We start from the raw sequence: 136,297 nt of genomic DNA, 5'->3' as shown, positions 1-136,297 counted from the left end.
CAAGGTGCTAAAATTGGCACGGCACATCATCAGCTTTTTTGACAATTGACAAGGCACACCACTTGGCTAACAGAGGGCTCACATCTGCCAATGGCCCTATTAATAAATGCCCCTCCCCCCCAAATCCTACAGCACACCTGCTTAACATTTGTGGCTCACCTGTGTGCTGTGGCACAGTGGTTGAAAATCGATGCGCCTGGGCCTTGGCTACTACCATATTACGAAAACTTTGCATTGTTCATCGGTTCAGCATTTTATTTAGTTGCGCCTCGTATTACATAACTTCTAATTGTTAATTTTCCAAGGCTTAATGTGCAGCTGAGTGATCTGCCGGAATTATGCATCCACTTTCGTAAGAATAGATCCTGGAAAGGAACTGCTTGTTTTATGTTCTTAAAAATGTATGCAAATAGCTTTCCAGAAACACAGCCATCACCATCTACATTAAAAGCAATTTGCTTTCTTCCCTGCAACATGCCTCTGCAATGATTAATAGGCACTATGATGCCAAAGCCCAAGAGTGGCCAAATCAATCATTAGCAGCAGCAGCTCTGCTCTGAACTGTTGCTATCCAGATGAAGTATAAATTGCTGGCAATGGAAGCTACAGGAGCAGCAGCTATTTTCAGACAAGTGCAAAGACTTACCTAGCTAGATGGGTAGCTTTGGCCCTGCACTTGAATAAAGCTTTGAAAGCCTTATAGCCATGAAAGGAGGAGAAGGCACAGTTCCTTGGGAAGAAACTTTGTTGGACAAAATGGAACTGAGCCACCACCTTATGCACACATGCCCTGCAGTTAATGACACTGGTGTCAACCAAAGTTACTTCTTACTAAACATGCCAAAGATCAGGCTTCATGAGTCAGTCACGATGCTCAGTGAAATAGAATTCCTTCCAGGCTGTATTACTATGGACTGTGGGGGGGGGGATCATATTTACAACAACAACAACAACAACAACAACAACAACAATAATAATAATAATAATATGCCTTGCAATATTGTATATGCAATACAGCCTCAGTTTGGCTGTACTTGTCGTAAGAGGCGACTGAACAGCCACCGGGTAGATGGGACTCGTCAGCCTGGGAAGGCAGCTCATCTGAGAGAAGGAAAACTCTGATCCCAAACCTCCACTGCCTTGTAGCTACATCCAGTTATGGAAGAGGCATCAGGAGTCAACCTCCAGGCAAAATCTGGAGCCGGAGTCCCTGAGGCAGTTCATGGCTGAACACAGTCATGTTCTGGCAACTCCTGCGACGCCGCTGGAACCAACTGTATTGGCCTCTGCCTTTCCATTGGACCATTTCAGCGATGTGGAGAGGGGGAATTTGCTGCATGGGTAACAGCCTATCCTCCATATCTACCTTACCCAGGCTTCGCGCACTGGAGAGGACACTCTGTTCCAGAACACTATTCAAATAATAATAATGATGATGATGATGATGATGATGATGATGATGATAATAATAATACAGGTATTTCTATACCGCCTTTCCTGGTCCTCAGATTTCTCCTTAGACTTTATTCAAGGCGGCTTACATAGGCAGGCAAATTAAATCCCCGTAGGGATTTTTACAATTTGAAAGAAGGTTTCTATATTTCAAGAAACCACAACATTCAGATTTTTCTTTCTTGATCTGGTTGCACATTCTCCCATGCTCAGAGCAGACCCTTGCAGGCTCTTACAACCTTTACAAGGCTTTTACAGGCCCTTACAACCCTTGCAGGCTCAACCCACTGGAGCAGGTCCACATCATATGGGTTGGAATGCCACATTCTGGTGCAAAGAGAGGTTGCTTAGAGCCATGAAACACAACAGCAGAGAACTAAGTTAATGCTGCTGCAGTTGGTTTATTGGAGGTTGTACCACCCTGTGACACATTCTGGGGCCCCTGAATGGCTGGACCTGGCTGGCAGGGTTGCTTTGTTGGCCCCTTTCAGATCCTTAGAGCTTGCCTGCTCCTCCCCACAAAATGGGCCTGGATCCACCAGGACATTGCTTGCTAGAGGGCATGAGACAGTTGCTGGCAGCATCTATTTGCTGCTCCAAAGTTTACAGACTGATTTAGGAATAATAGAATAATGCAAACATTTTAAGATCTCTAGAACACGATTGGGAATTATAAAGAAATAGATAGAAAATTTTAAAAAGGCTAAGACTTACTGCCCAATCCAATGCAGCCATGTTGATGGATCATGCACTACATCCAATAGTGGGTGGGTGGGTGGGAGGAGGAAAAAGAACCTGAAAGCCAACAGGAGGTAACAAAAATATTTTTAACTTAACCTCCCATGCCTGTGGGATTCTTCAGACCTCTGCCGGTCATTTTTCTAGCATGTGCCCAAGAAAAGAAAAGGGGTGGGGACACTTGAGAAAGAGGGGCTAAGAACTGGTTCATACTGGTGCTGCCTAGATCTATCCCTTGCCCTTCTCCAGTCTTCCCTTGTTGGGTGTATTCAGAGCTGATCTACATTTTCACTCTGTGGATTGGATTCCTTCAGCTTGTAAAATTCCCAGGTAGTTATAGTTTTTCTCCTTATCTTTCCATCTTCGAGTTAAATTCCTTCAGTGTCAGCAATTTTTCCTCTTTTTATCAACAGTGTTGCATATTAATTCCAAAGTCCACTGCTATGTCTCAGCTGAATATTCAGACTATATGTAGTAGTGATTCTGTTTTTGCTTCTCTTTTCCATATAATTTCAAACTATCCGTATACAGTAAGTGCAATATTCTTCCAACTCCTTTTGATACAGGTGTGCATGTACGGGTGTGATACAGGATAAATGAATCCATGGATACGGAGGCCCCCTCTGTATTTTGTAGCCACAGTTGGTTTCATTTAATATTGCTATATCACAGGAACTATGGACAGGAGAGGGGAAAGTGAGTCTCCCTGAAATATTCCATGCCTGACGTTTACAGAGCTAAATTCCACTCCATTCACTGTCAGTGTTGTCTTTCATTTTTCCATTGCCACTAATAATAATTTTCTGATATTGCTACTGTTTTTGAATATTTCCAATGTTTTGTTTTTTTAAAACCATGTGTGTGGCAAGGAGTCAAAGGGCTTCTTATCCAAGCTCTGGTGCTGGGCCCACATTCTGCCACCAGTTGGTCGCCCACCTGGTGTGTTCCAGGGGGGAGGAGAGGTGGGGGAAGCAGGTGGAGGGTGGGGAGGAGGTGTGGTGGTGGGGAAACGGGGCAGGAGGAGAGCAGGACCACTGGAACTCTGCTCCACCAAATCCAAAGCTGCTGTAGAATCGTGTAGTCCCATTGCAGGGATACTTCCCTTACCCAGGGGAAGGGGATGAAAGTCCATGGGCTCCCTGGTTGCGTGCAGGATACAGCGGCAGTCATTTTTGGTGCCACGGCAATCCCATGCATCGGGCAGCTCAGGATTGGGCTGTTATACGGGAATATGTCCTAGCCTCCATTTTTCAGATGAAAACACGTGCACTTATGAGACTGATTAATCCATGATATCTGCTGGAGAAAGGTTGAAGTTCCATTGTAGCAATAATGCTCCCATGCAGAAACTCATGAGAGTACAGCCCACCATGCAGCTATATGCGTGGACAAGAAAAATGGCTGCATGCAGAAGAAAGACTGAAAACCACAATAGGAAGCTCATTGGGGTAGTGGCATCAGGCTGCCAACACTACCAACATTTGCTGCTAGCAACATGTACATATTGCCCTATGGCCATTTACGAACCGCTGTTCTACCGCCATAGCTGCTAGTTAGGATTGGACTGTGAATTTTTCAAGTGTATATTTATTCCAAACACCATCTTGGCTTTCAGGTCCGTGGCAGACAGGCTACAGCAGAGTTAATAAATTCAGTATAGTGGACCCCACTTTACAATGGCTTCCCTTTACAATTGAATCATGCTACAATGGAATCTCCATAGTAAAACAAGATTCATTATACAATAAGTTATTCACTTCATAATGCAATCCCTGCATGAGGGATAAGCCAATTAGTGATGCGAATGCAAACATTTGGTAGCATCTCAGCCAACAGCAGTGTTTTTAACATTATGGTTGTGTGTCTGGAGGGAAGGATATTGCCAATGGAAACACAAACCTTCTAGGTAACATCTCAGCTGGTAGAAGCATTTTTAGTATCATGGCTGTATGTACTGAGGGAAAGATACAGCCTTGTAATTTGTGCTTTAAAATTACAACATTGTGTAAACTAATAACCAGGGTCCCTAAAGAGCACAATTGCCACCTTTTAGAATAACCTTTTACAGAGTGAAATTGCTTGAGCAGAAACTTCAATTGCCGAAGTCTTGGAATAAACGACCAAAATATATTGGGTTCACATTACAATATTTTCAAAATACAATTGTGCCTCCAGACCGTATTACCATCATAAAGGGGGGGAGGGTCCACTGAATGCAGCATGGCAAGTAGAGAATAGTCCACCACCCCATGGTGCGTTGGGGGCTGGGGTAGAGGTTCTTGGTGCAAGAATTGATTGTTTCAAACATGCCTTTATTTTCACCTGAGAAATGTTGGAGAGGCTGTGTGATTATTGCGTAAGGAAAAAAAAAACCAACTTGACAAAAGCATGAATTTTATTCAATAACTTATTGGTTTTTTTAATGGATTGTACTACTTTTTGAACACATACCAATTGACCTGAAAATAAAAGAATACTAAAATTTTAAAGAGAGAATAAATGTTGATCCAAAACTTGAAAATTCACTGAAGTGGTACAGGCTCTCTAAAAATAGAGACGTTAAAAACTTTATTACAGTATGTTGCATCAAATAGCAGTGAGGATATTGTAGAAACTGCCTTCATCCTTCAAAGTTATGAGGGTAGAACAATTAAAAAAAGAGTAGGAAGAGAAACTACTAGTATGACTTAACTGGAAAGTCAAATGTTATTTCAACTATGTGCATGATTATTTTTGGCTTTAAAAACTCTTGATTTTACACCGGTTTCATGACCTGAAGGCACAGGGTTGATAAGAATTTACTTTGCATTTTCTGACAGCCACAAACATAGAAAAGAGAGATCTTGGGGTGCTGGTGGACAGCTCGATGACAGTGTCGACCCATTGTGCAGCAGCGATGAAGAGGGCTAATTCCATACTTGGGATTATTAGAAAAGGAATTGAGAATAAGACAGCTAATATTACGATGCTGTTGTACAAAGCAATAGTAAGGCCACATCTGGAGTATTGCATCCAGTTCTGGTTGCCATATCTCAAAAAGGATATAGTGAAAATGGAAAAGGTATAGAAGAGAGCAACCAAAATGATTACTGGGCTGGGTTACCTCCCTTATGAGGAAAGGCTACAGCGTTTGGGGCTCTTCAGTGTAGAGTGGGGACATGAGTGGGGACCGGAGTGGGGACATGATTGAGACACAAAATTGTGCAAGGGGTGGATAGAGAGAGATGCTTGTCTCCCTCTCACATAACACCAGACAGCCACTAAAACTGAGTGTTGGGAGTGTTTCAGACAGACAAAAGAAAATATTTCTTTACTCAGAATGTAATTAGTCTGTGGAACTCCTTGCCACCGGAAGTGGTGATGGCATCTTGCCTAGAAGCCTTTAAGAGGGGATTGGACAAATTTCTTGAGGAAAAGTCCATCATGGGTTACAACACAGGTCATGTTCTTATGAAAAGAGAAGCCTTAAATTAAAATACTTTTCAAGAGATTATTTTTTCCCTACTGAGAAGTAGCTTGGGACAGAAAGGTAAATTAAATGAGGAGTTGCTATTGGGTTTTTCCTTCCAAGCCTGAGGTCATCTCTGTATGTGATGGAGTCGCCTCTTTCAGTCCTGTTCACCTCCCTGATCATAGAGAGAATAGCTCTGGGATTCATTCAACAAATGCCTCCAAGGAGGAACAAATTCTCATTGCTGCAGAAGGCACCAGATGGCAGGTGCTTTCTTCAGATTTCCCTGGGGAAGAAGCCTCTGGAAACTCCTAAATTGGTTACCAAAAGGAACTAGCAGATACACTGACTGAGTATTTCTCAAAGGCTTTTAACAAAGGCTTCCTCTTTCTATACTTTTTTTTCTTTCTTTCATTTCCTTTTTTTTTGTTACCTTTTGACAAAGTCCCTTTAAAAGGCAATTAACAGAGATAAGGGTGCAATCCTGAGGCGCCCTTGGGATGGTGCATATCCCTTGCGCTAGCCCAGGAGGGTTGCAAGTGTGCTGTAAAGCACATCTGCATGTCCTCGTGAGTCGTCTGGCCGGCGCAGGGTCACGCGCCAGTCCGCGGAGGCTGAATCCAGCCTCTGTGCCGACTGCTGGGGAGCCTTGTGTCGGCTGAACTCGGCCAACGCAAGGCTCTGGGGTGGGTGGGAAGGAGGTGGGAAGGAGGCGTTCTGGGGTGTGGGAGGATGACCATAGGGCAGTCCCAGCGTGGGGGGGAGGCAGGGAGTGAGAGGCAGGCCTGGGACCCGTCTCTTATGCTGAATCCCATCCCCCGTTCCTGAGCAGTGCGGAGTGGCTTCAAGCCGCTCCGCTTTCCTCAAACTTATGCCACCTCAGGAGGTGGCGGACGTCTGAGGAGACCATTGGGGCTGCAGTGGCTTACTCAGGGGTAAGGGGAAGAGTTTCCCCTTACCTCTGGCTAAGCCACTTTGGGGCCCTATCTTGTGCAGGATACAGCGCAGGCCTCCTGGCATGCCTGTTCCAGCGTATGATAGGATTGTGCTGCACATAGGTAAATGGTCATAGAGTGGTTACTGATTAAGGTAAGACCCTGAAAACAAGCATCTTGAACAGAAACATAAAACCAATGAAATAAGAGACAGAAGGGCTGTGCATGCATTCCAACATAGAGGACATCTCCAGCATAGATGTCCATCTTCTCTACCAGGTTTGACCCAACCAACTGCTAACACCGCAGCAACCAAAGAAGGACAAGCCAAAGGGCTTTGTCAAATCTAGATGGAAGGGACAGCAAAGAAAGGAAGAGCCCTTGCTGATCACTCTGTGGACATTTATTAACTAAGAAGATGGATGCAACTTGAAAGATCTTGATGGCATTTAGGTGGAGGAGGACATAATTCTATGCCTGATAAGTCTGAGTTGCCACTATCATTGTAGTGCATCAACCTCCATTTGACTAGTCTCTCTGGGCTGAAACACAAGGATGGTGAAGCCAGTGGAGTGAGGAGGTGGCTCATGATTGGACCTTCTCAGGTTGTGCCTACATCTGTAAACTCCCCAGGGAGGCTCACCTGGAACTGCCTTTCACATATTTCCAGTGTTCGATCTGCTCTTGGACAGAACATAACACAAAAGCAACATGCCATGATAAGACTGGTATCATGTAGGAACAAGAGGTAGTGAAGAACAAAAGGATTGTCCACATCCAAACACATTGTTTTTCAAAGCTGTATTGATTTTCAAAACCCAATAGCAATGTCAACTATACATTGCACATATTTGTCCATCGATGCATGATTCCTGATTGTGAATTTCAGCCTGACCAACCAGGCCTCCTGGGAAACGGAGTTTGCCAGCTGTAATTATGAAATACAGGGAGAAAAAGCTGCTTTCTCAAAGCAGGCAAATCCTAAAGCAAGCTTAACCATATTCTAAGGCAGGGGTCTCCAAACCCCGGCCCAGGGGCCAGATGCGGCCCATGGTGAGCCTCTATCCAGCCTGCGGCAAGCCTCTAATCTCCTGAGAGCCTCTGGCCCAGTTGACCAAACACAACCAGAGTTGTGCTTGTGGGATGGGGGTAGTGGTCCATTTAAGTGTGTGCTTTATCTCTTAGGCTGTGTTGGTGCTTGGAGAAATCCTGGACATTTGAGCCCATTCATTTATTCACTCATCTAAATTCCATCTCTAATGTATTTATTTAAATTTTATATTTAACTTCTTTTCTGGCCCTCGACACTGTGCCAGATATTTGATCATCAGCCGAAAAGTTTAGAGACCCCTGCTCTAAGGAATTGTCTTGAGACAGGGCAACTCCTCAGGCAAATGATACAACCTGGCTCATAAAAAACAACTCGTCAGAGGTTTCCCTCAGCAAGGCGACCTTAGTGCTACCTCTTCCCTCTGAAAAAAGGAAGGTATGCAGTTTCCTTCATGCTGCTCTTCACCTTCCTCTTGTGTGATCTGTGCAAAGTGATCAGGAAATGGGCACCTTTGCCATTCTCTGAAGCCATTCTTTGTGCCATTCTCTGAAGCTAGCCCTGCAAAAACACTACAAACAAGTTCAGACATAACCTAACCTACAGGTCAGTGCCAACCCGCGAGCCATCAGCTACTGGATGCCTCCTGGCAATTTCTTCTTCAGGCTTCTCAGAGTCTCCCAAGGCTTATGTGTGTGTGTATTTATTTATTTGCTGGTCTGCAATAGCACGCCCTTTGAGTGGCACTGGTTTAGATTATTGTAAATGAGGTGTGAAGAGCCTCAGGCTTGTACTTTTTCTTCTACTACCTCCTCCTTTTTTTTTTGCACATTTTGCAACATACCACAGTTTCCTCTTATACCCACACTTGAAAAACAGTCTTTATTCTGAACATATAAGGGCGCAATCCTAGGTCACCCTTGGGCCAGCTCAAGTCCCTTGCACCAGCCCAGGAGGGTCACAAATCCTGATGTAAAGCATGTTTGCGCCTCTTCGCCAACTCTGACAGGGAGCTTTGCGTTGGCTGAGCTTGGCCGACGCAAGGCTCTGGGGTGGGCAGGGAGAAGGTGGGAGGGTGGGGAAGGCAGGGGAGGGCGATCCCAGGGGCAAGCAGGTGGGCAGGGAGCAGGAGGCTGGGACCCAGCAGATATGCTGGATCCTGGCACCCATTCCCGAGCAGTGCTGAGTGGCTAAAAGCTACTCCACTCTCCTCAAACTTATGCAACCTCCAGAGGTGGCGCAAGTTCAAGAAGACCCATTGGGGCTATAGTGGCTTACCTGGGGGTAAGAGGAAGAGTTTCCCTTTACCTCTAACTGAGCCACTTTGAGCCCCAATCTTGCATTGGATACAGTGCAGGCCTCCTGACCTGCCTGTTCCAGAGCAAGATGGAATTGCGCTGTAAGTCAGACAGTTGATCCATTGAGGCCAGAATCTCTACTGAGTGACAGACAGATTTCAGGCAAGTATCTTTCCAGCTCTACCTAGAGATGCCAGGGACTGTTTGCATGCAAAGCATGTGCTCTACCACTGAGCTATGGCCGTCCTTGAAAGGGGACAATCCTGCATGTAGTTAATTAGCAAACTAATATCTAAAACCTCTAGTTTGCTCTTGTTAAGCTTACCAGTTAGAAGAAACTACAGTTACCAGATGCAGAGGTAATGAGAAACTGTGGCTTATTCAAAACAGAGAGTGGAATCTTTTAATGTCTTCCCCTTACACACTAAGAAAAGACAACAATCTAAGATGATTTAGAATAGATTATTGTCTGAATGGGACTTATGCTTATGGTAATCTTGAGACCCACTATATAATTCAGGATCAGAATTAAGACAGAGGTGCAGCCTTATGTCCAAAACTTAGATTCAAGGAAGATCAAGTGACACAGCCAAGTGTAAGAACCCAATAACAGACTGGAGCAAGTTCCTCAGAAGATTTAATTCCACCTACCACTTTCAAGCAGTTTAGGAATTTGATATAGAACATATTAAAGAGAGACTCATTAGTGCATTATGAAGAGCAATCTATGCTTATTGATTCCCAAGCAAATACCACAATGCTACCAATCACAATTAACATTGGAGCAAAACTGCAATCAAGTGAGCTTGCAAAAAAGAGAAAGATAAAATGAGTCAATTTGCATGTATATATACTGACATTAATGAGCACAGTAGTTTAGAAAGTACAATAGGACAGGGCCCTGCCCCAAGGTGCTTACAAACTATAATTCAACAAAGGGGAGACACTAGAGGAAGGGGAAGGAAGTGGAAGCAGGAGAAATAAGTGAGTCTTGACTCATCCTTTGCAGGTAAACCCAACAAAAAAAGAAATAAGAGGTTTCATGGAAGTGTGGACTCTGCCATAAATTATTTTATTTTTTCCCCCCAAGTCCTTTTCTCCTTGTGCATTTTCTGAATCCATTACCATTCACCTCCAAAGGTATTGTGCTTCTTCAGGCGATTCCATCCTTTCCCCCTTACAGCCTTTGTGCCAGGAACCCCCTAGAGAACATATTTGTGATGCCCCTCTTTCTTTCTCTAAACCCCATCTTCTGCATAAAGCCTTTGTCACACACCCCTGCTGTCCAGGCCAGACTCTAAGACAGTGGTTTTCAACTGCTTGCCATGACACACTGGTGTGCTGCAAGGCAGCCTCAGGTATGCCGTCCACATGTGCATGGGGGGAGAAGCTGCTGATTTGACCCTCATGCTGCAGCTGTCGAAAAAGGAGCAGCCACGGCTGCTTTGCATCTCCTGCTGCTGAGAGAAAGGTTGTAAATGAGAGGATCCTCATTTACCTGGGAGTAAGCCCCATTGACTATTATGGGGCTTACTTCTGAGTAGACACACCTAGGATTGGGTATCAAGTCCAGGCAGAGAGGTCCCGAGTGAGAACGAGGGAGGCAGGAGCAGGCAAGCAGGAAACAAGTGAATGAGTCTGCTGAGGCCACCAGCCCAAAAACTGATGGGCTAAAAGGGTCCTGGTACCACAGTTTGCCTGCAGCTCCTCAAAGCAAACCTCCCTGCCTTTTCTTTTGCCTTTTAGGGGAAGAGCATTGGGCCACAATCCTATCCACACTTACCTGGGAGTAAGCCCCATTGACTATAGTGGGGCTTACTTCTGAGTAGACATATTGCCTAGGATTGAGCTTTTGGTTGCAGTCTTTTTCTTAACTACAGGAGCAGGCAATTTGCACTTCTCCCCACCCCACTCCCTCCCACAGGCACATCCCCTCCCAAATCTCATAATCGCAGTTAGCACCTCTCTTACTGTACCTCCCTTCACTCCTCTGCACCTTTCAAAGGTTCACAATCATTTTCCTCACATTCTCCCCCCCACTCCAGCTGAATCCTGCACTTCTTTCAATCATGTGTCTTCATTGCCCCTCACCCCACTATGTGCTCAGTCTGACCTCTCTTTGCCAGCACTTTCTGGCATTACACTTTAACAACCACATTTTTCCTCCTTTGCAGAATCACATATACTCCAAACTTCATACTCTCCAAACTTCTTGTGAGTCTTTGGCTGCAATCCTAACCACACTTTCCTGAGAGTAAGCCCCATTGAACAAAATAGGACTTACTTCTGAGGTTAGGATTGTGCCCTTTGTCATGTAATGATTTAATTGTATTAATTACATTAATTAAAAATTAATTGTAATGTACCGCAGACACCCGCCCATAAGTTGACCCCACAGATAAGTCGAGGGCAGGTTTTGAGCCAACAATCATGGCATTTTCTATGACCCTCGGATAAGTCAGGGGTTAAACTTAAAGGGGTGTCTGACTATAGTTTTGTCTGATTTTACCCCAGGCCAGATCCTGAAAAATAACCTACCACTAATTTTTACCTAAGAACTGTAGTCTCTAATTTATTAAAAACATAGTAAAAGATCATAAGATACATTTTTATTCTTTTTTAAATTCTGGTCTTCACCACCTTTTTGTAAACACTATCAGAGTAAGTGCACTGTAAAACTACATACCAGTAAAACAGTGGTTCCCAACCTGGTATTCTTGTACTCCCAGGGACACTCAACAGGACCTTTAGGGGTACTTGATAAAGAATGGCAGAAAAAGGCAGGCTGTGCTCCAGAATGCCTTGCAAGGCAGGAATGAAAGGCCTTGAAAGCCCCACCAATAGCTAGTTTTTGGTCATCAATTCATCTATGAACCAGTGATTGAAAACCAGCACAGTAAAAAAGCTGAAACATAATATGGAAAGTGATCAATCACCAAGAATTTCACAGCACACTTCTGGTGCAAAACAGTGCAAAGGCAGAGTCTTCTGTTCCTCAAACAGATAAAAAGAGAAAACACTGTGATGAATACATGAAGTCTGGGCTTTCATAGAAAGGAGATGAGGGCTTGTATTATTACAAACATTTCGCTAATATGAAGGGTACAATTTATGGAAATGGGCTGCCAAGGGATATGCAAGAGAAAAAGGTTGGGAACCACTGCAGGAGAACCATGAATCAAATCTACCTTTAAGGTGTCTGGTGTGTTAAGCCAGAAGCTCAACATACAACCCATAATACATAACTGAGAGTGTGCAATTCACAACAGAGAGATGGGATATTTGCAACCCTTTTTACTCAGAAGTAGACCCACTGCTTTCCATGGGTGTTATTCTTAAGTAATGGTGCACTGAATTGTAGCCTGGGAAGGAGGGTCCCATCCTGGTGTTTCAAGAAAGACCTGCTTTGCAAGCATTTGCCCAGCAGAACCAAAACCAGGCTGCAGCAGAATAAAAGGTTAACTTTGGCTGGAATGTCCCTGGAAAGTAACTATAGCAACTAAGGAGGTGCCTGTCTTAGCTGAGCTGTTCCAAACTGTTCAGAGTGGAAAGGTTCTGCCCTCTGATTGACCTGGAGATAAGGCAAAGGGATAATTGGAACTTGATTACTTGGCAAAAATTTCACATACTATATGTGAGCATCTATGTAGTAATTTAATGTAAGTAAAAAACTGGTAGTGTGCCTTGACAATTTTAGTGCCTTGTCAGTGTGCAGTGAGCTGAAAAAGGTTGAAAATGGCTGCTCTAAGGGCATAACTAAAACCAATGCAAATGCTTCCCCTCTTTACCCCATCTTCTGTTGCTTCCCTTGTAGTGAATTTTAGACTGAAAGCTTCCTCAGGAGGGACCTGCTCTCTTGTACAAGTGTTGTACTGTACACACGGATGGTATTAGATAAAGAAACTCTCTGATGTATTTATTTATGAGATCCAGTTTTACCTACATTTATCTACAGTATCGGGAATGTCTGTTACTGTGATTAGCTGGGAAAACGTAAAGACACTCATAATTGGCATTTAGCATACAGCTTTGTTGGAAATATACTTTTATTATTTGTGTGAAATGTAACATATGAGGGGTGTTGCCTGTGGCTAATGCATTTTAGGATGCACTCCTAACCCCATATGTCAGGTCTGTATTGGTCTGACTTCATATCTTATTTACAAAATCAGTTATATTAATGGATGTGCATTGGGTGAATAATAATAATTGACAAAGGAGGAGTCATTCCTTTTTCTGTGTCATTTCTCCCTCCCTTTTCTAATACTCATGAGAACACTTATGTCCACAATCCTGTCGTTTCAGTTGAGTTTACTCTTTGCTTACAGTGGTACTTCGGCATTGCTGGGTTATGTCAAACAGTTTTGGACTTGTGCGTCTGCTTGATTAATACTTATCATTAAAGCTGTCTATTTAACAAGGCAATAGAATGCATTAATTATTTGTTCAGGGCCATTAGTACCAAGCCAGTGCTAACTCCACTCCACTCCACATGGTAAGGAGCACACAATAAAACAGGGCTATTAAAAAGGGATGCTGTTGAATCTGATAAGGGATGGCATACCTGTTTTTTGTTTTGTCTTGTTTACAGCCAGAATCCTGTAAAGGAAGGAAGATGGCAAAGCTCTCCAGGCTTAGATCAGGCACCTCTTTTACACAGCACATATAATGCAATGGAATGCACCTATTCGAAGAGCTACATTCCTTTCTTCCTTCTTGCTTACTTTTGTGAATCATACCCTTAGCCTTGTTGCAAGATTTCCTGCAGATATTTGGGAGCTGATTGGGGATAGTGGCATGGGACAGGCACTTCACAGAAGTTTTATGTTGACATTGAGTCCCCTGAAATGTAGGAGAAAGGCGGTATAAAAATCCTATGAATGAATGAAATTTCACATATTTCAGAAGATCATTACCAGGCTTGTGGTTATAAAGAAAGGGAAAACATTATTGAAGGAACTACATAATTGGATGGAGGGGGAGGGGCCTGTCAGCATAGGGGGGAGGAAGTCAGCTTGATAATATCAATCTGTATATTAAAGGACACTTTTGGAAAAAGAAAAAAAAAACTAGATTGCCCCCCCCTTAGGTGCAGGATTGTTGCACCTTTATCCCCTTCCAAAATGTTTTACTTAGAAAGGTAATGAGCGAAACAGCCCTGGGGGTGAAAAAGATGAGCAAAGGCCTCCCAAACTTTGCATCCTAAAATCTCAACCTCTGCTGTTCCCTGCAGCATTCATTGGCCTTTCCAATATATCAGTGAAGACTAGCAGGTGAGTCTCTACTTCATAACAGGAGGTGAAATTCCTATACAAAGAGAATGTCACAGAGTGCAGGACAATAGAATCACAGCGCAGGAGAAATTAAATGAGGGCAGCAGCATGTAGAATGAGAAGGAGCAAGGCTAGCAGAAAAAGGCCATGGCTATATTAATGGATATATTATATTCTCCCCCACTTGGCTCATCTCTGTAAAAAACCACACTTTATTCTCTCTTTCTGATTCTCCATCTCTCTTTACTCTTTGTTTTCCTGCTGCTTTCTGCCTTCCCACTTCTATTCAACTAGCTTTTATGTGAAAAAGAGCATTTTGCACTTAATAATAAACTTTCTTTAATCCACTCCTGTCCCCTGGGGGCTGGGGATAAGAATAGGCCCTCAGTTTGGCTGTACTTGTACTAAGAGGCGACTAAACAGCCACCTGGTAGATGGGACTCGTCAGCCTGGGAAGGCAGCTCATCTGAGAGAAGGAAAACTCTGATTCCAAACCTCCACTGCCTTGTGGCTGCATCCAGTTATGGAAAAGGCTTCAGGAGTCAACCTCGAGGCAAAATCTGGAGCCGGAGTCCCTGAGGCAGTTCATGGCTGAACACAGTCACGTTCTGGCAACTCCTGCGACACCGCTGGAACCAACTGTATTTGCCTTTCCATTGGACCATTTCAGCGTGTGGAGAGGGGGGATTTGCTGCATGGGTAACAGCCTATCCTCCATACCTACTTTACCCAGGCTTCGCGCACTGGAGGGGACACTCTGTTCCAGAACCACCATTCAGAGCGTGACACCATAGTCTTCCGAGACTGAAGGATGCCAACAAGAATCCACTCTGCATATAGCACTGCCCACCAGCATCCACCATCTCCTCTGAAAATATATTTTCTGTGTTGCTGCAGAAATCTAAGGCTGCAGCCCTATGCACACTTTTTCTAGATGTAAGCCCCACTGAATACAGTAGAGTGGAACTTACTTCCCAGTAATCGTGCATAGAAGGGTGCACAATAGTGCATGGCACAAGTGCTTTGTGGACTGTTGTAATGAACATAGGAACTCAAAAGGAACAGAAACAAATCAGTACAATGTTGGTTTGTATCAAAAATGGCATCACAGAGGTTTGGCACTGATATCTACATACCATTGGCAGTAAGCTATCCCTTATGAAGGCAGATAGACTTTCCGAATGCTTAAAGACCACTTAAAATTATTTTTTAAATAAAATGATTTCCCCTAAACGGGATGTGCAGCCCACATTTAAGCATATTTATTTGTAAGAAAGTCTCACAAAGTACCTTGGAATTTTCTCTCAAATATGTGTATAGGATTGTAGCTTGCAGTCTGGGAAAGTGATATATTCCCCAAACAGAAACTGCTTCTTGAGAGAAAATACCTGGATTCTATAGGCATGCATATAGGGATCATGTTCCCATTCTGTACCAAAGATTACCTCCAAAGGAAAAATCTTTTTCCATGAACGTGAACGTAGCTAAGAATTTATTGTCATCCTCCTAATACAGTTCCTCACATTATTCTTTCATCCATTATTCTCCTTTCATACGCTATTTGGAGCAATCTACGACTTTGGTTGAACAAGGTCACAGTGAACTCAGTACCAGAGCAATGTTCTGGAAATTTGCAATTTTGACATTCAGGTCAAAACAGAGGGCTCAGATTGTACTGAAAGGAGCTATGAAATATCTGCCTGAAATTAATATAACTGTGATACGAATACAGGTGCAGCCTATTTATCCACAGATTTTTTATCTGTGGATTTGTCTCAACGCAAATGGGGTGGGGGAACCAAAAGTCAGACACACCATTGCCCTACACTGGTGTCTTGATCCATTTGCAGCCCAAAACACTGCAAAAAGGCTCTACATCGCCCAGCCAGGGAAATAGCCCTGGAGCCCTGGAAGAGGTTTCCCTTGCGAGGGAACAGTAACAGTTCTGGAGCCCCTGAGCCTGCTAATCAAAAAAGACAAAGAGGCAATGGCTTGTTAAAGTTGCAGAAAGAAGTTATTTACTTACAGTTCCATTGAGTGTATATTTACAGTATCGGATTAGAATGAGAGGTTCAGCTAACACTTAGATAACAAGACCCTAGAGCTGCTTTGCCCTGCATGCCATGTGCTCAAGATGGAGTGGGCATCAGAGCCCTGCTATATGCCATCTTAACAGGTCAGTAGTCAGAGGACAAGAGAGGAAGTGCTCAGAGGAGAAGGGAAGGATAAAAGGTTAGGGCCACATCCCCACAAAGATCACAGAGAGAACAGGTAAAGAAGAGTTGAGTCACTGGGCCATAGCTTGACCCCCTCTGGACAGCAGATGGAGTTGCACCAACTCCAACAACACACACAGGGGCAGGTGTGGTAGCAACACAGGGGATTGCTTTAAAAAACCCAGGGAGTGTTTGATGAATCCCCCCCCCCCATGGTACAGGCTATCACTGACACAAGCAAGCCTTCCCACCAAGCAAAGCATGAGATTTAGCCTACAATCCTCTCCACACTTTCCTGGGAGTAAGCCCCATTGACTGGAATGGGGCTTACTTCAGAGGTAGAAACGCATAGGGCTGGACTCTTAAAAGATCAGCATCCCAACTGTGAAAGAAGCTGGGCAGCTGGCAACCGGAGGGCTGAGTACGGTGGGGAGGGGAATGATAACAGCTGCCTTAGTTTCCTTCCATCCAGAAGTGTCAGGCTGCAGCGTACTTGCGTAACTCTATGGAATTTAGCACAACGTGTTTTTGTTAATCGTGCTGAGTAACGGAATAGAACTAATGTGGATAAATAGGCTCCACCTGTATATCTAATTCTAGAAATAGCACTGTCCCACCATCAGCCACGCTGTGATGCTAAACAAGTGGCACTCTGTCAAGTTTGGCAGCAGTGCATTCAAACCACATCCTAATACCAAGGCTCAGTGGGCAGACATCAATCCATCAACCAAACACCGTGAAAGAGACATGTTTTGAGCCCTTGCTAGCAAGCCATGAAGGAGGAGGTAGTCGATTCCCCCATAAGGGGATTCCATAGTTGTGCAGTCACTACAGAGAAGGCTTGCCCCCCCATGCCTCCATTCCTCTAACTTGGAACAGATGTGGCACTTGGAAGGGAGCCTCCTCAAATGATCTAGGCGGGCAGGCTGGAATGTATGGGAGATGGCAGCCCCTGGATAACCTGAACCCAAACCATGAAAGGCTTTTAAAATTGATACAAACAAAATTGATACAATTGATAAAATTGATACAATCCCTTAAATTGGGACCAGAAACGAATAAGCAGCCTGTGCAGTTGCAGAAACAGCAGTCCAATAGAGTCAAACCACCTGGCTCCAGTAACCACCTGGTGGTGGCATTCTGCACTAATTTTAGCTTCCCAATTGTTTGCTTGTAGAGGATTGGGCTTCTTGGTTGCAGTCCTATCTATCTACAAGTACCTGGGACTAAATCCCATTAACTATAATGGTATTTACTTCTGAGTAGACATGCCAAGTCTTGGGCTCTTATGAACCTTTGTGCTTCTCTTTCATTCTTTGTGTGCAGCATAATTACTGCTACCAATGTGTATTCTAGCCAATTAAAATAACACAGTCTTTCATGTGGTACCTTGAAGACTAACAGGTTTATTAAGGCAAATGCTTTTATTGACTAGAGCCAACTTCATCATGCACATGACACATTCCCAGCAATAACAAGTGAAGCAACGTTGTTGCAAAAAAAAAAAAAGTATACCACAATAAACAAGTTATGCCTTAAAGGGGGCTACAAGGTTGTTTTTTGTTTGAAATAAACTAAAATACTACAAAGATAATAAGTATAAGGAAAATACATCCAAGAGACACTTCTCAGTCAACATACTAAAGCTGCAATCCTGTGCACACTTACCTGAAAGTAAACCCCACTGAACACAGTGAAACTGACTTTTGCACTGCATTGCTCTGGATAGGATACTACAGCAGTATTTCTCAACATTTGTCCTTCACAGGTCCCATGGTCCACCTATTCAAAGTATCACCAGAAGTAACTGACGATGACATTGTTTCCAGTTACTTCTGAGTTAGGAGGCCAGGTGTGACCAGTGGACCTGGAGAGCAGGTGGGGGGGCAAAAGCACTGGGCGCCAAGCTGATAGGCCTTGCAGGGGCAGCTGCCTCTGCCCACTGTGCCATCTCTGTCTGCCTTCCAGAGCCTTTCCAGGGCAGGTGAAGCCTGTGCAGCATTCAGGACCTCTCAGAAAGCCTGTTTAAGAGCACATCAGAAGGCTTTCTGAGTGATCCTGAACACTGTGTGAGGCTCCATTGTGCTGGGTAGGTATCTGGGGGGGCAGTGTAATGTGGGGGGAGCAGTATCATGGACCTGCACACCAGGGCACAACAGGAAGGAAGGTCCGTAACTGGATGTGACACAACAAACACCAGTAAGAAGCTCATGGTAGATGGAGGGCTATTTGAAGAATGGAAAAGCATGCTTTGGAGCTCTGCCCATCGAGCCCCCAAGTCTCAACACTGTTTGTTGTGTCAAGTTCCTTGGTCTTGCTGCTGAGTGACAGGTGTCCAGGGATTCAGCAACTACCACCAGACACCACTTCCAAGTACCACTGGTACTGTACTTCCCAGGGAAGTGTTAAGAAACTTACTGTAGTATAGGATAGGACTCTTGCATAGGAAAGGCCCATGTTTCATAGATTTCCAGTAGTGCCCCCCTCCAAATAAAACCAGAAGACCAGATTTCCCTAAATCCACAGAGACCCCAGACCGCACAATTTCATGCTTGCAACTGACTTCCTACCATAGTTTTATACCACAGGAAGTCTGATTTCTTATTTTGAAACTTTAACTTTTCATTTCCATTTTTCTTCTTCGCTTCTACCACTGTTATCACCATTGACCAGAGAGCAGAGTCAAGACTAACAACCAGAGGTGTAGCTAGAGGGGAGGGTGCAAAACACTAAGTTTTGCAGGGAGCATGCAAGTGGGGCCTCACCTCCTCAGAGCCATTGGTGGGGTGGAGCCTGGAATGGCTCTGAGGGGGAGGGGCAGGACTGTATTATTCACAAGGTTGACTGGGCTGAAGTCTAGCCCCCCTCCAGGGACTAGGAGCCCTTTTTTTTTTGCTGAGGCACTGTTATCTGTGCCCTAAGGCTCCAGTGGTTAAAGACACTTTGCACTTGCACTGTAACAATATGTGCATATATGTGGCATAATTATCCATATGTATCATATATTCTTACTTTATATATATATGTATGTATATGAAAGCCTAGGAGCCCTGCCTTGGGTTAATACAGCTCTGGGGAGGGGCTGCTTGTTGTATGCTGCAGTAAGGGATGAGGCTCCCTGCAAAACGTAGTGCTTTGCACTGCCCCCCAGCCACACCATTGCAAACAGCACAATCCTATGTATGTCTGCTGAGAAGTTCCATTGGGAGCCCAATCCTATGCATGTATACTCAGAAATCAGTTCCACTGTAGTCAATGGGGCTGCTCCCAGATAGGTGTGGAATGCACCTCACCCCCAGGCAAGTGTGCCTAGGGTTGCAGTCATGGAGGGCGGGGCAGTCAGTGCTGCTTTGTTGTGGAGTGCTGTACTCCCCCACCTGGAATGACTCCACAGGGGTGGAGCAGCTTGATCATGGCAATAACAGCAAAAACAGGTGCTTTGCACCCCCTCTAGCTGTGCCACTGCTAACAGCACATCTAGTCAGAAATAAGTTCCAGTGAGTTCAACTGGACTTGCAGCCCAATCCTATGCATGTCTACTCAGAAGTAACTCCTATTGTGTTTCAATGAGATTTTCTCCCAGGGAACTGTGCATGGAGTTGTAGCCTTAGAGCCCATCCTATTCATGTCTACTCAGAAGTAAGTCCCATTGTAATCAATGAGGCTTACTCTCAGGAAAGTGTGGACAGGATTGCAGCCTTATTCCCAGGAATGCATGCATGGGGCTGCAGCCATAGAACCCAATACTATGCACGTTCTACTCAGAAGTAAATCTCATTATACTCAATGGGGCTTACTCCCAGGGAATTGCAGCCTTACCTTACTCCCAGGAAAGTGCGAGTGGGGTGCAGCCTTGGGCTTGCAGTCCTAACCTCACTTTCCTGGGAGTAAGTCCCATTGAACACAGCAGGGCTTCCTTCTGAGTAGACCTGCTTAGGAGCGTGCCCTTAGAGTCCAACCCTATGCACGTCTACTCAAAAGCAGGTCCCACTGCAATCAACGTAGCTTGCTTCTAGGAAAGTGGGGACAGGGGCGCAGCCTTATACCCGGAGAGGCGTGCGTGGGGCTGCCGCCCAAGGATGGTGGTGATAAATCGCCAGGACCGCTGCGCTGCTTGCAAAAGCACCTTCCCCGCCGCACAAGCGCCGCAGACGCCCCTCGCGCCACACTTCCCACGTGACCCCGGCAGTGGGGGGGGGGCCAAGTGACTGGGCAGCCCGCACGGCCGAGGGGCGGGGCGGGGCAGGGTTTGGCTTGCGGGGCGGCCGTGGCCCCGCCTCCTCGCCTCCGCTTTGCCGGCTAGCCTCAGGCCGGGCAATCCTCACTGAGGGGCCTCGGGGCGGGGCCAGCGGCGCTCCTCATTCATGCCGCGGCGAGGCGGCTGCGGCGCTTAAGCAGGGAGGTGGTGCTGAGGAGGGAGGGAGCGGACGGGAGGACGGGGAGGAGGAGCTGCTGCTCCCAGGTCAGTCAGCGGCGGCGGCACCGCCACCAGCAGCTCCGCCGCCCACTCTCTCCACAGCCGGATCGGCCCGCGGACGCGAGGAGGAGGCGCGGACCATGCGGTGGCCCCGGAGCCCCCGGAGGCCCTGGCGGCTCCCGCGGCGCTCGCTGCTGGCCGCGCTCTTCCTCTTCTCGCTGTCCTCCTCCTTCCTCTACTTCGTCTATGTGGCGCCCGGCATCGGTGAGGCGGGAAGGAACGCGGGTGGGGGAGGCATCCTGAGGCGAGCGGGCGCGCGCGGGAGGCTCAGGGAGAGAGCGCGCTCGCGGGCGGGGGGCTGCGGGAGCGCGCTTCCGATCTTTTCCCCCTTCCCCTGAGGGAGGGGGCGCTGGGGGCGCGTGCCGGGCTCCCCCCCTCCCCCCAGCCTAACGGTCGGGCGCTGAGGCGAGGGGTGGTGGGGCGGTCGGGCCCTCTGGTCGCTGAGCGGCGTGGTCCTGACTCTCGCGCCAGCCCTGCTTGCCGCAGCCGGGGGAGGTGGGAGGGGGCAGCCTCGAAGCCGTCTCCCCCCCACCCCGAGCCCCTCGTGCCTCTCCCCTACCGCCTCACTCCCTGTCAGCGTCGAAACTTCCAGAGAGCCGCCTGGGCAGCGCCCCCTCCCCCACCATTCCTCCTGAGGGCCACCCTCACGGCATCGTTCTGAGGCTGCCCCCTTCACTGCGCTGGGGCATGCTTCTGAGTAGACACCCGGAGGGGTGGGCTCTGAGGCTGCAAGCCTGTCCTCGCTTACCTGAGAGTAAGCCTCCCTGAATGTAATAGGAGTTACTTCTGAGTAGAGAGGCATAAATTCAGCTCTGATGCTGCGATCCTTATTTATCTGGGAGTAAGCCCCGTTGGATATAATGGGGCTTAATTCTGAGAAGAGAGGCGTAGCCATGCTTGCCTGGGAGTAAATCTCATTGGATATAATGGGGCTTCGGTCTTTGTAGAGAGGCATAGGGTTGAGGCTGCATTTCTATCCTCACTTACCTGGGAGTAAGCCCCATTGAATATAATGGGGTTTACTTCAGAGTAGACAGGCATAGGATTGGGTTTTAAGGCTGCAATCCTATCCACACTGATTTGGGACTGTGGCCCATTGACTATAATGGCACATACTTCTGTGTAGATCTGCATAGGCTTGGGCTTTAAACCTCTCATGTGCTTGCAGGGCTCTGTAGGAACGTGTTCAGACTGTGTGCGAGGTGAATGGTGCCCCCCCCCCCACATCCACCATGGTGCATTGTAAGGAGTGGGGGTTCTCTCTTTTTGGGGCACTTTTTCAAGTGGGTGCTCCTCTTTTATTTAGCAGAAGGAGAGTAACTGGCCCTCCTCGCCCCAGCAGTTTCCTTTTCTAGTGGCTGTCTTCTGGTTCTGCATCTTTGTAGATTGTGAGCCCTTTTGGAACAGGGAGCCATTAGTTGTTTGATTTTTCTCTGTAAACCACTTTGTGAACATTTTGTTGAAAAGCAGTATATAAATAATGTTAATAATAATAATAATTTTTCTGCCTGTTTCATGTCCAATCCTATGCATGTCTACTTGGAAGTAAGCCCCATGATAGTCGGACTTACTCCTAGGTAAATGGTTAGGATTGGGTTGTTTGGGGCTGCAATCCTATGCACACTTACCTGGGAGTAAGCATCATTGACTCTAACAGGATTTACTTCTGAGTAGTCATGTGTAGGATTGGTTTATAACACGTTAAAGTGGCCCCCCTGTCCCCCTGCACCAGCAAGGCCAGATCTTTCAAAGGTGTGATGTCTTTCTTCACTGTCCTCCATCTTTTGCTCTCCTTTCCCTTCCTCCCAGCTCCATGACCTTGACTAATTTACCATTTCTCTCTCTCTGGTTATAGGCCCTAAATAGAGGGATTAGGTTTTATACATGTGGGGCAGTGAAAGGCACCTGTGAAGAGTATCAATTTCTCTGCCAGTTCTGATGCATGGATTTTTTGCAATACAACTTGATGGAATGGGGAGTTCTGCTTGGGCTGTTCTTCTGGCTGGGGTTGGTTGGTGGGAGAACATCACACCTGCTGTTCGGATGTAAAGAGGACAGTATTAATTTTCCTGCCACTTTCAGTGCATGTGCTCCCCTTTCCAATAAGGCTTTCTGGAATGAGAGTTCTGCTTGGGCAATTCTTCTAGCTGTGGTTGGTTGGTAGAACACCACACCTGCTGTTCAGTAGTTCTTGATAGGGTGTTTAAAAAACAGGTGTGGGAAAATGTGTAGGTTAGACTGTTTGACAGTAGGACTCAGATACTTGTGATAGTTAAAGGCAATGATTATAACTACCTATTAATAAAAACACTCAAAAATCCAACTATAGAATACTAGTATCTGATTTTTTTAGTTTGGAGTAGAAGGTGGGATATAAATTGCTGAAATAACTGGAATATCCTTCTGCCTTCTTTTGCAAGGCAGATATTTCTAGCCACAAATCAAGAATGTGTCATAAGAATACTTACCTTGTGGATGTCTTTGATGGATTTCACTTTTTGTACTTTATATTTTCATATGTGAAATCTCTGATGGATTTCATTTTCTGTACTTTATATTTTCATACATGAAAGTGCAACAATATTTTTTACAAGCTTCCTCTCTTTCACTTGCTGCTGCTAACAGTTTCATGTGTTCTAGGACTTCATCATTCTGGGTGACAAGAACTTTATGTATCTAAGAATTATGAAGTTTGAATAATGCTTTGTGTTATCCTAGCATGGTTTTGAACTCTGAATGTTTTTGTTGGTGGCACAGCTGATTAAGTGCTAATAGCTATTTAATTCCAAAAGTCAGTAATGGATATGACTGAGTGTAAATATTCCTGTGTAATTCTAGAATAAAAATTGGTTTTATTTCTGCTAGATACCAAATAGTGCAATTCATTTACTCAGGAGTAAATCCTAATGTGTTAAAATTACTTACTCTCATGAAAGCACGTATAGGATTGTAGCTAAATTATTTAGGTAGCTGTTCTAAGACAGTAACAAAGTCCTCACGCTGCTTTGTTCATTTGCTGTTCAGATTGTATAAAGTTCATCTCAATGACTAGCACAGAATTACTGCTCCCAAATATCAAATACCAAATGCTTATTTTAGTACTTTTTCCATAGAAAGAAATTTGTTTGGAACGTGCAATATTTATTTGGCTTAGCTTTGTTGGTGCATTTTTTGACTAATACTAATAAGGTGGCAGATAAAATTATTAATTCTAACCACTTACAGTGGTGCCTCGCATAACGAAATTAATTTGTTCCGCGAGTCCTTTTGTTATGCGAGTTTTTCGTTTTGCGAAGCGCGTTTTCCCATAGGAATGCATTGAAATTTAATTAATGTGTTCCTATGGGCAAGAAAGTCAGAACAAAGTCAAATTTGGTTTACAAAGTGTTTATTAAGTGCTCTTTAAAGGCATACATACTGTACTGAGGATTTCAAAAACAGGGGGGATGCTGAGTGGGGAGCTTGAAGGCTGTAATCCTGTGCACACTTTCCTGGGAGCAAGCACAATGGGACTTACTTACGTAAACTGACATGAAGATCCTCCCCTTACTAGGGTGGACGGGATCATAAACTGACATGAAGATGCTCCCCTTACTAGGGTGGACGGGATCATAAACTGACATGAGGATCCTCCCCTTAAAACAAACCAAACCAAAACAAAATTCGTCTTGCGAAGCACGGGTCATAAAAATTCGTTGTGCGAGTTACCAAACTTCGCAAAACGCTTTCGTTCTGCGAGTTTTTCGGTGCGAGAGGCATTCGTTATGCGAGGTACCACTGTATACCTAAATCATCTGTTACTATGGACTTCTGTACCACAAGAATAACATGGATATCAGTTAATGGCTAATTTAGTCGTTCATTACATTTGGTAAATGTGTAGCATTACATCAACAGTACAACCATAAAAATGAATTTATAGCTTATAAGGAGATAGAGTAGCTAGAGGTCAATAGGAACCTATCTACTTTGCACTTTGCAACATGCTATGTCCAGTGAAACTTTGTGGCAGGTAGTGCTATTTTGCTAGGCTGAGTTTTTCTTTCATTATTTATCAAGTTTTCATTGGTTACATAGCAAATATATGAAACAAGGTATCAGTTTGCTGTATCTGTTGCAGCTTTCAACAGGTTTGTCTTGGATCTAGGAGCAAAGCCCAAAAATTAGGAGCCAGATAAATTTTTCAAGCAAGGAGAGGCTTGTCTTTCTATCAGACTGTATTTCCTTCCGTCAGTGCCCATTCCACACAAACCTTGCCCTTAACATAATTCCAGGGAAAGGCATGCACAAAAAATGTCTAAGGCCCCTTACCACTTGATGTGCTGCCAGCACCTGACTGACTCTGCCTCTGTGCTGCAGCCCGTGGAAAGCTGTGCCCTGCTCTGCCATCTTTCATCCCTGCACCCCATCATTGTCAGGGTTAGCAAGCACTATTGTTGGTCAACATCAGCAAATCCCAGACCAATGTGGTAAGGTGTGTGGGGAATGGAACACCATTTTCCAGGTGATGAGTGAGTTGTATTTTCTCAGCCAGACAACCAGCTGCATTGTCTCCTGGAGCAGCAAAACTGAGGAGGAAAAAACTGTGAAAAGGCTGGACAGAGAAGGTTAGGTGGCACCCTGGGTGGGAATCACTTATCAGCAAGAATACTAATTCATATCAATTCTTAATGCACAGAACTATATAGAAGCTAAAAATGTAGCTTAAAACAATTTGTCGTTATTGTGTGCACAATCAAAAATTCCTATTAGTCCACAGAGAAAATCAGCCAGTCAGTGCAATACCAGCTACAACCTAGTATAATCATAAACTGCACACCTGTCTTAACACTACACCCTGGAATGGCTGTGATGTGGTGGCATTCCAAAATTTCAAGGCCATTGGCTTAGAGAAGAGTGGCAGATCTTACCAGTATTCTACCTTTCCTCAGCCTTTCTTGAACAGTGAGACATTTGACCTTTCAAGGCTCAATTATGATAACAGGTGGGAATTTTTTCTTCTCTTACCTGGGGATTAGAAGTTCTGACAACTAAAGTCTCCATTCTCTCCTTTGAGGAATAATCTGGATGAGTGGCTAGCACTATAGTTGACTATCAAAGCCAGCCGAAAGTATTTGGGCCCGCAGTTAGTTCTTAATCACATTTAATACCACCCTTCCCCCAGGGAGCTCAAGGTGTTGTACATGGCTTGTGGTGTTCCTTTTGTTCTCGAAGCAGTTCTGTCATGTAGGTTAGGCAGAGATAATACTTGGCTCAAAGTAATCCAGTAAGCTTCATAACGAGATGATTCTTTAGGAGGTCTTGTGCATTGTATGCATTGATATATTCCTGAATTTTGTTTGCGAAATTTTCATTGGTTTCTGTGTTAAATACTTCAGTATTGGCCTCAACACTTATCATGGCTCTACAGTACTGGTTTCTTTTTTAGGCTTTAGTGTTGCTGTGACACACCCCCTTATTGCATAAATGGGAGTACAGAGGACATGGTGATAAGAATGCTGTACCCAGCAATGTCATAGGCATGTATGTTCCATTTTGTAACCTTCGCTATGCTTTTATCTGTTGAAAAATACCTTCACTGTCAGCTTTTAAAAATCTTGTGATAATAGCAAGCTCTTTGCATCTTTGAGTGAAGATGTGGGACATCAAAACTAATTATGCTTTGGATAGCTTTTTAGGATACTTAGGCTTCAATCCTATCCATATTTACCTAAGGGCAAGCCTTATTGACTATAATGGGACAGCTTGTATAATCATCTAGCCTAGAGCTGGCAAGGTTACCTTGATCAAAGACAAATTTGTGAAGATGTTGACTTTGCTGAATGTGAGTGTACTTATTAGTGTTTCTATAATAAAGTAAACTCCTGCTAATTTGGGTAAGAGGCACTTTTTCAAGTGGGTGCTTCTTTTTTTAGCTGGGGGAGAGTAACTGGCCCACCTCACCCCAGCAGTGTCTGTTCTAGTGGCTGTCTGCTGGTATTCATTTGCATCTTTTCAGATTGCTAGCCCTTTTGGGGCAGGGAGCCATTTAGTTATTTGATTTTTCTCTGTAAACCGCTTTGTGAACTTTTAGTTGAAAAGCGGTATATAAATACTGTTAATAATAATAATAATAATAATAATAATAATAATAATAATAATACTTATTGTTATTATTGTTGTTGTTGTTGTTATGATGATGATGATAATGTCCCCCTTTAGCAAAGAGGAGTTCATATATTTGTGCTGATTCTTGGCTTCTATTTTTATTGAAATTTCAATGAGCCTTCTCTCTACTTCCTGTTATATCAAATTTAGGAAGATGTTGCATGCAGACTATGGCTCAGGTTAGGCCCAGTGACTGTTTCTGTGCTCCATTCAACTTTGGAACATGTACGTGTATAAAGCATGCCAATTCTTCAGCAGTAACTCATTGTAGCAGTGATTTTCAAGATTTTTATCTCTCAGCACACTGAGAAAGTGTTAAAATAGGCAAGGCACATCACCAGTTTTTTGGCAATTGACAAAGCACACAATGCTTATGGTAAACAGCTTGCATTCCCACTGGCTGTACTAATAAATGACCCTCCCCGAAACTCCTGCAGAACACTTGCAGACTATTCATTGCACACCAGTGTGCCAGAGCACACTGGTTGAAAATCACTGCATTATAGCCTAATAACACCTGGGCTAGATTCAAGGGTTTTCTGAATGTAGAGCACATCTAACTGCCCCAGCTTCTCTGCTTGCAGTTGTTTAGCACACATGTATAGAAATTAGAAACAATCTGAGCTAAACCTGAGATTCTAATATTTGGTTATCAAATTGGCAAGACTAATTTAGGGAACAGTTGGTAGACTGCAGTTTTCCCCCAGTGTCCTAGATCATTTGGTTTTTCTGTGTCAGTCTCTTCCTAGGTATATTGCTTTTGGAACCCTTTCTGCTTGCTCAACTAGCTTTTCTTGTAAAGTCTGACCATTCCAAGCTACAAGCCACATTGATGATGCTGTAGAGAGCAAATGTTTTGAAACTGACTTTCTTGGGCAACGCTTACAGGCGCAGTCAGTTCTAGCAGGAGGAGTGACTTTTCTGGGCTCAAACAAAATGGAAAGTGTGGTGCATGGAGTCTTCACCTTGATCTTTTCCCTAATAAAAAATTAGGGCCCATCCTATCCAACTTTCCAGTACTGGTGCAGCCATTCCAACAGGGTGTGTGCTGCATCCTGGCCATGGGGGGGAGCAGTCACAGAGGCCTCTTCAGGTAAGGGAATGTTTGTTTCCTTACCGTAGGGATGTATTGTGGCTGCATTGGCACTGGAAAGTTGGATAAGATTGGGCCCTCAGAGCTGCTGTTATGGAGGGAGAACTAAAGAGCCTTGATGCTAGATCAGCTTTGTGTTCCAAAATATGTTTTTTCTAGCTAATGGAATGTGATGCAGCTTCTTGTAGCTATGATAGAAATTGAGTATGGGACAAATGCGGAAGCGATACCATAGCATTTTCTGTGATCTGTCTAGAGTTGTACTTAAAGAAAATGTGAGTACTATGAAAATGATTGTATAGAATGATTGATTGTACTGTTGAAAGTACAGGTTGAGACTAATTATTCGCTGGGTTCTGATCCAAGCACTCATGTGGATTAAAAAAACTGTACTACAGCAAATCAGTTTAAAAAACAAAGTTTCTTTGCTCCAGTGATTGAAAAACAGCCTTGCTGACCTTTTGACTCTTAAGATAAGTCATTAAGAAGACAATCCATCAGCACTTCGCCCAGCCCCTCCCTTCACCAAAGCAAAATGATCACCAGGTGCTGGGGGAAGGGAGGGGTGAGAAGGATTGATGGATTGTTAACCTGCTGCCCCCCCTCTCATTAAGGAGGCTGTTGTTAAAGGACTGTTCAGTTTTTAAAACTGATTTTAAAGGGATGCATTTTTCCCCTTCTCCGGGGATCAGCACGTTCTTTCTCATTTGCATGGGCCATTCTTGTTGAGCCAAATCTGTGTATAAAAAATCCATGTATAAATAGGCTGGACCTGTATTTCAGAATCCTGAACTGGATAGACAAAGGAATACAATAAAATAACTGTACATCTAGTGGACTTAGAAGCTTGTATTGCATGAATTTTCAAAAGACACAGTCTACATCTAGAATCATAATTTGAAATTAGCATCTAATTCAGTCCTTACTATTACATCAGTATGTGCAGGCCTGCTTCAAGCATAACTGAAACCACCAAGCCCAGTTTAACCCAGCACTCACATATTGTGCCTTCCTGAGTGTACATATTTTGCTGTCCCAGGCAAAGTAGGAAATGTATAGGTTTTTTAGTGAACTGTTGTTGGGTTATGGGTTACAGGTAGTTCAGTCTGACTTTCAAGCTGCCTGAAAGATGCACAGAAAAAAGGAATCTGGAGTGTGTATGCTATGTGCTTCTGGCACATTTAGTTATGGATCACTTAGCTTCATTTTGTTGGGGTAGTTGCTTAACTTTTATAACTGGGGATTGGCCTAGATTGCTCTCTGATTTTTTTTTTTGGCTGTATCTTCATATATTGCTTGTAACCAGTATTGTCTCTAAGTTGTTTGGCTTTGCAGCTGGAATTTGAGCCTCACACAGCTTCCTTACTAGTGTGCTGGAGCTTAATGATGGTGATGTCATTGCCGAGTGCTCTGGAATTGCCCTTAAGCAACCAGCATACAACTCCACACTCTTGCTTCAGAGATTAGAAGGAATATACCTTGAAACCTATGGTATTTCTCCTTGAGGTGTGGAAACTTGAGGCACAAACATGAGCTATATATATGCAGTTGCTGAATCGAAATGCAGTATGTATTTGGGTAAGGAGTATTTCCTGGTTTGATACTTAAATTTCAGAAAGGAAGGTCTTTAGTTCTTCTAGTTAGTTTCATTTCTCAAAGTTAAGCCAAAGGCTTGCTGAGTCATAGCCTTAAACTGCAGTCCTGTGCATGCCTGGGGATAAGTCCAGGGCTTACCTCTCAGTAGAGAGGTAACCGTTAGTGCTGTTTGTAGCTGCACTGTTAAGGCTGTCTGTGACTCACTATGAACTTCTGTTCTCTGTCATTTATTTCTTAGGGTCTCACCTAGGTAATCAATTCTCAATTGTGTATGCTAACAATAGCAGTGTTTGTACTAGTTCACACTTCTGTTAACAGAACAAATTCATTCTGGTTGCTGTCTCACTGTGTAAGCTAAAACAATGTGGCCAACTTAGGAGAGCAGTTATTTCTTCTTAGTTTTTGCTGTATTCTTCTAGTTGACTACTGGGGTTTTAATTTATTTTCATCTATATCCCTGTGCGTGGATATAAAAACCGACTTACTGAAGATTTTACTTTATGCATCTAATAAAGTGGAATGGAGCCCACAGAAGTTTGTGTTGCAATAAATATTAACCTTTCAGGTCCATAAGACTTCATTTTTGCTTCTGTACAGTAACATAGCTATGCCTCTAGAAGTTCTTCAAGATTGAGATGATACTGGCAATATTTAAAGCAGAACTGGCAAATTTGCTTTTGATCTAGAAATCAGCCCCAAGATTTAGGAGCTGAATGAATTGTCCAGCTTGCAGGGTTTTGTGCTTTAATGCTGGCATAAAATTCTTGAATACCCTCAATGAATGGTATAGATCAGATTATACATATAAACAAGCATAGAGAAAAGCTCCATTTGTATTTGTTATATAAAATAACATTCTGATGTAAAATGACAAATGTGCTATATACTTAAACTATTGCATTGTATTGCTTTTTACTTCCTAGCTGTTGCTGCATGTTTTTTTTACTGTATTCACTGGTAAAAATTAATACTGCAATAAGACTAACATACTTATGAGACTATAAAACGTTGTTTGTTGCATTTGTACCATCTATGTGGGTTTTAAGATTAGTACAGAGGCAAGTTCTTTTATTACTTACTTTGCACCATTTGCAAACAAAATGACCACCAACAATACAGTGTGATGCAAAGATTGTGAATGTTGCTAAACAAAGAATTCATACTCTGATTCAGTGCTAAGATGAGCAGTTGAGTAACACAATAGCTGTTGTTCACTTTTTATTATCATGGTAGGTTGAAAAGTGAATAATTCTTGCCAAACACTAGCAATAAGAAATTTCTAGCTGCCATGGCAAACTGGCACCTCAGATTTATTAAGGCCTGACTTAAAGGTCACATCTATTTTTCATATTGTAGTTTTATGGATGCTGAGGATGTCAGACTGCAAATTGTGTACATGTTGGCACTCAAAATAATTGTCAAAAAATTTTTGGGGGGGGGGTTAAGCATTTTAATTTTGGATCACATCTTTGTTTGCTTATTTCTGCATATTTAGTGTATTTTCACATTACACTTCCAAACTACTTCTAGCAATTATGACATCTACCAATACATATTTCTATTTTTTTAAAAACCAGAGCAGATATTTACAGGTTTCTACCATGATCCAGGAGACAATACATTGAGAACTTCCTTCATCCCATAGAAAGTATGTTTTCCATCCCTGAATCAGAATGTGAAGGACATTGGCTAAGCAGTGTGTATATAGTTTAGTTTACAGGGACGTGGGAGATGCCAGACAGAGGGTTTACACATTTCTCTTTTGTGAGAAAGTCCAGCTGTATTTTCTCCATTTAAGTCACATAATGTTGATGCTAACCTCTTTTCCTAGCATGCAGGGAAATGCAAACATTCCCTTTTAATCAGCTGTCTGTCTTGCCTGATTTCAGCATGCCTGTAGGGTCCAATCCCAAGCATGTATAAGCCAGATCTTTAAAAAAATGGGCTGTTCTTTGCTATGAGATGAAAGTTGGGTATTTTTTAATTCTAACCATAAAGACTAATGAACTTTTAAAACTGAAATTAGAGATGTGCACAGCTGTAGAATGCATAAAAATGCAGCTGCTAGTTGTGACTTGATGTCTAGTTCATGCAAATTTTATGTGTTTGTATGTATGTTGTAATGTACTTGTGGTTGCAAGCTCTTGTATACATTTCTGTAATGGTTGATGAGTGTTGATCAGACTTATAAATGTAATTACTACAGTAGCTTTGCTACTTTCAATCCCACCCCACCAAGTATGTCCTCCTGACAGTTTCTGGTCAAGAAATACAACTAGTCAGGACTTGTTTATATTAATGAAGAGAAATTTAATACATGAAAGTCAACTTAGCAATAATCGCTCTTGCCTAGTGATGGGGTCAGGACAGGATGAGACTAAAGTGAATGAAGGAAATGGTTGGTGTGTAGTTTGCTTTGTTTGGGTAAAAGATTTATAAAGTCCAAAGTAGTATATGTGTAACATAATAAAACAAAGTGAAAATGTATAAAAATGATACAAGGAGCATTTGAAAGTCTAAAGTAGGATATAAACATGCTAATAATAATCCTCTTTGATACAGAAGAAATAATCTGACAAAGGCCACAACATTCTCTGCTCCAGTCTTTCTAAAAGAAGGAAATGATATATATTTTTAGTGACTGGACCTAGTATTGTTAACTGCTGAATAACTCATGATCTCCTGAAAACTTTGGGATCAATCTTTAAATAGAATACTACAAACGGGTAGATGAGCCTCGTCAGTCTGGAAAGGCAGCTCATCTAAGAGAAGGAAAACTCTGATCTCAAACCTCCACTGCCTTGTGGCTACATCCAGTTGTGGAAAAGGCTTCAGGAGTCAACCTCGAGGCAAAATCAGGAGCCGGAGTCCCTGAGGCAGTTTGTGGCTGTACACAGTCACGCTCTGGCAACTCCTGCGATGCCGCTGGAACCAACCGTATTGGCTTCTGCCTTTCCATTGGATCATTCCAGCGATGTGGAGAGGGGGGATTTGCTGCATGGGTAACAGCCTATCCTCCATACCTTCTTTACCCTGGCTTCGCGCACTGGAGAGGACACTCCAACTTCGCCATATGGCGTCGGCACAACACGGGAAGCAGCAGTTACCGGTTATAAGTCTTCGCTCGATTGGCGTAGAGCGTGACGCCAGGGGCTGCTTCCGACGGTGGGAGAGATCATTGCATCTCATTGGGCAGCTACCGCCCGCCTTAAGCTGGGCAGTCCTCAGCCAGTAAGGTGTTGCCTCGCCACGGTCCGTTAACCTCACGGGGTGCGTGGGGTTTAGGGTGAAAACCGACAAGGGGATCGACAACTCTGCACCATGCAATAGAAAACAGAAAACTCCTGCCCTAAAGCTGGGCACCTGGAACATAAGGACAATGACACCTGGTTTCTCTGATGACCTGCAAGAAATAGCTTGCACGCAAAACAGCTGTCATCAACATGGAGCTGAGCAGACTGCAGATGGACATCGTCACCCTTCAAGAGACGAGGCTGCCAGATTCCGGATCTGTCAAGGAGAGAAATTTCTCATTTTTCTGGCAGGGAAAACCACCAAACGAAACCAGGGAACATGGTGTTGGCTTTGCGGTCAGAAATACCCTGCTGAAATCCATCATCCCACCTACTGTGGGAAGTGAAAGAATTTTGTCCCTGCAGCTCCAGTCATCAGCAGGACCTGTCACTCTCATCAGTGCTTATGCACCAACTCTGTCATCTCCAGCAGAAGCCAAAGACAAATTCTATGATGACCTGGCCACCACTATCAAGAAGATCCCTGTAAAAGAGCCATTGTTCATCCTCGGCGATTTCAATGCTAGAGTTGTTGCTGATAACAGTTCGTGGCCCACTTGCTTAGGTCAGTTCGGCATTGGGAAGATGAACGAAAATGGCCAACGCCTGCTAGAGTTTTGCTATCTTCACGGTCTCTGTGTCAGCAACACATTCTTCAACACGAAGCCCCAACATAGAGTCTCCTGGAGACACCCAAGATCAAAGCACTGGCACCAGCTCGACCTGATTCTCACCAGACGCTCCAGCCTTCCCAGCATCAAGATCACGCACAGCTATCAGGGTGCTGCTTGCGACACCGACCATTCCCTGGTGTGCAGCAGAGTGAAACTGCAAACAAAGCGACTGTACCACACGAAAAAGGAAGGAAGACATCGCATTGATACCAGCAAGACCCGGGATCAGAGAAAAGTGGAGGAATTTGCACAAGTGCTTGAGGAATCTCTTCCAGGCCCGGTCGATGCAAACGCATCCAACAGATGGGAACATTTCAAGAATGCCGTTTACAACAACGCCTTGTCCATATTTGGCAAGAAGACCAACAAGACAGCAGACTGGTTTGAAGCCCACTCTGAGGAGTTGACACCAGTCAGCTCAAGCAGCATACAAGGCCTGTCCCAGTGAGCGCAACCTGCAGGTCCTCCGAGCTGCTCACAGCAAAGTCCAGCAGACTGCCAGGAGATGTGCTAACGACTACTGGCTCCAGTTCTGTTCTGAGACACAGATAGCAGCTGACACGGGCAACATCAAGGGGATGTATGATGGTATCAAGCAGGCCCTAGGTCCAACACAGAAGAAAATTGCCCCTCTGAAGTCTGCCAAAGGCGAGGTCATCCAGGATTGGGCGCAGCAGAAGGAACGCTGGGTGCAGTACTACTCTGAGCTATATTCCAGAGAAAATGTAGTCACCGAAGAAGTGCTGAACAACATTGAGTGCCTGCCTGTGCTGGAGGAGCTTGACAGTAAACCAACCCTAGAAGAACTTCACGTGGCCCTGGACTCCCTTGCCTTTGGCAAGGCACCTGGAAAAGACAGCATCCCTGCTGAAGTCCTAAAGTGCTGCAAAGAGATCATCGTCACTGAGCTGCATGAAATCCTCTGTCTCTGCTGGAGAGAGGTGGAGTACCTCAAGACATGAGGGATGCAAACATCATCACGCTGTACAAGAACAAAGGCGACAGGGGTGACTGCAATAACTACCGTGGCATCTCTCTCCTTAGCGTAGTAGGAAAGTTGTTTGCCCGAGTTGCACTAAAGAGGCTCCAGGTACTTGCAGAGAGCGTTTATCCAGAATCACAGTGCGGATTCCGAGCCAACAGGTCCACCACTGATATGGTATTCTCCCTTAGACAACGGCGGAGAAATGCAGGGAACAGCGACAGCCACTCTTTATAGCCTTCATAGATCTCACGAAGGCCTTCAACCTGGTCAGCAGGGATGGCCTCTTCAAGATTCTCCCCAAGATTGGATGTCCACCCAGGCTCCTCAGCATCATCAGATCCTTCCACAAGGACATGAAGGGCACTGTTGTCTTCGATGGCTCCACATCAGACCCCTTTGACATCCGAAGCGGCGTGAAGCAGGGCTGTGTTCTTGCACCAACCTTGTTTGGGATTTTCTTCGCTGTCCTGCTGAAGCATACCTTTGGAACCGCAACAGAAGGCATCTATCTCCGGACCAGATCAGACGGAAAGCTCTTCAACCTCTCCAGACTGAGAGCAAAGTCCAAAGTCCAGCTGAAATGTCTGCGTGACTTCCTCTTTGCCGACGATGCAGCTGTCACTACCCACTCTGCCAAAGATCTCCAGCAGCTCATGGATCGTTTTAGCAAGGCCTGCCAAGATTTTGGACTGACGATTAGCCTGAAGAAAACACAGGTCGTGGTTCAGGATGTGGACTAACCTCCCTGCATTACAATCTGCGCATGAACTGGAGGTTGTGCATGACTTTGTGTACCTTGGCTCAACGATCTCTGACACTCTTTCTCTCAATACTGAGCTAAACAAACGCATCGGTAAAACAGCTACCACGTTTTCCAGACTCACAAAGAGAGTCTGGTCCAACAAGAAGCTGACAGAACATACCAAGATCCAGGTCTACAGAGCTTGCGTCCTGAGTACACTTCTGTACTGCAGCGAGTCATGAACTCTCCGCTCACAACAGGAGAGGAAACTGAACGCTTTTCACGTGCGCTGCCTCCGGCGCATTCTCGGCATCACCTGGCAGGACAAAGTTCCTAACAACACAGTCCTGGAACGTGCTGGAATCCCTAGCATGTATACACTGCTGAAACAGAGACGCCTATGTTGGCTCGGTCATGTTGTGAGAATGGATGATGGCCGGATCCCAAAGGATCTCCTCTATGGAGAACTCGTGCAAGGAAAGCGCCCTACAGGTAGACCACAGCTGTGATACAAGGACATCTACAAGAGGGATCTGAAGGCCTTAGGGATGGACCTCAACAAGTGGGAAACCCTAGCCTCTGAGCGGTCCGCTTGGAGGCAGGCTGTGCAGCATGGCCTTTCCCAGTTTGAAGAGACACTTTGCCAACGGTCTGAGGCAAAGAGGCAAAGAAGGAAGGCCCATAGCCAGGGAGACAGACCAGGGACAGACTGCACTTGCTCCCAGTGTGGAAGGGATTGTCACTCCCGAATTGGCCTTTTCAGCCACACTAGATGATGTTCCAAAACCACCTTTTAGAGCGCGATACCATAGTCTCTCGAGACTGAAGGTTGCCAACAACATTATTAAGCTTTTATAGACAGCAGTTCACTTCATCATGTGCATCAAGCGAAATCTTCAGTGGGCAGATAGGTAGGGGGGCTTGCAAGTGTGTATTCTTTTTCATGAAAGATGGGCATAAGTGGTTGTGGATGTAAAGTCAGTACAGTAGACCCTCAGTATCCATAGGGGATCTGTTCCACGATCCCCTTAGATACCTTATTCCATGGATAATGAAATCCATGACTGGAGGGCCTCCCAGATATGACTTCAGGTTGCGTCCAGGAGGTACTCTGAGGCACTCCAGCTGTGGGCTTGGCATCTGTGGATATTGGAGGATACACTGTACTGGGGTTCTTACTGCTGCCAATAGGACCTGAATATTCTGGCTTCTATCTCTACTGACACTTCAGATGCTGCTGCTGTGGCTTCTGAGCCCACCATTGCTTGCCCACTGAATCTGATATGAGTGTTTGAATACAATAGAACCATAGAAGCCAGACAATAGAAGCATACATGTGATGGTAATCTGTGCCTAAGGTGAGGAGAATAAAGTTGTAGAACTGAAAGCTCCCCAGTTGCCACTGAAGCAGAAGGCTAAGAAATGGAGGAACTTGATACAGTATATCCCCTCCCCTCTCCTGATAACTAACTGAGGCCCACAGGGGACAGAGATGGGGAACAGCAGCCCTTCTGGAATCAGAGGGCCACCCCCCCCCCCAAGCAGAATATGGGTGACCTAGCCTGACCTGAAGGAGCGATCCTCCCTTCCGGCCTCCAAATGAAAGGAAGAGGCACTACAGGGCAAGCACTGCCTGAGGGCAGAACCTAATATGTAAAGATCAGTGTCTGTTCATAGGTTACTTATACAGAAAACAGGAGGACGTAGTGGTTATCTTTTAGAGCCTACACCTTGTTATGTAGTGGATGACTTGTGATACCAAAAGCATGAGATCTGGCTGATGGGATTTCTCTTCTTCAGGTAACACCTCACTGATGCTGTTCCATAATGGTGGTACTTAATGGCCATTTTATATTAAATGACTCAAATCCAAGCATTTTTAAAGTATTGAGAGTAAAGGGATATATTAATGTTTAAAGGACTGCAAAATCTGATTTGTCTAAAAACGTGCAGGTGAGTAGGACTATAAAATAATATAGTCTAAAAACTATGAGAATCCCATTCCCTGATTAGTGGCACTCTCATCCAATCACAGTTGAAGCTTGTACTATGGTACCTGGACAAGGAGTTGAAAGTTTCATATTCAGGTTTCTGGATTTTGCTTTAAGAGGTATATTCAATGCACTGTGACATAATGGCTATACGTGTTTCTAGAACACTAGAATATAAATATTAGAAATATTTTATATTGTACCTTTGTCTGTGAGGCCTTGGGCACTGATTGGCAGAGTTGCTCTTGTGGTGAAGAATGTTCAGTTGCTCAGGGTACAAAATAGCTTGTGGTCCAGCTTTTGTTCAGAAATGACAAGTTGTCAATTTGTCTGGAGTTAAACCTTACACAGTGACAGGAAGAATGTTGAGAAGAGGTCCTGAAACACAGAGAAGCTAAACATCTACTGGAGGGGTCTAAATGAAGAAAGCTAAATAGGCAGTGGATTGAGAGAGAAGAATGTGAAGGCAGCATAGGTGGGAAATGAAGCTTGGGGAAAAGGGTGTAGGGGACAGATTATGAAGGCAAAAGGCTCTAATCACAAAGAGCTCTGAAGAAACTTCACAAGACTTGCGGTCAGGGACAGCTGTATGCTATGGGGTGAGGGGGGAAAAGTGCTAGGGAGCCTAAGAGGATAACTAAAGAAGATAGGAGAAAATAAGCCTGAAAGGCAGGACTGGAAGAAACAATGGGTGGTAGAGGCATGGAGCTGAAGAAAGGAAAACTTTGCAGGAAAGAAAGTGGATAAACAAAGGGGGTTGGAAACCTGGATACAGTAGGAACATTAGACTGGTAGTCCAGAATGTAGACCTTGTTGGAGGGATTCCATCAGTTGTGGTTTCTACCATAACTGCATCATTACATTCTCTTGTGTCCAGACAACTGTAATGGGGCAATGAGAGCCAAAGAAATGGTGGGGCAGGGCATAGCTGCATTTCAGTTTGATTTGAACTAGCTAACCCTTTTGATTTACCAGCACTGCTGTTCTGTTGTGTTAAACTGATAGGGTACTTGTTATACTTGGTTAGTTTTAAAAAGACAACTATCAAATTGTCTACAGTCTCAAGGGGATGCCTTAACTCTTAAACTTTTCCTTCTGTGAATCCCATCCTTTCCAACCTTTATTCAGACACCCATATCTATCATTCTGTCTTCCTTAATCATACCCTACAAGCTAGTGCCTACAGACAGATAGCACAAAACCTGCAAGACTACATTTTATTTGTGCAGGATACCTGCGTTAATTTGTCTTATGTGTTTTCCAGTATCTGACATTGTTTCTAAAGCAATAGAAGAACAGTTCACTTTTTCAGTTCTTTCAACTTACCGATACTACTGCTTTCCTGAATTTCCTTATTACTGTGATTCCCAATTGTCCTGGAGTTTGGGAGTCGCAGTAAGTTGTGAAAGGAGGAGGGGAATGCAGTGATGCAAGCCCCAGGATCGCGCTGCTGCCAGGGACGCAAGGGACTTTCTTCTACTTACTGGGAGGAGCAGCAGTTTTCCGGTGATTACAGTTTTCCGGTGGTTTCCAGTGGTTACAGGAGCCCTGTGGAAGTCTCTGCAAGGAGCCCTGTGGAAGCCTCTGCAAGGCAAGTTGCAGAGAATCTAAAAATAATTATTGCAACTTTCTTCTGGTTTTGCAGTTGCAAACTGGAGGTGGTTGCGATTGTCATTTTTAGGTTCTTCGTGGCTTGGGGAGCCTTGCAGACGCTTCTGCGGGGCTCCCCACACCCTCAGGAAGCTGCTGCTCCTTCCAGTAAGTAAGAATCCCTTGCACCCCTGGCAGCAGCACAATCCTGGGGATCATGTTGCTGCATTTCTCCCCTCCCCAACCCTTAAAAGGGCAAAGGCAGAGTTCCAAAGGCTGGGGTGTCATGATGCCCCAGTTTGGGAACCTCGAACTTATTACATCCCCAATGTACACTAGAATGGAAAACACCTAGCACCTTCTCAGTTGCAAACTCTATTTCTTTCCTGTGTTCGAAGGGGCTTAGTCCTAGTATGGTGTTCTCATGTAGATCAATTTATATTGATAAGTACTGTTTAGTAGTAGTAGTTGTAGTTGTTGTTTCCGGCATCTCAGCGACCAGAAGGTTCCTGGATGTGAGAATGCTGTAGCTGTCTGATTCACTCCGGATGCTATCAGTCTTGACTGTTTCAGCCAGAATGTCAGTTTTGCTGTAGAGCTGTGTGAAATGCTCCCAAGTGGCTTCCATAATAAACAGCAGCCTACAAACCAGAAGTTGGGGTGGTGAGCCCACTGTGACAGTATATAGAGATTTCTGAATCTAAGTGCTGGGTATTGCAAATTTGACTGAAATTGGGAAGTTCAGAGGTGCACAGCAAATAAAGGCAATGAAAAGGTAATGCTGGCTATATGCACTAGTGAGTGCCTTAGGGCTTTTGTATACAAACAAATGTACACTCTGTGGTGGTATATATAGGCTGCAGAAACATTTCCATGGGATCTTATTAGGGATAATCATTCTTATGATTGACACAAATATTAATAAGGCTGTGCAGCATGGCCTTTCCCAGTTTGAAGAGACACTTGGCCAACAGTCTGAGGCAAAGAGGCAAAGAAGGAAGGCCCATAGCCAGGGAGACAGAACAGGGAGAGACTGCACTTGCTCCCAGTGTGGAAGGGATTGTCACTCCCGAATTGGCCTTTTCAGCCATGCTAGATGCTGTTCCAGAACCACCTTTCAGAGCGCGATACCATAGTGTTTCGAGACTGAAGGTTGCCAACATGACATAATAAAACTACCATTGTTATGCAATCATTTATTACCAGAAACAGTAGTTATGAATGCTTTACAAAAGTGTAAGTATGAATTATACAGAATAGTGGTAACTTTCTAGCCATATGGTGGTATCCCTTTTTATTAATTGAAATGTAAGTTTTTATTAAAGAGGTATTCCTTATTCATCACAGTTCTGACTAGAGCTAAAAACAACTGTTATCCATGCAAATGCTTTTGCTTAAAGGGTAGGTTCTGAGAACTATAAGGATACTTTTTGCCCATTGGCAACCTATTTCAGTTAGACTTCAAAACTGTAAAACTAATGAAATTGGATCGGATCATAATCTGATTTAATTTAGTTTGTTATGCAATAGAAAAACTGTATTTGACAAGTTTAATTTCCTTCTAAAAGTTTAACAGAGATTAGCGAGGTTTATGAATTCATCAAAACTATTAATTTACTTTTTTGTATTTATGTGCCCACCTTTAATTCTAACCAAGTAGATCTAATCAGATCTACTCTTAATTTTCAAGTATATTTTGTATACCTTTTGTATACCCTGTTTGTCTCTGTTTAACAAAAAAAAAACTTCAAAGAAAATGCTGTTAATGCTGCCTTATTCAAGGGTCAAATGGTGTGTAGGTCATAAGAACAGGAGAAAGGCTGTGCTGGATCTGGCCAGAGGCCCATAGAATCCACCACTGTTTGCACATTTGCCAGTTTGATGCCTCGAGGAAGTCCACAAATAAGAGGTGAGGACCAACTCTTCTTCCAGAGTTGCTTCCCTGCAGCTGGTATTCATAGGCTTGCTTCCTGTGAACTTGAAGGTTGCATACCCCATCACCTTTTTTCTATACTAAAAAGCCCCTAATTTTTTAACTTTCCTCACAGAGAATGTGTTCCAGCCCCCTGATAACTTTTTCAGCTCAACATCCTTTTTTGAATTGCTGTTGCAATACCCACAACTCACCAGTGCTCTAGGGCTTTTGAAGACTTAATTATTATATGTACATCTTTAAAAAATCTTGGAGTAGGGATGTATACAAAATAACATGCTGAGATAATTAAAAATGAAAGCTAATCTTCCTTCGTGGCCTATCCAGTACATATGGATAGTCTTGGTGAACCTATGTGGTCAATATTATGCTGTAGTCTAAGGGCAGTCATGTGGCTGGTAGAATGCAGGTAGTTTAGTGGTGCTCCCTGTTACAATAACATCTGTAAAAGTTAGTTGCAAAATTATTTGCCCTTCTTTGGAGATTTTCCTTCCTTTTGCTGAAAGATTCTAATTTACTTTTTTGTTGGCCTTTGTGAGACGTCTCATCATATGAAGATGAGCAGAATTTATGTTGGAATTTCCATAGTCCTTCCTGTGTTTTGCTTTTTTAAAGATTCTAATGAGTGACTCTGGCTTTCCATTCAATTTTTTGTCTGTGCCTGTTAAGAGGAGGTTAATCTCATGGGGAGTGGATTTTTCAGTTAGTCTTAGCAATGATAGTTTGAGAGCTTTCATGTTCAGAAGCTAGCAGTGGCAAAGAAATAGCAGGGATTCTTGTGGCTCTTACCTTTTCATGGTTTTGAAGAGTTAGAAGAAACAGACTTCTGCTTTTTCTTGCTTGAAATGAACACTAGCTCCTGTATAGCAGCATGTTTTGTCTTGACATTGACTAATCAAGAATGATGGTATATAAGTGGGGACAGTGCTTCACTGGTCTTGCTGGAAGGGGCGCCCTCGAACATTCCTGTACTAGAATTGTTACGCACGAGGTGCTACCACTTTCCTGCTTGCACAAGAGAAATTGCTCACTTGCCTCAGGTGAAAGATAAATTATACCTCCAACTCCAGGAGCAGTCTGTATATAGTGTATATGTAGTCAACTGGCAGTGAGACATTACTTACGGCTTTTTTGTATAAATCCTAGGGGCTCTTTCAGTATAAATCTAGTTACACTGGAGATGCTTTTCTGTGAGTGGCTCTTGCACATGTGAGCAGTGACCCTGTAGGTCTTTCAGTATCCTGGTCAGTTTGCTCCCACTCACATTATACATTTAAACATCCCTGTACAGTGGGAGCTGGTAAGGAAAAAGTAACTTTCAGGTAACTAGGGTGATGCTTGGGACTTTAGACTTGGCAGATAGAGACAAATTATATGATGGTAGCATGATAAATTGAAGCCCAGAGCAAACATGCAAAATGCACCTGTGAGTGTAATTCCATGTTGGATTCACAACCATATGTTCACTGCAATTTGAGGGTTCCCTAACAAAAGCTGCCCTAGTCCCTCCTCCTGCACTGCATGCAGGGGAAGAGATATATTGTTTATGCTTAACTTTCTGTCTGCTTAAGTCTTGCAGCCTGTGTTGCAGAATGTTTGGTTGTAGATTTCTGTTCCCCTAAGGCTGTGTTTGAGGGAGCTGTTCAATAGCTATGGCTTTTGTAGTTGGTGTGCTACTGAGGCAGAAAAAGTCATACTTTCCAAATATTCCTCCTCTGTAGCCTGTATGTAGCTAAAGGTGTAATGCTGCAGTTTTCAAACTCCCAAGGAGTTTGTAAGTTCTTGCGGGGGCAGGAGAAGGCAACTGGGGTGGGGGAAGGCAGCAGCACGTTCCACAGGGCTGCCTGATGCTTCACAAGTGAAAGTGGAGGGATCGCACTCCACTTCTGGTTTAGCAGAAGCAGAGCACAATCACTCCACCTTCACTTGTGAAGCTTCAGAGAGCCCTGTGGACAGCTGCACAGTGCTCCCTGCACCCCTGGGAGGCTGCAGGAGGCTCCGGTAAGTGCACCCAAACCTCTGCAGCCCCCCTGAGCAGTGCGATCCTGGGGATCGCACCACTGCCTCCTCCCTGTCTCCGGGCTGCTCCCACCCCTTAAGGGGAAATAGGCCAGGGCCCCCAGGCTGGTGCGTCATGATGCTCCAATCTGAAAAGTTCTGGTATAATGGTATTGTGCAAAGGCATTGGTAACTCTTTTGTACAATAGGATGTGCATGTTGGTTTCTTATGTATGTTCAGTTATCAAATTGGTGATTTGGTCTGGTATGTGTCAGATTGGAGTGACTACTCATCTCAGTTTTCATTTACTACTCATTGTGTTTGGTCAGAGGCCTTGAAGTCCTGAAGCACTAGCTGTTGGTTGCCAAGTATTGATTGGCTTGGACACTGTGCCTGCTAGTTCTCTAATTACATTTTGCTTGCTTGCCATTCAGGATTGAGTGAGGATGAAATAGAAAGTTAGTCAGACGGTAAGCAAATATATGACGTCTGTAGGGATCACAGGGAATTCAGGTGACTAATGGCTAAGGTATGGACAGATGAGCCAGCAGCTGCTGTTGAATCTATTGTGCACTCTCTCTCTTTTGTGCGTGCGTGCGTGCGTGTGTGTGTGTAAAATGTGCCATCACATTGTGACTTTCCTTTCTTGACACTACTGACTATACTTGCAGGGTTGGGAAATACAAAGTTTGCTATATCACGCTGCAGATCTTCTAAAACTAAATTTTATGGAGATAAAGGATGGTTGTTTGCGCCATAACCCTATGTCTAATGTAATATCTAGTGTCTTTCTATACTAAATCGGGTAATGCTTGAACCATATTTGTTAGTATCAAATTGGAGAAATTAAGGGTCAAAGGGGAAGCTAAAAAAGTACATGGTATATATGTACATTGTACCACATTTCCCCCTCTGGCATTAAAAATTCCCTTTGGTATGTAAACAGAATGCTAAAACTGCCTGAGCTTGTTGTTTCAGACTTGTAAATCACCACAGGCAACAGAACAAGTGGTAATGTCCAATAATTGCAACCAGTCAGAGCAGTTTTGTTGAAATGGTGTTTCTTCTTTCTTTTAGTAAGTAACTAACATGAATATTTAGTTGAATAATATTATGAAAATCTTTTCATATCATCTATCTTGTCAAATTTTTGTGTAAGAGGGTAGTTACACAAAAGAGATAATTATTGTAAAATCAATAAAAATTATCACAGTATAACTAAAATCCAACAGTAAATAAACTCCAGCAGCCAGATTAAACAAAAAATAACAGCAGAAACCCTCCTATATTAAACTGGGGCCCAATGGAAAATGGTTCTTTTAGTGATGATATGGAAGGATGCACTGGAAGCAGCCAGGTGGATCTCAGAGGGGAAGAAGTTCACAATTTCAGTATGAGAACAGTGAAGGCCCTGTCCCAGGATATGTTGGGGCAAGTGGGCTATTAACAATTTTCACCACTTAATTGCTTTTGTGTACTTTATTTGCAAGGTTGTAGGGTGTAGGTATGAGAGGAAAGCTCCTTTCCACTCTGTTTTATCACCAGGATACTCAGTTTGAGAGAATTCTGTCTAAGTGCAACCAAATGTGATCAATATTGCTTTGTAATGTGCCTTGAATCTCAGGTTAAGGAACCCACTATGTAGCATTACTCAAAATGGTTGTACTTGAGAACTGCAGTTACTGTTGTAATTGTATAACACTTTTCTATTTGGGTTTAATCTTCCCAGCAGAGGTATCTCAGGAGAAATACAAGCATGATCATCTTTACTGGCATACTCCAAGAGCAATTAAACCATTTCTGATCCAGGGTGATGTAGTGGTTTGGGAGGTGGACTTAGACCTGGAAGATCCAGATTCAAATCCCCCCTCAGCCATGATGCTTCCTGGGTGACCTTGGACCAGTCACTTTCTCTCAGTCTCACCTAACTCACAGGGTTGTTGTGAGGACAAAAGGAGGGGAGCAGCTGTGTATACCACCCTGAGCTCTTTGGAGGAAGGGCAGTATAAAAATGTGAAAAATAAATGTTGCATATGCTGTAGATACTCAAGTATAGTAGGTGAAATTTTTGCCAAGTAATCAAGCTCCAATTCTCACTTTGCCTTATCTCCGGGTCAATCAGAGGGCAGAGCCTTTCAACTCTGAACAGGTTCTTTCTCCAGGCAGGCAGCTGATTAGTTGCTATAGTCACTTTCCTGGGACGTTTCAGCCAAAGTTAACCTTTTATTCCCCTCCGTTCCCTTTTGCTGCTGCAACCCGATTCCCTTTTGCAAAGGCTTTTTGCATTTGGCAGAGGTCTTTTTTTTTTTCAAAACCAGGATGGGATCCCCTTTCCATTTGAAGCAACAATTCCCAGGCTACAATTCAATGCAGCATTATTTAAGAACACCCATGGAAAGCAGTGGGTCTGCTTCTGAGTAAAAAGGATTGCAAATATATGCAGCTGCATCTCTCTGCTGTGAATTGAATTGTACACTCTGTTATGTGTTATGGGTATGTTGTATGTAGAGCTTCTGGCTTAACACACCAGACACCTTGAAGGTAGATTTGATTCATGGTTCTCCTGCAGTGGTTGCCAACCTTTTTCATTTGCATATCCCTTGGCAATAATAAATTGTACCCTTCATATTAGCAAAATGTTTGTAATAATACAAGCCCTCATCTCCTTTCTATGAAAGCCCAGACTTCATGTATTCATCACAGTGTTTTCTCTTTTTATCTGTTTGAGGAACAGAAGACTCTGCCTTTGCACTGTTTTGCACCAGAAGTGTGCTGTGAAATTCTTGGTGATTGATCACTTTCCATATTATGTTTCAGCTTTTTTACTGTGCTGGTTTTCAATCACTGGTTCATAGATGAATTGATTACCAAAAACTAGCTGTTGGTGGGGCTTTCAAAGCCAACTAGCTACCTCCCTTCCTGCCTTGCTGGTCCTTGCAAGGCATTCTGGAGCATGACCTGCCTTTTTCTACCATTATTCCATTCTTTTTCAAGTACCCTAAAGGTCCTCTTGAGTGTCCCTGGGAGTACATGAATACCAGGTTGGGAACCACTGATTTACTAGTATGTAGTTTACAGTGCACTTACTCTAATAATGTTTACAAAAGGTGGTGAAGACCAGAATTTAAAAAGAATAAAAATGTATCTTTTACTATGTTTTTAATAAATTAGAGGCTACAGTTCTTAGGTAACAATTAGTTTAGTCGTAGGTTATTTTTCAGGATCTGGCCTGGGGTAAAATCAGACAAAACTATAGTCAGACACCCCTTTAAGTTTAACCCCCGACTTATCCGAGGGTCATAGAAAATTCCATGATTGTTGGCTCAAAATCCTGCCTTTGACTTATCTGTGGGGTTGACTTATAGGTGAGTATCTGCAGTACTCATCAGAGATCAAATGTGTACACCTGTGGGCTGGGCAGAAATGGGTTTAAAGGCTCCCATGTTCAACACACCTCCAACAGATACTTTTGGAGCATGTAGATACTGCAGATGCAGTAAGCTGTAAAATAATATATGTCCTTTTCAGTTGGGAACTGGAGGCTTTTCTTTGTGTGTGTGACATTTTTATATTTATATTTATAACTCTATTTTCATGTTCATGAAGGGAAATAGTAAGCCATGAATCTTGCATCACTGCATTGGCCAGAAAGTATGCCTTCTCTTTCCAATCTCTTGCATTTGTGGTATGCAGCAGAATATGAAAGAAAAATGTGGAATATAACTTATAGAATCCCTGAACCTTCATTGTTTAATTTGAAAGTTTTCAGGCTACATAACTGCAAAGAAATATTGAACACATGTTAACTACCTATTTGGAGAAAGTGCTGATGGGATCTAAGTAGGTGGAGGACTGATATGGCATGAAAACTCCCCCGGCTCTCTATGTTGAGCAAAGGTGATCTCATTATGCAGGTCTTTGGAACATCAACCCCGTTTGAATGGAATACCACTTATGACCTTACCAGAGGTTTTTGGGAAGGTTGGTGGTTACCACAAGTAATGGCAGGCTACTTTTATTTAAAAGTTTATCCCCAGAACCTTTAGTGCAAGGAGAAAAGTCATGATGAATGTTGCAATCTTATTTATTGCTATATATTTTTCATTTTTTTATAACAGTTGAAATGGATCTGGTTAAAAATCAGGAATAAAAATTGACTTGAGAGGGGGAATAACCCAAGGAAGTCTACAGACTTTCACCTGACTATGTAACTTTGGTCATCAAAGTTGACCTTGGACTGCAACTGGTACAAAAGTGGACCTTCGCCTATGCCAGCAATTTTCAGCCAGTGTGCCAAGACACTGGTGTTCTGAAAATGGCCTGCAGGCATGACATGGGAATCTGGGGGAAGGTCATACTTTAATAGGGTCATTGGGGATGTGAGCCCCCTACCGGCAGTGTGGTGTGACTTAACAAATTTAGTGTCTTCTCAGTGTGCCCCAAAATGAAAAATGTTGAAAATTGCTGACCTATACAGTATTTCAAATTGAATTAATAACCTGTAATACAAAGCAGGGCCTGCACATAAGTGTCTGTGTATGTAGGACCCAGTTCTTACATACTGGGTGGGGGTGGGGGTTGTGGGTGTGTGCGTGTATATATAAGTAAATGAGGGCAAGGGGAGGGATGCAGCTTATTTACCTCTCCCACTGCATGGGAGAGTTTAAAGATTGTACCCATAGTCAAAATTAGTAGGATGCTAGTTGAATTAGCTTGTTAAAATTGTGTAAGACAGCGCTTGAGCACCAAATGAAGCTGTTAAAACAACTTTTTATTGCTGGCAGTCGCTTAATAAACAATTTAAATGCCAAATATAGATATAGCCTCAAACCATCTTCATTTCATAATATGCACATTGATGCTGGAGATAAAACTAACTCCAGCATGCTTTAATTCTTCCTTCAACTAAAAATGTAATGTGGTTTGTCAAGTGGAATTTGGAGAGGAGTGAGGAAGTTCAGAGTTGAAGGCAGATGTTAGGTAGATTAGTGTAACAGAAATAAAATTGTATTGCCCCCAGCTATAGTTGAAAAGCCCCCACTTAAAACTAAACAATTAACAGCACATGAACACAGTGCATGCAAGGGCAAAAAAATCCTAAAGCAGCAAGATATAGAATAGATAGAATGGGAAATGATGCATTTACTACTGCTGTTCAGCCAAGGAAAGAAGCTCAGTTAAATGCTTCAGGGAGATCAGGCTGCATGCACCACTGAGCAATCTTAACAAAGGTGCTGGTCATGTGTAATTTTAAAGCATGCGGATAGAAACTCTAAGACCAAGCCAATTTTAAAGTGCTGAGTTTCAAGTGCTGTTTACCTTTTAAGTTTCTTCCTTCCTCCCCCTCCCCTTTCAGCCAAGGCTGAAGAGAGAAAAGTGAAGTGTAGCCTTAATCCAAATCTGAAATGTAAATAGAATGGTGTGAAATCCTTAAATGGGCAAAGGCCTGTCTTGCTGTCTACCATCCTGTTTTCCCTCAGTGTTTTTCCAACTGGTGGCTCACTGCCAGCTTCCACATTAATAATGCATTGCTTTTTTTTAATGGTGCTCCCTTTACAGCATCCCCTTCAGCTGCTGAGTCAGAGAAGATTCTTATAGTAGCAATCTTCAAAACAGCAGAAAGCAGTGAAATCCCCCTGCAATGCTGAAGTCTGTCACTTATTTAGGCACATTTACTCTGCAGGAAAATCTTTTTTAGAGATACTCTGGCTTGCAGATCCACAAAGAATTGAAATTGTTTTGCCAGCTGATAATTATAGACTTCTACCCAAAGCTCAGAGTAGATGTCCCTAGCTCATGTCATTTCAAATAGTATGTGACTAAAGAGGAAAACTAAGGATATCTGTAGGCTGCTTCTTAAAGAAACTTTTGCAGGAAAATTGTCTTGTACAATCACACATACTGTTTTCCTGCGTCCGATTTTTTTCAGGGTACCTGAGATTATAGACCTCACTTAACTGTTGAAAGTGACTAAATGGCTTGAAGCATTTAATTGATATCAGGGACGGGACTGTATAACTCAGTGGAAGAACATGTCTGTAGCATTTAGGAAGTATCAGATTCAATCCTTGGCATCTCTAAGAAGGACTGGGGAAAGATCCCTGTCTGAAATTCTGGACAGCTGCTGCAAGTCAAGATAGACCAACAGTTCCCAACATTTTGCCCATGGGCACACATGGAACTACTTGCTCTCCGATTGCTGCTGTTGCCACCTAGTCCACCTAGTAGTTGACTAGGTTTTTGCCTGTTATGCTTGTGTGAATTTGGCGATTGTGGTAGAGATTACATTGGCTGACACAGTAGCAGTGATCCTGCAAGGTAGAAGAAACAGAAATGTTTGAAATGACTGTTTGGAAAGGGAAAAGCTGAATTGGTAGAGGTGTTTGAAAATGTTTTACTCAAAGTAAACCCATTGTGTTCAGTAAGATTTTGACTGTAATTCTATCTTACTTGCATCTCTATGAATTGGTCATCTAGCCAAGGAAACTTCCTGTTGAGAAGTAGCAACTATCTGATGCACTAAAATGTCAGTTATATGAAAACTGATTTTGAGTTACTATCATGTTTATGGTTTCCTTATGGCTTATCATAAACGACTGGAAGAGCACTAGTAAGATTTTTCTGCTCCTACCTGCATTGTTCTACTTCCATTCTACCAGTATTTATGCTGCTACTGATGAATGCTAAGCCCCTTGACAGGAGTGGCTTGGAGCTCCAAGTCCAGCTGCACAGCTCAGAGCAGCTATTTTGATGGTCTGCAGGTGTGCCATGGGAGTTTGGAGCACAGCAGTGGAAAAAAAGTTGCTCAAAGGAACAGGCAGAAGAAAGCAGAGGGACAGATGATTCTTACTACAGATGTTTGCCCTAGAAACAAAGGCACAGAACCCAGAAAAGTCTTCTGGAAGATGGAAGAGACATCCTAAAAGGTGAAGATAATAGATTGGGGGACAGAACTATAGAGTTATAGTAGGAAACAGTGAAACTTAGTAAGGAGAAAGAGCCAAGGCAAGCAGCAGGTAGAGGTTGAAGGAACTGAAAGGCAAAGGGTGGGATCAAGGAGTTCAGTAAGGAAAGGTAGGGAGAGAGATGTGGAAGGGAGCTCATCACACTAGCTGTTGTTGGGTGTCCTGTAATCTTTTCACTTGATTTCTGCATCTGAGGTTGCTGTTGAAGGCAGTAGAGCAGGGCAAGGGGAACACGATGAAAAATGTCTTCCTACAATGATGCCTTCCATACAAAAAAAGAAAAGACTCTCTTTTGTAACACTTTTCTCTCTTTCACATATCCAAATACTTAGGGCTGGCAGACAAAGAATTTTAATGACCTAGCCAGACTTTCACTCCAGGCCAGTTTGTTTTTTATTTTTCTTATTCTACTACATATGTAATGCACTGAAATAACTGATATTGTGCCTTGACAATTTTTGCCCGTTGTCAGTGAGATGAAAAAGGTTGAAAATATCCAACTTAGAGGAAAGACTGGTGCACTCTACCATCCACTGTTGCCAATAGCTGTTAAAAATTGTTTTTCCTGTGGTGAAGTATACTGGAGGCTTTCCTTGTTGCTCACAAATGATTTTATTTTATGTATATTTATATATTAAATGATATTTATTGTATATGATATTTTGACCCTACTTTTCCAGCCTAGTGGGCAGCTCAGAGCAGCTGCAATTGTGACCTGGCAATCACATGGTTAGACACCTAAAACCTTGGCTAAAGAAGCTTCTTTCATATTTATGTTCATGACCATAAATGAAATCTCTCCTTTGGATGTTCCTTTACTTGATATACGGCACCTCTTTGGTGGTGACTAATATAATTTGTACATTAAATGTACAACTATAAATGATAGAAGATAAACCACAAAGCCAAGGCATCAACTCAATATTCATTCAATTTATAGCAGTTATTTTGAATACTTTCAATCATTTGGAACACTTGTTCATCTATTCCACACTTTCTCCTTTGGTACCTCAATACATAGTTAATGTTCTCAGAGACTTAGCAGGGCACTAACAGGATTTAGGTAGCTTATGCTCTGTAAAGATAGGCTTGCTGCCTTATTTTGAAATGAAACAACACTTCTCACTGTTCAAAAATAGCAGCTTTAGATAGTTACGGTGGTGGGTATGGCTGTGTTTTGACAAAGGGGAAAGAAGGGCATTAGTGTGGGGTTTTCTTGAAATTTTTCATGAGGATAGTTTTCAAATACTTAAGCCTGTGGTTCTTGAACTTTTCTGGCTCACGCCCCCCCGATCCTTGTAGCCATTGGCCACGGCTCCCCATTACAACACCTTACCTCAGTTACCCCCAAAATGGGGATGAAGGTGTTATAATTATACACTAGAAACAAAAAAACAGCTGCCAGCACTCTGAGGCTGCAATCCTAACCACACTTACCTGAGAGTAAGCCCCATTGAACAAAATAGGAATTACTTCTGAGTAGACCTGGTTAGGCCTGTGCCCTGAGTTTGCTAGCAGCAGACCTGGAGGGTTTTGGAAAGAGGGGGGAAGAAGAGATGAATTTGCTGGGGGAGGGGAAGACTTTGTTTTGTGTGCATCTGCTACTTGCAAACTGAGATCTAGAGACTGTTTGGCTGGAATCCTAACCCCACTTTCCTGGGAGTAAGTCCCATTGAACACAATATGACTTACTTCTGAGTAGACCTAGCTAGGATTGTGCCTTTTGTCTTACAATAGCAGCCAACAGAGTACCCCGCCCCCCAAAAGGAGGCAGGAGGAAAAAGGGGATGGCTGAAAAAAATGGGGATTTTTATTTTTAATCAGTTTTTGGAGACAAAGCCATCAAGAGTGGCTTTTTTCTTTTTTGAAGGGGGAGGAAAAAGAAAAAGGTGAAGATCCTGGGTTAAGCTGACACAGACCCCATGCTTATGAAGGTCTACTCAGAAGGTCTATGAAGGTCTACCCATTTGAGTCAATGGGGCTTACTCCCAGGAAAGTGTGGAAAGGAGTGCAGCCACATACAGCAAGATTACAACTCACCCCAAAGTAGATGGGGGCTGCTCCCACACATACACCCATCATGCAGATGCCACCCCTGTTCCCCCCAGGCAAGACAGAGATGCAGGCTGGGGCATTTGGACACCCCCCACTAAGAGCAGGCTGGCTCCCTCCTTAGCTGAGCTGCTTGTGTTGCTGGCTCCCTTCTTAGCTGAGCTGCAAACTCTACCCTCCCAGTTTGAAGCCTCTTCTCCTCTCCTCCAGCCTTGACCAATGCCAGGATGCCCAGGGTGAGGGGCACACTGGGAAATGTAGTCCTTGGGGCGAGGTTGCACATGGAAAGAACTCCATGAGATGCAGCACCTCTACCTGCCCAGCCAGCCTTCTCTCCCACCTCCCCCACCATGTTTCACATGCCCTCCCAGCCTCATGCTACCCCACCCACCTCGTTCACAGCTGCAGAAAAGCAGCAAGTCAGCAGGCAGCATGTGCAGCAGAGCAGCCCAGCCTCTCTCCTCGAGATGCCTGTTGACACCCCCCCAGGCTAGCCACGCCTCACCAGGGAGGCAGGACGCACAGATTGAATACCTCAGACTTAAGCCATTACCGATACAGGGATCAAAATAACATAGCATGGTTTTCTTTTGATATCTGTATCAGGGGCTTAAACTATGAGAGATTTCACTGAATACTTTTGGAAGGGATATCTGAACAAATGCAACAAAATGTTGCACTTACACCATGATGGGAGAATAGGACTATTAGCTTAATGAAAGAATAAGACCAACAGACTTTAGAAGTATAGCAAACTGCATGAGCTGAGCTCTTTGCAGGTCAATTGGCAACTTACTTTGTGGTCTTTCTATCACCTGCCATTATCTGAAGGGGGAAATGGAAGCCTAGAAAACAGCCTCCCTGCTTGGGGGGAGGGGGAAGCCCAGCAACTGTTCAGTTTAGCTGTAAGGAACCTGTGCTGCTCTTAAATGTCAAGACAAATGATCTGGGAATGTTCTAGGACCTCAAGAACACAAAAGAAGCATAGATATGACCATAAGAAAACACTTATCTTGATTTGCTGGGCTACCCCTCATTGTTCCTTGAATGCAACATTATCGTTTACAGCTGATTACAGTTTATTTTTTTCTGAAAGATTTCAGTCCCACTGAAGTACAAAGGGTAGTAAAACAAAACACCCTATTTTGCAGTAGAGGTCCAGACCCCACAACCACGTGTTTGGAATCCAGGGTTTTAACTAACCACAGGTTCCGAACCTGCAGTGGAAACTGGACCTGATCTCCCTTTCACCACCGATTATGTTTTCTGGTGGTGTCCAGGAGCCTTTCCAAGGCCTGTAAAGGCCGCGTGCAGGTCTTTTGCACATAATGTGCAGGCCAACTGTACTTGCTCATTACCTGAAGCATGTGACTGTTCCCTCCAGAAGAATGACTTGCCCTGTCTACTCTTCAAGGTACTCTGTGACTTGACTGATTTTTTTTAAAATTCTCATATGATTTTAGTTGTAATAGGTAGGAGTCAAAAAGTTGCAAGACTAGCTATGGGTGCTCCCAAAAGAGGCTTTGTCCTTCTTTCTCAGACTACAGGAAGTTAGCAGTTGGTGTTCTGGAGGTCTGCTATTCAAGTAGCAGGGTCCAACCCATGCCTAAAGTACTACTTTGGAGCTTTGCTGTAATGTAAAATGAGCAGTGAATACAGCCCAGCTGAAATTCAGTTCAGGCGAAGTACTTTGTAATTAAGCTGAATTACTTCACGAGGTTCAGTTGGTTCAAATCAAAGTACTTCTGGATTAAGGGACCTGTAGTTTTCAAGATTGCTACCAGGACTAACTACCATTTCATATGAGCCAGTTCAAATTAAACACCCGCTTGTTAAATATAGTATGTGACTAATCCAAGTGGTGACTTCCAGGCGTATAGAAATACTGAGTGTGAGTTGTGCCAGTTGTTTTTCTTTAACTTATTGCAGCTAATACTTTCTATGAGTGGAATGAATTGGTATTTTTACCCTTTCTTTCATAATGCGATGTGCACTATGATTTCTGTTCTATTCCAGAAGGGCAAACTTGTAAAATGGATTTTGGGGAATACCGCAACTTGTCAGAACAATTGTATCACTAAGAGGCTTTTGCTTTGAAGTGACCTTGTCTAACTTTTAAATTTGTGCTACTTGCAAGAGGCTTGGCATGATGGATGTCATGTTTTTCCCTAGATTGGATTTCAGAAAAGTGTGTGGGCATGTTTTCTCAGATTTTACATTCTACAAAATTAAGACTTTGATCTCTACATAATAGTTACTTTAGAAGACTACAGAATTGGCAAAATCAGTGACTCAGTTCTTTCCAATATAGATCATACCTGGAATGGGCAATGCAGATTACGTTACTGCAGCTGTTGGTAGAAACATTTGAGTCTTGGCTGCATTAACAAAAAACCAAAGAAATTAAAGGCATTTTACAAAAATTAGAAGTGGTGGTGTGAATTCTAAAGTTCTCTATTTTATGAAAGGTTAATTAAAAGGATTCATAAAACTATTTTACAACCAAGTTTCATAAGAAAAATGATTCAGAAGTAAATATTCAATTATGCAAGCTTCATTCATAACGGGAAGTGGCACAGTCCAGTCAGAACTTTCACCACTTGTTTCCACTGATTGTATAAACTGGCCCTAAGAATTCTAAGGGAGTGGGCAAGATGGAATTTTGTTCGGGGAAATTGGCAGGTGGCCAAAGATGGCCTCAGCCAACAGGAAGAATCAAAAGCTCGAGAAGAGTGGTTCCCACTTTTTAAAAGCACTGGGATCAGCTTTTTAAAATGACACTCCATCAGAACCCACCTAACTTTACATGACTTAAAAAAAAATTCACCTTACCAGCTGCTCAAGGCCCTGTTACATCTTTTTTATTATAGTGAGGGGGCTTGCAGAAGCGTTTGAGCTCTTCATTCATTAGATTTGGACCCTTTTAGTGGTCTTGTATTCCCCTTCACCTGGCGTTCGGTAGGAGTCATGGCATGTTTGCCTACTCATGGGTAAGCACCTACATTTGCCTTTGTTTTGCTTTCCAAATTCATTTTCCTTATAGACTATCAGCTTACAGGAGGGGGACTTCCTTCTCAAATGTGTTTGATGCCTGTGTTCACGGGATCAGGACCATTCTGGTGGTGTTGCGTTCTTCTCTGCCTGCACTTCGAAATGGATGGAGGCATGCTTGCCTGCTCATGAGTAAATGCACATGTGCAGCTCAGTTTCACTTTCCATAGGGCACAGTACATTTTACTTGTAGGCTATCAGCTTGTCATGACTCACCAACAATCATGTCCCAACTCCACTGTCTGGGAGACATTGCTCTAGAACAGGGTTGCCCAAACCCTGGCCCTGGGGCCACTTGCAGCCCTCAAGGCCTCTCAATGTGGCCCTCAGGGAGCCCCCAGTCTCCAATGAGCCTCTGGTCCTCTGGAGACTTGCTGGAGCCCATGCTGGCCCAATACAACTGTTCTCAGGATGAGGACGACTGTTTGACCTCTCACCTGAGTTGTGGGATGAGGGCTACCTCCACTGCTTGCTTTTTCATGCCTGTGATGCAGTAGTGGCAGCAAAGGCCAGCCTTGCTTTGTGCAAGGCCTTTTATAGGCCTTGAGCTATCGAAAGACCTTCATTCATATAGGTTCATCTTTAATATATTCATCTATGTAAACTTATGTAAATTTATTCAAATTTTAAATGTAAATTAATTCTTTTTCCACGGCCCCCAACATGGTGTCAGAGAGCTGATGTGGCCCTCCTGCCAAAACCTTTGGACACCCCTGCTCTAGAAAGAGCTTTAAGAAACCTCCCAGGTTGAGTCCCAATCAGTTTGAAAAAGGATTTGGAGAGTAAGAAAGAAGGTGTAATGGTCTAGTTGCTGTTCTTACTCTTTGTATAGTCTGTGTTTCTCTTCTCCTCTTTGCCCCTCTGGTTTGCTTAACATCTGGATCCAATGTATTCATGTCATCATCCCCCTTCACTAAATGTATTGTCTGCTTTTCCACTCAAGCAGAAGGGTAAGATTTGTATTGGCAGAGGATGTCCACAAAACTGTGAAGTCCCTGGATTTTACCTGCTTTTAATGGCTATTGTATTCTAACCCTATTCATGGTCTGGAGTGCTTTGTTTAAAGCCTTTTCTGCCCCATGTTGCATATATGCAACGGGGATCAAATGTGGACTGGGCAGAAATGGGTTAAGCATTCAGAAAGCAGCATTATAATCAGCATGAAACCTGACTGAGGTACACCTGGCCACTAAGGAGACTGCTGAATGTAAATGGTAATTTCTTGAGAAAGCAAAGGAGTCCAAACCAATTAAGAAGGCTCTGAGTGAGTAGAATGGTGTAAAAGCACACTCAAAGACAAATTAAAGTGTGAACTTTGAGGCAAAAGCTCAAACTGGCAAGGGAGTTTAGCAGTGAAGACAAGAATGCTAAATATGTTGTGGAAGCCATCTTTCTTAGACTGAGCAGGTGTCACAGCAAGTGTTGTCATTATAATGACTGAGCAACACAGCAAGTCCTACTCTTGAATGTTAATCAAATTTTTTAATGTGTACTGATTTTCAGTGGCAAATGAATGTTAGTTTTGAGAACTTTCCTAGTCTTGTTTCTCAAGGCCTTGTAGAATGACGATCCTGATTATATAAGAATTTTTTAGCTCTAAATGTTTGTTGTAGTTATTTGCATGTAAAATTTAATGCAGATGCTTCAGTTCTGTTATGAACCGAACCAAAAGACTATGTTATAACCATATAACCTAACCTTATATAGGTATAATTAACTTACTCATATAACACTAACCTTTAGCTTAGGAAAAGCTAAGCAGGGTCAGGCCTGGTTAGTACTTGGATGGAAGACCGCCTGGGAATACTGGGTGCTGTAGGCTTATACGTACCATAGTCTTTCGAGACTGAAGGTTGCCAACCAGTGCCTACAGCACCTGGTTATAACATAGTCTTTTGAGCCTGAAGGTTGCCAACCTCGTTTAGGAAAGTACAGTACTTCCCAAACTGAGTTCTTGAGATGAAATGGAGTAGATTTGGTCTTGCAATTTAAGTGTGTTGTGTACTTTGTTTATGTGATAGGATGTGTATGTGTGTATTTGAAATAAATAAAAGCCAAATACATAATCAATACATGGATGCCATTTTATCCAGGGTTGCAATGAATCCTCAGCACAGCAGAATTGCTTGTGAATATACAAGCATATTCTAATTGCAATGCTCTGATTTGGGAGAAGTAGGATTTATATAAAACCAGCCAGGCCATAAGTTGTGCCTCATTGACCTTTATAAATGTATGTAGGCCAGGGATTTTACCTGGTTTCCTTGTCTGTGGAAATGTAGTTCAACTTCTTATGTCATTGAATCTTCCAATTGGATGGGGAAGCAAGGGCTCCTGATGTTACTAACTCAAAAGTGTTTATAAATTGGTTTGTCAGAATAGGAGCTACATGTGTGTCCTCTCCATGGAGAAGGTCATGATTGGGGGCAGTAGGAGCATACCAATATACTCTATAGCTGTGCTCTCCATGGTTACCTTGTTTGTACAGACAATTCCTGTACCTGCAGAAAGATCTTCTTTTAATTAGGGACAGTGGGCACTGAGCTTTCGCAGCAGTAGAGTGAAATTCTCCTTGGGTGTAGTTTCCCCAGTAGTGGAGTGAAATTCTTCCTGGGTGCAGTGACGGTTGCAGTGATGGTTTGTGCAAACAAATGTTAAGTCATAGAGGACTGTGAGATCAGAGGTAGTCTATCCCTGCTTGAGGAGAGAGTATGTTGCTATAAAGGACACAGTGGAGTGGCCTGTTTTGAAGAAACTCAGACTTGGGGACAAATGTTATCCAACTTTCCATTGCTGATGCAGCTGTGCCAACAGGGTGTATGCTGCATTCTGCTGTGAGGGGTCAGTCACAGACCTCTAATGAAGACATTAGAGACAGAACTTATATGAATGAATTTTATTGAGCTTATTTATAATACACATGAGAACTATAATATAGTTCTCCTATAATATAATAGGCTCCTACCTCATTGCAGGGGTGTAGGAGAAATTTCTTTGGCTGTTTCGAGGCTGCAACCAAAGGCCTCAGCTGTGACTGGTGGACCCTCCCAGTGATACAAGATGGGGTGCAGAGTCTGCAAAGGGGGGGGGGAATCAGTAAAAATTGGGCAAATACTTTGTGTGAGGAAAAATGACACAAAGTTTTGGCCTTTGTCAGTTTTGCCTGGGAGAGCTAGTATGAGTTCTAAAACACCTATAAGTGAAGCTGGAGAATCTCATTCAACAGCCAATAACATTTTGGCTATGATCCAGGATTGAGGAAAAAACTGCCTCAGCAGTCAAAACAAAGATGATTTTCTGCAACTGAAAAATATTAGTCACACATATTCCTAAAAATTCTTAAAGCTTCAAGATCCAGGAAATTTCTGTTTTTAGAGCTGCTGTCAAGGTTTGCACATCTCAACATGTATTTATTCTTGCTGTACCCAAAACAAAATTTTAGTGCAACCTTACAAATCTGCAAAAGTTATTTTGCTGTAAGAATTTTTCCTAGCCCTTCTGCTCAATTAATACAAACCCATTCAGCAAGCATGCTGACTACAAACTTATTGACAGGTGTTCTCAACACCATGCCACAAGTTAGTTGTGCAATAAAAACCTCAATACTATACATTTAGTTTTATTTCAATTCCACTTTTCTACACCAAGATACACTTGAAACAGTGTACAACAATACAATTCAATGACCTTGCATGAACAAAAAGCCATTTCATTATTATTCCCAACTTGTACTTGAGGAAAAGGAATTTCTCCTCTTCCCACAATATACTTCTGGTGTTTTGGAATTTTTGAAACACCACTTTCATTGGAACAACATCAAATGGGTTTAATCTTTCTTGTAGTGTGGTGAAGTTCTTTTCCTGTGTCTTTACCAGGAAGGTATGTGCCCTTGTACCCATTTACTGTCGGTCAGTTTTCTGCCAACACTTGCACAGTCATATAAATGAGGTAAGATTTAAACTCGGTGAAACTTCCCACTTCCTGAGCTGTACTGCTATGTATCTGGGCTTGTCTCTTCAAGTCTGCTAATGAGGGAAGTGGTTCAGGCAGAAATGCAACTGTTCACAATGTCTAAGTGTCCAAACCACAGGCCATTAGAATCTGATTTTCTGTAAATCTGCACACTTACCTACTGACTTGTAACAATTTTTGATATATGTAGATTTATTTGCTTGATGAAGTTCTTTGGATTTTTGTTGTAACCGGTTTATTCAGTATGTTGCTGAAATGGCACTTAAGAGCCAAGGATGAGAAAATGAGGAGTGCTATTGGGTGCAATGTTTAATCAATCTCAAATTATTTAAACTTCAAGTTGTTATGAAGAGATTTGAAGCTATTACAACTAAGCAGAGGCTCTGCTATGTTAATTATAGTCATTTTTGCAATTAGGGTTGGCTGTGGACACCATTAGGCCAGGTAGACCTACACAAAGCTTATTTAATCCACTTACATATGCTATAAATGAAGGAACAATTATTTTTAGACTAAAATCCTATACAATGTACTTTGGAGTAAGTGCCATTGAATTTAATTAGACTTACTTCTGAGTAGACATACATGAGATTACAGAGTAAATATAATATGATGGTGTGCCATTGCAGAGTAAGTGTAAGTTGAGACCTTTTCAATCAATAAATTTAGCTTCTGAGGGTATCTTTTGGTCTATTTCTAATAATGGAAGAAATTTTCATATGAACATTTTAAGATTGTTGCTAATATCTCTGTGCTGAGTCTTATAAGCATTTTGTTAGCTCCTCAGCTATTCTGTTATAAGCTGGAAATAGATCTGCTCTACTTCTGACCTGCAGAGGTAGACTTTGGATTACTGCAGATTGCCAACTCTGTTGCACAGGAATAAAACATTAACCTGTAACTTTCAAAGCTAAAGGTGAAACATCCATTGCTTTCTGCAAGTATGGCATTTGATCTATATTCAAGATGCTTGAGACTTATTGCTTGCTGCCAAATGTGTATCAGTTGTAAAGATAATCGGTCAACAGAAAGCTGGAATATCATACACATGCCTATCTCTACTCAGAAAACAATCTCTTATACCTGTAGCTTGAATCTCATGTCCATTTCATACATGTGAAACAGTTTCACATTTGCTGTAGCACATTACTTACAAGTCTGAAAATAGGACAAGCTGTGTATTGTGTCTATTAAAGGCATCTCCATTCATGTGAACACACAGTCAGATCATTGGTCTATTCCTTTGGCTCTCAAACTGGGTCTGTGGCCCACCCATAACAATGTGGTGGTTCACAAAACTGACAGGATAGACTACTCTATGTGCATCAAGGATTGAACAACCTACAGGGGTCGGGAGCATCACTGCCCAATCACCATTATAACCACACAGGCTTAAATTGCAGGTAAAGTTTTTAGGTGGGTCCCAATGCTAACAGGTTTGAGAACCATTGGTATATCCTTCCCCCATATGATCTTTCTGAGATCTTGCCCTGCTGTATGAGATCCTTTTAATTGGAGATAGTCTTTCTAGATGTGGAATTTCACTATCGCACTTCAAACCTAGGATGGTTTCTTGATACAGAAACCATCTTTCTCTTGCAGCATGAAAAAAACTCTTATCAGTAATGTATATTCTAAGAGCAAATGGCTGACAACCCACTAATATTACTAGTCCATATTTTTGGTGCAAAACTTGAATTGATATTCCATTCAAGCTGATGAGAGTTCGGTGGGGGTTTGAGGCCAGCTGACCACTGACCGAAAAGAAAGGTGGCTTCTGTCATAGATCTACAGGTAGGAAACAGAAGAACTTTCCTGATCAGGCCAAGGGCCTGTCTAGTTCAGCTTCTGGTATCTGGCATGCTCCCAGATAAATCTGGTGGTCCAGTGTAAGACAACAAGATAACTTCTATTGCCAATCTCTTACATCTGGCATTCAGAGAGGCTATCTCTAAAACCTGCGGGTTGCATTCAGTCACCATGAGTCAGTTGTCTTTCTCTCCATAAAGCTGTCCAATCCTCTTTTAAAAGCATCTGGGCCAGGTGCCTTCACAACATAAGAACAGCCCCACTGGATCAGGCCGTAGGCCTATCTAGTCCAGCTTCCTGTATCTCACAGCGGCCCCACCAAATGCCCCAGGGAGCACACCTTATAACAAGAGACTTGCATCCTGGTGCCCTCCTTTGCATCTGACATAGACCATTTCTAACATCAGGAGGTTGCACATATATATCATAGCTTGTAACCCGTAATGGATTTTTCCTCCAGAAATTTGTCCAATCCCCTTTTAAAGGCATCCAGGCCAGATGCCGTCACCACATCCTGTGGCAAGGAGTTCCACAGACCAACCACATGCTGAGTAAAGAAATATTTTCTTTTGTCTGTCCTAACTCTTCCAACACTCAATTTTAGTGGATGTCCCCGGTTCTGGTATTATGTGAGAGTGTAAAGAGCATCTCTCTATCCACTTTATCCTTCCCATGCATAATTTTGTATGTCTCAATCATGTCCCCCCTCAGGTGTCTCTTTTCTAGGCTGAAGAGGCCCAAATGCCATAGCCTTTCCTCATAAGGAAGGTGCCCCAGCCCAGCAATCATCTTAGTTGCCCTCTTTTGCACCTTTTCCATTTCCACTATGTCTTTTTTGGGATGCGGCGACCAGAACTGGACACAATACTCCAGATGTGGCCTTACCATCGCTTTGTACAATGGCATTATAATATTAGCTGTTTTGTTCTCAATACCCTTCCTAATGATCCCAAGCATAGAATTGGCCTTCTTCACTGCCGCCGCACATTGGGTCGACACTTTCATTGACTTGTCCACCACCACCCTCAGAACCCATTAGCCTATATGTGAAGTTTTGATTTTTTTACCCCAATGCGCGTGACTTTACACTTACTTACTTTGAAATGCATCTGCCATTTTGCTGCCCATTCTGCCAGTTTGGAGAGATCCTTCTGGAGCTCCTCACAATCACTTCTGGTCTTTACCACACGGAAAAGTTTGGTGTCATCTGCAAACTTAGCCACCTCACTGCTCTACCCTATCTCCAGGTCATTTATGAAGAGGTTGAAGAGCACCCGTCCCAGGACAGATCCTTGGGGCACACCGCTTTTCACCTCTCTCCATTGTGAAAATTGCCCATTGACACCCACTCTCTGTTTCCTGGTCTTCAACCAGGTCTCAATGCAGGAGAGGACCTGCCCTCTAATTCCCTGACTGTAGAGTTTTTTCAGTAGCCTTTGGTGAGGGACAGTGTTGAACGCCTTCTGAAAGTCCAGATATATAATTTCCATGGGTTCTCCCGCATCCACATGCCTGTTGACCTTTTCAAAGAATTCTATAAGGTTTGTGAGGCAAGACTTACCCTTAAAGAAGCCATGCTGATTCTCCCTCAGCAAGGCCTGTTCATCTATGTGTATTGAGATTCTATCTTTGATGAGGCATTCCACAATCTTACCTGGTATAGATGTTAAGCTGCCTGGCCTATAGTTTCCCGGGTCCCCCCTCTTTCCCTTTTTAAAGATCGGCGTGACATTTGCTATCCTCCAATCCTCTGGTACTGTGGCCGTTTTGAGGGACAAGTTGCATATTTTAGTCAAGAGATCAGCAACTTCATTCTTCAATTCCTTAATAACTCTTGGGTGGATGCCATCAGGGCCTGGTGACTTATTGATCTTTAATTTATCAATGAGGTCTGAAACATCTTCTCTTTTAACCTCTATCTGACTTAATTGCTTGGTCAGGAGGGGCTGTTCGGGCTGCAGTATCTGCCCGAGGTCTTTTGCCATGAAGACAGATGCAAGGAACTCATTCAATTGCTCTGCCATCTCTAAGTCTCCTTTTATCTCCCCTTTCCCTCCCTCACCATCCAGAGGGCCAACCGCTTTTCTGGCAGGTTTCCTGCTTCTAACATATTTGAAGAAAAGCTTTTCTTATTCCCCTTAATGTTGCTGGCCATGTGTTCCTCATAGTCTCTCTTGGCCTCCTGTATCACCTTCTTACACTTATTTTTGCCACAGTTTATGTTCCTTTTTATTCTCCTCATTAGGGCAAGATTTCCATTTACGGAAGGAAGCTTCCTTGCCCTTTTGGCCTCTCTAACTTGGCTGATTAGCCATGCTGGCACCCTCCTGGACTTAGTTGAGCCCACACTTCCACTGGGCCTCTATTACTGTTGATTTGGGCAACCTCCATGCTCTCTGTAGAGACTGGACTCTTTTTACCTTCCCTTTCAACCTCCTTCTAACCAGCCTCCTCATTTGAGGGAAGTCTACTTGTTGGAAGTGAAGGGTTTTTGTGAGATTTGCCTGGTATTCTTCCCCCGACGTGCATGTTGAAACGGATCGCAGCATGATCACTATTCCCCAATGGCTCAGTAACATTGACATCTCTAACCAGGTCCTGAGTACCGCACAATATTAAATCCAGAGTCACCTGTCCTTTGGTGACCTGTCTATATGATGCTAACATCATACAGCAAGGAGTTCCACTGGTAAATTATGCAGTGAGTAAACAAATCTTTTTGTCTAAGTTGCCCACCCGCGGTTTGAGTGGTTATGTTGTGTAAGAAGGAAAAGAACTTCTCTTAGTCAGTCTCATACATTTTATGTCACAATCATGTCTCAATTAGTGGCTTTCTTTCTAGATGGAGGCACACAAAATAATATAACCTTTCCTCAGAAGAGGTGGCCCATTCCACTATCGTTTTGGTCACTCTCTTCTATACTTTTTTTACTTCCACTATATCATTTTTGAGATGTGGTAACCAGAGCTGTACACATTACTCCAGCTGTGACTTTATGTCAATTTGTACAATGGCATATTAAAATTAATCACATTCCCTTTTTTAATGATCCTGAGCATGGAAATGGCTTTCACAGCTGCTTCACACTGGATCAATGCTTTTATCAAGCTGTCAATCACTACCCCAAGATCTCTCCTGATCCATCACAGACAACTCAGAATCCTTCAGCATATATGTGAAATTATTTCTAGTCCCAGTGAGCATCACTTTACACATCCTTACATTGAAATAAGTGCATCTGGGTGGGTTTTTTGTTAGTGCTGATAAAGTGCCACTCAGTTTAATCTATATATATTGGGGGGGGGGGCTGTACAGGTTCAGGTGTTTAAACATTCTTCACTAAATTTGGATGGGATCATACGTCCAGTTGCTTTAATCTACTGAGCTAAAGCCCATTAATCTGTATAAAAATATTATCCCTTTTGCTGGTAGATAATCTAATTTGGAAGTTTATCAAATGTAATCCAAACAATGATATTGTTCAGGTTGGGCATGATGAAATTCTTCTGTGTTTTTGGAGTCAGTGGTTGCAAATCTTGTATTCTGATATATAGGTTTGTAGGAAGCAAGAATAGCCATAGTTTGTGAAATGCAAGGAGTATGAAGTCCCATTCTGTTACAATAATAGTATTAAGCAGTATTTTGTTGGAGCTAAATGTTTCCAAATGTTGTTTTTTTCCTGACTGTATAGCTTACACAAATATAACAGGTATATTCCTTTTCTGACAACTTCATTGCTGTTGCTGTGTGAGGGGTACTGCAGTTGTCAGCCCCAAGTCATACGCTCCTTGAACTGTGGTGTTTGTTTTTCCTTATTTGGAAAACCAAGTATTGAGGAATCCTCTTGATGAGGGTATCAAAATCATAAAATGGACCAAATAGCGTTCATGGCTCCTGTTGAAGGCCGGAAGTGAAGTCATTAAGCAGGGGATGACTAGAAATAAGCACTTTGTTATCACCTAATAATTGATTAACTGGAAATGACAGGTCAAGAAAAAACATGCAAATCTTGATCAGTCACAGTTTCTACAAGTTATCAACTTGTTTTATCACAGAAGGCAAATGCTACCTTGTGATGTATTAGATGCAACAACTTCCAGGTTAGGGGAATATATTGAAAGTGGGTACTGTTATACTGTTATTAATGCATATGTCTGAAAATGCTCCTTGAAATTTTGGAAATGCAGTCCCATAATCTGGACTATTAAATAACTGAGGCTGCAGTATTTGTTCTAATGGCAAGAGTGATTATTAGCTGTTCTTTAGAGCAGGGGTCTCCAAACATTTTGGCCAGAGGGCCACATGAAATATCTGGTGCAGTGCTGAGGGCCGGAAAAAATTTAAATATAAAATTTAAATAAATAAATTAGAGCTGGAACTTAGATGAATGAGTGGGACCATTCACTCAGCCTCTCCAGCAGTCAGAACACCCTCCAGATGCAATCAGAGCATAGCTCTGGTCATGTTCAGTCAAGTGGGCCAGAGGCTTTCAGGGGACAAGAGGCTTGCAGCGGGCTGGATAGAGGCTCACTGCGGGCAGCATCTGGCCCCTGGGCCGGGGTTTGGAGACCCTTGCTTTAGAGTAAGAATTTCTGAATCTTTGGTCCACAATAATAATTACAGATAATACTGTATTACATATGTTTTTTATTTGAATTTCTTGCATCTGAACCATCCCAACTAACGCTTGCATTACTGAGAAGAGAAGGAAGACTGGAACAGCAGCTAGTGATCAGACACCCTTGTCAGTGTATAGCTGAAGCAATTTTAATTATACACTTGTTCCCTGAGTTATGGACAGCTGTACCAGCCCTTTTGTGCAGGTGAAGTATGTCCTTTAGTGTTACTTTTGTGTAGGCATGATAACATCGGGCCAGGAAGAGAGATTTTTTTACCTACCTAATCTCAACATAACCTGTATGTATGTAGGGGACTTAGAGCCCAATTCTGTGCTCGGTGGCACGGCTCCTCCACCAGACTCCTGCCTGTGCTAGCTCAGTGCTGGCATGGTAGGTGGGGGCCGGGACAGAGGCATTCCGGGGTGGGGTAGGCTGGTGGGGGCAGAGAGAGTGTGGGGGGAAGCATGCGGGGGGTGGGTGGGTGGGCAGGAGGTGTACTGGGGGGAGGGAGGGAGGCGGGTCAGCGGAGCTCCACTGCACTTGTGTAGTGCATCCAAGGCACTTGTGTAGGGCTCCGTGCCCTACATGAATGCCTTTACCTTACTGCCAACCTTTTGGTCGGCGGTAAAGTGAGTAGCCCCATTGCGGAGCTGCTTACCTTACCTGGGAGAAGGGGTAATGTAAGCCTTCTGAGAAACACTGAGAAGCCTTACCTTTTCAGTGCTGCTGGGCCTGGGCGCCTGGGCAGCTCAGGATTGGGGTGCACGTGTACTGGCCTGAATCTTTGAAGGATAGTATGAATATGTGTTGCAGGGGCATAAACATTAGTTGCCTGCCTTTCCACACATTCCTGTACCATATACTACCATACAATGTGTAACTTTGGTGGCTTGAGGGAGCATCTCACTTTCAACTATGCAAAATTGGTTTCTGACTGGTTGCTGGATGCAATTATTGTTTGTCATATGAAACCAGGCAAGTAGGTACTTTGAATTCAGTCATCTTTTTTAGAAAATCAGAACTAGGGTTCTGTAGCCCATGGGAATAAGCCAGGAATGTATAGGACAGCCTTAAAGGTTTACCTTTGGCTTCACAGATCAAAAGGCTGATAATGTGCTTGTATAACTGAGAACATTAAGACCCTCAGTCTTTTTTCCTGGAGCTCAACCAGTCTAATTTGGCAGTTGTGACTAAATGGTTTCTTTACTTGGTGCTTGTATACTGTGATGTTTAAGCCTTGGTGAGGTTGTAAATAATATTGTTACATTTTTAATTAACATAATTATGTGGAAATGCTGTTGTGATAGCACAGAGTGTATTCCTTAAAAACAGAAAAATTCCAACCTGTAAGGCTGGGTGTCTGTACTCTATTTAAATGTGATTCTTCTGTCTCACCACTAGATTGTGTTTTAATAGTGTTTGCACCTAAATTCTCTTGTCAGAGCTTGTGTATTACTTGGGAGCTCCTATCATGCTTGATGAACACTTATATTCCCAAGTAGTAAAGGTAGATTCCCATTACTTTCAGTGTCAGTGTGATTAGAGTTGTGGTCTCCCTTCCCCCCATTTCTGTGGCTATAAACACTACCTTGAAAGATTTTAAAGAATTTGAATTGCAAAGTAATTGTATTACATTTCCAGCCCCCACCCACATACACACACATTACCATGGTTCACAGAGGCATGGAGCTGAAAATATTGACAAAGCATGAAATATCTTCATCAGCCAATTCTTTGTACAGTACATTTAATGAACAAGCCCTTGAATGCTTTCAAGGGCTATATAGTTTCTTACTTTGGTTATTTAACTGTTGTTCATTGTGTGCTTCTCACTTTAAAAAAAATTAAAGCATTTGGACAACTCAGAGCTGCATTGCTTGGATAACATGATTCAGTATGTTTTACAATATGATACAACAAAATGTGGCTGAAATAAAAAAAACACAGTAGGAGAATTGGTAGCAAAAAGTGTAAATAAGTTAAAATTCAATCCTAGCACAACTATGCTTCAAAGTAAAGGCCTGCTAAAATAGGCATGAGTGGAAATCACTCTTGAGAATATCGCCTTCCAGCTTCAGAAGGCAGTCAAGTCTTCAAGAAGTTCTCCCTGATACCGGACAGGCACCCTATCCCTAACTTTCAGTGAGTTACAATATTTGTGCCTGTGTGTAAAAAAAATCTACATATGTTCATGTAGCAATATTTTATTTTTGTGAATTGTTAAGGCTTGTGTATAAGCTGCTGTGTACGTTCAATGCACAGGGTTGAGTTATTTAAATCCTTGCACTGCTTACCGGTTATACTTCCCTCCAGCTCAGATTTTGCATGCAAGAGGAAGTTGGGAGGCATGTATACTGAGGTGTTTCCTGATGTGGCACCCAATGAAGGTTTTTGAGCCTGGGAATGGCAACCCAAATATGTCCCTTTGTTGCATATTGCTTAGGAGTTATGACAGTATGGAGAAGAAAAGGGCTACAGCTTGTCATCGTATACAGGTTGATGTGCTTGTATAAAACAGGAGTAGTTCTAGATTGCTAATATCCAATTTTGTCATAGTTTTCGTTTTGTGTGTGTGTATTTAAAGCTTAGAATGCTGCAGTAGAACATGAGGGCACTAGCCTCAAGTGACCTTTGCTCATTCTGTATAAAGTGGGGGTGTTCAAGGCAAAGTATGAAGCTTTCTGGTAAAGCCTGTATCAACCTTCGTTGCCCAGGATAACAGGCTGCAACAATGTTGCTTCACAAGATACTTCTGTATGTGTTTTACTGTATCTTTCCTGTTTCACATTAATATTTCTGTTCAGCATTTTGCTCTCAACAAGAGTTTATCATTATTTTGAAACATTCCACGGGCTATTTAACTGTTAAAAGATTTTTAAAGCATGTGTCCAGTCTATTCTCTGAAGTTGATTTTTATGAAGGTTCTTCCTTTCACTAGTTAGTTCTTTCACCTTCTAAAGCATTTGTACACTTCTCCAGGAGTTCTAGGCACTGTGAAAACTGTCACTTTCTTGCCATCTGTAAATCAGCATTTTAGTTGGGAGAATCTGAACATACAGCATTGCAGTTAAGACAGAACTGTAATTTTCAGAGACATAGCTGGGGTGTGTGTGTGTGTGTGTGTGTGTGTGTGTGTGTGTGTGGAGAACTCAGTCTGATGTATCACCATTGTGCAATGCATTTCTTCACCTTGCCACATAGTATTCAGGCAGAGAAGTACACAGTACAAGGTCATATCGCATGTGTTATTTTAGGTGTTAAGCAAGTGAAAGATATTGAATTGCAGCACCTCTGTGTCTCCTTGTAATGTCTAGTGCTGCTCTTAGAGTTGTGTGCACATCCTTCTCAGTCCCTTGAGCTCAGCTACCAGTATGAGCAGTTGGGTTGATGGATGACATCTTCCTAACCTTGGACTCCTCAACTATAAGTTGGGTTTCTAGCAGTTTAAATTTGAAGCTGTAAAGGATGAAACAATAAGCACATTTGTTTTCTGCAAAAGTATTGAAAAGACAGTTTTTCCTAAATGCTCCATAGAAATCCAAAGTAAAGAGGGAACTTGGCTATTTTGTGCAAATTTGCTAACTTGTTCTTTTGTATAATTCAGCTTTGTCTAGCTTTGGCAAGAGAGGAGAGGAAAGGAACACATACAAATTTGCTGTCTAAGGCAACCACCTCAGTTGACCTCATTGATGGGCTGGCCCTGCCCTACATTAGCCTTTTCACTCAGGAGTAGGAAGGTCCATCATCTTGCTACTCATCTGAGGCATTGTGAAGCCCTGCAACTAAGCACATCCTTTGCTTCCCTTTCCTGTTCAAGTGCAGCACACTGTCAAAACAGCTGCTTAACAATCCCCAGTCTTCCTCTCAGACTTGCAGCTGGGGAAGGGAAAGGCTTTGGTAGCAAATGACCCTCACCCACTTCTGCTCAAAAACTGGAGGGGGGGGAGGGCTGGGGCTCATTCTGCTCACTAGATTGTGGAACCACAATTGCTCTGTGGGAAGCAGTGAAATTTTGGAAGTTAGAAAGTTAACAAGGCCCTGAAACCTCACCTGCTGACTTGTAGAAATCCTTCTGAAGCCACCTTGGCCACATGTTTACAGTTTAATTTTGAATTTGTAAAGACTAGAAACTCTGGTTTATTTATGGTGAAAGCTCTTCTAATATGAATTTCATACCAGATATACTGTGAGCATATAGTGTGCATGCATGGCTATGATTGTGTTGTGAATATTCCACAAGTTTGCAACAGTCATTAAACAAGTCTTATGCGTTTTTCTTCACTTTCTATATATTTCTTACTGTGTTATACATACAGACTTGTGAAACTATTCTCTTGCATCCAGCTAGTCCATTTCTGTAGACTTGGTCTTTTTTTGCTAACACTGATAGAGCAGCAGAAGCAGTTCCTGAAATCATCAACAAGTATGTTGCAGGTAGATTAATTCTAACTTTTGGTTTCTTGCAGTGAACACCTACCTCTTCATGATGCAAGCCCAAGGCATTATGATTCGTGAAAACATGAGGACGATAGGAGCTCAGGTTTATGAGCAGGTGGTCCGCAGTGCCTATGCCAAGAGGAACAGCAGTGGGAATGACTCAGGTATATCTATAAACCTAAACACCTATAGAAGATAGCCTGGATCTGTGGTCTGATGTATGAATGTATGGATGGGAAATTATCAAATGCATAAAATGCAAAGAGAGATTTCCCTTTCTCTGATGGCCTGAGATGATTGCAAGCTGCACCATTTGGTTGGGAATTGACTTGTAGAAAGATGAAGTAATTATGTTTTTGTTCTGAAAATTTGGTGCTTCTTGACTCTTAAACCCATTTCTACTGAGACAGTGGCTACAGGTTTTGACTTGTGTTTCAACTAGGCAAGGCATTTTGATTCTGGGCATAGTTTCATCATGATATGATGAAAGAATGGGCTTGCAGATACTGAAATAAGAGTTTAGAAGTGGTTCTGTAATTTGTCTCTGATGCAGATGTATCCATCCAGAAACCTGAGATGGCATTTGATACCTTTCAAAATGTATGAAATTATTCTGACTATTCCGTAGTTTAGCTCTCTAAAAAAGCTCTTGACTTTCTTGTGGATAGGCATCTATAGGAGCTAATTGACCATTTCCCACTTCGTTGGTAAATTTCTCATCCAGACTTTGAATAGCAGTTCACAGTTGTTGGCTGACTTTGCTCACCAAGCCACAGTTCTGGTTGCTTCCAAGGCAGCCCCTCCCCACCCCTTGACATGCTCTTGTCTCCTCATTTGGAGTAGAAGAGGCAGCCACAGAATTGAACTACATTTGGCCAGGGAATCCAAGTTATTTGAGTTGATTGTGACCACATTTTCCCTTCTTGTTCCTATTAGAATAGGAAAGCATAGGATTCAGCTTCATTCAGTAGAAGCATCCAGGGCCCCTGCCCTGAGCACAACCAGAGCTCATTTCCTACCCTTGCCAGAGGGTGTTGGCCCCACTCACCATGGAGTGAAGAAGTGAAATATTGTGAACGACTGACATTGATGCTTATCATATTCAGAACAAATATTTAGACAGGATTTACATGGTACACTCACAACATTATGTTGTAGCAGAACATAAGATCTGCATACATCTAGGTTGTTTCTGACTGCAGAAGCAAGTTCACACAAACGCATCCCCAGTTCCAAGCTTCATTTGCGAATGCTAGAAAGGTGCCCATGATCAGTTAAAACAAATAGCAACATATAGGTTTGACTGCATGCTGCTCTTTAATTTCTATAGGGTGGCATAGGTCATTCAGCTTTTGAGCTATGGGATTGCCAGAGACCTATAGTTATGCTTTTATCCATTGCTAAAGTCTAGCAGAAGCCCATCTAGTTTCACATCATTCCTAGGACTGAACAAGTGTGGGAGAGGTAGGTTCATTATGTTTTGCACTGAAAACAAAGGTAGCTGAGCCTTGCTCACTTCAAAAAATGTTTCTACCTTGCATGCCAATATATTTGAAAGTGTTTAGCTATGTAAAATGCTATGAGCAGGAATTATGGTGCTACTATTTTTGTCTATTGTCCATGAGGCAATTGAGCAAATGTTCATTGAAAATCTTTTCTCATTGTTGAGACACAATCCTTGAGTCCCTAGTGATTGCAAAATTCATTTGATCTCATTTGTTTGGTATTGTCCTGTGTGTGTCACTCAAGTTTCCATCTAACTACTCCACCTAGGAGGATGAAAATCCATACAGGTTTCTTTTTTTGGAGAGGGCAGGTGAAGGAACTCTGTAAAACTCAGGCTTCCCTATAAAAATGCTGAGGAGGAGCATGTATTGCCTTTCAGATGTCTCACTGGTTCAGATTACATTGTCAGTCAATTTCTCTTTGACAACTTCATTTGTCCCACATTTCTTAATGCTATTATGTAATATATGAAGGATGTCATTTTCAGCAGCACAGGCAGTTGTCAGAGGGTTCTTTGCAGTTCAGATGTATGGTTCAGTGTTGCTTTATGGAATGGACTAGTATGTCATTCAGCCACATATGACTGAAATATGGACTACCCTTCAACATTTTGCTCGTTCTTATAGAGCAGGAAAGTCCAAAGTTTTTGGTAGGAGAGCCACATTATATCTCTGACATTGTGTTGGCGGCGGCGGTGGGAATTAATTTATATTTTAAATTTGAATAAATTTACATAAATTAATATCCTAGAGGTGGAACTTAAATGAATGAATGAAAATCTTGCAATAGCTCAAGGCCTATAAAAGGCCTTGCACAAAGCAAGGCTGGCCTTTCCTTTGCTGCCGCTACCGCATCACAGATGTGAAACAACAAGTAGTGGCAGGAACCCTCATCCCACAGCTCACGCAAGAGGTCAAACAGTTGTCCTCATGCTGAGAGCAGTTGCGTCGGGCCAGAGTGGGCTCCAACAAATCTCTGGAGGACCAGAGGCTCATTGGAGACTGGGGGCTCCCTGAGGGCCGCATTGAGAGGCTTTGAGGGCCGCAAGTGGCCCCAGGGCCAGGGTTTGGCCACCCTGTTATAGAGAAAAGGACAAATAAGTGAAAGTGTTTGTCAATGGTGGAATTGCAGTGTAATGAATATAAATGGAGTGAAGATGAATGATAGTCATAGATCAATTATTCCCAATCTTTGTTGGAATGCTAGCCCCTTAAGGATGGTAGCAACTGGACTGGGAATCTGTAGTGTTATTAGTACAGCACTTCCATGTTTTGCTGTTGCTGCTGCCAAACACAAGTATAGGTGGAACCTGTGAAAACCCCTCATGGACACAAAATCGTGGATAAGCAAATCAGCTATCTCCATCCTTTAAGCCCTCCAAAGGATACCAGATCCTGGTCACCTCTCAAGGTCTTTCTGAAGCCCACAGATGCAGTGTGCGTACGTGCTAACTCTGTAGGCTTCAGAATGGCCGTTTCGACCAGAAAGATGCTACTTGCAGTTTCCTGAAGCCTCCAGGGCAATGGTTCTCACATATTTAGAACCAGGACCCACTTTTTAGAGTTGAGAATCTGTCAGGACCCACTGGAAGTGATGTCATGACCACAAGTGACATCACCAAGCAGGAAAATTTTTAACAATCCTAGGCTGCAATCCTACCTTCACTTACCCATTTAGTAACATTGCTAAAAGAATATAGATAGTAGCTTGTTAAAAGTACGGTTCTATAACGTTTCCCCAAATGCAGTCACATACCATGGTAGCATCAAGTCTGATCTATTAAAAATATTGAAATGAATAGATCCACAGTTTGAGAAACACTGCTCCAGGGGCTTCTGCAGGCCTCAGAACTCCTTATATGGCATAAAAAGTAACTTCTGGTTTCTCTCAGGAAACTGGAAGCAGTGCTGAAATGGCCATTCTGAAGCCTGCAGAGGCAGCAAGCAGATGCAAGCTGCCTCTGCAGGCTTCAGGAAGCCCTCTGGAGGTGACTGGTCCACAGCTGGGTCCCTTCAGAGAGTTTAGATGGGTTGAGTCTGGCCCAACATGGGTCCAGCCAGGTCTGCAGATGTAAAATCCATGGATAAACTGGATCCTCCTGTAATTTTTTTTTTAAAACCCAGTTTTACTTGTGTTTGGCAGCTGCAGTGAAACTTGGAAGTGCCATACTAACAACACTATGGGTCCCCAGTCAGGTAGCCACTCTCCTTAAGGGGCTAGAGTCCCAACAAAAAATACTCACATCTGCCCTAGGGGATTGCAACCCCCAGGTTGGGAACCACTGCCATAGAAGCCATAGACTGCCATAGAAGCTTGTTCAACCACTGCCATCATAGCTTGTTCTATAATTCTTCCATGACAAGTGTATTATTATTATTATTGAAGTTAATAATGAAGTTAAGGACTAACAGGCCTTGCTGAGGGAGAGTCAGCATGGCTTTTGTAAGGGTAAGTCTTGCCTCACGAAGCTTATAGAATTACTTAATCGAAGGAAGGGAGGAGGATAAAGTGGAAAGCAGGTTTTTCTACTTGTTTAAATTAAACCTATACTTAACCCAGGTTAAACCTAATCTAAGTTAGAACATAACCTAAACAGGTCAGTAAATTGGGACACAGGATCTAGAGAGCAATAAATAATTAAACAAACCCAAATAAAAACTAGCTTGAGGTTACAAAAACAGTCCAGCCTAAGAGAACAGAACTAGGAGGGAAAGGACCTAGGAAGGGCCAATTCCCAACCCATTAAGAGCCCCAGTAGGCTAATCCAAGCAGTCCATTCAGGAGCCTGCAGAGTAGGTCATGCCCATCAGCAGCCATTTGCCTTCCTGAGCTTTTGTAAACTCACCTGGGAAGGCCAGCCCCCTTTCAATCAGGAAGGAAGGAGGGGGGAGGAGCCAGCCAGGAGTATAAAGCTAGGCAGGCCATCGCGTGAGGCTCTCTGCAGACGCGTGTGGCCTCTGGGAACTAAGTGCCAGGTAAGGCACAAGAGTTTAGCATCTGGGCGAGTTCAGCAGCAGGGCGAGGAGGCCAGGGCCCCATACACTGCCCTTCCTCTTCCCTAGAGAAAAGGGCTGCTATCCAGTGTAGGGTTTATAAAAGGACCCCTAAATAAAACAACAACAACAACAACAAAAAAGCTATGCAGTCAGACAGCCAGCAGCAGAGGGGGGGCTATCCAGTGTTCTGCATCGAGTGCCACATGTATGATTATATGCCTCTGGGGCATAAGTCATGGGTGTGTCCTCGGTGCAAGGAGCTCCAGGCTCTCAGGGAACGCGTCCGCTCCCTTGAAGCCTTGGTGGCCGACCTGGAGAAGCACAGGCAGCCAGAGGAGGACCGTGGGGAGACTTCTGGGGACGATCAGGCTTCGTCCCAACCTCAGGCGTGCAGCTCCTCGGCTGCCCGGGTGGGAAGTCTCGGGACTGGAGGACGTCATCCTGGAGAGGAGGGAAACAATCCCCTAGGGGGGATCCCTTCTCCAGGGGATGGGCCCGTATCCGAGCGCACTCGGGATACTCCTCGGCGGGAGGGGGGTCGGGGGCTTCTTGTAGTGGGGGATTCGATTATTAGAAACATAGAGAGGGGGGTTTGCGACGGATGTGAGGACCGCATGGTGACTTGCCTGCCTGGTGCGAAGGTTGCGGACATCACTTCTCGTCTAGACAGGATAGTAGACAGTGCTGGGGGAGAGGTAGCGGCTGTGGTGCATGTCGGCACCAACGACGTGGGCAAGTGTAGCTGGGAGGTCCTGGAGGCCAAATTTAGGCTTTTAGGCAGGAAGCTGAAAGCCAGGACCTCAAAGGTAGCGTTCTCTGAAGTGCTACCTGTTCCACGCGCAGGGCCAGCTAGGCAGGCGGAGATCAGGGGTCTCAATGCGTGGATGAGACGGTGGTGTAGGGAGGAGGGGTTTAGATTCGTTAGGCACTGGGGAACGTTTTGGGACAAGCGGGGCCTGTACAAGAGGGACGGGCTCCATTTGAACCAGAATGGAACCAGACTGCTGGCGCATAACATTAAAAAGGTGGCAGAGCAGCTTTTAAACTGATCCCTGGGGGAAGGCCGACAGGAGCCGAGGGGCATCCGGTTCGGGACTCCTCATCCATATGGGATGAGGATGGGGAGGTTAGAGAACAACTAGACAAAGGCAGGGTAGGAGAAGAAATTGGGAAAGGTAGGGAGATGGGATGTGATAGACGGTTTGGCACAATGAGAGGATGCGGGGACAAAGGAGCGAATAAGCAGCCCATCCTGGGGCATTCCGTGTATAAATGCTTTTATGCGAATGCCCGAAGTCTACGAGCAAAGGTGGGAGAACTGGAATGTCTGGTGACAAGGGAAAATATTGACATAGTGGGCATAACAGAAACCTGGTGGAATGCGGAGAATCAGTGGGATACCGCAATCCCGGGCTATAAACTCTACAGGAGGGACAGGCAGGGGCGTGTTGGAGGTGGGGTGGCCCTTTATGTTAAGGAAGGGATAGAATCCAGCAAAGTAGAGATTGAAGGTGGGTCCGACTCCACCGTAGAATCTCTGTGGGTTAAATTACCAGGCTTGAGCAGCGATGTAATACTGGGGGTGTGCTATCGTCCTCCAGACCAGAAATCTGATGGGGACCTTGAAATGAGGAAACAGATCAGGGAGGTGACAAGGAAGGACAGGGTTGTAATCATGGGGGACTTCAATTATCCTCATATTGACTGGGTCAATTTGTGTTCTGGTCACGATAAGGAAACCGGATTTCTTGACGTGCTAAATGACTGTGGCTTAGATCAGCTAGTCACGGAGCCCACCAGAGGACAGGTGACTCTGGATTTAATTTTGTGCGGTACGCAGGACCTGGTTAGGGATGTAAACGTTACTGAGCCATTGGGGAACAGTGATCATGCTGCGATCCGTTTTGACGTGCACGTTGGGGGAAGAATACCAGGCAAATCTCTAACAAAAACCCTTAACTTCCGACGGGCAGACTTCCCTCAAATGAGGAGGCTGGTTAGAAGGAGGTTGAAAGGGAGGGTAAAAAGAGTCCAATCTCTCCAGAGTGCATGGAGGCTGCTTAAAACAACAGTAATAGAGGCCCAGCAGAGGTGTATACCGCAAAGAAAGAAGGGTTCCACTAAATCCAGGAGAGTGCCCGCATGGCTAACCAGCCAAGTTAGAGAGGCTGTGAAGGGCAAGGAAGCTTCCTTCCGTAAATGGAAGTCTTGCCCTAATGAAGAGAATAAAAAGGAACATAAACTGTGGCAAAAGAAATGTAAGAAGGTGATAGGGGAGGCCAAGCGAGACTATGAGGAACGCATGGCCAGCAACATTAAGGGGAATAATAAAAGCTTCTTCAAATATGTTAGAAGCAGGAAACCCGCCAGAGAAGCGGTTGGCCCTCTGGATGGTGAGGGAGGGAAAGGGGAGATAAAAGGAGACTTAGAGATGGCAGAGAAATTAAATGAGTTCTTTGCATCTGTCTTCACGGCAGAAGACCTCGGGCAGATACCGCTGCCCGAACGGCCCCTCCTGACCGAGGAGTTAAGTCAGATAGAGGTTAAAAGAGAAGATGTTTCAGACCTCATTGATAAATTAAAGATCAATAAGTCACCGGGCCCTGATGGCATACACCCAAGGGTTATTAAGGAATTGAAGAATGAAGTTGCAGATCTCTTGACTAAGGTATGCAACTTGTCCCTCAAAACAGCCATGGTGCCAGAAGATTGGAGGATAGCAAATGTCACGCCTATTTTTAAAAAGGGAAAGAGGGGGGACCCGGGAAACTATAGGCCGGTCAGCCTAACATCTATACCGGGTAAGATGGTGGAATGCCTCATCAAAGATAGGATCTCAAAACACATAGATGAACAGGCCTTGCTGAGGGAGAGTCAGCATGGCTTCTGTAAGGGTAAGTCTTGTCTCACGAACCTTATAGAATTCTTTGAAAAGGTCAACAGGCATGTGGATGCGGGAGAACCCGTGGACATTATATATCTGGACTTTCAGAAGGCGTTTGACACGGTCCCTCACCAAAGGCTACTGAAAAAACTCCACAGTCAGGGAATTAGAGGACAGGTCCTCTCGTGGATTGAGAACTGGTTGGAGGCCAGGAAGCAGAGAGTGGGTGTCAATGGGCAATTTTCACAATGGAGAGAGGTGAAAAGCGGTGTGCCCCAAGGATCTGTCCTGGGACCGGTGCTTTTCAACCTCTTCATAAATGACCTGGAGACAGGGTTGAGCAGTGAAGTGGCTAAGTTTGCAGACGACACCAAACTTTTCCGAGTGGTAAAGACCAGAAGTGATTGTGAGGAGCTCCAGAAGGATCTCTCCAGACTGGCAGAATGGGCAGCAAAATGGCAGATGCGCTTCAATGTCAGTAAGTGTAAAGTCATGCACATTGGGGCAAAAAATCAAAACTTTAGATATAGGCTGATGGGTTCTGAGCTGTCTGTGACAGATCAGGAGAGAGATCTTGGGGTGGTGGTGGACAGGTCGATGAAAGTGTCGACCCAATGTGCGGTGGCAGTGAAGAAGGCCAATTCTATGCTTGGGATCATTAGGAAGGGTATTGAGAACAAAACGGTTAGTATTATAATGCCGTTGTACAAATCGATGGTAAGGCCACACCTGGAGTATTGTGTCCAGTTCTGGTCGCCGCATCTCAAAAAAGACATAGTGGAAATGGAAAAGGTGCAAAAGAGAGCGACTAAGATGATTACGGGGCTGGGGCACCTTCCTTATGAGGAAAGGCTACGGCGTTTGGGCCTCTTCAGCCTAGAAAAGAGACGCTTGAGGGGGGACATGATTGAGACATACAAAATTATGCAGGGGATGGACAGAGTGGATAGGGAGATGCTCTTTACACTCTCACATAATACCAGAACCAGGGGACATCCACTAAAATTGAGTGTTGGGCGGGTTAGGACAGACAAAAGAAAATATTTCTTTACTCAGCGTGTGGTCGGTCTGTGGAACTCCTTGCCACAGGATGTGGTGCTGGCGTCTAGCCTAGACGCCTTTAAAAGGGGATTGGACGAGTTTCTGGAGGAAAAATCCATTATGGGGTACAAGCCATGATGTGTATGCGCAACCTCCTGATTATAGGAATGGGTTAAGTCAGAATGCCAGATGTAGGGGAGGGCACCAGGATGAGGTCTCTTGTTATCTGGTGTGCTCCCTGGGGCATTTGGTGGGCCGCTGTGAGATACAGGAAGCTGGACTAGATGGGCCTATGGCCTGATCCAGTGGGGCTGTTCTTATGTTCTTATGTTCTTATTTGAAAAGGTCAACAGGCATGTGGATGCGGGAGAACCCATGGACATTATATATCTGGACTTTCAGAAGGCGTTTGACACGGTCCCTCACCAAAGGCTACTGAAAAAACTCCACAATCAGGGAATTAGAGGACAGGTCCTCTCGTGGATTGAGAACTGGTTGGAGGCCAGGAAGCAGAGAGTGGGTGTCAATGGGCAATTTTCACAATGGAGAGAGGTGAAAAGCGGTGTGCCCCAAGGATCTGTCCTGGGACCGGTGCTTTTCAACCTCTTCATAAATGACCTGGAGACAGGGTTGAGCAGTGAAGTGGCTAAGTTTGCAGACGACACCAAACTTTTCCGAGTGGTAAAGACCAGAAGTGATTGTGAGGAGCTCCAGAAGGATCTCTCCAGACTGGCAGAATGGGCAGCAAAATGGCAGATGCGCTTCAATGTCAGTAAGTGTAAAGTCATGCACATTGGGGCAAAAAATCAAAACTTTAGATATAGGCTGATGGGTTCTGAGCTGTCTGTGACAGATCAGGAGAGAGATCTTGGGGTGGTGGTGGACAGGTCGATGAAAGTGCCGACCCAATGTGCGGCGGCAGTGAAGAAGGCCAATTCTATGCTTGGGATCATTAGGAAGGGCATTGAGAACAAAACGGCTACTATTATAATGCTGTTGTACAAATCGATGGTAAGGCCACACCTGGAGTACTGTGTCCAGTTCTGGTCGCTGCATCTCAAAAAAGACATAGTGGAAATGGAAAAGGTGGAAAAGAGAGCGACTAAGATGATTACGGGTCTGGGGCACCTTCCTTATGAGGAAAGGCTACAGCGTTTGGGCCTCTTCAGCCTAGAAAAGAGACACTTGAGGGGGGACATGATTGAGACATACAAAATTATGCAGGGAATGAACAGAGTGGATAGGGAGATGCTCTTTACACTCTCACATAATACCAGAACCAGGGGACATCCACTAAAATTGAGTGTTGGGCGGGTTAGGACAGACAAAAGAAAATACTTCTTTACTCAGCGTGTGATCGGTCTGTGGAACTCCTTGCCACAGGATGTGGTGCTGGCGTCTAGCCTAGACATCTTTAAAAGGGGATTGGACGAGTTTCTGGAGGAAAAATCCATTATGGGGTACAAGCCATGATGTGTATGTGCAACCTCCCGATTTTAGAAATGGTCTATGTCAGAATGCGAGATGTAGGGGAGGGCACCAGGATGAGGTCTCTTGTTACCTGGTGTGCTCCCTGGGGCATTTGGTGGGCCGCTGTGAGATACAGGAAGCTGGACTAGATGGGCCTATGGCTGATCCAGTGGGGCTGTTCTTATGTTCGTATGAAGTTTAGCACTTTGCAGTATGTGAAGTGTAAAAATTCTTAACATAACTGTCCTTGGAGCAACCCTGAGAGAGACGTTGTATTCAGGTAGCAGTTTGGTCAAGGATGTCTACTGTCTCTGATAGTTACCTGGGAACTTGAGAACCTGAGATACCTATACAAATGCCATAGTCTTTCCTTGTACAGCTTCCTGATCCTCCCTTCATTTTCCTGTTGGCTTTTGCATGCAGAATTTCCTCATAAGGCAACATGTTGGCCAGTTGAATTATACCTCCTTGTAACCCCACTGCTAATAGAACTGCAGCAGTGAAGTAGAATAGTAAACCTGTAGTACAGGCATTCTCAGTATAAATGTGGCTGAATCTGTGGATTTCTGGGATGCTTCCCTGCACCCTCTGGAGGCAAGGGGGAGCTGTGCTCCCCTTGTCTCTGGAGGGTCTTCTGAGCCTCAAAGAGGCTGCATGCATTCACCCCACAGCCTCTGCAGGCCTCAGAATTGCCATTTAAGCCAAAAACGTCTGGGTTTTTAAAAAACCTGAAGTGACTTTTTTGCTGAAATGGCCATTCTGATGCATGTGGGCAGACCATGCATGACGTCTCTGGGGCTCAGAAGACCCTCCAGAGGTTGTGAGGTGGGGGCCCTCCTGCATGCATGGTTTAGTGAAACCACAAATACAGGGTCCACGGATACATCCCCACAGTGATTATTGTACCAAGAAATCCTCCCAACCAAGTATGTGGTATAGAGAAATTGTAGGCATTTCTGTAATTGTCATGTAAGGGCCTAGGAGTAGAGCAAAATGGCAAATTTATTGTACTACTTGATTTTAATAGGATTTTAATAGGAATTTGTTTATTTAAATATTGCTGTGACAGTAGTAGCAGCTTAAACAGACTCATCCAGACTGTAATGGAGTAGCCTGAACTGTCTTTGTCTGGTTGTAGTTCCATATTGGTCTGCCTTGAACCTGAATATGAATATGTTGCTGCAGTTACTATCCCTTATGGCTACTATCCCTTACGGTTTTTTTGTTAAAAATGCATAAACTCAATCTGCTGCGTTTTTGGTGTTTAAGATATTTTCCAGAAATTAAGAGATTACTTTTCCAGTTAGAAATAATGCTGTGGCTGCATCTGCTGTCACTACACTTCACCTACCCAGTACATTTTTAAAGCGATTATAATTTATTACAATGAACCATTGAAATAAAAGCACATAACACTGCAAATTGCTACTTTAATCAAGAAATTTGGGGGGGAAATAATCACCAAAAATACACCCCTACTTAGGACTGCTGAACTCTGTTTACAGGATGGGTTGGAGTGATGAAGGATGGGTTACTGGAATGTTTGAACAAAAATAGCAGTGCTGTTTCTCTCTGAAACTCTGCATATCTTTATAGATTTTAAATGCTAACTTGGGGGCCTATAACTGCATTACAAGTAAAAAGAAAATATTTGTTGCATAATGCATTGTTTAAATGTGATTATGTAAATATGTGTAATTGGCTAGAAAAAAGTTTTTTGATAGCTAACAGCATATGAGCAAAAGTGGGCATAGGGAAAGTGCCAAGTCAGTAGATATTAGATGGAGGGGAAGTTAAACTGAAGCCCTTTAAGTCCTCCAAATGCCTCCAGAGGGCTTTCTGAAGCCTGCAGTGGCAGCACATGTCCACCTGCTGCTTGTGGATGCAACCCCCCCCCCCCAAAAAAAAAAAAAAAAAAAAACACCACTTCTGTGGAGGTGAAAAAGCCAGGCTGTTCTGAAGCCTGCAGAGGCGGCAGCGGACATGTGCTGCCTCTGTGGGCTTCAGAAAGCCCTCCAGAGATGACCAAATCACAGCTCCAGGTCATGTCTGGCTCCACACAGGTCTGGGGGAACCGTGTTGAGCCAAATATGCGGATGCCAAATCTGTGGATATGGAGCCCCCACCTTTTGAATTTTAGTTCATTAATAATGCAAGCTGTGGCTTAATGAGAAATAAAATGGTATGGAAGGGTTTGTTCATGAGTTTTCTGTGTAGCTCTATAGCTGTGAAGAAATATGCTAAATGTGTTTGGTTAGCAACAGAATATTGCAGGTGAAGGAAATCTACAAATCTGCAAATCCTACAGCCTAAACCATTTTTCCTTTCCTTTTCCCTCTAGATTATCCTCTTGATTTAAACCACAGTGAAACCTTTCTGCAAACCACAACTTTTCTTCCTGAAGATTTTACCTATTTTCCAAATGATACCTGCCCTGAGAGACTCCCTTCTATGAGTAAGTACTGTTGTGATTTGTGGACTTGCACCCCACTTTACACCTTGTAGTTGGTAGCCCATCATAATCTTTGACTTCAGAGCCAGGTGGATGATGGATAGGTAGCTGGAATTTTTTACCTTAGCTATACATTTGAAGTGTATTCCAAGCAATCCTAAGCATTATATTTTGAAGCTCTGCATTCCGCCTATGAAACAAGTGGGCAACAGGGGAGGGCTGAGCATTGGAGCAGGGAGGTGGTGGAAACTATTGCTTTGGTTCTCTTCCATCCCCAGGTGTCAGGCTGTAGCACTGCTTGCTTAACTGTATGCAGTTTTATGAAATTATGTCATTCCTGGTTCTGATTTGGCAACCTGCGGATTTTTGCAACCATGAAGGCTTGGGGAACCAAACCCCTGAGTTTTAAAAGGTCCCAAGTTCTATAACTAGTATAGAGAGTAAAGTATTGCTCACCATTTCCAGTAACCTAGAACAGGGGTGCTCAAACATTTTGACTAGAGGGTCACATCATCTCTCTGACACTGTGTTGGGGGCTGGAAAAAAAAACTTAATTTGCATTTCAAATTTGAATAAATGTATACATAATTTACGTAAATGAATATATTAGAGAACTTGTATGAATTAATTAATTCAAACTAGTTCGTACACACATTCACACTCAGGAAAGTGGAGAACTTCATCCAGTTCTTAAGGACTCTCACTCACACACACACTGGCCATCTTGCCTGCCCCCTTGCCCTCCCTCCCTCAGGTGACATGTTCTGGTGCCTGCCCACATGGCTGCCTACCCACCTACCCAACCACCCTCGGGCGGTTTGTGCTGCAGCCCGCTCGCCTGACCGCCTGCCCACCCATCCACTCTCTCTCCCTCCTTCCCTTGCTCAGCGTGTGCGACAGCCTGGCTGCCTGCCTGTGCACCCACTTGGCTGCCCACCCAACTGCCTGCTTGCCTACCTGTGCAGGTGGCTTGTTCTGCAGCAGCCGCCACCACTGCACGGGAGGGCTGCCCTCAACCGACCAGGCAGGGAAAGATGGGCCCAGCATGCACGCAGGACCTTTTGTAGCGGGAAGTAACGTGAGACCTGCAAGTCTTCCCACTATAAAAGGCCCTGTGCGCCTGCTGGGCTCGTCTTTCCTTTGCTGCCACTGAGCTTCGCAGGTGCAAAACTGAGTGGCAGTGAGGGAAAGTCAGACCCAGAGCTCGGGAGACAGGCCAGTGCGGGCTGCGGTGAGGGCCGGGTGCCCTTTAGAGATGGAGGACCCACCGGGGGCCAAATGAGGACCCCCAGCAGGCCACAAGCGGCCTGCGGGCTGGGGTTTGCACAGCCCTTACCTAGAAGGAAAACTGTTGTATTCTGCACAAACTGAAGCTTCTAATGCTTAACATAAAAGTTTATGGGGTGACTAGCTACTGTGTATGGGGTTCATTTGTGCAATTACATCAACACTGGATACTGTGGCTTAGCTCTGCAATTTGCTTGTTCACTAATGATGACCAGCAGTTACCATCTGCAGGTACCTGCAGACCTAGAAATAAACACAGGTCTATGTGAGATTGCATGTGGTTTCTTCTTTCTCCCTTACCTTTGAGTTAGTGCTTATGGGAAGTGATTTGCTTCTGCCTTGAGCTTCTTGTAGAACAAGGACAAATAAACTAAAGCATTTGTGAATGGTGGAATTGCAGTGTAATGAATGTGAATGGTGTAAAGATTAAAGATACCCATAGGTAGGTATAGAAATTCTGAGGCAAAAGATTTGGAACAAGTTCCCATGCTTGTTGCCCCCGAAGCAAAGTGTATTTGGGGCCTGGCTGCCTGTTAGAAGGCTTCCAACTCTAGACTGGCAAAAGTAGGAAGCCATCTCAGACTTCATTTGCAAGGCCATGATGCTCCTGCATCATATAAACTTGTCATTTCTGCAGTGATTCAGAATTTAAGAAGGGAATGGAAATTGCTTGCTGAAGAACATAATGAGCTAAAGTGTAAAGTTTTCATGTTTTATACAGGTTTTCAGTCACAGTTGGATTTACTTCTACCTTTCTTCTATTTGACTATGTATATAGAGGGCCCTATTGATGTAAATATGAGTGAAATCAGTATGGAGGAGATCCACCAGTTCTTCTCTCAAGACCCTACTATCAGATTAGGAGGCCACTGGAAGCCTAGAGACTGCCTGCCTCGTTGGAAGGTAAGGTGGACAGTGGGAAAGCTGTATCTGTATCATCTCAAAATGCTGCTACTGTTAGTATAACGTTGGGTAAGACAAGGGCTTGTACAAATAAGATATTTGGATGTCTCTCCTTGAAGTCCTCTGAAAGCTCCGACCTTCTTTTTTTCTTTTTAGTGATGGCTTATTCAGTTTTAGTACTACTAAGTGTCCAAGAGCTAGTGTTGTCTGGCCCACAACAGCATGTTTTATGGGCTGTCTAGGGCTCATCTTGCAAATTTTAATGTAGTAAAAGTCATAGCTCTTATAAATCAATGAACCTTGTCCTCTTGGAGCCAAATCCTTCATTTTCAATATACTGATCACATATCCCACCAAGCAATGAAATTTGCCTTTGAAAGGCACATTGGTTTTGAGATGGCTGGTGAAGGAGATGTTCTCTGCTGAAATTTCTCAGAAAAAATTGACTGTTCACAGAAATCATCTCTGACTCTGAAAGTGTTTCTCCATACAAGCCATGTATTCTGGGTTTTATTCGCCTTGGCCATTCCTAGTGTCACATGACATATTGATCAACTGAGACCTGCTAATGTCGTAACTTGGAAAGGATACTCCCTTCCCCAGGCTAGGGATATTATATTGTAATATGTAATTGTTTGCTGCAGCTCAGTTCACTTAGGTCACATTTCATAAGTTGCCCTGCATTCACAGAGAAGCAGATCCTGGTACAGGCACTGTGTCTGCTTGCAAGTGTTCCATTGAGTTTAATGTGGCTTATAAAATTATGCCTGTTTGTAGAGAAAGTTGATAAGAGAACTTTTCTTCCCCCCCCCCCCATATAGTCATAGGAACACTAGAATATGGCCAACCAGTGCCAGTGATAGGAGTTTCAGGGTAAAGAAAAGGAAAGTTTTTAGCAAAATACATAATCTATGGAATTCTCTGCCACAATAGGTGTTGATGGCCACTTACTTAGATGGCTTTAAAAGGAGTTTAGACAAATGCTATATCGATAGATATATGCTACCACCAGCAAGAGTGGTTGGCCACCTACATCTCCTGCTTATGGGCTTCTCACAAGCATCTGGTTGTCTGCTATGACAAATGGGGTGTTAAAACTAGAGTGACCTTTGACTTGATCCAGAAGGGTTCTTCTGTTTCTATGGATCCTGCAACTTCATTTGTTCTTCTGCTGGTTATAGGAAAGAACTTCGAGCTATAGTGACCATTGAACCTTCACTTCCTGTTGTGGGAAATTCTGTTTAGCCCAGGGCTTTTCCATTTCAGGCAGTGCTGCGGCCCATCCTGACTCTGCTGATCCATGAACAGTCTGTACTGGTGGTGTCAGTGGTTCTCAGTATATCATCAGGGTGAGCAGGGAAGATAATTTAACTTAAATTGTTTTAAAACCACCACATGTTCTTGAAAACCAGAATTGCAAGATGACCGACACTCTTTGGATAACTTTTTTTGGTGAGAGGAGAAAAACTTCTGAAAAATAGACAAGCTGTTGCTGAAGAAAACCATTTTGCTTTTTCCATGACATTGCTTAAAATTTGAATATTATTTTGGGGCCAGCATTAGTGACAGTATCAGTGGAAACAATATGTTTGCAGGAGTAGAAGCTGAAGGGGAAGAGAACATTTCAACATAGAAGCATTTGACAAGAGTGTGGAAGATGTTGGAAAATCTGCCACAGAATATGACACATTCTGACATCCTTCTCTTGTGCTTCAAATTTAGCACTGTATTACTAGAAACCAAAGAAGTAACGCGGGTCAAGCAGATATTGCTCTCTCAGGTTCGTGTTGCATAGCCTAGCCTGATCCAGAGGACTAGCCAGAGTGGAATTAATATGTGCACTGCCCCACTGAGAGCACTGTTTCACTGCACCTAGGATTTTTTGCTGTAACTTGACTTGTTAGTTTGGGAATATAACAGCCTCCATTCAATGAATGAGAAGTCTTAAGAACTGGAACAAAGCTAGTCTTAAAGTGCAGATTTGTCAAGCAAGTATACATTGATTGAGAAGCCCTCCACGAATGCTTCTTTTTCATCAAATTTTGAGGGATTTGATTGGGCTTCCCATGAGTGTTTAGTTTTCTGCTGCACTTGTACCACCCACAGGATCTGAATACTCACCAAATATTCAGTAAATAGTTAATAGCACATTGTAGAGAAATATGGATCTTGAGTATGTCTGTAGATACAGTTGGCCCTACTTATCCATGGGTTCAATACCTGCAGATTTAACTCAGCGCAGGTGCTGACTGTATATGGAGGGCCTCAGAACACCTCCCAGATGTGACCAGAAGATACTTCCTGCAGAATCCATTATTTGCAGATATTGGTATCTGCAGGGAGTTTGGGAACAGATCCCACGTGGATACTGAGGGCCAGCTATATAGAAGGTGTCAGCAGCAGCTCCTTCCTCTGCTTTCCAGAAGTAGAAAATCATACTAGTCCCTTTCTACCCTGTTAACTAAGGAAAGGGAGTAGGAAACAGAACCTCTGGAAAGGAATAAAAACATTGTGTACACTTCAAATTAGCTTAAAAACCCAGGCTTTGTTCAGGTCAGGCTTTTGAGCACCCCTGAATTACCCTACTGACTTTTGCATAGCCTGTTGTATATGCTTTGTGGGAAGGTAATGTGTGGTCAAATAACAGAACATGCTGGCACCATTTTTATACATAGACAAATTCTATACTTTGGAAAGAATTTCATGTTTGGGCTTGCTAAGTGCCCTGTGTCTCTAATCATGATGAGAATTTCTCCCCCAAAACCAGTATTTGTGCAGACAAATGATGGAGAAACGAAGCTATGGAGCATGCTGGGGTCAGTGGTTATCATGTGCCTGATATGCTGTGTATGCTGTGTATGTGTATCAGAATGCCTGAACAGGTCATATGTATGTTCCTAGGAAATCATAAACTTGAAATCCCACTGATCAGGAAAGTATGGTTAAAGCTATGTCAGCAGTGTAGGTTCAAATAATATTGCTATATATAATATGTTGAAACCATGCTCTTCCCTTAATTGGAGCATCTGAAAATGCCTATTTGTGTATCCATGGTTATCCAACTAATTCCACTGTGTTTTTGAAGCAAAAAATAGTAGTGTCCTGAATTTTAAAGTGTTCTTCATATTTTGATAAGATTTCCAACTCTGAATGTATATAATTGAACCTTGAGTTGCAGGGGGCCCAAAAATGTTGGGAATATGACCGTATGAAAATGAACAATCACTTGCCATTCTTCAATATTACTCTTGGAGATCGTGTCCCTGTAGGTCTCATGCTTTTATTGGTGGCTTATATTGGTTGAATTTAGATTTTTTCAGAAATCTAGAATGAATTAATGTCAATTTTTTTACTTAGGTGGCAATCCTGATTCCATTCCGTAATCGTTTTGAGCATCTCCCTGTTCTCTTTAGACATCTTATTCCAATGCTTCAGCGTCAACGATTACAGTTTGCATTTTACGTTATTGAGCAAGTAAGTATTTTGTATGTGTCTTTTTACCCCCAAGGCTAATACCTCTGGCATATGGCTACCATTAATATTTGCCAAACTTGCAGACCATGTAAACTTTCTGAAGCTGATGACTAATGTGATGGTGTGCTCCAAAAGTTCTGTTCCTGTGCCTGACAGTTTGGCCCCAAATTCTGCAGTTTGGCCCCCCACATGCAAATGAATATTGGAGATTAAGGCTGCCATTGTATATGCACTTATCCAGGAGTAAGGCTGCAATCCTAACCACACTTTCCTGAGAGTAAGCCCCATTGAACAAAAAAGGACTTACTTCTGAGTAGACCTGGTTAGGATTGTGCTGTAAATCTTATGGAATATAGTAGGACAGACTTCTGAGTAGACAGACGTTGGCGTTCACTGTCAGTCTAATATTTTTAGGAAGCTGAAGAGAGGAAAAATGATTTTCATTTGGGGAGGAAGCTTTGTGAAACCTCTCCAAACATTTATACCAAATGCAGATTTTCAGGTGTCATATTTTTCGCTTGGTCCAGGCATTTGATATAATCCCCTTGGTTTATATTGAAGTTTCCCATTCTCGTATCCATGGTTATCCAAGTAGTTACACTGTGTCTTTTGAAAGCATGAAATAGAAGCATTCACTGTAGGAGCTGGTCTGTCACCCCTCATTTTCTACGATCTTCTTTTGATAAGTTAAGATCAACCTAGAAGTCATAATAAGACACCTGTGTGGTCCTAGCCTGCTTGATGCATGTCAGAAATGAAGTAATACCTCATCTGTCTTCCTAGGGCTTTTCCTGTTCTATGAACAGACATGCACACATTCTGCCATCCAAATGGAGATGATTAAATACAATATGGAAAGCCATAAGTAGATTTTCCATTAATTACTCTGAATATAACTAGCCTGTTTGGGGTTCTCTCATTAGGCTGGTAACCAACCCTTTAACCGTGCCATGCTCTTCAATGTTGGATTTCGGGAAGCAATGAAGGACTTGAACTGGGATTGTCTGATCTTTCACGATGTGGACCATATACCTGAAAATGACCGTAACTACTATGGATGTGGTCAGATGCCAAGACACTTTGCAGCAAAGTTGGATAAATATATGTACCTGTAAGTAACTGTAGTATCTTATCTGTGCAGTTAAGATAACTAAAACAAGAACCCAGAGAAATTCAGGCAGGCATTGCCATAGTGCAAGACTGACCTTGTCTACATCCTGGAAAATTATTCTTTGTGACAAGGCAACTGCATCTCTCCTGACCTCTGATAAGCTCTATTCAGAACAAGCATGACTAACACTATTTATTTTCTCTCTGTGTGTTTCTTTTTTATAGCCTCCCTTACAATGAGTTCTTTGGAGGAGTGAGCGGCTTAACAGTGGAACAGTTTCAAAAAATCAATGGCTTTCCTAATGCCTTCTGGGGCTGGGGAGGAGAGGATGATGACCTTTGGAACAGGTATTCAGGTGGCAGAAAGGAATGGACAATGTGCACATTCCCATACCATCAGGCAATGCAGACGTACTGTGTGAATGTAAAATTGTGATAGGATGGATTTGGCTGGCAGGTTCCTGGCTGGAAACATAATGGGGGCACGCATTTTGCCCCAAGCTGCTTGAGGGCTCTGCCTAGTTCCAGCTTACGTTAATTGACCTTGTGCCTGCATACTTGGCTGTCATGCTGACTTACATTTTAGGCAGTTTCCTCATTGCCAAGACTTCAAAGGAAGAATTTCCATAACCTGTGAACAACTGCAACCTTCTAACTCCTACTTAAGTTTGGCTGACCTTTGGAATAATGTATGTTATCTAGGGGACAGAGTGAGGTTTTTTTGAGGGAGAGAAGTTATTCTGCCAAGTAGTATTCATTTGAAAGGGACTGTCCAGCGTATTCTTTATCTGAGTTGCACTTGCACAAGGTCACTAGTTGCAGCTCAGCTTCACTAGTTACAACTTTTCAGTTCAGTTCAGTTCAGTTCAGTAAGACCTTTATTGGCATAAAATACAGAGAAAGAACAAAACAAAAATATACAAAGACAACACTACATAGACATCAGTCTTTTCCTCACATACTGCCCAGAGTTCCAGAGCTCTGCCTGGCAATTACCCCAGATAAAAAGGCAGCGACCCTATCAAGGGTCTCAGAGTCAGGTGTGGAAAGGAGAGACTGAAGCATGATTGAGTCCTCCCAGCCCTGCATCCTAGTTAGCAAAGGGCCTAGATATTTCTTGCGTGAGACGTCATGAAGTGGGCAGTAGAAAAGGGTATGTGTTATGGTCTCAATACAATCCCTACCACACTTGCATTTCCTCTCCGAGTAGGGAATACCACTGAACCTACCCGATAACACGGCTGATGGAAGAGCATTACATCTTGCAAGTGTGAATGCTCTCCAAGCCTGTGGGCACTCCAGGTGATAAAAGAAGGAGGCCGGTTTCCCGAAACTGATTGGAACATGGAGATAGAGTGGAGAGCATGTGGTTCTGGCGGCACTAAACAGCTCTTGTTCAATGTCAAGAATTCTTTCTTTGACGATTCTGTAAGCAGCATCACAACCAGTCATGCCTAGCTCTGCAGTCCAGCCCTATTGACTTGAGTTTGGTTAGAAGATCAGTGATCTCTAATGGCAGGACTGAATCCGACAATAGTTACAGTTTCAGATTTGTGAACTCCTCTTTCCCAAGGTCTCATGCTTGTTGGTCTTTAAATGCTAGTTACATTTCCTGGCACAAGTGTTGGCTACAGACAGCTGAATAACCCGCTGGTCACTTGGTTAAGCTAGACTGCTGACAGCACTTGCTTACAAAACTCACTGAGGTGATTGTTAGGATTGTGCAATCTGAGTAAATGCTGAGGTCAGATCAGCTGAAAAAACTCTCTTCTCTTCTCTCTCTCCTCCAGGGTGCAATATGCAGGCTACTTGGTGACTCGGCCAGAAGGAGAAACAGGGAAATACAAATCAATTCCCCACCATCACAGAGGAGAAGTGCAGTTCTTAGGAAGGCAAGTGGCGTTTTATCATAAATAAATATTTTGATTTGAAAGTGCCAACCTTATAGCAACTACATGAGAGGCAACCTGGAGTTCTCCTGAATGTGTGAGAGTTTATTACCTGCATAGTACTCAGCATTAAAACTGCCCTCTTGAAGGCTTGACCTTGAGTTAGAATACTCCTTTATTCTAACCATGATTAGAACCTTGGTGATTCTTTTAACCATGTGAGAAGACTGTAGTGTGTGTCTAACTACCCTTCTGCAGCCAGTTAAAAATATTTAATAGGTGCACAGCACTGAGATATTATACCTGTAACATTGAAACACTGAATATTACAGCTGCTACTCAGTTCTTATTAGTCACTACTTGCATAGATAAGCAAGGGGCTATTAGAATATCCCAAAGATGTTTTCTGTTGTAACAGTAATTTGTGCCTTCTGCTTGGCTTCTTGCCATTTTTCTTGAATTGGTAGGTGGTGACTTTGAGTTGTTCAAGATTTTTAGTCATCTGTGTCTGATTTTTCATGATTCAGAAGGAAAAACCAAGCTGTGGTAGATCCAAGTCAGTGATACGCAATGAGGTCCAGGCCCAGGAAGGCACAGCTACATGAATACAGTCCCGTCCCCCCCAACCAGTTTAGCTCAGTCTGTCCAGTACCTTCCTAGAAAAACACACACACATCCTTCGCTTCCTCCCAAATAAAAAAATTCACCTCTTCTTCCCCCACTCTGAGCTAGGGAGAGCTCAGCAACATGTTCCTTGAGGCAACCAAAAAGCTGCCTCTCCTAGTGCTTTAGAGATCCAGTCCATTGCACAGGTTCCCTACCTTTTTCATGGCTTTTCTAATTAGAATGGAGGCAACTCTTCTTGCTGCCTCCCCAGAGCTTGCTGGTGCAGGCATCCTGCATTTTTTTTGACTGGAAGTTAGTCACCTTGCTTTCTGTATTTGAAGCTAGCAATGATTACGGCCTATCCTGCTGGAGAAACTCTGCTTGCTGCCTCCCCAGAGATTGCTGCCTTGTTTTCATTGGAAACCAGCCATGATGGCAGCAAACTAGCTGCTGACTGCCTCCCTGTGTAATGAGTGTGTGTACTCTACTTAACTCACTGACTGTGCTGGAAGAGTGGCACAAAAAGGCAAGGAACATTTTCTTTTTACATGGGGTCCTTCAACTTTGTTTTTTTTACATGCCTCGTGAGACTCTGCCTACCGTCATTGCACATCACTGGTGTGAGTGTGCATTGAAACAAATGTAACCTTCACTGGAGATACAGAAATTGCAAACTTCATTTCCATTTTGTGAACATAGGGTCTAGAAGCTCAAAATAAGACTCCTATTACCAGTCAGAATAGAATTTAATTATGTTATCCTTTCCACAAGGTGTTCATAATGGTTTTGGAATTCAGGTGGTCAGTTCTAGAGAATGCAAAGTAAATGCAGTTCTAGAGAATGCAAATTTGGCATGATGGTAGATGTTTCATGTTAGAAGAATTGTAAACTTTTTACTCTCCTCCCTATCTTTACTTACTTTTTTCAGCAGCTCTGATACGCCCTTTCTGGCTTACAACTTGAATAGTCTGTTTCTTGCATGTAATTTAGGCTTCACAGGTCTTTCTGTGGTTGCTAGAAAGAACATATACTAGCCACAAGTCTCTGTAGTGATTATATTCCAGCTATGGTGCTCGGTAGAAGATTAAAATGATGCATGACTCCCTTTAAATCTTCCAGATCTAGTAATTATATATAATCATAATTCCTCCAGAGCAGATAAGAGAAAAGGCAGGAAGAGCAGTCACATACCTACTTTTGTACTCCTCTATAGGTGTGCAGTGCTTTGGGGGAACTTTCTTCTCCTTCCAGGAACATAAAATCTGCTTCATTTGGTAGAGGCTCATGTATTTCTTCTTGCCTCAAGAATTCTTAATACAAACAAGGTTTGAGAAATTGTTTCATTCTGGAAACATAGCTCAACAGATATAGGGGAATCGCACTTCTACTGTTCTTAACCATAAGGTCTAGAAAATAAAATGGAAATGTTTCATCCAAGTGATGAAGAATAATTTCAAATTACTTTCTCTCTCACAGGACCCAATCCTATATTCTCCCCCCAACACAGCTGTTCTGAAAACAGGCACATTGTATCAAGTGGGGGAAGGAGGATCAGGAGACTTGGGGGGGGTAAGGGGAATAATTTTCCCGTACCCTTTTGTAAGCCTCCTGCTCTGCAATTAGTCTCCTTGGACCTGTGTAAGCTTGGGGCCTCTTGTGGCAGCGCTCCCAAAAAGGCCACTGATCGAGCACTCTGTGTACCGTTGGTGGACCCTGTAACAGCTTGCTCCAGTAGGCAACCCAATCCTGTTACTCACAGGCAACTAGATGTTCTGCACTTTTGTTACCAAGTCATGTGGATTGTTTTTACAAGGAGGGACGGGAGTTGGCAGTTGTGATGGTAGCATATTTTGATTGCTGTCATCTTTCTTGTCCAATAACAAAGACAAGAATAATTTGGGAAGTATTTTTTTCTGCTATCCTATTGCAGTGTGCTCTGAATTAACTGCAGTCTTAAGCACAGAGTGAGTCTGCAGTACATAAGGTTCTGGGCTACTTTCCAATCTTTCCTTTTCCTGGAGCAGCCATCTCCCAGTTTTCATCCTGCTTTTGCACTACAGCTGCACTTGTCAGATGAAGATTGTGGTTAACTTGCAAACTTTGCATGATGGCTACTCTGTTACTGCAAATGATCATATCTGCCTTGGAAATTCTTCCCCCAATCCTACACACATGTAACTGATGGTGATCATGTTGAAGGTGAGGTGCTGGTGCATCACAGAATCCAGAGTTGAGCCCTGATATTGGAAAAGAGCTGTGTCATGGACACACTAAGCCCTAGTGAAGACTTGAGCCACTTTATACATATGCAAGTGGTTCCAGATCTTATGTTGGAAAAGTACACCCAAATTGTTTTTCTTCTGGAATGTCAAAAGTCTAAAACATCACAATCAAGAGATCAAGCTTTGTGTTCTACCTTAACAGATTGGGATTATCAACTGTAGAACAGTGAATACCTGAGGTGCTATTGCTTTTTAACTATCATAACTAGGCACCAGGAATGTGAGACATGGAATTGGACTTGATATTTAAATTAATTTCTTTGCTACTGGGGAGAAGTGACTTCTTTCACACCATGATCAAAATAACTGACTAGCTGATAGCTCAGAGCAACACTTGTAATGAGAAAAAGATACTGGTCAAACATCTTAAAGTGGGCAGAAGTGAATGTATAGAAAAAATGCAAATCTGATACAGAATGTGGCCAAAAATGGTAAAAAGAGGCATCACCAATTCAGAGATTCTAGTTTGCCTGTATAGATACTATAAAATCATTCTAGTCCTCTGACACTATCATTTTGAATGTAACAATTGCAAATGTGGGATTTCACTCTTTTTATCTACAACAATGGATTCTTCTGCTATCTTTATTTCTCTCTTTAATTTGTGGAATCGCAAATGTACTTACTGTCCCATGGTATTTAGGTCTTGCTAGCTTCTCCTGAATATCCAGTAACTGAAGCACTACACTGCTCCTTGATAATGAGCGCTGTTCCATGCCTTTGCACTCTTGCAATTCAACCTATCTCTGGATGTTTTTGCTCATGTAAAACATTCAGTGCCCTTCTCTGGTTTACAAAACAAACTCCCAGAGCAGCTCATGAAAATGTTTTTAAAAAATTATAATGCAGATAAAACTGTAATAAGTTGCAGAGCCAGTGAAAGTGCCACAAAACCATAAAGTCTGCAGAAATGGCAAAAGTCATTCTGAAATGGGGAGAGTTTATTTACTGTATTTCTAGCTCGCCTTTCTCCCCAATGGAATCCAAGGCAGCATACAACAATAACTAGAAATACAAAAACCTAGAATCACAATTTAAAATACAAATTAAAACAAATTAAAAATATTAAAATGCTTCGCAATAAATAGTATCTTCAAAACAGCAATCAGACATTAATACAATAAAAAGAGCAACAGCAGCAATTTTATAAAAACCCCAAGCCTATAAAAAGCTAGATGTCAAAAAGATGTTAAAAAGGCCAAGAGCCTGGAAGGCTTGACAGAAAAGTCTTCAGGCCTCACTGGAAAGTTTCCAGGGAGGGAGCAGTTCATAAATCAAGGGAGAAGGGGTTCCATAATGTTGGTACCACTACTGAGAAGGCCCTATTTCTTGCTGCCCCACACTCCTTCTTGGGCAGTGGCACTTGTAAAAGGGCCCTCTCCCATGACCTACGGGGATGAGCCAGATTATATGGAAGAGTTCCTTCACTGCCAGTAGATGCACTTTAACATATGCTTCCTTTATCCCCATCAGTTGCAGTTATTCATAGGGGATCTATGATCTGAGAGCGCACAATGCTTTTAGATTATGATATTTGAAACTGTTCTTAGTCAGATTAGTGTCTAAGGGCCCAATCCTATCCAACTTTCCAGCACTGGATCAACTGCAGTACAGTCCTGAGGTAAGGGAAGAAATGTTTCCATGCCTTCAGGAGGCCTCTGTGACTGCCTCCCCACCACAGGATTCAGTTCACACCCTATTGGCATGGCTGCACTGGCCCTGGAAAATTGGATAGAACTGGGCCCTAAATTGGGTGACTGGGTGGCGACTTCATGTAAACTGCTCTGAGTTTCCCAGGGGAAGATTGGACTATTTTATAAATAGCTATGGTTATCACAGCCTATTTGCTCTTAGTTGCTTTTAGATTTTACCACCAGAGTGTAATTGACTTGGGTATGTGGCTTAGATGTGCATCTTGTTTTTGACCCTATTCAGTTTACAGTTGTCTCACTAGTTGTGAGACACATCAACAGCTGTGAAGTTAATCAGAAGTATAAAGCTCAATGGGGCCACTATAACAAATTGTGGTAATTTGCATTCCAAGTGCCTGTGGCAGACTGGTCAGACACACTCCTTGTCTACTTCACAACAAGTTTTTCATTTTGCAAAAATGGAGTTTCCTGAATGTGTATTCCCACTGGCAGATCCATAGCTATACCACTTTCTTAGGCTTGCTGTCCTGTTGTGTTCACTTCTGAAATATTTCTTCCCCAGCTCTTGAATCTGAATTCCATAGTTTGCAATGGGTAGGACCTTCTGAAATTGTGACAATTTGAGACCCAGCACAAAAAGACTATCTTTATGCCCTGTTCAACAGTAAAGTTTTACGATCTTGCTGAGCTTTTGTGGCCTTTAGTCCTTTGGCTCTTTGGATTAGAAAAGGACCCTTTTCTACTTGGCATCTGACACTGCTTGAATAGTTAGTGGGAACCTGCAGAGCATTGTCACAAGTAGCATACTAAGCAGCCTGTTTTTCATGGCAACCTCAGAATTTTCAGATCGACTTGCGGTTGAACCTGAGCCTTATCATGAGCACCATCAGTGTGATGTTTCTTTCCTTTATTTTTAACCCAACATGCTTCAGTTAGGAATACACCATGTGGCTGTAGTAACATTACCTTTCTCACTCTTTCCCCCATCTCAAATTCAGGATTTTCACCCTCTCCAGATTGTGTTTAATTTCTTCCCTAATGTTCATTCCATTATTTGATTCTGGTCATGTCCTCTGTTAGGACTGAAACATCCTTTGTGTGATAAATGTCCTCATACAAGTCATTAGCAGTTTTATTTGAGATTATTTTAACCTGTTCTCCAGTATCTTTTCCTTGCTAGTGCAAGGGAAATGCTCCATAGCACAACTTTGTCACATAAATAAATGTATAAATTTTCCACTCTTCTCTGTTCCTTTTTGATTCGCTTGTTCATACAGATCTTTTTCTTGTGAAATTTATAATGCCACTCAATTCCTACTGGTATGTCCCAAAATATTTAAACTGTCCTTTATGGTATACCTTGGAAGAAGCTATTTACTTTCTAAATTATACAATGATACATTTGAACTACGATTTAAATCAGATTTGTAATTCAGTTTTTTCTTAGCTCCCTGAAACAATTGAAATACAAGAAATTTAAAATTTTTATTTTGAAAAATGGATCACAGTATACAGCTGAAGTTTTTGCTCATTTTGTAAAGCAGTGTTAAGTTGTAACTAGAAGCTACTTGTATACATTTTATTTTATAAGTGAAAGAGAAAAAATTCACAGCTGAAATGGAGATAGTTGACTTCAGAGGATGCATGTTGTCTTAGCCCAATTTCTTCTTCATCTCTGCAGGATACATTTTTGTATCAGCACAGTGAAAAGTCATGCACAGTGTGTTTGATATTGAGTACTTTAAAAAGCAAACACTTTTTAATCCATTTATTTACAAGATATTCCATCCTTGTTCAGTGGCCTTGTAATTCTGCATAACTGATATGCAGAATAAAACTGATCAGGAGGCAGGACTTGAAAGGTAATAGTTATATTGCTTGTTTCTGCTGCAGTGGATCTGAAGTAAATTCAGAGGTCATGTTCAGTCTCAGGTTACTCTAAAGAAAGAATTGAAGTTCAGAATCAGTTTCCCTGTTACAGTGGATATTTGTAAGTCTCTCCTTTTTGAACAGCATTGGTCTTAATGTCTCCAACTTTTCCTCTCTTGAAATAGGTATGCGCTGCTGAGGAAGTCCAAAGAGAGGCAAGTCTTGGATGGCCTCAATAACTTGAACTATTTACCAAATGTTACATACGACGCCTTGTATAAAAATATAACTGTCAACTTGACGCCAGAGCTGGCTCTGGTGAATGAATACTAAGAAGATGAAAAGGATATGTTGAGATACAGTTTTGTAGGCTTTTCCTGGACAAGAAAAATCTTAACTAATGAAGGATCACAGTATTTTGAAGAATAATACTGAAAGCATGCACATAAATCATCTGAGATGTAGAACTGCTCAGACTGTGCAGAGAGCTCGGACTTCCCTTGCTTTTTGATTCATTTTTTTGAAGAACAGTGGTGTGACCTGCTGCTTTTGCCTCCAGCATTCTTTCTCCTTAAACAATCTCCAGTACCAAACTGATTGAATGTGCTTTTTTGCTCATAGAACCAGTTTGGCTAAAAAGGTGTTTTTTTTTTTACTTTTTGACATCGGATGCTGGAAGCAATCCTGTAGACAACAGCCTCTAATGGGAGAACTGCTACTTACGATGATTCTTCTACATTTGTGTTTGAATTGGTTTCTTAATTGACCTGCTCGAAGAAGAAAATATATATATGTATATATACACACAACGGAATCACTTCTTAAAGAAGTGTTTGTTGTAAATAAGCTGTATAAATCGCTTTCCTTTCTTCTTAAATTCTTTTACAATTCAAAGCTGAAGGTTTACAACTTAAGATAATTCAAGTAAGCCCTTGCCTGTGCAAGCACATCATGATGGCACTTGTGAGTAATTATCTTCAGGACTACTTATCTGGCTGCTTGCAGGATTGAGACTTTATCAGTAGGTCGTGAGATTTATAAAATGGATGTCATAGCAGTGTGTGTTTGGGGAAAGAAAAAAAAGAATCTGGCTCTGGGAGTAGAGATTCCATTCATAAAAACACAAACCCTATCTCGCACCATTTTATAGTCTGCAGCCTTCCCCATTCTTTTTCTGAAGGTCCATTACATTCTACTATATATCCTATACTGGCAAAAAACCTGAGGACAACGCCTTCCTCTCCATCAGAGACAGGTTCTCTGTTAAGTTGTCATGTCTGGGCTTGCCCTTCATACCCTCATTTTTTCATTCCGTCTAAGTTTGGGCAACCAGCTGCAGATTGTCTGAACTGTCCTCTTGGAAAAAGTCTACCATGATTCCTGCGATTCCTGTGGGGGGAATGGTTTATGAATAGTATTTTGATATATTTATTGTGTAAATGAAACTGTACACTGAACTAACATGGGCTAAAAGTGTAGGTTAGAGCCCTTGGTTACTATTAACCAGCAAAAGCATTGCACAAGTAAATACTAGGATAAGTTTATCCAGATTTCAGATATTAATTAGAAGAATGAAGGGCATTGAGATTAGTTCAGGAAAAGAAGAAATGTGAGTATCGAGCAGAAGTGCTTGGTCATATCCTCCATCCTGTTTCACAGATCTGTGTTTGTTTTTCTGTTTGTTTGAAATGATCATTTTAGGTTTGTGCCTTTTTTGTTTTTGTTTTTTGTTTGTGGTGTTTTGGTTTAAAACCAATCCATCTTGTTTATACAGTATGTACAAACTATTTTTACTAGGTTCTATAACTCTGGTAAATGTGTCTTGGATTGCTTTTTAATATATATTTATAGACACAGATTGTATGTACTCGACTTCAAGAAGTACTTTTATTTTATTTTTATTACATTATTGCCTTCGATTTCCTTAACTTGCATAGTTTACACTTGGTCTTCTTGGTTCGGTGGAAGTATGATCCCCCATATACAACTGTTGTGGGTGTGACTGACCAGCCCTACTTTTTTTTCTCTCAAAGCATTTTGAAAATATGTTTGTTTGTGTGTGTGAGAGTGAGTGTGTGGAAATGTGTGGGTGCAGATCTTATCAGCTCGTATGAAAGGGCAGCCTGCTCTTGAGGATGCTGATAAGTGTGTAATTTAGATTAAAAGTCTTTGAGACAAGTGAGCTTTAAAATGTTTCATAAGGGAACTCTTCATGGCTGCTGCAGAGGTAAGGATTTGTCACTTGAGGGTTTGAGTTTTTTGTGTTCATTAATGGCACATATAGCAATAAGACTAAATTTTGATTTTTTTTTCCAATTATGGACAACACAGCCCCTCTTTCTTTTCCTCATTCCATATTTAACCCTGGAAAGCTGGTAGAAACCAACATTTTTATTTCATGGTGCTTCAACTGACGGATGTGTTTGAAAGTGTCTGAATTCACCATCACATGCACACATAACTCAAGTGGACTGTGTGTCCGTTCACATCCTCAGGCAGACCTGGCCGTTCTCCCACAGTCTCCCTTCTTGGATAGAAGAAGGAATTACCTCTGCTCAGAAATGCACTTGTAAAAGATTGGCATGAAGGGGTCAATTTTGCTTCTTAATCAATGGCACTCTTGGTTTATTTTGTTTTCAATCACGTTGCTTTTTTCCCTCTCTAAAAATGTGGAATTTTTCAATGTGCACTGTTACTCTTATCAGCAAAGTCAAATACTGTATAGTAAATGTAATTGTTGAAAACATAACTGTCAAGCGCATGTGGTGATATGGTGTGAAAAAATAATTTTAGGAACTGTACATATTTTGGCAGCTGAAATTCAACAAGGCCGCTGCCCCCCTTCTCCATCAGTACTGTCTGCATACACTGCTAGGGGGCAGAACATAATGATAAATGCATAAGTTTTTGTATGAGCCATGTGGGTCTTCATTTGCTAAAAAAAAGTTGTTTGAAGTCACTACTCTTTTGAAAGAGTTTACCAGCTGAGCAACCACCATGCATTTCCAAACACCTGCTGTCAATGGTTACATTAAACCACACACAACTTCATTTCAACCTGTTGGTTTGAGCTTGCTTTTATGTTTTCTATGAGGTGCCAGGGGTACATTTTTGCACTGAGATCTAGTGTTTTAAAACACACACAATTTTCAGCAAAGCAATCCTTTGTGTCATTACATTTATTTACCCATGTGTTTGTACATTTTTGTATTTGTTAATTTATGAATGATTTTTCAGTAAAAAGAATATATATTCAAGAACCAAGTGATTGTAGTGGTGATACTTTATTTATCAAGGTATTTTTAAAATGCATATTGTAAGTGACAAAACACTGGCATTTGAAATTTAGCCTTAAATATATTCAGTTGGTTTGAAACAACTTGGTAAACAGCCTACTAAAAGAAAAAAAAACCTTGTTCCTCTCACACTTCCTTTCCCATTACATTTACACAACAAATGTACCCCAGATTTCAGCTTTAGAAGTCAGACTACCCCCCACATATTTAAAACAGTAAGACAACAAAGCCAGTGAAGTCACATAAATAACTTTCATGAAATCAGTAAAACAAGCAGTGTTTCTCAATGAGGTCTGAGGCTTAGTGATTTCTGAAGCAATTGAAATAGAGAATGAAATCCACCTAACTCTGTTCAGTCCACAGTGGTGAACCAGGATTTAAGAGATTTAAGATCAGCTTGTTTTAAGATGGGAGAGGGGGAACAATGGGGCAACCTTGTGCAAAGAAATCATGTGGGCAGAATACACTTCCACATATTCATTTGCTCAATCAAGGGTATTTTTAAAATTATTTTGAGCTTCCTCTTCACAGGCTGATTCCTTTGCCTGCCGTGTATTAGCATGCTGCTAGTACAGGTGGTGCAAGTCCAAGGAGACCCATTGGGGCCAGGGTACCTTACCTGGCTTAAGGGGAAAAGTTTACCTCTGGCTGATCCACTTTGGGCCTTTATCCCGTGCTGGATACAGCGCAAGCCTCTTGGCTTGCCTGTTCCAAGGCAGGATAGGATTGTGCCATTAATCAGTTTCAATTTTCAACCTGTAAATTTGGACATGGTGTTAGTGAGTGGTGTGATTCAAACATGAAGTTGGCAACCTTCAGTCTCAGAAGACTATGGTATCCAGCATCATCCAGCTCTGAATGGTGGCTCTGGAACAGCATCCAGTGTGGCTGGATTCGGGAGTGACAATCCCACACTGGGAGCAAGTGCAGTCTGTCCCTGGTCTGTCTCCCTGGCTGTGGGCCTTCCTTCTTTGCCTCATTCTGTTGGGCAAGTGTCTCTTCAAACTGGGAGAGGCCATGCTGCACAGCCTGCCTCCAAGTGGGACGCTCAGAAGCCAAGGTTTCCCATCTGTTGAGGTCCATTCCTAAGGCCTTCAGATCTCTCTTGCAGATATCCTTGTAATGCAGCTGTGGTCTACCTGTAGGGCGCTTTCCTTGCACGAGTTCTCCATAGAGGAGATCCTTTGGGATCCAGCCATCACCCATTCTCACAACATGACCAAGCCAACGCAGGCGTCTCTGTTTCAGCAGTGTATACATGCTAGGGATTCCAGCTGGTTCCAGGACTGTGTTGTTTGGAACTTTGTCCTGCCAGGTGATACCAAGGATGCGTCGGAGGCAGCGCATGTGGAAAGCATTCAGCTTCCTCTCCTGTTGTGAGCGAAGAGTCCATGACTCACTGCAGTACAGAAGTGTACTCAAGATGCAAGCTCTGTAGACCTGGATCTTGGTATGTTCTGTCAGCTTCTTGTTGGACCATACTCTTTGTGAGTCTGGAAAATGTGGTAGCTGCTTTACCAGTGCGTTTGTTTAGCTTGGTATCAAGAGTGTTGGAGATCACTGAGCCAAGGTACACAAAGTCATGGACAACCTCCTGTTCATGCACAGAGACTGCAGTGCAAGGAGGTTGCAAGGAGATTCAAGAATATGCATGATGTAAACAATGTTTCAGAGTGACCAAGGACCCTACCTAATAAAATCACTAGTTATTAGGAAATTGCAATGTTCAAGAAGCTTCAGATGCATTGCAGTGTGGTATCTTCAATCACTCCTGTTTTCAGGAGATGTTTTTCTGACAATAGCAAGTTAAGGCTTCCGTTTATTCAGTGCACAGTACTAGTGAAGAGTAGTTGAGAAATTGCCCTTTTCAGAGTGTGGTAACATGTTTCCAAACTGGGAGAATGCCAAAATGTTATCCAATTTTGAAGTTGAGGGAGAGCAGTTGATCTGTCAAAGTGGACTAGCTCATGAAAATTTTCTAGTGAAATAAATGGTTAGGTGCTTCAAAACCCTTTGTTTTGTGGCAACTGACAAACATGACTACCCCTCCAGAAATTGTTACCACTTTCATGGTACCATTTGCCATCTGGCTATTTCTGTCTCAAAAACACACTTGTGAATTTCTCCTGAATTTGGCTAGTGTGTCTCTGTTGGAAATGGGTGAAAGAATTTTGTGGCACCCCAAAATTAGCCAAAGTACAAACAAGTATCTTGCACTCAACTTTGCAATTCCTACTTGCTCAGTTCCCATCTCTGGCTCTGGAAACCTGTAAAGATGTCGAGGGAACAGTTGGTGCACTGTTTAATACCCCAGGAGCTTAACTAATTAGATTAACTAGCAATACAGGTATAATTAGAAAGGATCTGTTCGCTCACTGAGGAAACAGTAGGCCTTTCTATTTTTCTGCGCATATTCAGCTATTGTGCAAGAAGCCTCATTTTAAAAAGTTTCACGGCTCTGGTCAGTTTAACTTTTAAGTGGGGCCATATTAATCTGGGCAAAGGCTCGAAGGGCTAACGGTGTTGACTCCATCCACGCACATGCCTGCACCTACAAAGGCAAAAGGTTTGGTCTCCCCTTCCCAGTGAAAAGGGTGAGGGATCAACCATTTGTGGTTAGAAAGGATAAATGCATGGGTGGGTCCAGTTGCAATCCTATATCCTTGCCTGAGAGTTTATCCCAGTGAATTTAATGCAGTGTATTACTGAGTAGAAATACATAGGATTGTGATCTTTGTCTCCTGTATGTGCTGCAGCTTGGAAGAAAGTGACTGAAAAGATCCATGACAAGGATCAAAGGGCATTTAAACTGAGAACTATGTTGGAGTCGAGATAGCCAAGGTTTTCTTAGCAAGTCACAATAAACTGTCACACTTTGAAAATCATTTATGTGACAGGTTTCCATGCTTCAAGAAAAGGTATGAGGGAGCCACTTTGACTGACATTCAATGTGCAAGCAAACGAGTGCCATTTAACTATGCTTAAGCTTGAGGCTCTTTTAGTCATCTGATTTACACACACAAGAGTTATTTTCTCAAATTGCCATTTCAAGGAGATAATTGTCACCCTTTGAAATGGAGCCGGGGGAAGAGTGAGCCTTTCCTTTGACACATGGCTTGGCCCCAATTGGAGTCTCCTCCCTTACTGGCTGGTTTTATTTTTCAAAAAAAGCTCTTTCAGCTGGAAGTGTGCTTATATTGCGCATGTTTGCATACATCTCAAATATAGCCCTGATGCCCAGACCTTTGTTCGCTCTGCTAGTGCTTATTTGAAAGCTTGTCTGCCTGTGATGTGTCTCCACAACCGTAACTTCAGTTTACTTTGGTTACCCCAAAAGTACATAGTCTATCTTAGTAGTACAGCTTTGCAGATAATGAACTCTGGTTTAATGGCACATCTCACCCGTATAAGGTCCCCTATTATCTATGGTATGCTGCTTGTTTTGGCCTTGACTCTCTTAATAGAGCTGTTCTGAAATCCTTCTCCCTGGCTCAGGTAAGGCATCCTTCAGGAGTGATAATCTCCTGAAGGAAAAGTTTGTTTTCCTTTCCCTCCTTTCGTCTCTTTACAGTTTGACGTTTCCTGTTTGACCGGAGGGAATTTCAGCAGGTGTGGCCTGACTGACAAGGACTAAGCTAGCTGCAGTAAAAGTGTGTCAATACACACTCTGAGACAGGGCAAGGCATTAGGAATGGATGCCCTGAGAGTAGAAATAGTTGTCATTATTGTAACAAGAAGCTGGGAAATCCCATATTGTATCAATTTTACAATCTTACAAGGTGGTTTACAAGTTGATAATGAGAACAAAATAAATGCAGGGTTGGCACAAGACCTCTTGGTGCCTGAGACCAGCAACCCAACTGCTGCTCACCAGCTGTTATCTCTGTACTCCCTGGATTCAAAGATGCCCAGGGGAACGGGGATCAAATAGAGCATGTGAAGAGACCTACCACTCTTCTCCACATGAAGTGGAAGTGATGGAAGAGGCTCTGGGATCTTGGAGAGAGGAGAAATGTAAGGACAAGAATCTTCAATTAATTTGACATGGAAATTGGCAAGAAGCCAGCATTAAGATTTATGGGAAGAGGAAATGCAATCATTGTAATGAAGAGTGTTTATTTTAGTACTCCATTTTTTTTTCTTGCCAAGGACGTTCTACAAGTCGAGCAAAATGGGCAGCACCATTGAGCTATGGGGTCTCCCTTCACTCCCTCCCCCATGGTCTCTCAGTTCATCTCTCAAGAAAAGACATGAAGAAGAGTGTATATATGATGTTCAGAGCAGGAGAGAATTGCTCTGAGGCTACAAAGTGACAGGTATAGGTGCTGTTTTGTGTCAGTCAGGAAGCACCTGACACTGAAGTTCTAAAAACTGTAACCTAGGACTTGTTTCTGACATGCCATTCATTCTGATGGGGCATGCCAGAACTTGTCAGGTTGATCTTGGTCATAGCCACGACACCACATTTGAAATGTGGTGCATCGGGGTGTTTAGAAGGTTGGAGGAGGACCGTTTTTGTTTCTTCCAGGATACACATCCAGCTTCTCCAATTTCAGAACCACTTAAGGCTACTTATGCAATGATGAAAAGGAAGTGGCAACAACTTTAAGCAACTGGTCAGCAGCAAAGAAATCAGGCAACAGTTACTGGAAAAGGGAAGTCTTCGATTCTTGCATAACATCAGCAAAGACAAGAGAAGCACACATTTTATGTCGCCATAGAAGGGTCCTTTCACACACCCAGGTCAGGTCAGGAGTGGATCCAAGGGGAGGGGGTCATGGGTGCATGGCCCCTTCCAAACGGATGCCAGAGGGGAATGGTGCCTACCAGGACAGGAAACAGCCCAAGCACAGCTAGTATCCCAGGTCTATCTGCCTGGAAGAGGCGGAATGGGAGCCCAGGTCTACCAGGCAGGTAGATCTGGGCTCCTAGTCTGAATGGAGCCTAGGTCTTCCCACCCAGTGTACCTTGGTCACAGAAGCCAGAAGTCCAACCAGGAGCTCATGTCTACCCAGCTGTAGATCTGGGCTCAATGTCCAGACCCAGCTCTACCCACCCAGCAAACCTCAGCCACAGAGAATGTTTAAGTTCAACCCGAGCCCAGGTCTACCTATCTGGGTTGACCTGGGCTCTGGTGTTGGTAATGCTCCTGACCCCCCAAACACAAACAATGGATCTGCCCCCCGGGTCAGATGCACTTCAGAAGGTAGCGGGATGCACAAGAGTCTCAATACGATCTTCGGTGGACATTCATTTGGGGGAGGTGGTCCTTAAGGTACCACACCTCTAGGCAAGTGTTTCTCAAGGTTTGTCCTCTGCTGTACTGCTTCACATGGTCCACCTATTTGAAGAACTACTGGAAGTACCTGGTGATGACATCATTGCCAGTTATTTCAGGGTTGAGAGATCAGATGCTATGTGACAAACACCAGTAAGAGGCTCAAGGTGGATGGGAGGGCTTTTTTGAGTGCAGAAAAGCATCCTTTGGAGCTCTACCTGCTGAGCCTTCTACTGCTGTTTGTTACATCACATTCCTGGTCTTGCAGCTGGGTGGCAGGTATCCAGTGGTCCTGCAAGTACCACCAGACACCACCTCACGTACCACTGGGTGGTACCCGTACCACTGGTTGAGAAACACTGGTCTAGGCCATTTAGGGGTTGAAAGGTACTAACCAGCATTTTGAATCACAACCAGAGCTAGATTGACAGCCAGTGAAGTTGACATAATCAAAAATTACATGCTCGCCAGACCAAGTCTGTGGGAGACCAAGTTCTCAGGCACTTAAGTATCCATACAAATGGTTGTTCTTATTTAAAAGGCTTATATTCCACCCCCATCACTGAAGTATTTCACAATGGCTCTTCCTGGTGCCTCTGTTGGACATGGGTTAGAGCAGCTGTGGAGCAGCAAATTTTGATCAGGGTCACAGAAGGCTTTGCTTATCCAATTTGGTCATGCCTGATTTGATTATTTGTTTATTAAGGTTGCAAGTTTTTTTTTTTTTTCTTATGGTAGTTGATTGGCTTCTCTTATTGTTTTGTTGCATTTTATATTTATATTTTCAACTGATGTAAGCTGCCTTGGGGTTCCCATTGAGAAGGAAAGGGGTAGGACGTACATATTTAAAAATATTCTCATATCTCAGATGCTTGGCTGAAAGGGCTCTGGGTGCTCTCTAAAGGCTTGTAATGGGACGTTTATGTGAGAAGAGTGTGTCATGCCTAGGCACAAAGACACACAAGAACCTTTTCCTACGTAATAGAAACACTCTTTCCTTTATTAAAATTTTAAATATATATTCAAATAACTAACCCAGCTAATAAAATGGATAAAAAAACCTATTAAAAATTAAAATTTAAAATTCCAATTAAAACCAATTTTTAACCCGGCCCACAAGTGTACACATTTGGTTCCTGTTGCCTGTATACGCAACACTGGGCACAAATGGCTTAAAGCACACCAAACTCAGCTTGCTCCCCAAACATGGGGGAATTCCTCTTTCTTTAAATATACTGTATATTAGATATGTATTGCCTATATGAGGAAGCAGAAAGCAAGCATTTCGAGAATAAATTAAGGATAAAAAACTGGGGGGGGGGTTTGTAATATGGGAAGTTTCAACCATATTGGCAGGTGGCAGATTAGGAGATCATTACAGGATATTTAGCACAGGGCAAAACTCCATCTGCTGCCTTCCTTACCCAAAAGCTCTATACACACTGGAAGTAAGACCCATTGAAATAAATAGAACTTGTTTCTGAATAGACATGCATAGGATTGTCCTTCCTCTCTGCCTAGTCTTCAGCGCTCTGCTCCAGAAGTGGGCACAGATCAGCCCCAGCCTTCCCCTGTACTTCTATCACCATCTCTAAAGTGGTTTCTTGCCTATGCCAGTGACACAGGGAGACAAGCAGTGCTGTACTCTGCAGGGCCCCTCCAAGTGCAGGGCCCAGGGCACCTACCCCAGTTGCCCTCTCCAAGGGGCTGGCCTGGATGTAGACCCTCCAGAAGTGACAAAACATGGAAAGGTTTGAGAGCAGGTGACCAGGTGCAGGAGAACTCTGCTCTTGTCACTTGAGGAGGTAATTTGAGCAGACTGTCTTTTCTTTATAATATTGATAGCCCACCTCTCTTTCATGATGGATTCCAGGGCAGTGCCCAGGTTTCCATGCAGTCTCCCATGCAGGTACAGACAAGATTCTGGCCTACTCTGGCTAAAGTCCTGTGTTGGGAGTGAGTTTTTGTCTCCATGCTGGAAACCCCCTCCCCCATTTTTCTACCCAATGATTACATGCCCTATCTACCCCCACTTCGTGTAGTCATCTCCAATAATACAATTCAAGTATGACTTGGTGGAGACTGTTCAGAACAGGAAATGCTTTCCAGCATGTCACATTTGTTCTGAGCTGGGATCACATGCAAAATCATAGGAGTCTTATCAGTCCCTGGTTCTCACAAGGTCTGGAAAACATTCCAGTGAAATGTTGCAGCTTTAAAAACATGTGATATCCCACTGCTTCCTGAACAATTGGTTTCTTTCTACTGGCGTCAGGGTTACAGCTTTCTATCTTCATGTGATCCCTTTCCTTCCTGGTTTCAAAGCTGCTTAGAGGTCAGATGCGATAAAGGCACTCCTAACATTCTTATCTCCAGGCATAAGGACACACAATCAGCTATCTTCTTGGGGATTCAGGCTGGATCAGCATTTGATAGTTTCCAGAGCAGTCTTATCAAAGAGATCTTCTACAATGTTATTTGATTTGGCCCTGAACAGTGGTGTCACTAGGGTTTGTGTCACCCGGTGCTGGATGCCAGCGTGTCACCCCCCAGGCAGTGGGTGGGGCAACACCCCAGGTGGTGGGTGTGGTGATGTACTATCACTCCGCCCCCACTAGTTTTTTTGGCTGTACCTTTTGATAGAACAAAGATAGAACACATTCTGCATGAAATTACACATTGATTGATGGTATTATTCTTCCAAACTATGATTTTAGTGATTTTGGTCACTAGTGGTGTCACACTTCCCCCCCCCACGAGTGTCAACTTACTAGCACCTTAATGCAGCAGTTCTCAAACTTTTAGCACTGGGACCCACTTTTTAGAATGACAATCTGTCCAAGTCTCACCAGAAGTGATGTCATGGTGGAAGTGACATCATCAGGTAAATTAAAATAAATAAGTATACATAATTAAAGTAAAACAAATAAATAAGAAGAAGCCAGCCCTGGTCCACCAAGTGAATTTCCTCTGTAGCCTGCCTGCAATAACATTCCCCCTCCAAAATCAGTAAGGTTTTCAGCCCTATCCAGTGCCCAGTTCAATTTAAGAACTTCTGTTTAAACCAGATCACTGTCAGGCTTTGCAAGTATCAAAAAGGTTCACTTTATCAGCTGAAGCCTGTTTTGATCCTTTTTAGTGGGGGGGGGGGGGGAGGCTGCCTTCTAGAGCACTTGTTGAGCTCCAGTTCCATCAGATCAGGACCGTTCTGGTAGCCTTGCACTCTCCTTCACCTGATCTTTCACACCAACCAAGGCATGTTTGCTTACTCACGAGTAAACACGACCATGAGGCTTCATTTCGCTTTCCATAGGGCTCAATACATTCATCAACTTGGAGGCAGGGACTTCCTTCTCAGGTGTTTTTGGGGGCTGCATTCATTGGATCAGGACCATTCTGGTGTCATTTTATTCCTCTCAGCCTGCCCTTTCTGATGGACTAAGGCAAGTTTGTCTACTCGTGAGTAAACGCACGATACGGCTCACTTTCCATAGGGATCCATGCATTTTTTATTGTCCAGTTTTTTTGGCCATAACATTTGATAGAAAGGTAATATTTCACTCTGGTTTTTTGCATTGCATTCCACTCGAAATTCTGCAACCAACAGTATATAATATAATGGGGTTACTCCTAAGTGCCACGATTTTAGAGTGTCACCCCCCAGTGAGTGTCACCCCCCCGTGCGCGTCACCCGGTGAGGCCTGCACCCCCCGCACCGCCTTGTGACGCCACTGGCCCTGAATGAAAGCAGAATGAAGGCCCTGAAGAGTACATACAGACTTTGGAATCATAACAAAGTCTGCTTCCTATCAGCATGATATATCAGGAATTCCAGGACAAAATAATTCTGCAGGCTCCCAAGCATCTTTTTAAAGGGAACCTCTCCTTAATGCTATGAGGAGTTCCTTTTGATGACTTGAAAATGTTCAAAAGGGTTGTGAATAGCTTGTTCACTGCCAATTGCTCATTTTTCATCCGGTTATTAGTCTGGCAGACACAACAAAGCAACTTTGCGTAGAAACCAGTTTAGCATACATACTGTCTAGGTTTAGGGTAATCAGGTTTAAAATCCACCGTCACCTGTGAAGTGGCCTTGGGATAATCACTGTCATCAAGCCTAATCTCCCTCACACTTGTTGTGAGGGCAGAAGAAAGTATCAGGTCTGCAGCCCTGAGCTCCTTGGAGGAATGGTGGGACATAAATATAATAAATAAAAATGGAAGAGAATGAAACCCCCTATTGAGAGGAACCGCAGTTGTCATTGGTGCTCATGTTTATACTCTCCCCAATTTCCCTGCTTGTACAAAAGGAGAAAGGGTCTTCGGAGCAAGCCAAAGCAATATCAGTCATTTGCTGCTCAGCACGTGCTCCACACCTTTCTCTCCATGGAAGAAAGTGGTTCTTTGGTGAACCCTGTTTTTTGTTCCTCTGTTCCTTTAAAGTGCCCCAGGTTTAACCTGAAAGGGGCTTAGATGAGCCTTTCTCGGACCTCCACCATGAAGACTGGCTACCTATACATCTTTTTTCAGCTGTCTGGTGTACTACCCATCTTCTTCATTTGGCAGCAGAGAAACAAGAGACCCTAGCCAAGCCACCTAGTGAGGGCATGGGCCCTCCAGCCCACCTGACCATTTCAGAGGTCAGGTACGGAAGCTCAGGTGGTCTTGACTGCTCCATTGAGAAAGGAAGTGGAGCACCCCTAACCTTAAGTCAGAGCAACAAGCTGCTCTGGGCTGCTGTGTGTTCTGATATTTGCAAAGTCAGCCTGTGTATTATGGAAACCAGTGCAACTTCCAGGCCCAAAGAAACACTGAAGGATGGGAAACTGCAAAGTAGTGTTAACCTACACAAAGTCAGGTCTGGTCTAGCTAGTTGCATCAGGTTTTTACTGTTTTCAGATAGCCTTTAATGCTGAGACCTTTTTTCTTAATTACAAGATGTCTTTTACCTCCTCGGTTTTTAGTCCTACTGCAAGTGCCCTTGATTCCTGTTTCTTATTTGTTCTTTCCATTTTGTTCATCATAAACTTTTGCTATTTGTACCAGCCAGAGAGAGACTTTGAAAGTGTCTTCCCCCATTGTTATGGGAAATCCCCCCCCCCCATATAATAGCCTATATAATAGCATGGAGCCCTCCATCAAGGAGGACCAGGGCAAAGCCTTAAGTGAATTCAACTGACAGCAGGGAGGTGAAGGGTTAACACAAGGAGGCGTTTGCTGAGGAATGTAAACATTAGCAAGTAGGTTTGAGAAAGCCCTATTTTCCTGATGGCCTTTTGGGGTTGGTGCAACCCAGGAAAAATGAGTGTAGAGGAGCTGTGCATGGGGCACATTGTGCATGGGGCAGAGAAAGTGGATAGAGAAGCATTTTTCTCCCTCTCCTTATACTAGAACTCAGGGTCATCTAATGAAGTTGATAGGTAGAAAGTTCAGAAGAGACAAAAGTAGCCCTGGACCCATTCCAGGGCCCCCTGCAGATACAGAAACCATGGACACAGGGAACCCTATCTCCCTGCCCCCCCACACCCATTAACGTTGTTTAAATCCTTAATGCTGCAAAAATGATCTTTTTACAGGTTGCTATAAGCATACAAGATTATAGTGATGTGGAGACAGTTAATGTCCATCTTCCTGTTAAATTTCAATCTAGTTTTTTAAAGCTGACTGCATCCTGATTCCATGTTGGCTGGGTGCATAGGGGGCCACCAGACCTGCAGATAACTAAATTCATGGATACCAGATCTGCAGATGGGTGGGCCTGCCTATACTTTTTTGTGTGTGACACATCATTAATATGTGGAATTTTCTGCAGTGGGGTGTGGCACTGACCACTAACTTACTTTAAAAGAGGACGTGTCAGTTTTATGGAGAATAAATCTATCTCTGGCAATTAGTCAGAGCTATATGGCTGTGTGGAACCTCCATCTTCAGAAGCAGTCTACCTCTGAATATGAGTTGGGAGGGATAACAGTGGGGAAGTGGTAACAAGTCAATAGACCTATTGGCTTGATACCACTTCCTAGACCACTTTGGGAAACAGGATGCTGGACTTGGCAGACTCTTTTGTCTGATCCAGTCGGCTCCTCTGATCTTCAGTCATCTAGCTGTGAGAAAAGCTAGGCTCAAATGGGACAGAAAACACTTCCAAGTCTTTCCAATAGCATGTCTTCAAGTCCTTGGCCTCCTTGAAGCAGACTGGCTATACCTGTTCGCCAGAGAGACTTCTTATACAAACCACCACCCATAAAAGCTGTGTGTTTGTTGATACAGTACTAAGAATGGGAGAAAGTACATTTGTAATGTCAGCACAGGTAATTGAATAGCTCAGTTCCCATTTTGCAACCAAGCAGTTTGTTCACACCTCTCCAGTTGATGAAAGAGTGGGTGATTAACTTTATACTTCCTTGTTACTTTGCCGCACTAACCCAACTCTAATTAAGATAGAGGGCAACCTTTCTCAATTGTTTGACAAGTGGAGACTACTTAGGCTGTACATTTGGGAAAGGACAAGACTTTCAAGTGCTTTCCATGCTCAGGAGGGGAGAGTGCAGCACAACCTACACTGGAGACAAAATGGATATATGCAGTGCCATACCTGCGGGGGCTCATTATTAGTTGGGGGGGGGGGTGAGTCATAGCTTTGGAGGCAATTTTGGCAGGAAAATGGGAGAAAGGGTTACATTCCTTCCCCAGATCAGGGCCTGTCCCAGTTGCTCTCCATTGAGAAGTCTTTCTGGTTTTCAGTATTGCAAAATGCTTTTTGGCATAACATGTAGATTGACCAGTAATGGAGCTTCATTATTACCATGAGGGAATGCCTGGACTGCCTGTTTTGGAGATATGAAAGAGAGTCACTGGAGACAGGAAGTAGTGAGGAAACTATCATCATTGCGTCTGACCTCAGCAGAAAGACACACTGAGAAAGTCCTGTTAAACGCTCTAGTTAAATAAAACTGGAAGTTTGTTCTAATGACAAAGAAAACCTTTGACACGGTACACAAGCATCTACTAATGATAGTGTGATGATCAGGGAGGGCGAGCTCTTGAAGTTGTGCCAGAATAGGCTCTAACCCCTGGCAAAAAAATGGTAGTTTCTGCTGCTGCTGCCACCACAAAGGCATAACCAGCCAGAGAGAGACTTTGAAAGTGTCCTCCCCCATTGTTATGGGAAATCTCCCCTCCATATAATAGCCTATATAATAGCATGGAGCCCTCCATCAAGGAGGACCAGGGCAAAGCCTTAAGTGAATTCAACTGACGGCAGGGAGGTGAAGGGTTAACACAAGGAGGAGTTTGCTGAGGAATGTAAACCTTAGCAAGCAGGTTTGAGGGGGAAAAAAATGGCTTGGGTACTGGCTGTACCTGGGTGCAGATCTTAACAAAACAGGCAACGGTTCAAAAATCATTCCCTTGCATGGCTAGTTCGCTGATCAGTAACCAAACTTATTCCAGGCATCCACTTTTGGACTCCACAATTCTCCATTAGCTCTAGGAGGTGAGCAGACCTAGCCACATGCGCAGATCCTCGGTGAGGGAGCCCAGTCAGATCACAGGCTCAGGCTTGACTTTAAGTAATCTAGATTAGATGAGATCACTGCTTCATCCAATTGAATGTCTTAAGACTATCCGGGCATCCCACTCCTTCCTCCGTCTTAACTGGGTGTGCCTGCCAATCACAGTAGGTTGAATAACATTCCATTATTTTTCTGCTGCCAGACTGCAATCCTAACCAACTTTTCAGCACTGACATAAGGGCAAAACAACCTTGAGGTAAGGGAACAAACATTGCCTTACCTTGAGAAGGCCTCTGTGACTGCTCCCCAACTGCAGGATGCAGCACATGCCCCACTGGCACAGCTATGCCAGTGCTGGAAAGTTGGTTAGGATTGCACCCTAAGAAGAGGAACAATATGCAAAGCAACCTGTCCACCTGGTTGTCCTACAGAAGACAGCCTTTCTTTAATTGCCTTGATCTCAAAGTGTTGTGCTGTAGCCTTAGATAGGACAAAAGGGGGACATTAAACAGATGCGACCTGGAATGGGAAACTTGTCCTTCTGTGGTTTTTTTGTTTAGGAGGGCACAGAGTGAAGGCAAAGCTGTGGTTCAGTTAGGAGAACTCAAGGACTTTACCCCTCCCCATGATTGTGCCACACAAACACCCAGCACAGTATTTTAAATGGCGGGGGGGGGGGGGGAGGGAGAACCTTCAGTTTGGTTTTCAGTGAATATGATAGGAGTAATCTTGGTAACCCACTGATTAGGCTGATTCCAGCTCCTCTACACTCATTTTTCTTGGGTTGCACCAACCCCAAAAGGCCATCAGGAAAATAGGGCTTTCTCAAACCTACTTGCTAATGTTTACATTCCTCAGCAAACTCCTCCTTGTGTTAACCCTTCACCTCCCTGCCGTCAGTTGAATTCACTTAAGGCTTTGCCCTGGTCCTCCTTGATGGAGGGCTCCATGCTATTATATAGGCTATTATATGGAGGGGGGATTTCCCATAACAATGGGGGAGGACACTTTCAAAGTCTCTCTCTGGCTGGTTATGCCTTTGTGGTGGCAGCAGCAGCAGAAACTACCATTTTTTTGCCAGGGGTTAGAGCCTATTCTGGCACAACTTCAAGAGCTCGCCCTCCCTGATCATCACACTATCATTAGTAGATGCTTGTGTACCATGTCAAAGGTTTTCTTTGTCATTAGAACAAACTTCCAGTTTTATTTAACTAGAGCGTTTAACAGGACTTTCTCAGTGTGTCTTTCTGCTGAGGTCAGACGCAATGATGATAGTTTCCTCACTACTTCCTGTCTCCAGTGACTCTCTTTCATATCTCCAAAACAGGCAGTCCAGGCACTCCCTCATGGTAATAATGAAGCTCCATTACTGGTCAATCTACATGTTATGCCAAAAAGCATTTTGTAATACTGAAAACCAGAAAGACTTCTCAATGGAGAGCAACTGGGACAGGCCCTGATCTGGGGAAGGAATGTAACCCTTTCTCCCATTTTCCTGCCAAAATTGCCTCCAAAGCTATGACTCACCCCCCCCCCCAACTAATAATGAGCCCCCGCAGGTATGGCACTGCATATATCCATTTTGTCTCCAGTGTAGGTTGTGCTGCACTCTCCCCTCCTGAGCATGGAAAGCACTTGAAAGTCTTGTCCTTTCCCAAATGTACAGCCTAAGTAGTCTCCACTTGTCAAACAATTGAGAAAGGTTGCCCTCTATCTTAATTAGAGTTGGGTTAGTGCGGCAAAGTAACAAGGAAGTATAAAGTTAATCACCCACTCTTTCATCAACTGGAGAGGTGTGAACAAACTGCTTGGTTGCAAAATGGGAACTGAGCTATTCAATTACCTGTGCTGACATTACAAATGTACTTTCTCCCATTCTTAGTACTGTATCAACAAACACACAGCTTTTATGGGTGGTGGTTTGTATAAGAAGTCTCTCTGGCGAACAGGTATAGCCAGTCTGCTTCAAGGAGGCCAAGGACTTGAAGACATGCTATTGGAAAGACTTGGAAGTGTTTTCTGTCCCATTTGAGCCTAGCTTTTCTCACAGCTAGATGACTGAAGATCAGAGGAGCCGACTGGATCAGACAAAAGAGTCTGCCAAGTCCAGCATCCTGTTTCCCAAAGTGGTCTAGGAAGTGGTATCAAGCCAATAGGTCTATTGACTTGTTACCACTTCCCCACTGTTATCCCTCCCAACTCATATTCAGAGGTAGACTGCTTCTGAAGATGGAGGTTCCACACAGCCATATAGCTCTGACTAATTGCCAGAGATAGATTTATTCTCCATAAAACTGACACGTCCTCTTTTAAAGTAAGTTAGTGGTCAGTGCCACACCCCACTGCAGAAAATTCCACATATTAATGATGTGTCACACACAAAAAAGTATAGGCAGGCCCACCCATCTGCAGATCTGGTATCCATGAATTTAGTTATCTGCAGGTCTGGTGGCCCCCTATGCACCCAGCCAACATGGAATCAGGATGCAGTCAGCTTTAAAAAACTAGATTGAAATTTAACAGGAAGATGGACATTAACTGTCTCCACATCACTATAATCTTGTATGCTTATAGCAACCTGTAAAAAGATCATTTTTGCAGCATTAAGGATTTAAACAACGTTAATGGGTGTGGGGGGGCAGGGAGATAGGGTTCCCTGTGTCCATGGTTTCTGTATCTGCAGGGGGCCCCGGAATGGGTCCAGGGCTACTTTTGTCTCTTCTGAACTTTCTACCTATCAACTTCATTAGATGACCCTGAGTTCTAGTATAAGGAGAGGGAGAAAAATGCTTCTCTATCCACTTTCTCTGCCCCATGCACAATTTTATAAAATGACCTTATATCAGTCATTTTCAACCACTGTGCCATGGCACACTGGTGTGCCACGAACAGTCCCCAAGTGTGCCATGGGAATTTGGGGAAAGGTCATTTCTTAGTAGGGCCATTGGGGGATGTGAGCCCCTTCTTGACAGCACGGTGTGCCTTATCAATTGTCCAAAAACTGATTGTGTGCCTTGACCGTTTTAATGCCTTCTCTAGGTGCCGTGAGATTAATAAGGTTAAAAATTGCTGCCTTTTATCATTTTAGAGGGCAGCACATAGTCCGAGGAAAGGCTTTTTGCTGCTGCAGCAGGAAGGAGCACCCTTGACATGTGAGCTGCCATTGCAGTTGCTCATTCTCAAAATTTCTGAAGCAGGCACTGGCAGAAATGATAGCAAATCCATGGCTCACTTGCTTTGTAAGCCTCTCTATACCATTAAACACACCCAGTCCAATCGCTGGTATACTACAGTACTAAAAGCGCCTCTCCTGATGTCTAATCTGGGGCTTTAGCCTCTCACTTTGATTGAATTAAACATTTAATCCTGTTATCCATGTGATCACCCAGAGGAGCCTCACACAAAAACATGGCAAAAACATGACAAAGCTTTGGCAATACCTCTGCTCAGTCGTTATAATCTGCTCCTATTAGCCGCTATTCCTTATGCACTTTTATTTGCATTTTTTTCCTCAAATTCAGAAGGCTGACCCACCCTGCTAATTATGTGACGAAAGGCCTACATCCTGCTGTTATCCCATTAAATCAGTCAATGGTAGTGCAAAGAGAGGAAAAAAGAGATTATGTTTTGTAAAAGAATTTTTATTCCCAGGGATTTGAGTGGATTATAATATAGAACCAAGGCAATTTTTGGGATTCAGTATAATTTAATTTTCTTGCCCAAGTATTTGTGAGAGTAAGTTTTAAGAGGTTGCAGCTTAACAGCAGCATAGCCAAGGGTAGCGCCACCCGGTGCAGAGATGTCATGATGTTATATAGTGCCGTGACATCACTCCTGGGTTGGGGTTGAGCGGCAGCGGCTCAATGTTGCTGCCATCCTTTGTTCCTTCTCTAGCAGCTTCCCAGCCAACTTTTAGTTTCTGGGCCCCTGCAGGCCTCTGAGTACAGCACTGTTAGCTGGAAAGTTACTGATAGCTCAGAGCCTCCAAAGGGAGGAAGGGGGTGGCAGTCACATCATGGTGCCATCACTGCAATTGAAGAAGCGAAAAAGAACATGTAGAGAAGGGGGGGCAGAAGAAGCCAGAGGGGGCACACAAAGAAGCAACTGCTCTGAGTTGGGCTGAGTGGCTTCTTCCAAAAACTCATCTTGGTTGGCCTCAAGTGGCATCCCCTCATATGACGCTCAGGGGTGGAACCTGTGGCAGCCCATTTCCCGCCCCTTGCCAGCTACACCACTGCACCTTAATATATCTGCCTTGGCTCAGGAAGTCTTTGCTACACTTGCTTGGCTCAAGTAACTCAGCTGGGCGTTTTAGGGTATGTTTGTGTTCCTGCCCAAGCATGAGTGTACTGGGTGACCAGTAGCGTCTGTCACCTTCGGCTCTCCACCATATTAGAATAACAGTCATTTCTGCCTCATTTTATAGGCTTGTTATGAGCAAGCCAAAGCAAGGACTGGAACGAAAAGAAAATATTGCTCTGGGTTCTGAAGACTGGAACAAAAAACACAGTTTGTTTCTTTTCCCAGCTTTCCAAGAACGAATTTGTACATTGGGTGGCATCCCTCCCATTCAATATGATCATCTGGCCTTGAGGAGCACCTGATAGAAAGGATGTGTGATAGAAAGAGGAATGGTTCTACGCTTTATTATTGTATAGAGTGTAGAGAAGATGTTTTCACAGATGAAGTTTGCCATACAGTGATGAGAAAAGCTGCACCTTCTAGGACAGAGGGCTTGAATTTGTTCTTAGCAGGAACCTGAAACCTATAAGAGCATGTTCAAGAGCTTGGGAGGCAAGGGAGAAGTATGGTTCCTCTTCTTCTCCTACCTAGTGGCCAGTCAGTGTCTGCTGCTACTGTGTTCTTCTTGCCCTTCTTGCCTTCCAGGCCAAAGGAAGACAAGGAGAGACAGAGAGTAGTCCGGTAACATTGTGCATTCAGTTTTGAAAAGAAAAGAGAAAGAAGTGGTGGGCCATAGCAACACAGAAAACAGAAGGAATGTTGTGGCAGGAAAGAACAGGCCAACGGTTGGAAATTGATGGGGGTCAGTGAAAGTTTGGGGGCTCGACCAAATTCTCCTATGGGATTGACTTCTAGGATCCCTAGTCCTGTTACAAATGCACAGGCCTGAGCCTCAAAACAAAATGGCAGCAGCAACACAGTCCCACCCCACTGAGGTTGGGATGCAGCCCATTTCTGGGTCTGGACCTATTTGTGGAAGACCTCTGTTCTAGAACATTGTATCTGTAACATACAGGAACTGTGCTACATTGTATGCTCCCCAAACAACTATATGAATTCAAGACATACCAAGTGATAAGTACGATTTGATTTCCAGCACACAACCTAGACACAATCCTTTAACTATTTTATGAAGATGCCTTTAAAAGGGGACAAATTTCTGGAGGAAAAGTCCATCACGGGTTACAAGCCATGATGTGTATGTGCAACATCCTGATTTTAGGTTACCTCAGAATGCCAGATGCAAGGGAGGGCACCAGGATACAGATCTCTTATTGTCTTGTGTGCTCCCTGAGACATTTCGTGGCCCACTACAAGATACAGGATGCTGGACTAGTTGGGCTTATGGCCTGATCCAGCGGGGCTGTTCTTATGTTCTTATGCCTTATATGGAGTCAGGCTATTGGGCCACATAGTTCAGTATTATCTTCAGAGACCGGCTGCAGCTCTTCAAGGTTTCGGTCAGGGTGCTCATCCTGTTTTGAAAAGCCGGGAGATTTAAATCAGGATCTTCTACATACAAACCATGTGATCTACCCAGGGCTGGCCCAAGACCTCCTGACACCTGAGGTGACAGACCAAATGCTGCCCCACCATTGCAGCCCCAACAATTTTCCAATCTCAGTCCTCCCACTCCCCCATGTTCTAACTCAGAACTCTCCTCCCCTCCACATTTCCTCTTCCTCTCAGTCTTCCTCTTCCTTTTCCAGCTCAGGGAATGGAAAGCGGAGGAGGAAAAAGAAAGGCAAATAGGCAGACAAGCAAGTAGGCTGACCCATTACCAATCTGTGCCTGAGGCAACTACTTCAGTTGGCCTCATAAATGGGCTGGCCCTGGCAGAACTACTGAACCACAGCCCATTTCTCCAACTGTTCCTTTGCTGGTCTACCCCCCCCCCTCGCCCCCATTCATTTTATGTTGCTTGAGCCCTGCAGCCTTTTGTCCTGCTGCAACAGGAGATTCAGAGATCTGAGACTGGGTTACCAAGTGACCAACTTGGAAACAATTCTCATCCTGCTCCACAGGTGCACAAGCCCTGTTATTTAGCATATCTGGCATGCTCCAACATGCTCTAGGGAATGGCTAGATCATTCTGTCTCCTATGAAACTCAAGACAGGTGATTACGCCCATAAACTAAGCTTGGGGTGGATGCTTTCTCTGCACATATCTCTGGGGGAAACAATATTCTTGAGCAGAGACTGCTCTCGGACAGCTTCTGTTCTTATAAAGCTGAACCTCCAGGCACACATTTATAATAAGCTGCCCTGTTGAGAACTGAAAATGCTTAAAACAGGAACTATGAATGAAAGTTGGAAGTAAACAGTATGAGACGGTTAGCTTCACCTATCGCAGATGCATAAATGGCTTGCCAGCCTAAACTGGCTGTGGCTTGGGATGAATGAGTCAGTTAGTTCAGTGGTTTCCGACTTCCCCACCCCTCCAATGAATGAAACTGTACAGGAAATACAAATGTTTCTGTTCGCAGCTTGGAGGTGGAATCTCTTCCACTGTCTTAAAAAAAAGGGGGGGGGAGATGCTTCCAATTTTATTATTTATATATTTATCCCATGTCATCCATGTACATTGTGTTTTACAGAATTTCATAGGCAAAAGGGATCAACAAGGTGGGAAACAAGAAAGGGGAGGGGGAGGCAATAGTAACAAGTGAGAGGTGATGAATAAAGAGGCAAGAGCTAAAAGGAAGGAATGCAAGTTATTCTGAGCATCATTGTGGTGTAGAGTTCAGCATGTGAGAGAAAGGCAATGGGGGGGGGGAGATCTGGGTTCAAATTCACAAAAAGCCACAAAAGCACATTGGGTGAACTTAGGCCAATCCCAGTTTTTTCCTTAACCTTCCTCATCACAGGGTGGTTGTGAGAATAAAATGGGATGGGAACCCTGGAACATCAGCCTGAGCTCATTGGACAAAGGGCAGACTACTCAGTCAGTATAAACACCTGAATTTTGGTTGCAAGGACTTTGGCTTTCTTTCATTTTGGAAAGAGGGAGAAGCCAAAAGCTCCATAGAAATCTGTTGTAAGGATTTACATACTGTGACACATTCAGGACAGCTGTCCCCTGGCCGTGCACACTAGCCCAGTGCTGTATCCCTGGAGTATTGGACTATAAGGATTTACATACTGTAGACCACAGCTGCGATACAAGGACATCTGCAAGAGGGATCTGAAGGCCTTAGGAGTGGACCTCAACAGGTGGGAAACCCTGGCCTCTGAGTGGCCCGCTTGGAGGCAGGCTGTGCAGCATGGCCTTTCCCAGTTTGAAGAGACACTTGGCCAACAGTCTGAGGCAAAGAGGCAAAGAAGGTAGGCCCATAACCAGGGAGACAGACCAGGGACAGACTGCATTTGCTCCCAGTGTGGAAGGGATTGTCACTCCCGAATTGGCCTTTTCAGCCACACTAGATGCTGTTCCAGAACCACCATTCAGAGTACAATACCATAGTCTTTCAAGACTGAAGGTTGTCAACAGCTCAGATACAGTATGAATAGGAAGTGCTTTGGACCCTTGAAATTAACCATTAAAATTGTATTGGTATGACTGAAAGAGTAAGAGACAAATTCCTCCATACAGATAAAAAGTATTAAGCTATTTCAAGAACCACTATTTAAAGACTTCTCACCATTAAATTCCAAGAGAGCTTGTGTGCACCACCTGCTGGTCAGTGTGTACTATGAACATCTTCTAGGCAAATGCTGAAATCCTTGCCATAATGAGAAGTGTGCTGCAGCAATCCCAATTCCTGTTTTGTAAACAGTGCGGCTGTGACCATTCAATGCTTTAGGATGAACAGATGGATTGTGCTTTATCACCTCCTTCCGCCGACCACAGACTGAGTTTCAACAGAACGACTGAGAATCTTTGGTTGAGGTGAAGCTAGGGTTGCAAGCATTTTTCTAGCAGGACTTCTATGCCTTCTTGCTGCTCCCTGTGACAGGCAGAAACGCAGCAGGTTAAATATGATCACGACATTTGCAGGCTGGGAAAGCTTCACCTGCTGGATTTCTGAAAGCACAGAAAGAAAAAGACTGATAAACCCATGAAGTATGAGGGGCCTCATCCACAGATGGAAGCAGTCAACTGAAATGCAACTCTGTATGTACTGGCGTGTGTACAGGCACAAGAATTAATTCCATAACTACAACCAAGCCCTCAGGCCCCCACTCCCCTTCCCTTGGCCTAGAAGAAAACCTGTCACAGGCCTGTAGTAAGGGTTCTGCAAGACAGTTGTAAGAAACTTGTTTAGGGGCTGCCCAAGCCTAACCAAACTGCCCGTGCTGCGAATCAGCAGTGCCAAAACAGCCACCGCTGTATCCAGCATAGGAAACAAGGCTAAGGTCTCCCCAAAGTAAGGGGCCATTTGTCCCTTACCCTAGGGAAAACCTGAGCCACTATGGGGTTACTTGGGCCTGCACCAGTAAAATTGCTGGCGCAGGCCCAAGCAGCCTCATGTCAGTGGATTGCGACCAGGAGGAGAAGAGCTGGTAGGAACTTCTGCTGTCGTCCCTGCCCCCTTACACCTCCTCCCCGCCCTCCCCTGCCCCATTCTGCCTCCACACTTCTTGGTGCTGCACTTACTGCTGCACCTGATGTCTCTTCCACTGGCCTGAGAGGCCACCACATGCCTGTGCAGGTCTTCACACCGGCACCTCTTACTGCTCAGGCATTACGGAGTGCTTTCTGACACATTCATGACAGCTGTCCGCTGACAGTGCACACTAGACCAGTGCTGCATCCCTGGAGTATTGGACTATAAGTTTCCAATCTCTGTGGAGCATCTTAATTCAGCACCTAAGGTTCCAGGTGGCCTCATCAGGAAGTGGTTCCTCAGATTATCCTGTGGAAGTGTGGCTGCAAACACCTGCCCTTGAGATGTTCCAGCCTCCCAGTGGGCTGTAGGCCATCAGCCTCCTCTTCTCTGGTTCTTCTCCTTCCCCGTTCCCTCTCCTCCTGTTGAAATACACTGAGCTCAGGAGCAGGGCACAGACTATGGCTCTTTGTAATACCGCTGGGCAGTGAGCAGGTCAGCAGTTGGCACCCCTCCCCAAGGGCCTGAAAATGTGTTAGGCTGTCCTAAGGCTTGCCAAGGTTCATGGAGGCTGCTTGAGTCTTTGCCTGGGCCAAGCAACTCCCATGAAGTCTTGTGATTAACTTCTGGCCAGGCCTTTGCCAATTGCACAAGAGAGACGCTTTGCACCGCCTTGATCAATCTCACTAGAACTATGCAGGGAGTTGCTTCATGTGGCTTCCCAGTTTGGAGCAGCCCCTAGCAAGGTGCTTTTCAAGGTGCAGCCCTGGCATGCATGGATTGGGCTCACCATGTCATTCAGATTATTTTCTGTCACCCCAAGGATTGTATCAGTCTGCTGTAATGATAGAAGCAGACCCACAAAGCTTATTTATTCCCCTGCTGTGTTTATGTACATCTTTCCAACAACAACATGTTCTCAAAGGCACTATACAACATAGCCAAAGAAATTAAAAGGTGGGGCTCACAGTCTAAAAAGACAGAAGAGAGTTGCCAGCAAGTTGCCACTGGCAGTAGATCTCTGGCAGTTCTCTTGAAGCTTGCCCATTCTTTGACAGGAGAACATCAAATGTCTGTTTCCTGGTGACTTCACCATGGCTGGTTTCATTAAGCAATCAAAGCACCAACTGAAGCAGCCTCAGAGTTTCATCAGGCACTTTTTCACACGCCATAAATATTATGTAACAGAAAAGCAAAGGCAAGCCCAGTGCAAAGGGCAACAGACGAGTTGGGAGAAGAGGGAGTTAGAGTTGTATGCACTAAAGTTCTTTGTTCTTCAACCTTTAAAAATACAGGAGCCTCACCATTCCCAGTACGTGGCAACCCTAGGTGTGGGTCAGTGTGATGAATGTACTCTGACTTTTTGCCAGGATGGTTTTAAAATGAAGCTGTATAGTCCTTAAAATTCATATACTCCTCAATTCAAGGTGCTGTATTAACCTTTAAGGCCCTTCACAGTTGGGGTCCAGGCCATCTGAGAGACCATCTTCTTCCATACATTCCAGCCCACCCTCTTAGGTCATGTGAGGGGGCCCGCCTTCAAGTGCCACCTCTGTCCCAAGTGAGAGGGGTGGCAGTTCAAGGGAAAGCCTTCTCTGTAGTGGCGCCACAACTATGGAATTCCCTTCCAGGGGAATCGAGAACTAGTCCCTCCCTCATGTCTTTTCAGAGAGGGCTCAGAACATATCTGTTTCATCTGGTTTGATGTGTGGATAGTTGCCCTCTGTGCCTCTGCAATATTGCTGTGGCTTGACTGCTGCCCTGGACTAATGTGTTTGCCTTAGTTACTCAGTGATACATGTTGAGTTTTGCTTTGTTTTAATGTTTTAGTGCTTAGTGTTAGAAGGAAGGTTTAAATGTGTTGGCCGTTTTTCTTTTAACTTAATTTTGTGATACATTGTACATTTATTATAGAGCTTTGTAAGCCACCTTGGGCATTTGCTTCAGCATGGGAAAGGCAGGATATAAATAAATAAATAAATAAATAAATAAATAAATAAATAAATAAGAAAAAAGTGAGCAAGGAAAAAATTAGCTCTTCATCAGACCTGTTAAGCCAACCATCGGCCACTAGATGGAGGCAAAAAGTAATCAACTGAAATCAAGACTCCCAGAACATGATGTTCCCCCAAAAGGGGGTGAAGTAGGGGGAAACAACCCTGGAATATGTCAAGTCAGGAAGGTGAAAATGGCTAAGATATTTCTTCATCTAGTATAATTAGGCTGGAGTTACTGGACCAGTAAAATCCCTTACAGAACTTAAGTGAAACACTTGAAGCAGAGAGGTGTGGTTGCAAATTGCCGAAAGGGTCCAGAATTCTGTGCTCACTCACATTTCTTCTTGTGTGTTCTTTCTGTCTCCTTTTCAATCCCATCTGATTCTCACCGCAAGCTAACAAAAGTGTTCCACTTTTGGGAGGGAAACAAGAATCACAGGCAAAGAGACAAAATGAAATGAAGAACTGGCATTAAAGTACAATTAGATCTTTAAAGTATTCAGAGACGTAGCAAAACAACAATGGACAGAGAAAACCGAAATGTATGTGTGCGTGTGTGTGTGTGTGTGTGGGGGGGAACTGGACTCAATCCACATCCCATTTTCTCCGGTCACTTTCTTCCTGCAGGGGCCGGCTTTGTATTCAAACATCCCAACATGGAACTTTCTGGCAAGAGGTTGAGCAATGATTGGGCCAGCCATAAAGTCAAGATCAGGTCAAGTCCCAGGCCAGTAGCAAGGCAGCCTCATATGTTTAGACTATACTAACCTTTCGTGGAGGTCTGCCTAACTCTCAAAGAGAAGTCCCAGCTTGAAGTTTAAAGAGCTCTGCATGACTTCACTTCTAAACTGGGGAAATCAAACAAACAGGATGGAAAGTTTGATGAAGGCAGGGCTTGCCCATGACCCTGTTGCCCAAGATGGTGTGCCAAATTTTCCCCACTGGGTTGTGCGCAATCCCCCACCATGCTTCTCACTCCCTGAATTTGAAAAGAGTGGAGGAGAAGTGGAAGTGTGGAAGAGAGTAGAATGGTGGGATCAGCGTGTTGGAGACATTCTAGCCCACTGCTCTCCTCCACACTTTCTCTTTTGTGCCACTTCCCTCTTTTTCAAATCCAGGAAACAGAAGTGGTGTTTGCAGGTGGGTGGAAAGAGATACCCCACCCTGCCAGCCTGCTTCTGTGGCAGCCATCTCAGCCAGCCTCATGTATAGGATGGCCCTGCACAACTGGAAATAGTGGGTTAATTGCTGTGGGTTGGCAAATGAGTATGTTGGTGTTGGCTGGAAACCAGCAAATATGCCTTCCACCACATAATGCCATAAACTAACTTCAGGCTTTTCCCCATGCCATAGGAAGTCTGGCAGGGCCGGCCCAACCATGAGGCCAGCTGAGGAGTTTGCCTCAGGCAGCAGGTTGGTGGAGGTACCCATCTCTGTCCACTTGCCTCCATTTCTCCCCCCCTCCTTCCAGTCCCTGGATTGAGAAGGAAGAGGACTATGGAGAGGAAGAGGAAATGTGAGGGAGGTGGAGTGCTGAGTTGTAATGCTGGAGAATGGGACAAGCAGAGGCTGGCAGATCATTGAGAAAGGGAGGCAGCATTTGGCCTGCTGCTTCAGGCATCAGGAGGTGCTGTGAGCAGCTCTCTTATCAAAATAGATAGCAATAATATTTAGTTCTGATGAAGCAAACCTTATTCTTGAATTCCAAGGTCAGCCCACACAGCTGAGAGTTCCCCAGTGCCTGGGTCCAGTTTTTCCTCTTATTTAGTATCAGGAACATCTCTGAGCCTCCCCCACAGCAAAGAGTTCAGGAGGGCAATCCAAACCATAAACTATTGAGGACAGAAGGTTTCAGAAACCCAAGCAATCCCATCTATCTCCTACACAAGAAAATAGAATGGGAAAGTTTCCACTACACAACCTAAAGGCTATTTAAGGCCCGTTTGTTTTACTCCTGGCTGACATCGTGTCCAAAGTGTTTTGGTGAGCTGCTATTAATACTTGTTCTGAAGTTCTCCCTGAGAAGGATGTTGCCAAGTTGCAACCAAGAACTGCCTTCTCAATGCAAGAATTAGGTGACCATTAAGGCTACAAAATCCAAAAGGTACATTGTAAAATTGTTTTAAAAGGGCTGTGTGCCTACAGTGATTTCATGGAAACACAAAGTATCTAAAAGGCAAGTTTCTAGTCCACAAGGCCATGAAGATGTTGTAATTATTCACATTTATATCCTACCACTCCTCTAATGAGCTTAAAGTAGCATACATTGGAATACCCCTTTTTATCTTCACAACAACCCTGAAATATTTGAAACAGTATGCGGACAATGTCTGCCTCAGTCTTGGAAGCCACCAATGTGATTTAGCAACACTGGCTGGAGAAGGGGCTGTTGCAATTCTTTTCTGACTTACTTCCAAAAAAATCGAAAGAGAATCAGATCCTCCAGCTGAGTGGCAAGCTGGAAAGGGCAGTAGACAGCTGGACTGGGTGCCATCCCTAAAAGAGTGTCCAAGGGTGTCATTCCATGTGACCATTTCAGATTGCTCCATAGCAAGGCCAGCCTGTCTGGAAAGAGCAATAATATATTATACTTGACATCCTATGAAGTTTTCCATATGTTTAGGAGAAAAAACAGAAGTCTATTATTAGAGTTACCAAAGCAGCATAAAAAAATGTAGCATTATGAAAATGAGACATACATGCATGTAATTGTGGAATTTGATTGTTGAATAATAGGTTGGGAGTTCAGGATTTCTATGCTATCTTCAGGCTCCATCTTAATGACAGTTTAAGCCTCTGTATAATCAGGCACAGATGCTAAAAGTCTTCGGTGTCAGAAAAATGCAAGGCTTTAGAAGAGCAGTAGAAATGAAAAGTGACAGTGAAAGATCAAGTCTCAGAAAAATACTAGCTTAATGGTTTTTCCTGGTTCAGTGACTGTAAATGAAGAAAACCTCTCAGCTCCAGCTTCTTCTGTGCCAGACTTTCTTGTTTAGGAATTGCTCTGAAAAAAGATGGACACACCAAGGATGAAATTCACAGTTTGAGGTCTGATAGTATCACAGGACCGAGTCCCTTCTTCCCTTCTTCATGAGGGAATGAATGCATGTGTTAAAGTCTTTTTTCCCCCCCTGGTTTGGAATCTAGAATAGAGATGTCCAACTCCTATATTCTTGGGAGTAGCAATGTTCTCCAGAGCAAGCTGACCTCTCTCACGGACACTATAATAGGCCTGTAGGACATGTGCAGAGACATGAGGCAGGGATAGTATGCAAAGGTCCACCTGGAATGCAGTGCTTCAGACTGCAGGGTATGGGGCACAATTATTGAATGCTCCCTGATGCTAAGAGCACCACACAAATAAAATAACCAGGTGCAGAAGCAAAGGACTGGGCCAGAAAATTTCCCTTTCTAGAGTTAGAGAGTTGCAAGTTAGAAAACTAGCATATCAGGGAAGTGTTTTTTAGTGTGGCAGAGAGCAGTTAAAAATGTTACCTGATGTGTTCTAGGATAAATGGAACATGCACCAACACCCTAGGGGTAGAACAATGGCTTTCAGCCATTTTTGCCACTGGCTGCAACATGAGACCCACTTTCACATGCCAATGGGAGACCAAAAGTTCAGTAGCATCAATAAGAACTCTCAGGTTTAAAAACAAACAAACAAACAAACAAACAAACAAACAAACAAACAAACAAACAAGACTTCAGTCTTGTTTCTGCACATTCAGGCTGGAGGCAGGCAATCACTTTTGGAGCATTTACTGGGAGTAGGTTGGGAGAGGCTTTACTCCCACCTCGCTTTTGCCCCACTGTTGTTTCTGCTCAAACAGGTTTTTTAAATAAGACAAAAAACTCACCACTTCTCTTTACCAGAACTGAAAAGTGAGCCTGAGTGCATGTATCACAGGAAGCAATCTAGTAGAGGACTCATCACTCGGGATGAGCACATGCTTGTATACAGCAGGTCCCCAGTTCAATCCCTGGCATCTCTAGGTCGGACTAAGGAAAGAGCTCTGTCAGTGACACTGGAGATTCTACCAGTCAGTGTAAAGACAATGCTGAGCTAGGTGGATAAGCAGCTATAAGACTGTCCAATTTTCAATCCACCTTCCATTCTCTAGGAAAAATTGTCATCCATCTTTCAGTATGTGCTGTTTACATCAGCAAAAGGGAAGTGGAATCATCTGGAAGGTTGGCTCCAACAAATGAAACAGAAATGTTCTGATTATTCAGATAAATCTGAATAATTAAGGCATGACAAAGAATAGCCAGAAGCAGTGCAAATACAAGGTGTGACGTAGAGAGACTGGAAGGCTCTGTGGAGTGGAAAGAGATCTTGTACCAGTGAGTATGTACTTGTATCATACTCCAATAATAGAGTCATGGCAAAGCAAGATTTTCAGCCTGGAATGGAAACCCAAGAAAGTGTCAAGAATGGGAGCGGTCTCTACTGGCTTCCTGTAAGTGGAAAGTTGGTCCAACCACAACATTCCACATTACCTGACTGTTCTCTAAACCAAGGGAGCAAGTGAAAGTGATTACAGCATGAATAAGAAGTCTGAACCCATTCTGAGTAAACTAAAGCAACAGACCAGATGGTATCTCAGCTAAAGGCCTAGTCAGGGCTCTTTCACATTTCTTATTATTTTTAATATCTTCATGGCCTTGTGAGCCTCTTAATAATAATAATAATAATAATAATAACAACAACTTTATTTTTTACCCCGCCTTTCTCCCCGAAGGGACTCAAGGCGGCTTACAACATATTAAAAACAATTTAAAAACAAATAAAAACATATTAACACATACTAAAAACAGCAGTCAGAGTAAAAAAAAATAGGTAAAAAGAGCATAGAGCAGCAGCAAGTCATAAAAGAATCAGGCCTGTAAAAAATATTAAAAGATGTTAAAAAGATGTTAAAAGGCTGAGAACTCAGAAGGCCTGTTTAAACAGAAGGGTCTTCAGGCCTTGCCGAAAGGTCTCAAGAGAGGGAGCCATTCTTAAGTCAAGGGGAAGGGAGTTCCATAGCGTTGGTGCCACTACTGAGAAGGCCCTATTTCTTGCAGCCGCCCCACGTACCTCCCTAGGCAGCGGCACTTGTAAAAAGGCCTTCTCTGATGACCTGAGAGGGCGAGCCGGATTGTACGGGAGCAGGCGATCTCTAAGATAACCTGGCCCAGAGCAGTATAGGGCTTTAAAGGTCAATACCAGCACCTTGAATTGGGCCCGGAAACGAATGGGCAGCCAGTGCAGCCGCTGGAGAAGCGGACTGACAGAGTCGAACCGCCTACCTCCAGTAACCACACGGGCCGCCGCATTCTGCACTAGTTGCAGTTTCCGAACCGTCTTCAAGGGCAGCCCCACATAGAGTGTGTTACAGTAATCTAATCTCGATGTCACCGAGGCATGGATCACCGTGGCCAGGTCAGCACGATCCAAGTACGGCCGCAGCTGGCGCACCAGCCGAAGCTGAGCGAAGGCCCCCCTTGCCACAGCCGCCACCTGGGAATCCAGGAGCAGCTGCGAGTCCAGGTGGACCCCCAAGCTGCGGACCTGCTCTTTCAGAGGGAGTGCAACCCCATTCAGCGCAAGCCGATAGTCCAGCACCTGCATCGAGGATTTCCGAACCAGGAGAGTCTCTGTCTTATCCGGATTTAATTTCAGCTTGTTAGCCCCCATCCAGATCCTCACTGCCTCCAGACAGCGCTCCAGGTCCTCAACCGCCACCCTGGAGTCTGGAGGAAAGGAGAGATAGAGCTGGGTGTCATCAGCATATTGATGGCACCCCACTCCAAAGCCCCGGATGACCTCTCCCAGCAGTTTCATGTAGATGTTAAATAGCATGGGGGACAGAATTGAGCCCTGTGGCACCTCGCATCTCAAGGGCCAGGGTGTCGAACAGGCATCCCCCAGCACCACCATCTGGGACCGACTCTCCAAGTAGGAGCAGAACCACCGCAAAACAGTGCCTCCAGCTCCCAACTCGGCCAATCGGCCCAGAAGGATACCATGGTCAATGGTATCGAAAGCCGCTGAGAGATCCAGCAGGACCAACAGGGACGCACTCCCCCTGTCCAGTCCTCAGCGTAGGTCATCCACCAAGGCGACCAAGGCGGTTTCCGTCCCAAAGCCCGGCCTGAAGCCAGATTGAAAAGGATCCAAATAATATGCTTCATCCAAGACGCTCTGGAGTTGGGACGCCACCACCCGCTCAATTACCTTGCCCAGAAACGGGATGTTGGAGACTGGCCGGTAGTTATCCAACACAGTGGAATCCAGGGAGGGCTTCTTCAGGAGGGGGCGAACCACCGCCCGTTTCAAAGCGAGTGGTAACGTCCCCTCCATCAAGGAAGAGTTGACCACCCTCCCTGTCCACTCAGCCAGCCCACCCCGGGCATGAAACATGGCAGATAAAATAAACTGGAATGGAACCCAACCCTGCTTTTGTGAACTTTGCCAAGCAAAGCTGTAATGTAAACATTCAGACCTGGCACATGTATTTTGTACTTAAATGGACTCCATACATAATAATAAGATCTCAACGCCCTGAGTGTGCATTCTCACTACAGGCTTTAATCAATTCAATAGTCACTTCTTTGTCCCAGGGAAATGTTGTTGGGTGGGGACACCTTGGGGATCTTTAACAAAATATTGACAATTTCACTCAACTATGATTCCCAGGAACCCCACTGGGGAAGGCCTAGACTTTTAAATTGGTGTAAGCCCCTTGTAAGTTTGTTGTGTGGATGGGCCCTGACACAATATGTTTTGGCTCTCATGTGCTGCCTTGATATCTTCCTTTAAGGTTAAAGTTTTGCTGTGAGACTATCCCATTTCCCCAGCTCCAGTTTGTATAAGGGAGGAGGGGCAGGATATGACTCTTCCCCCAGATGGTACATCCATCTCTCTCTCCCCCCCCCCCCGAACATGACTGAGCAAGGGTCACAGGCATCTCTTGCCTACTTAAGGGAGCAACTGTAGCCCCACCTTAAATCCTGACTGTTAACACAGATTCTTTAGTAAGTGTAAACAACACTGAACAAGAGTCTGACTCAGTGTGAGCAGCTTCCTATCTCTTGTGATGCAAATACTGATAAGATAAGCAGCTGGTGCTACAGGGTGCTGGACCCTGCCTTCTGGGAGTCCTGGTTCAATAGCCCCCTACACTCTTGAGGTCAGTAGATGATGTCAGAGGAAATGGGCGTTCCCCAAACAAACAGCTCATCCTCCAACACCATCACTCCATTGTTTGATTTGAAGGAAAGGCACTTCATACTGCACTCTTCATACATACTGACATACTGTATGCTGGATTTTTTTTTTTTTTATCATCAATCAATATATGGATAAAGTAGCTACTTTCAACCAGTGTGCCGTAGCTCATTGCTGTGCTTTGGACGGACTGCAGGAGTGCCAAGGGAATTTGGGGGTCATTTATTTGTCATTTATTAGGTGATGTGACGTCCCCCCCAGCAGCATAAACTGTCAATAAACTGACAGTGTGCCTTAACAATTTTAGCACCTTGTCAGTGTGCCATGAGATGAAAAAGGTTGAAAATCGCTGATAATATATAAGGATGGGAGCATCAATAGAATTTTTCTTTCAGGAATCTAACTGTGGAACAAAGTTTGCCCTTTCCTGAAATGCGCTTTTCCCCTTTGTCCCCCTTCTCCCACATATCTTTTTCTGACACTATTGGAAATCACACCCAAAGATGAACAGTTAAGAGAGCTTGATATGTTTAGCTTGCAGAAGAAAAGACCAAGGGGAGATATGATAGCTGCCTTCAAGTGTCTGAAGGGCAGTCACACAGGAGAAGATGAGGACTTGCTCTCTGTGGCTTCTAAGGCCAGGAGCAATGGGTTGAAGCTATAGGAAAGTAGATGTAGGTAAGACATGAGGAAGAATGTCCTGACTGTTAGAGCTGTCCAGCACTAGAACAGGATTACAGGTTTTAAATATCTCTCAGGGATTCTGAAATTGCCTGCACTGAGCAGAGGGTTGGACTAGATGACCTCCAAGGTGATTTCTGACTCTAGTATTCTGTAATTCTGTGTCTGACCCGAATGCATAAAGAATATCCTTGGTGGATGCCAGAACTTATAATGGAACACATGGAGTGTGTGGGGAGGGGGAGAGATTCTCATTATCTTATCATACAACTTTCAGAAACAATTCTTCATATTAATCTATGGTGTCTTCTGTAGACCTTTGTGTTTGATCCTTTTTTAAGCATAGTGAATTCATTTCACAAATCCCAAATTTTGGAAGATGTGCCATATTTGCAACTGAGAGAGAGAGAGAGAGAGAGAGAGAGAGAGAGATCCCAGTTAAGAACAACAAACAAAAAAAGGAAGGAGGTCCCTTTCATGCTCCAGCAGTACACTGTATCCAATAGGTGTGCTATTCTGTAGTACACACAGCTTTTTAAAAGGATGAGTTTTCTTTTGCTCCTGCCTTTTGGCACAGAGCAATCAAGCCCTTTTCCTTCTCCACGAAGCTGCTGCTGTGAGGTCAGGATATCAATAGTACACTCCATCCCTCAATTTGAAGCCATTATTAAGGCATGATTCAGACCTCACAGTCTCCCGGCAAGGTAGATAATTTGTTTGCTTCTAAAATGGAGGGACTGCAACAAATGGGCAAAATGATACAGACTGTGGCAGTACAAAAAATGAAAATTGGTTCAGAAGGGACAGAGTGCATGTTAGGGGGGCAGATCTCTCAAAGAGAAACAGTCCAATCCAACCTAAATTGCCATGCAGCAGTGCACGGGTTCTGGCTATGCTGCATCCCACAGGGGATTCTTGTCTGCGGGAGGTCTCCTTGGGGTAAGGGGACATTTATCCCCTTGCCCCAGGGTAGGCCCCAGCAACCGCAATAGGTCAATAGCAAGTGCCTGTTGATACGGGCAAGCAGATCAGGCTCGGGAAGGGGCCTGGGGTTCGGTGTGCACTGCTGCTGCTGATCCTATACCCCTCCTGGGCCTGATCTGTCCACCCCTGCCCCATTTCTTCCCTATTCTGCCCTCTCCCATCCCATTCAATACCTTCCTCACCAATCCCCTGCCCCGCTTCACCTCCCATGCCAGACTTACCTGCTCCAGGAGGCCTGCATTGCTCTGCTGGTGTGCACAGGAAGGCTCCGGCCTTCCCATTGCCGTGCTGGCTCCTTGTGATGCCGCAAAGCACTTTACAGCATTTTTGCGGCAGCCAGAGCTGGTAGAACATGGATTCTGTCATATTTCACATTAATACTCCCACCCTAAACATATGTTACCTGAAGTAAATCCTGTTAAGTTTGATCCAATTAGCTTTCAAGCAGTATGCTTAGAATTGCAACCTTTTGAAAACATTTCCGTGCTCCGTTTAGTTAGAATTTGCAAGTGCTGGTAAAGTGTCTGATGACGTCTGATGGTGATTCCATATCTCAAAGTGCACGCTGCATCGTTCTCGCATATCTCTCCCCACCCAACCCCTGCACCCTTCAGAACCGTCAAATGTGCCATAAATCTGTGTTGCCTAACCAATCTTTATTCCTGTGATAGCTCAGAGCCTTGAGTACTTGTTCTCTCTTGGTGAATGCCAGATTCTCTACCCTTTGCTACTGCTGGCTAAACAATTATCCTGAGCCTAGAATTCCTGGCTGCGTTCTGCTTTCCCCTTTTGTGTGCGTGTGTCTGCTGATGAGTGACAAGTCCTAATTAAGACTGGGCTGTCCTAGTTGGTCACAATGACTTGGTCACCATTTTTATAGAAATAAGATCTACCTCTAGTTTCCTTTCTGAATATTCACAGAGGATCTCTTTCAAGCAAGCAGCGCCTCATGTGGACACAGATGGTATAAATCTGTGACATCTGTCTCCCCCTTGCATGCTCAACTGCCACCTTGTGCCCATTTTTGTCCCTTTGTACTGGAGTCATTATGCTGCCTCCATAACACTTTGCTATGCTAACATCTGAGATCTATGCCAGCGTACGTTCAGGATTTGCTAGTGCAACAGGACTCCCTTGATATCTTTTCCTCTTCCAGCTGGTGATGGTGAAGGAATGGCTTGCTCTGTCCTAGAACTTAATTCTTGATCCCCTGGATCAAATTTACATGAATCGCACAAGATAGGGCAGTTGTGAAAAGCAGCATTGTTAGTTCCTTAGTCCTGTGGGTGTCTTCAAATAACAGGGCCATTCTAAGGGCTGAATCTCACATGCATATTCATCTCTTAATGACTGTAGTGATTATGAGTTGCATGTGTGAATGAGTGTTCACACATCAAATGCTCCGAGACACTACTTTTTAATGAATGCATGGATTGATGTCATTTTGGTGTTTTGTTTTTTTTCCAGAAAAGCAGCTTTGGGTTGAGAGCAGAGAAGTGGTAGGGGAGAAGCTCTCTCTCATTTCTAAAGCATCCTTGGAGTAGTTCTCCTCATCCCCTGGGTTTCAAATGTAGGTTTGTAAGGGTATTTTTAACTGGGGGGGGCGGAATAGTTTGAGGCAAAGATTTTGGAACTGCTGGTAGGAAAAGCGTTATGTACTTTCTCTGCCCTGTTGCTTCCGATGGCACCCTGCCCACCCTGGTTCCTGATCACACGGTTTCATATAGGGAGCTAGCATGAGAAATACAGAGAGAGATAACATTAAATTCCAACAATAATAAACTTTCTGAAATGAACAAAAACCAGTTCTGCAAATTTGGCAGTTTCAACTGGAAATGGAATATTTGATTTTTTTAAACCCACAGCTAGTCTGGTTCCAAGGATCTGCTCCGACAGCCTGAATTTCAAGGAGTAGGGATGAAGGGTTAAGGTCAAATTCTGTTCGTGTATGCTGATTGAGAGTATGGAACATTTAATGGTAGGAACAGTCTTTGTTCTTGATCTCTCCTAGAGATAACTACTATTTCCAAGATTTTACTTTGATTGATTGCTCTTCTCACTCAGACCAATACAATGTTTCTCTTTTATCTAAAGTCTCCTAAATCTTTCTAAAACAGCCCTTCTTGAACACACTAAAAACATGTACTCAAAATTGCCCAACTGGGTCAGATATAACTAACTAAGTTATAGTTAATATTTTATATATACTGTATATATATATACATATAACTCCCAACAGTAGGGAACAGCAGTGGCCAGCCATATGTCCTGGGAAATTCCAAAATAGGGAACATCAGGGATGGCCATTGAATGTGTTGTATGGAGGTTCATCTAATCTTTCAAGAATCTTTCACAACAGAAATGTGCTTCTTCATATGAAACCTTTCTGTGCACAGTAAACAATAGAACCCATCTTCAAAAGAACTACCCCCAGCTTCTTTAAAAGTCCAAATGTTCATTTGAGGGCAAGGCCAAACACCAAATTGAGGGAATGCTAAATGTCCCATCCCAACCCTCCGGGTGCATCACCACCCAGACCTAGTGATGCACCAGATCTGTTTCTCTCATTCCTTGGATTAGAAAAGGAAGATGGGGTGGAACAGAAGAGGAAGTGTGGAGAAGAGTGGTTGGGCTAGAGAGACAGTCTAGCCTACCACTCGCCTCTCCTTTATAATCTGTCTCCCTTTTCCTTTTCCAACCTAGGGAGTGGGAGGACAAATCATGGAGGTGAGCGGTAGATGGACATGGGTGCTCCATGTTGCCCACCTCAGTAAACCTTTTGGACCATCTCAGTCAGCTTCATGGATGACTGACCCCAATTAAGGGCCTCTTTTCTTCTAATTATATCCTATATCATTGTCATTTTTTTCTTCCTTGGAGCACACCAGCTGTCAGTGTTGATGTCTCTTCCTGCACAAGTAAGGTGTGGATAACTGCCCCCTGGAAAAAACAGTTTTCCCAGACCTGCCTCTTATTCCCTCCTCACCACCAGTGCCAGGCTTCTACTTCAGAGGGAAGGAGTCCTCTCCAGGGTTGAAGATTAGAGAAAAGAACTGCAACTCATTTAAGCAGGAACACTCTCTTTCACTGCAGCTTGGAAACTCCCTGGTCCTGGGACCAGGTGACAGAGAGAGTCAATCCCATACCAACATTGGCTGCCTTGAGCACCACTGGGGAAAGGCAGGTCACAATCTAAATAAAAAAACAAAGGAATGTATAGTTTCCAGATCTGACTCTGTCTCAGGCGAGGTAATTCAGTATTTGGGGAGACGTCAACTTATCCC

The 136,297-nt window shown here is 43.6% G+C and overlaps 1 protein-coding gene across 1 annotated transcript; it reads left to right on the top strand.

The window, feature by feature from the left end:
- The first annotated feature begins 20,777 nt into the window (after nt 1–20,777).
- B4GALT5 (beta-1,4-galactosyltransferase 5) lies at nt 20,778–100,523 on the top strand. Its single transcript, XM_066625048.1, has 9 exons — nt 20,778–21,092; nt 69,867–70,001; nt 82,076–82,189; nt 84,252–84,376; nt 87,734–87,850; nt 88,774–88,961; nt 89,186–89,308; nt 90,751–90,852; nt 97,444–100,523. Exons 1-9 carry the CDS (start codon nt 20,969–20,971, stop codon nt 97,589–97,591), a joined length of 1,176 nt encoding a protein of 391 aa, XP_066481145.1. The 5' UTR covers nt 20,778–20,968; the 3' UTR covers nt 97,592–100,523.
- Nucleotides 100,524–136,297: the final 35,774 nt, after the last annotated feature.

The sequence above is a fragment of the Tiliqua scincoides genome, chromosome 4, assembly GCF_035046505.1.
Source record: "Tiliqua scincoides isolate rTilSci1 chromosome 4, rTilSci1.hap2, whole genome shotgun sequence".
NCBI classification, from domain to species: Eukaryota; Metazoa; Chordata; class Lepidosauria; order Squamata; family Scincidae; genus Tiliqua; species Tiliqua scincoides.
The sequence above is the reverse complement of the archived record's forward strand: the minus strand, read 5'-3'. Positions and strand labels throughout refer to the sequence as shown.

Bases quoted from the DNA above. Each gene is read 5' to 3' on its own strand.
- B4GALT5 (XM_066625048.1), top strand. From the start codon at position 20,969: ATGCGGTGGCCCCGGAGCCCCCGGAGGCCCTGGCGGCTCCCGCGGCGC. The intron at 84,377-87,733 runs GTAAGGTGGACA...TTTTTTACTTAG, and splicing joins ACTGCCTGCCTCGTTGGAAG to GTGGCAATCCTGATTCCATT. The intron at 88,962-89,185 runs GTAAGTAACTGT...TCTTTTTTATAG, and splicing joins TTGGATAAATATATGTACCT to CCTCCCTTACAATGAGTTCT.